This window comes from Astyanax mexicanus, chromosome 2 (genome assembly GCF_023375975.1).
Source record: "Astyanax mexicanus isolate ESR-SI-001 chromosome 2, AstMex3_surface, whole genome shotgun sequence".
NCBI lineage: Eukaryota > Metazoa > Chordata > Actinopteri > Characiformes > Acestrorhamphidae > Astyanax > Astyanax mexicanus.
This window is the reverse complement of record NC_064409.1, coordinates 50,475,786-50,619,964: the sequence shown is the minus strand read 5'-3', so window position 1 is coordinate 50,619,964 and position 144,179 is coordinate 50,475,786. Positions and strand designations below refer to the sequence as shown.

Sequence of the window (144,179 nt, the reverse complement as noted above, 5' to 3'; positions counted from 1 at the left end):
GTTGATGTGTAGGTTAAATTTAGGTTGAGGTGAAGGTTAAGATATCTTAGGTTTAGACACTGGTGGTTAAGTAGCTAGTGTGAGTAGAAGGTAAAGGATGGAAGATTGTGCAGTGTGGAAGCTCCCAGTCATCTGTTATAGAGTGAGAAAGCCCTGCTGAGCCCTTAGAGGAGAAATCTCCAGCTGCTGCTCCGTCTCCGGCTCTCCGGTCTCCACAGCAGGAGCAGCCGAGCAGATCCAGCCACGTTCCACATTTCAGAACAGCGGGGGAGAGGTAATGCCTGGGATCTGCTCTGTGTTCATCATTTCCTCACTGTTCTCAATGAAATCATACACATTCTGATGCTGGTCTGGGTTGTTAGGTTGTGGATGGCATGTAGTAACAGTGGATTTGGCATTTGCTTATAATTAATAAGATCTAGTGCATTTGCCCCGGCTCGTATTAAAAAAACATATAGGCTAGTTTCCTCCATTATTGGGTGCTTGACCTGAGAAGGTGAGCGTTTCTTGGCGTTTGGAATAATGAGGCTGACAGTGTGTGTTAGCATTCTGACTGGAGTAGCTGCCGTGACCTCATTTCAGTGCACTGCAGGTTCACTGTGAAATGCCTGGCCGTCACAGACGTTCCATTATTTCCATCCCTACAGAGAGAGAGAGAGAGAGAGAGAGAGAGAAGGTAATCACTAGAGAACAAGGTCTTAAGAGAGAATGAAAAAGAGCAGGAGAGAGAGAGAGAAAGGATGAAAGATATTAAAATAGATAATAGAAAGAAGCTGAAGAGCAAAAGAGAGGGACAGAAACAAAGAAGGAGAAAAAGAGAGTGAGAGAGGTGATCATCACTAGAGTGCAAGGTGTTAAAAGATGAAAAAGAGCAAGAGAGAGAGAGAAAGGATGAAAGATATTAAAAGAGATAATAGAAAGAAACTGAAGAGTGATAGAGGGACAAGAACAACGAAGGAGGAAGATATAGAAAAAAGGGAGAGAAAGAGAGATAGTGATCACAAGAGAGCAAGGACTTGAGAGAGGATGAAAAAGAGCAGAAGAGAAAGGATGAAAGATTTTAAAAGAGATAATAGAAATAAACTGAAGAGCAAAAGAGAGGGATATAAACAAAGAAGGAGGAACATACAGAAAAAGAGGGAAAGAGAGAAAAAAGGTGATCACTAGAGAACAAGGGCTTGAGAGAGGATGAAAAAGAACAGGAGAAAGAGAAAGAGGATGCAAGATATTAAAAGAGATTATAGGAAACAAAGACTGAAGAGATGAAAAAAATATATAGAGATAATAGGAAAGAAAGACTGGAGAGTGAAAAGGTAGATCAAGAGTAAGGGCCCCAAAAAAGAGGTAGAGAGGCAGAACAAAAAAGAGAGAAAATATAACTTGAGTGAATAATGAGGAGAGAAGAAGTAAACAAAAGAAAGATAGAAAATGAGAAAGAAAGGTCTAGACATAGACAAAGAGAGCAGAAGAGAATAGGTAAAGGAAAAGAAGAGAATAGGCAACTCTCTAGACAGCATGGGGTTGAAAGCAGATAAGAAAAGAGCAGAAGAGATAGAGAGAGAAAAGAGAAAGGAGAAATGATGTGGAGAAAGAAAAACATAGTTCAAGGGAGAAAAGACGCATGCAAGGAAGAGAGAAAGGGAGAGAGAGAGAGAGAGAGAGAGAGAGAGAGAAGGTGATTACTAGAGAGTTTGGGGTTTAGAGTGAGGATGAAAAGAGGAGGAGAGAGAGAAAAGGATGAAGGGAGAACAGGAGAGTAAAAATATTAAAGACATATTCATAGATATAATAGCAAGGAAAGATTGAAACGTGAATAATGTAGATGAAGAGAGAGGGAAAAAAACTAAGAGGAAGAAACAACAAAAGAAAAAAACCAGAGAGAGACTAGTGAGTGAAAAGTAGATAAAGATTGAAGGACAGAAACAAAGAGTGAGAGACAGAGTTGGAACAAGAATGAGAGAGACAAAGAAAAGGAAAGAGAACAAAAGTGAGAGAGGCAGAGAAAAGAAAATTTTAGAGATAAAGAGGAGAGAGAAAATGAGAGATCATTAGAGAGGATGAAATAGTGCAGGAGAGAAAAAGAAATATGAAGAATAGGGTGAGACTAAAGCAAAGAAATAGAGAGAATGGAGGAGATAGAAGGCAGGTAAAGAGGGATGGACAGAAAAAAGAGAGGAGAGAAAAAAGTGGGAGAAAGATGTGAGCAGATAGAGAGATAGAGAGAAGAAAGCAAAGGACATACAAAGTGCAAAAGATAGGGAGAGAAAAAGATATGGCAAGAGTGAGAAAGGCAGAGAGAAAAGAGGACAATGCAAATAGAGCCTAGAATCTCAACCCGAACTCGGGCCGGATCGGGCTGAGATTTCCCACCACTTAACTCGGGTGGGGTCTGGATCCAAAGTATAAAAATAATACTAGAAAGAACAAAAACTAAGCACTAATAAAAATAATAAAAACTAGACAACCCACTGTAAAAACGAATTAAAATTAACTGAATTGCAGGGAAAAAACAAAATAAAGTTAAACTATAATGAAAAATTCAAACTATTATAGCCTTGTAAGTAACAAATCAAATAAAAAAAAAGTTGTACAAGTTAGAATGTTATAATTACGCAGCTTTGATCTCTGTTCTTTAACATTTATCTTAAATAATAGGTTTATGCTTCTTCAGTGTTGCAGTGTTAATTAACATCATTCTGAACAGCACAAAAACAGCCAGTTTATAGGGTGGGTCGGGTCGGGCTCATAATGACAATTTATGGGACGGGCTGGGTCGGGCTCGGGCTGGTTTGGGTCGGATTTTTTGGGCCCGATGTAAGCTCTAAATGCAAAAAGAGAGAGAAAGGTACAGCAACAGAGAGAGAGAAGAAACAAGAGTTAGAGGCAAAGCGAGAAATAAATGTAAGGAAAGGTACAGCATGATTGAATGCGAGAAAGAGAGAGCAAGAAAGAGAGAGAGAGAGAGAGAGTTTCAGAGAAAGCCGCTGTACTCTTAATGTGCTCCTGCAGTCGATGTGAGAGCTGTCCGTGTGGAGGGCAGATGACTGAAAGGAAAGACAAGCCCCGCTTTCTGAAATGATTCACAGTAATTGAGTCACTGGCTGAGGCAGATAGTCTCCGTTTGGTTGTATTTCACGCTCCTGTGAGCCTGTGGCAGCCTCTTTCTGTCAGACAGCCCACAGACTGCGGCCCTCGCCCAATCCTATCCTCTACTGTGCTGCAAAATAACACGCTGAGTGACCTCCTCATGGCAAAACGCCTAGCTCGGAAAAAGGAGGGAGGAACAGAGAGAAAGACAGAGCGAGGGGGGAGGGGGCGGCCTCCCTTCACTGCTGCACACAGCAGATAATGAAGCCAACTGCAGAGAAAATCAGAAACAGAGAGAGGGAAAGAGAGGGAGAGAGAGAGAGAGAGAGAGAGAGAAAGAGGGTTGACAGAGAGGAAGCAGGCGAATGCTGTCTCCATGAAAACTGACAGTGGAACCCTGCAGAGCTCAGTCTTTCTGAGATTCAGAGGTGTGCTTTTTAGTGTCACTGGAGGAAGAGTAGGCTACACTCTAAGAAAAATGTTCTATGCTTTATCGAAAAGGGTTCTTTTTGGTGCTATATAGAACCCTGTTTTAGTTCAACAACAAGCACTCATTATTATTTGAAAGATCTATTTTATTGGTAATTGGTATTAACTAATGTCATGAAATAGGAACAAGATCCTGCTGTCAAGTCACGTCAAGTAGTTGTTATTGTCAATACCGCATATGTACAGGACATACAGTGGACTGAAATTACGTTACTCTCCTTCCAAAAGTTACAACAAACACAGCAAGATAAAAATATAAATATATTAAAAAAAAGAGAGACGATTAATGTACAATACAACACAAGAGAGACACAAGACAATAGTGCAGTAGTGATGGGGATTAAAGACGGGAATGACAGTGCAAGTATAAACAGAACCCCTATAAACATTAATGCAAATATACTGTAGATGTTTAACAGCTTAAGGCCGATAAAGTAAAGCAGTGCATAAAGTTCGTAAAGGTTACAGTTGTACTGTGTTTAACAGAAGCTAAAGAATGCTGCACTGACATGTGGTATATCTGTATGGGGCGTCCGGTTTTGAATGTGTATGTGGTTTCTTTCTGTCTGTTTGCACATACACTTCTAGTCAGATATTGCCATTTCTGCCATTGCATTATCACCCACTATACTGTCCATGCTAAGCTGTAAGTAAAGTCTTCTGTGATGTATTCCTAGCACACAGGTGAAACTTTGAATTGAAGAATGTTAAGTTTTTGCTCCTTAATTCCTTATTATAGAGTTTACAATGTTGGCTTAAAAAAGTTGGTCGTTAAGGCCAAGCCAGCTACTTTGCAAATGCTCACTTTTTAGTTGACACTTCAGTTGAACAGGGTCTACTGAGCAATTCTGCAGTGTTTTTCACCCGATGTTGGTCACACTATTTGCATATTGGGCATATTCTTCCATGCTTTACTTACCATCAGGATGTAATCATTCTCTACGGGTTGTCTTCTTTTTGGATTTATGTACTAAATGTGTTTTATAATTGTAAACTGCCTGGCCTCACTGCTAAAGGCTATAAGAGCAAGTTGCTGTGTTTTGTGTTGCTGCATGTGACTATATGCTTATATGACTGACTACAAGACAGATATATAATAGTCATACATTCCCTACCTTAAATTAACAAAAAATAATTAAAAATACAGTGTTGACCACGCTGCATGAATTTGATTTATGTATAAAGTGTCATTGACACAACCTAATTCATATCACCTCACCATATTAGCTCGCCTCACTCACAAGATAACACCTCAAAACATACACAGTTGCAGGTATTCCCAAGCTGTCCCCTAGGGTAACACTTCATGATGATTTTACATACAGTTATCCTATGACTTTTCTGTATCATTTCTGTGTAAAATCATTGCTTTAAAAAACTAATTTTAAGAGTTTTTCACCTTTCAGTTCAAATGTGTTTAGACACGCAGCTTCAATTCTAAGCAGATTACTGTTCCACATAGAATAGCAAGCAGTGGAACGTTCTATACATTAGTCTACAGATTAGGCACAGCTCTTAAATAACTCTCAGTAAAAGTGGGTTCAATATAAACTCACAGTTTCCAGTGTTTCTTTATATAAAAAATTAAATGTGAAGAAATCCAGCCAACACCCCCCACTGGAAAACACTGGAGTCATTAACCACATAATAACACCATTAAAAAAAAAGACTAAACCCCAGAACCTCAACAAAGGCCTAACTCCTCAAAACAGTGGAACTTTGTGGATAAACATATTTGTCTGTTTCTGCAGTTTAATGCTTGTTTTCTAGCATAATACTGGCATTAAACTTCTATTAAATAAGGCATTTACAATAACAAGACACTAACTCACACTACTACAAAATCCAGCACATGCGGCTACAGCATGCTGGGAACAACATACACGATATGTATGAAATGGCTTGGAAACGCTCAGTTGTGAGGTGTTATCATGTGAATGAGGCTAAACAATGGCCAGTGTGCTCGTGGCATAACAACATAATATACCATAGATTAAATAAGGCCTGATAGTGGGTTGGGAAATTAAAGTTGTGTGAGCATTTAATATATTTTAATGCGTATACTGGGAATATGTAGAAAAAACAGAATGCATTACCATCCACAGTGGACAGCAGAGCAGTGAGTGTTAATGATTGTGATGAATGATGGTGGACTCTGGCTGGAACTATCAGTCCGAACAGACGAGCATCAACATTTAAACCATGAAAAAAAAAAAAAAAAAAAAAAAAGTATAGAGCTCAAGCCCAAAAAACAAGTAATTCATCTCTGTTTCACTGTTTTGATATCTAATGGATCCTCCATGTGTATTTTGCCAAACTGCATGTTGGAGTAAGCAGTCTCCAGCCCTTATAACCCTCATACTCCTCCATACCACACACACACACACACATCCCTGATTCTTCCCTGGAAATCATCTCTGCAGACACTCCATTTACACATGCAGTGTGAGCTCTCTGGACTGTACTGAAGTTCCTGTTTGAACAAGCCAAAACTGATAGAGTGTCAGTGGTGTCTTCTGCTCATCCATATTCATCTTCATTTTCTGTTATTTTTCCCCTGAGGGAAAATGTCCATTTCCACGTGTGTGTTTCTCTGTGGTAAAACAGTCAGAACAGTATCATTGCGAGCCGGTTCAATCTGATGGCCTGACTGGATCAACTGACGCTCCACAACTCAAATCTGTGAACGGTGCGAGATGGAGGACAACATCCAATCAGGCATTAGGGACATGCACACATAAACCAATTACTATCAGGCCTTAGTGAGATCATGCCTGTAAATAAGATTAGTGAGGTCTTAGTCCCAAAGGTCAAATGAGTTCAGCAGTGGAAATGTTATTGTTTCTTGATGGGTAGATAAGTGTGGAAATCTGCTTTGTAGCTCTCTCAGACCCAGTCAGATCAGACACAGTGCAGTCGTTCACTAAGCCAAACAAAGAACAGCAGAAAAAAACACTCACAAAAACAGCAGAGCTTTAACTTGGATGCTTGAACCCCTAAAATCGCTGTCACACTGATTATACTATATAACTTTTTATACCATACATCTTTCTTAGCTTCATATGAGCTTATAATTTTTACTTACTGCACTGTCCACTGTTGGTGGTAATGCCTTCTTTGATGTATTCCTGGTAAATACTCTGTAGAGCGAGGAATGTTAAATGTCGGCACAACGTTAGAAATGGAATATCTGGCAACCCCTATCATGCCTCTTTCGAACTCTGTTGGTAATTCAGCTCATCTTGGAGATCGCCAGTTTGAATCCTGACCATGTGGGTTCGGCTACCAGAGCCCTGAGAGAGCACAATTAGCCTTGCTCTCTCTGGGTGGGTAGATGGCGCTCTCTCCCCTCATCGCTCCAAAGGGTGATGTAGATCAGCACAAGGCGTCTGTGAGCTGATGTATCAGAACCGAGTCGCTGCACTTTCCTCCAAGCGCGCTGTGATGCTACTCGGCAACGCTGCATCAGCAGCAGTTCGAAAAGAGGCGGTGGCTGATTCACATGTATCGGAAGAAGCATGTATTAGTCTTCACCCTCCTGGTGTGTTGGGGGCATCACTAGTGATAGGGGAAGTCCTAATGAGTGGGTTGAATAATTGGCCGTGTAAATTTGAAGAAAATAAAATGACTCTGTCCAGTGTTCAGCTTCACTCAATGAGTTTACTCTGGAACAAGTCTATATTACACTACACTACAGCCACATATTATTCACAATAGAATCGCAAGTTTTCAAGCAAAAAAAGTTGTTTATTCAATGGAATTCCACAGATTCCAATGTTTCAATTTTTCTTTAAATAAAGTAAAGTTTAAGTCAACAATAGGGTTTGTTTTCTGAGGTGCTTGAACCCCTAAACTTGCTGATACACTGATTATACCTAGATACATAGTTAATAAGTACACCAGCTGCTGAGTTGTAATAATGCTTAAACCAGTGTCTGTTTGAATATCCTAATATCAATGTCAAACATGATAAATAAAGATTCTTAATTAATACAGTATACGCTCCTCAAAGTTTTTTTTTCTGTATGTGTTTACTGTGGACCTCTTAACTCACTCCGTCTTTAGTCTAGTTATGTCACATGAGCGAAGTCTGCAGTGTGAAAAGCTCCCCTGTTGCCTTAATCAAATAATGCAATTTGAGTTTGCTGTTATTCATGAAATTATAACAACTCTTTTGATCCTGAAAACTCATATTGTGATAATCAAAACAATATGATTCACCTTTGACCTCTAGTCCCGCTCTTCAATAAAAGGAACTTTCAATCAGCTTGCTGGTGGTGCAGAGTACGGAGGAAGTTCAGAGTAGTAGTGGGGAGGCCCTAACTTGAAGTGGAGATCTGCGCAAGTGCAGCAGCCACACCAAGCTGAAACAAACTGCTAACAATCTTTTCATTTCATTTCATCAGTTATTTAAATATGTTGTTAAAATGGTAATTTGATTGCCTTTGAGTATTAACGTCTTTCTTCATTCAAAGAGATAGAGGGCTGGTTTTGCATGACCTTAGATAACTGCCCACTGGTGTTGCAAAGATGGCCAGACTTACCTATAAGGACTTTGTTAGACCATACAAGAGAAAGAGCAAAACTGTCAAACTGTAAAATGGCATCTTCATCATAATATATATTTTATTTTGAGCTATACCAAAAAAGAGTGGTCTCACTGGCAACTTTGTGAAATAAATAAATGAACAGACACCGAAATAAATAAATAAATATGGTCCAGTTCCCCTGAGAGGCCTAATGGAGAATCAGCAGTTTCTGCCTGCTACTCTGCACGCCCTCCTAGCGCGAGCAAATTGCCTTGGGGAAGGCTGTGATTGGTTTTCAATACCTGCCCTGACCTCTGACCTTGTGTTGAGGAGACAGGACTGTAGTGTGTCGGGTCAGTCCCGGGACATAGATTACAGGCCAGAATCACCTGTCTCTCATTAGCTCTGAGCAATCAATAAAGCACAGAGTGGGTCACAGGGGAGAGTGGAGAGCAGACAGCTTTTTGATTCACATAGACGTGTAGTTCAGTCTGCAGGAGTGAGTGATTATATTAGAGAGAAACAGAAAGAGAGAGAGAGAGAGGTGTCTGCCTCTGCCACGCTCACAGCAATCAAGAGCTACATGGGAGAAAACAAAGTGACACAAAGCAAAGTGTTTATTTTCACCGTGTAATTATTGACGTTAATCTCAAATGGCCACCCAGTGTGACTCAGCCTTAGGTTATAATTGAATTTTTCCTGTTCATCTGGAAGTGAGTAATTATTACTGGGACGCGCAGAAGCCTTGATAAGCGGCTCAAGGAGAAATGTGCTATCATGGATCATGGTGAGCACGAGGACAAAATGTGTTTACGACAAAACAAATTATTAAAAAAAATGTATTGCATGGGTTTATTAGAGATAGTAGTGGATAGTAAGATACAGTACTTGTATAAAACTGATCACTAATAGTGAGCAATCCATCGCACTGGCAGGCTGATGGCACCAAACTGTTAGATTGGGCAAATCTTCAAGAAGAACACCTTTGTGAAACGGACTTGGGGTATTTCTGAATGCCCATCTTCATTTTCCCCTATCATTCTGAAATATGTCACTTTTAGCTGATGCTGCCAACAGGCTTACAATGCTAGTGATAGGCACAGTGTTGCCCACGCAAAGAAATCACTATTTTTACACCATTAACAAGCTCAAAGTGAAAATGCATGAACTTTATTTTTGTCATAACTTCAAGATGGCGGCACCCGGAGACAATACCTCAAGTACACAGTACAAGGGTACTGTGTGTATAAAAAGTCATTTTACTCTCTGTGCAATTCCAAGCTTCTTAATCCATCCTGATTTTAAATGTCAGGGCTTCCAGAATTCTACCAATGAAGTGTGGAGCTACTATGAGCTTGTTAACCCTTAGAACCTTACAGACGGATTTTCTGTCCAAAATCGCACCTTGTGTTCTCAGCTTAATTACTCAGGAATCCCTTCACACATAAACATAATCCATATATGGTTAGAAAAAATAAATTTTTATTTATTTGGACTAAAGAGTTTACATTTTAGTATATAGTTTTCTTTGCGTGTCCTGATCAAAATACTGAAAGGCACAGGATGCTCTGAGTGTCAGGTTTTTAGTAATCCACATGTATCCTAGAGGTGTGATTATCCAGAAAAATAAGTCCGCCTGATGCTCTCCATGTATTTTGTCAAAGTAATAATTAATGAGCCATGTAATGAACTATCATAATCTCTTATGCTTTCAACTCATATACACTCTAGTCTAACTATTTTTTAAAAGATATCTTAGGTGTGAATATATTTAAAGTCTATACATTCAAAAATGATTAAAAAAAAACATCGCTTGTTAAAATTTGACCAAAACGTGATCAGTTCCAGGAAAATATAACAATTCTGCTTCCTTTTACATTTTAAATGATTACATTTTTGAGCAGCCGTATGGCTTCTGGAGTAAAAGAGCTCATGGCATGTCGCTGTCTGATATAATTACTGTGTTATAAGACCTGAAAGAAGAACTGACAAAAACGGAGAAAAAACACACCAAAACAGCCTAGGGTTCAAAGAATTAATGGTAAAAAAATGTGATTTTTTTTCATGGGGAAGGCTATGCCCCATCACTAGAATTCTAAACCTGATATCTGATAAAAGTGCTGTGTTTCAGAATGCTGGGGCTGAACGGAGGTGAGCTGTTCAACAAAAGTTTGCATTCTTACCATGTTTGACTAGACCTCATGTCCACTTCACACCAGAGTTCTCCTTTAAGTTGCGTCTGGAATCGCTTTCTATTACAGAAATATTGGTCTATATGGTGTGTCAGCCGTTTTTACAGTGCTGTTTGAAATCTCCACAGTACATTTTATTCCCTATAGTTCTTCAGATCAAACACTCATATTGCTTCACAAAACGTACGCTACAATTTCTAATGTATACCCAGCTGGCACACAACCGACCTTCAATGCTGAAATGTGGTTGAAATATGACTTGTGTATGAAATGTTGTTGTTTCAATGTTGAAACAACGTTGAATCAACATTTAATGTTCAATGGTTATGCCAATGTTAAAATTTTAATGTTGAATCAATGTAATGTCCTCAACCTTCTGCCTTTTGAATCCGAATTTTACATTTCATCACCATATAATTTCTAAAAACGGTTGGATGGAGGAAAGAAAAAGTGTTTTACTTCTATTTGCAGGAACTGCTTTTTAATTTAACATCATGTTCTAATAGTTTTCCTGTTTTAGTGTTTTTGAGATCAGATGTTGAATCAGATTGGTAGTGGTGGGTAACTTTTGTTATACTCAGCATTACTGCAGTGATGTAAGTTTATTGTTAACACTTTGTTAACCATAGGATTTTCTCATTTTGGTGAGCTATGGTTTATTAAAGGTTGAACGTATGACGTTGAAAGAACGTTGCTATATCAACGTTGATTCACTTATCAAAATCAATGGTTGATTCAACGTTTATTCAACATTGAAACGCCAGCTGGGTAACATCTTGCAGTGTGGTGGTGGTGTTGTGCATAGAACCTGAAGCTGTGTAATGTCTTCAGTAACATGTATGCAAAATAAAGGCTTTTTAACCCTTGTATGGGGTTCATATTTTTGTTACTCAGACAGTGTTCATGGGTCTGGTGGACCCGCTGCATTTTAATGTTTTAAATTCTGCAAAATTATGGAATAGGTCCAACTTCATTCCATTTTTCTCTAAAAACAGGCCTTCCCTATAAATAAGTGCAATTCAGAATGATGTTTTGAATGGAATCTGGGATAAAAAGCTCAAAAAAAAGACTTGATGTCCTGTACCGGAGAAACTGCCATCCGCCAACCCTAGTCACATTCTTATCACACTGGGCAGCTATGCATGGTGGCTCATTTTTTGGGCAAAATAGCATTACATTTCTGACAGGTATCCATTAAATTCTACAACAATATTACAACCTGGTACAGGAACAACAGGGGCAGAAACAAAACACACACAAACTACACACCCAGACATGAGGAGAACAGAGTACACACCTTTGTTTGCCCCGGGTCCAGTAGACCCGAACATCCTGTATGTAATATAAATGTGTAGGGGGGGTGTACAGTGTGTGTTCATCAAAAATGTGTTCTGATATATGTTCTTCACAGAAAATGACCCAAAGCCAATAAGTTTGAGTTAGAAATAATATTTAATTGTATAATTTTTCCTTTGATAAAAAATGTAAACGGGTCCCACAGACCCGAACACCACACAAGGGTTAAATGGTTCTTTGAGTGATGCCACAAAAAGAACACTTTTGGTTTTGAAGAACCCTTAGATCTAAAGTGTTTCCCTTGTAGATCTTTTATTTTTTCTAAAAGACGATACCTATAATCTTTGTGTGCTAAGTGATTTTTTTATTCATTCTTTTTTTTTTGTATTTCTGTCTGTTTATTTGTTTACATTTTACGCATCTAATCTAACAGCATTCTTGGACTGACCTTTCCGGCCCTGTTTGGAGCGGCAGCCTGCAGGAGCTCCTGCTTATTCAGTTCTCTCACATTCACTCCTGCAGTTCTGCCCAGAACAAGACAGACAGGCGCAGCAACAAAGGCTCATAAGGCCCAGCCAAGCTTTCCCCATCCACTCATGCAGACTCAGACAGAGATAACTACAGACAAGGATGGCTGCTAGGAGACAAGCGTGGGCGGGTGAGATCTGTGCTCAGGGGGAATTATCGGCTTATCCATGAGCGTGCGTGCACACACACATACACACATACACACGTACACACTCATGACAAAGAGACCTAGCAGCACAACAATTGATTTTATGGTGCGGGAGGGAAAAAAAAAATGAGAGCGTGAGGAAAGGAGAGGGGGAGGGGAGAGGGAAAAAAAGGAAGAGAGAGATATAGAAAGAGAGAGAGAGAGAGAGAATGTGTTGAATAGCTTTAGTAATCTGATTCAAATAATTATGAGCCAACAGTAATTACCCACTGATTTGCACCTCTCTTTAATCTCATCTGCTTGAGTGCTTCAAAAGAGCCTGATTCCCTTTCAGGCCGATTCAAGGCTTTTTTATTTCCTAAAGAGAAGAGAAGAGAGGAAAGGAGGAATGGGAGAGTGTTTGCTAAAGCACCTTTATGGTGCAGGGCTGAAGGAGATCCACAAAAAGCTGTCATCAGTGCTCACACCCCCAGAATTACCCGGCTACAATGTAAAGAGGAGTAATCATGTTTAAACAGGAGTTCTTCACCCTCCGGCAGGAAATCAGTGTGCAGCATTTAAATGCCTCCCTCTGGGTCAATATGTTATTGAATCTAATGTGATGTAGCTCTATGTGTGTGTGTGTGAAAGAGAGAGGAAAAGAGAGGCAGAGAGAAAGCACTGGGGAGGGGCAGTGTGTACTGTGACGGGAGCAGATGTTAAAGCTGTCATAGCCACATTTTCCAAGTGAGTGAGCGGCTGAAAGAGAGAGAGAGAGGGAGAAAAAAAAGAGAAAGAGAGAGTGAGAGAGAGAGAGCGGTGGGGGAGGTGAAGGAGAGCAAGATTGAGAGCGAGCGAGAGATGAATAGTGAGCAGAATGAAGCCAGAGCTTTTCCCTCAGGTCCTGGCACAGAACTAGTAGCCTACCATGTTCTGCTCTCACCAACCAGCAGCCCACCCCTGCAGAAGACAACAGACACAGACAAGACAGTTATTCAGAGCAGTGGAATAGTCAAGCAAAAAGGAGATTAATCCAAAATCCTGGGCCTGTGTTCCTGTGTTCACAAACCGCCCCAGGACCTGGAGTGCTGATCTGGAGTCAGCAATCAACATGGAGGAATCTGATCTGAGAACAGCCTTCTAGGTCCAGATAGCTTGGCTTTTTGGAACTATTCTAGAATTGTGCACTGGCGCCTGTGGTAATGCACTGATTGTTGCCAAAATACTAATTTAATTTGCAAGTAGACAAAAAAGAGCTGCATTAATTCATCCATAATTAGTAGTATTGCTTCAAAGACAAAATAAAAAATCAACTATATATATATAGCAATATCAACACTAAAATCCAGAGACTAGTTTTGAATGTGAGAGAACTGAATAAGCAGGAGCTTCTGCAGGCTGCTGCTCCAAACAGGGCTGGAAATACTGTCAGTCCAGGAATACTGTTAGATTAGACGTGTAAGACAGCCCCCCATGTACAATCATTTCATGAAAACTGTAAATTGGATAAGTTAATGCAGATTAAAGCATAAAACTATGCTATTATTTCTCTGATTGTGCAGAATTTGGTGTTCATAGCTTGATAAACGAGACATATACGGAAGTTTGAATGTTTGGGTTAAAGTTTAGGGACAAATTTTAGTGCATTCCTATGAGAGTGTTTTGGCCACAATAGTTTTGTTTGGACACTTTACACTCTACAAACACTACTGGACCTATCCAAGAGTTGTATTAAAAGTACACTATTCTAGATAAGAACAGATGTGTCAGAGTTTGAACATGATATGGCTGTTATAAGAAGTTTCTTGGGCACATTTTAGTTACAGTGAATGTCTGTGTGTCCCCAGCATAATTTTCTAAAAACAAAAAATGGTCATTATAGTTTGCGTAGCTTGAGCATGATGTGCTAATTGTATCTGTTGATCTAATATGTAGCTTGTCTAATAAAAGTACAATATTTGTAACAAAAGCAGTTGTTTAATAAGCCCTGATCTAGCTTACCAGTCACAAGCTAACTTATATGCTAGCTAATCATAATTCTATTATAGTGTTTGTAACCACACATTACGCTTAATAAACTACAATACACATTTTAAATCCTGATATTCCTGACACAATACAAAAAGTGGAAATCTCTAATGAAAACACTAGCAGGTAATACACACCCCACTGTTTCTGACAGGGAGTGTGACCAGAGAGCCATTTAACCTTGAGTCTCACACAGAGATCAAGGCAGGCAGTGCTGCTAATACTGCTGCTGTTGAGCTACAGGGTGTACCTCAGCTATTTCTCTCTATTTACAACAATGACCAGATCAGCAGTGGAGCTCCTGAGGTGATTTCTGAACACAGACCGGGTCTCAAACATGCCCAGGGCTGTTCTAGCCAGCTCTGACTTTGATGTTGCTGTTTTCATCACGTCCTCACACCTCATGAACTGAATTCCTTCCCCATAACTGCACTGCAAAACATGGCCGCCTCTCCAACAGCAAACAGAGGGGGGCTGTGCCATCTGGTGGCAGGTAAAGAAGTAGCACCACAGTCAGCAGTGTTGCATTTTTGCCATGTATGCACTGTAACCAATTCCTGTATTTTTACAATAAATTCAAAACTAAAATTAAAATAAAAACTGTAAAAGGCAACGTATTTTAGGATGACGATTAAAAACTGTTTTCAGGTTTTTTCAATTTCTTTTTTATTTCATACTTTAAATCACATTTCTCCCCAATTTACACAGCCAATTACCCAACCCATTCATTAGGACTCTATCACTAGTGATGCCCCAACACCAGGAGGGTGAAGATTAACACATGCCTCCCCTTGTGAATAAAAAGTGTATTGAGTATGGTTTTTTTTAAAGTATACTAAATATGGAAAAGTACATACTGTTTAAAATAAAAATTTGTACTTAAATATATACTAAATGTACTATTTTGGAACAATTTAATAAAGTATAAAGTATAAAAGTAAAGTATTTTTCAGTTTTAATTAAGCTATATTTAAACACAACATAAAAGCGTTAACTGTTTTAGGTGCTTTTTTGGAACAACTTCTGCAGACTTAAGTAGATTTAGGTATGTGTTTTTTAAACACCATTTTTAATACACTTTAAATATATTGTAAATGTACTACTTTGCATATTGATGCACATATAGTGAATACCTTAATTCTACTGGAACAAAAAAAAAAAAAAAAAAACGTAAAAAGCACTTTAAGCAGTATTTAATGCCACTATATATATTCTATCAACACAACATATAATTTAAAGCATTGCTTAAAAATACCTTTTATGGAAATATACAGCAAGTACATTTGATGTATATTTTCATAAAGTATATTAAACTGAAAAGGCACTTTTAGTATATTTTCAAGTATTGTTAAAATAATTTGACCATATATGCTAATTAAGGTAAATTAATAGACACTATGTTAATAAACTAATATAGTTTCATGTTTTTATAGGTATGTTTGTAATGTTCCGCCCACCCTCAGAAACATACATTGCTATGGTCCTACAAATTAGGCCTGTACTTGAAGTTGTTCGGACACTACATTCTAACCACAGTAAATGCCTGTGTGTGTCCTCTGTGTTCTCTTTTCTGAAAACAAAATTTGATTTTCTTTTCTCACTTAAATTGAGTAGCTTAAGGATGCTATCCTAATCGTATATGTTCTATGTGTATCTAGTTTCAAGTGCTTTATTTAAAAACAGCTTATTTAATAGTGCAGAATTGGTTTGACACTTAGTAATTCAGAATTAAGTGCATTGGAGCTTCTATTAATATTCAAACCCAAGTTTAAGAAAAATAAATAGTTTAGTATTAAATAAATCATGTAATAGATCAGATAGATTTTTATTATCTGAAGATTGCTTTTTTTACTTTTGTATAAGCCACAATGTTGATGTAGCTAAGAAGAAAAGGAAAGCTTACACTGTGCACCACTTGGTATAATCCAACACAATTTTTAAAAAATCATTATACTTTTGCTTTTTTACAATTTTTTACAATAATTTATGATATACCACATTAAAAATGACACAATTACACATATACAGAAATCTGGCTCAATTTACTGACTAATCTTTTTACTATCATTAAAACAGTAACTTTCCCAAACAACATGCTAAAGTTTTTGTCCATGGGTTCCATATTGGCCCTATATATGAATGTCAGTGATGGGCCTCATCATGGTCAGTGCTAGGGTCTAAAAGGGGTTAAACAGGGGTTAAAAAGGTTTAAACATGGACCCCATCCTAGTTATACACTAACACCACATGCTCAGAGCCCATGCTTATCTGGAACCCACCTTTTGCACACACTCCACACATGTGATGCCCATGTGACAGTGTTTATTATTTAATATTTAACCATATTTTTCAGAATCATTTGAGGCAGTTTGAGTCAGTATGTTATGATTAGGCTGTTTTCATGCTGCTAATTGGATAGTGATTAGCATTATTAGTTTAATCTGTTCAGTAGCTAAATCTTAATGTTTTGGTCGAACTTGTGTTAGCGTGTGTGTATACAGAAGCTTGCCCCAGATTCTGGAGGCCTCTGACTCATCAGACATGTGTGTCATATGTGCATGCTGAGAGATCCCCTCCTACTGCCAGCCTGCATAAAGCCTGCTAATTCCTCTCACAATACAGCAGAGCATGCATATGTAGAGCTACAATAACTGGAAACATTTATTAATACGCTGTTTAAAAAACATCACCTTTTGGCCCTCAAAACTAAAAAAAAACTCTATTTTTTTTATTAAGGGGTCATTATTCTAGAAACTGTTTACTACTTTCTATTTGCTCTTTTTGAAGTACAGTCGGTCAACATGGCTATTCATCATACTTATAAGACTTTCAGAATACACAGAAATCATATTTTTCCAAAATATTTTTATTTTTCATTACCTGTCATGCATGCCTCACCCTGTCATAAATACCCATTTTAGCTAAAATTGTCCACTATATCATGGTAAGCTGCCTGACAGAGTGAACAATTTTGGTGTAAACATGGTTGATCTAAAATTGCAAACATTATTAATATTTTATTATGATCTTGTTCTGTTTCAAAGATAACTTTTGAGTATAAAAAATTCTAATAACTATTTTTTTTTACCATGACAGAGTGGACAGCTTACACTTTACCTCGACTAAGTATGAGTACAATATGAGACATATTAAGTGATATTAATATGATGAGTAATGTCTGCTGGGGATACTCCAAGAGGATCCAACATATAAAGAGCTAATAACTACAGCTCTGTAAAAAAAAAAATAAGATACCGCTTAAAATTAATAGTTTCTTTGATTTTATCAAATTGAAAACCTCTGGAATATAAATAAGAGGAAGATGGAAAAAAGCAAGCCATCAAACCAAGCTGAACTGCTTGAATTTTTGCACCAGAAGTTGCATAAAGTTATCCAAAAGCAGTGTGTAAGACTGGTGGAGGAGAACATGCCAAGATGCATGAAAACAGGATTAAAAACAAGGGTTATTTCACCAAATATTAATTTCTAACTCTATGAATGAAACTTAAAACTTTATGAATATGAACTTGTTTCCTTTGCATTATTTGAGGTCTGAAAGCTCTGAAAGATCTTTTTTTTTTTGTCATTTCAGCCATTTCTCATTTTCTGCAAATAAATGCTTTAAATGACAATATTTTTATTTGGAATTTGGGAGAGATTTATAGAATAAAACAGACTCTAGGTACATGTTTGTTTTACTCAAAGCATGTACCTATAAATAGCAAAATCAGAGAAACTGATTCAGAAACTGGAGTGGCCTGTTAAATTTTTCCAGAGCTGCATATTATTTTATAATGGACATTATCGATTATATCGACTAATTGTTGCGGTCCTACTCCGGACACAAAAGGCACAGTATATTGATATTGACCCATATAACGGTGCAAACGCCCCATTTGTGTCATTTACAGCTGAGCAGGAGCGTAGACTGTAAAGCAGTTCATTATTCATGTTTTATAAAGCGACTTTTACAGTACCGCTGCCCTTCCCTGCTCAGCTGCTCTGAGGTCATTTAGACCAGTAAAGCCAGTGGGCTGTGAACACTAATAATTCATTGACACCCAATCCCCTCCCAGCAGCACTCCCAGTCGGAGGGATAGGTGAGTAATGGTGCCATGGCAACAGGCTGCGGCCTCCAGCTGGGCTGACCACGGTGCAGTGGGCTGTGGAGACATGCTAAATGACTCCAGCACAGGACACTTCACATACACTACTACACGCTACACACACACGGGATGGACCGATTCAGACTCATTCAGACATACACTGCACATCCTTATGGAATGCTATTACACTGATGATACATCAGTAATCAAAATTCTTCAATGAAACTTTTTTTCTAAATCTTTGGAATTCTACAAGCGTCCTGGATTATTATAAATTCCTATTCAATTCCTAAATTCCACAATATTCCTCATCTCCCCTCTGCTAACACTGGACAGCAGCCATGCATAAAGCCTATCAGCCGCTCAAACCCGCCACTAATAAGTACCTGCAGAAGAAATGGGACCAGACACGCTTTGAGATGCATCGTCAGAAGGTAAGTGAGTGTGCGACTCTTTAATCATACAGAACAAATATTAAGGTTGCAGTGTAATATGAGCCGCAGTAATGAGGTGGGACCTGAAGAACAGCCGTTATTAAACACTCGCAGGCTCTGGCATGTGTGAATATCAATCATGTTCAAAAGTAGGACGTTCTTATCTTTCAGACAGCAGTAATCTGCCGCTGTGGGATCTGAAGTGTCAGAAGTTAATTGCGGTGTGTGATCAGCAATACCATGATGGCGATTTGCACTGTTTAAAATAATTATAAAATTGCTTTCTCATGAGGTGAAGGACGCCAAGCCTATAGTGAACACCAAGGGTATGCAGACACCCAGTCATGTCCAGATGAAGCTGAAGAAAGTACAGGTATGAAACACGAAGGTGTTACACATGTGGAATGTATGTATTATGTGTGTTCAGTTCAGTGTTGCTCATTATATGAAGGAAACTGACTCTTTATTAATGCTAGAACTGTGTCGACTTGCAATTAGTAGGGTGATGAACCACGAATTTCATGGTACATATACAGCACTGGAAAAAAAAATAAGAGAGCACTTCAGTTTCTGAATCAGTTTATCTAATTATGCTATTTATATGTATATGTCTGAGTAAAATGAACATTGTTGTTTTATTCTATAAATTACAGACAACATTTCTCCCAAATTCCAAATAAAAATATTGTCATTTAGAGCATTTATTTGCAGAAAATGAGAAATGGCTGAAATACTAAAAAAATGCAGAGATTTCAGACCTCAAATAATGCAAAGAAAAGAAGTTCATATTCATAAAGTTTTAAGAGTTCAGAAATCAATATTTGGTGGAATAACCCTGGTTTTTAATCAGTTTTCATGCATCTGGTTTCTTTTTTTTTCCAGAGCTGTATGTTCTTGACAGTTGGAATGATTAACAGATTGTTCTGATCAGCAGAAATGTAGCAGTGTATTAGTTTTAAAGTATTTTGTGTTACTACATTAATATATATATATATATATATATATATATATATATATATATATATATATATATATATGTTTATATAGTGACTGTTATACTCTTATTGTAAGTGCTTTACTTCATGTAATGCTTTGTACTGTCACAAAATCTCAATTTAAAATGGGCTAGCTTACCATAAAAATTAAAATAGCAGATAATTATACGGATTGAAATCTTACAACTGTTATAACTATTTGATAAAGTATTTCAAATTCATTCATGTAAAAATATGACACAATTTGGTTTATCAAGTCTTTTGAAATATTGGTGCTTTTGTGAATTTGTGAATTTTGGCAGTTGGTCTTTACATTGAATCAAAACTTTATGATACATGAACCAATAGAAATGCAGCAATATTGACTAGGAGTAAAATCTTTTTACATTGACTTCCATAGAAAGTAAAAATTCTTTTGTAAAGTTTTGCCCTGAGATAACCATATCAATATATTGAAAACATCATATATCATGAAAAGAAACAAACTTTAAAATGATATAAAAAACGGTATCACTTTATTTGGATGATCCATTACTGACTTGTTAAATGCAACTGAACTAAGGTAAAAGTAATGATTCTCTACTGAATTCATTCTTTATTCTCTATTTTGTGTTAGATTTAGGTTTTGGGGTTGATTCATGGTTGAAGTTACGCTTAAAATAAAGCTTAGGTTAAGTTTTAGGGTTGATTCATGCTTGAGGTTAGTCTTAAGTTAGGATTAGATTTAAAGTTAGGGTTTGATTAAAGGTTTAGGTTAAGGTTTGTGTTAGGATTTTGGATTGATTTATGGTTAGGGTTAAGCTTAAGGTTAGGGTTAGGTGTAGGGTAAGGTTTTATTGATAAGCATTTACATTTACCTTAGGGTTCAGTTTCATTCAACAGACATTAGTCAGTTGAATGTTGGTTAAATGTCAGGTGAGCATCTATGAGTCATCTACAAGTAAAATGTTACCTTAAACAGTTCTGAAATTAGCAGTGAAATCTTACAGTCCACACACTTCTACAGTAATGCTGTAATGTGTGGGACATCATTTCCTCAGTGCAGTGTTTCTTTTCAGTGTTTGTCTTTGGGTTCTCAGGTTCAGGACGAGAGGCAGGCCATTATAGACAGAGATAATCAGCTGCTGGCGTCCAGGCTGACTGGGATCGAGCGCTCTAAAGGGCTCGTAGACCACAGGAATGACTATCCGGAGCGCAGGTGAGCTTATACTGGAGACTGAGGCTCAAGTGGCATTTCTAGCTGTGTAATGAATACCTTTAACCTCAGCTTAGATAATGATCTGCTATACACAGCCCTTTTATCTCTCCCCATTCCAACCGATCATTACATCAAATACTGCAGCATCTTATTCCTTTCAGCTGAGCGAATAACACTCAGGCTGAATTCTTTCTCATCAATAGATGGAATAAATATGTGGTGGAGGCATGTGATGAATGTTGTCCTCTTTTATGTGTCTAAAAGCTTTAGAATAGGAAATGGGCTTCAGTTCTGAGCCATTACTATTTTAAACTGCGCTGACTCTGGCTTTATGACCTGGCCACACTGGAAAGCTAATCTGCCGTGTTTCTGTGCGATCATTTAACCTCCCAACCTCTTGTTTGTGTTTCCAGTTAAAAAGATAAATCATTAATGTTTGTTTTGGTAATTGGGACGCTTGTGCTGAATTACTGAGAGTCAGATTTCTCACTTGTTGCTCAAACCTGCAAAATCTAATCATACAACTAATCTGTTTTATTTCCACTAATGGGTGCAATTTCTATACATAGACATGCCTGATATGGTGTCTCATAACTTTAGTCATGTCCCATTAAAACCAAAGATTGCTTCTTTACAAGGCATTTGAGGCCCTAAAGCAAAATGGACCCCTACCCCCCAAACCCTGCTGCTTATTCCAATCTGGTTATCAATCAATCAATGAATCAGTCAATTAATCAATCAATCAATCAATCAATCAACCTTTAAATCCACTCTGTAAATACATTGAAGGTAATCCTCATTTTCAATGCTGCCGAGCATATACAAAATTAAAGGGATTGAAAATTAAGTTTAAATGATAAAAACAAGCAAACAATGTAAGATTTAATTAAGAAATAAATAAAACAATTCAAATATGGGCTAAAATGTAGAGCAATAAAACAAAGCGATGCGTGGACTCAAATAACTATAATTATAAAAAAATAAATTATGGAACTAAAATAAATAAATAAATAAATAATAATAATAATAATAATAATAATAATAATAATAATAATAATAATAATAATAAGTAAAACAATTATAAAAAATTAAGATAAGAAATAAATGAAATAAAAAGGTAAAAGGCCAAAAGTAAAAGCCATAATAAAAAAGTAAAAGGATGAAATAATAATAATAATAATAATAATAATAAATATAGCCGCAAGCGGCAATCATCGGGTTCAAGCACCAACTGGCACAATGGTGCCTACTAGAGAATTGAATGGTGATGTGTAAGAAGGTCTAATATGATTGGAGAAGCCCTGTCACATTTAGAGATTATCAAAAGTTTTTTACCTGTTATTAATGTTGAGCAGAGGCCTTTCAACATGATGATGCTTAAATTCACATGTAAATCTATTAAAGTGTGTAGGATATTCATCACGAGAGTTAGAATTAGTCAAAAGGTGTCTACATGTCATGGGTATTGATCAGGTGGCTTCAACCAGAATGTTAACAAAGTGGTGTTCAGATTGACCTTTTGACCTTTGCAAAACAAGCTGAAGTGTTTGACCAAACAAGTTTATATTAACACAAACGAGTGCATTGTCTGACATGACATGTAATCACAAAGTTATTCTAAATCTAGTTCTGAATTAAATGGCACTTCATCGAGCACCAACTGGCACAATGGTGCCTACTAGAGCATAGGATGATGATGTGTAAGAAGGTCTAACACAATTGGAGACACACTGTCACATTTAGAAATTATCAAAAGTCTTTCACCTGTTATTAATGTTGAGCAGAGGCACAAAGGAGTGAATGTTCTGATATGACATGTAATGTCAAAGTTATTCTTAATCTAGTTCTGAATTAAATGGCGCTTCATCAGAGTGATATTGTACAGAGGTCTTTAACATTGTGAGATTACAGCAAATACTGCAGAGTTACAGCAATTTAGGTTAGAAATTCCAAGGACGCACAGATTGCTTGATGCCTGGAGAGTATTGTATGTGAAATTTTCACAAATGTTTTTAATGAACAGAGCCACTGTACTAAATATGGCAAAAAATAATTTGATGTCAAAATAGTACAGCATGATTGACATATACTCGTTTTTTTGGAACAGCGCCCCCCAGTGGGCGGATTGTTTCAGCACTTTGCAGGTCACTACAGTGTCTCCACCTGAACATAACTGCCAAGTATCATCCAGATTGGGCAACATTCAGCCTGCAAAAATGTCTGCTGAATGGTGATTGGCTGATGGTGTTCAGCCATGTTGATTGATTAAGTTGCCCTTTGAACATCCTTTAGATGTCAACTTTTTCTTATTGAATATTGAAGCGCATGCTCTCACGAGTCTTTTGATACCAAACATGCCAGGATTGGTCAAAATTCCTAGGACTAGTTTGCAAAAGTATGTTTTGCATATTATGCAAATTAGCAAAAAATCTATATAGACGGAAGTGCATGGTCCAAATTGCAAAGTTGTAGGTATTGACCCAAGGAATCCAGTAAAAAAGAATTTTGAATGTAGGTCTTATGGTTTTTGAGTTATTGAGAAAATTGTGAAAAATGAATTTTGTTGTTTATAGCGCCACCACTTGACCAATCCATGCCATTTTTGTTGTTCACCGAGATGCACTGATCCTACATCTACCTACCAAGTTTCATGTCTCTACGACTTACGGTTTAGGCTGCACAACTGCTTTTTCAGAGGAAAAAGAATAATAATAACTAGAAAAGGCAAAGTTCGTGAACGAACTTTAAGTTGGCTTGGAAAAGTTTGCTAATAACGTTGAAAAGTTAAAATGGTTGCTAAGCTGTTTCTGTCTGAAGAGTGTGAAGAGTCGTTGATATGCTGTTTTTAGATTTCAGCAAAAATGCTGAAATCTAAAAACTTTTGGTTAAATGCTGAAATCTTAAAACGTTTGTTTAAATGCTGAAATCTAAAAAAAATTGGTTAAACGCTGAAATCTTAAAACGTTTGATTAAATGTTGAAATCTAGAAACTTTTGGTTAAATACTGAAATCTAAAAACTTTTGATTAAATGTTGAAATCTAGAAACTTTTGGTTAAATGCTGAAATCTTAAAATGTTTGTTTAAACCCTGAAATGTTAAAACGTTTGTTTAAATGTTGAAATCTAGAAACTTTTGGTTAAATGCTGAAATCTAAAAACTTTTGGTTAAATGCTGAAATCTTAAAACGTTTGTTTAAATGCTGAAATCTAAAATAAATTGGTTAAATGCTGAAATCTTAAAACGTTTGATTAAATGTTGAAATCTAGAAACTTTTGGTTAAATGCTGAAATCTAAAAACTTTTGATTAAATGTTGGAATCTAAAAACTTTTGATTAAATGTTGGAATCTAGAAACTTTTGGTTAAATGCTGAAATCTAAAAACTCTTGATTAAATGCTGGAATCTTAAAATGTTTGTTTAAACCCTGAAATGTTAAAATGTTTGTTTAAATGTTGAAATCTAGAAACTTTTGGTTAAATGCTGAAATCTAAGAACTTTTGGTTAAATGCTGAAATCTAAAACTTTTGGTTACATGCTGAAATCTAAAAACTTTCCAGGTGGTTGCTAAGGTGTTGCTAACTGGTTGCTAGGCAGTTGCTAACATATTCCACATGGTTGCTAAGTGGTTGCTAGGCAGTTGTTAGCGTTTTCCAGGTGGTTGCTAAGTGGTTGCTAAGTAGTTGCTAGGCAGTTGCTATCATTTCTAAAGTGGTTGCTAAGTGGTTGCTAGGCAGTTGCTAACGTTTTCCATGTGGTTGCTAAGTGGTTGCTTTCATTTCTAAAGTGGTTGCTAAGTGGTTGCTAGGCAGTTGCTAACGTTTTCCATGTGGTTGCTAAGTGGTTGCTAGGCAGTTGCTTTCATTTCTAAAGTGGTTGCTAAGTGGTTGCTAGGCAGTTGCTAAAGTTTTGCATGTGGTTGCTAGGCAGTTGCTATAATTTCTAAAGTGGTTGCTAAGTGGTTGCTAGGCAGTTGCTAACGTTCTCCATGTGGTTGCTAAGGTGTTGCTAACTGGTTGCTAGGCAGTTGCTATCATTTCTAAAGTGGTTGCTAAGTGGTTGCTAGGCAGTTGCTAACGTTTTCCATGTGGTGGCTAAGTGGTTGCTAAGTGGTTGCTAGGCAGTTGCTATAATTTCTAAAGTGGTTACTAAGTGGTTGCTAGGCAATTGCTAACGTTTTTGATGTGGTTGCTAAGTGGTTGCTAGGCAGTTGCTATCATTTCTAAGGTGGCTGCTAAGGTGTCGCTAACTGGTTGCTTGGCAGTTGCTAACATATTCCACATGGTTGCTAAGTGGTTGCTAGGCAGTTGTTAGCGTTTTCCAGGTGGTTGCTAAGATGTTGTTAAGTGGTTGCTAGGCAGTTGCTATCATTTCTAAAGTGGTTGCTAAGTGGTTGCTAGGCAGTTGCTAACGTTTTCCTAGTGGTTGCTAAGCCATTGCTAGGCAGTTGCAAACATATTCCACATGTTTGCTAAGTGGTTGCTAGGCAGTTGCTATCATTTCTAAAGTGGTTGCTAAGTGGTTGCTAGGCAGTTGCTATCATTTCTAAAGTGGTTGCTAAGTGGTTGCTAAGTAGTTGCTAGGCAGTTGCTATCATTTCTAAAGTGGTTGTTAAGTGGTTGCTAGGCAGTTGCTAATGTTTTCCATGTGGTTGCTAAGTGGTTGCTATCATTTCTAAAGTGGTTGCTAAGTGGTTGCTAGGCAGTTGCTAACGTTTTGCATGTGGTTGCTAAGTGGTTGCTAGGCAGTTGCTATAATTTCTAAAGTGGTTGCTAAGTGGTTGCTAGGCAGTTGCTAACGTTCTCCATGTGGTGGCTAAGTGGTTGCTAAGTGGTTGCTAGGCAGTTGCTATCATTTCTAAAGTGGTTACTAAGTGGTTGCTAGGCAATTGCTAACGTTTTTGATGTGGTTGCTAAGTGGTTGCTAGGCAGTTGCTATCATTTCTAAGGTGGTTGCTAAGGTGTTGCTAACTGGTTGCTAGGCAGTTGCTAACATATTCCACATGGTTGCTAAGTGGTTGCTAGGCAGTTGTTAGCGTTTTCCAGGTGGTTGCTAAGATGTTGTTAAGTGGTTGCTAGGCAGTTGCTATCATTTATAAAGTGGTTGCTAAGTGGTTGCTAGGCAGTTGCTAACGTTTTCCTAGTGGTTGCTAAGCCATTGCTAGGCAGTTGCAAACATATTCCACATGTTTGCTAAGTGGTTGCTAGGCAGTTGCTATCATTTCTAAAGTGGTTGCTAAGTGGTTGCTAAGTAGTTGCTAGGCAGTTGCTATCATTTCTAAAGTGGTTGCTAAGTGGTTGCTAGGCAGTTGCTAACGTTTTCCATGTGGTTGCTAAGTGGTTGCTTTCATTTCTAAAGTGGTTGCTAAGTGGTTGCTAGGCAGTTGCTAACGTTTTCCATGTGGTTGCTAAGTGGTTGCTATCATTTCTAAAGTGGTTGCTAAGTGGTTGCTAGGCAGTTGCTAAAGTTTTGCATGTGGTTGCTAAGTGGTTGCTAGGCAGTTGCTATAATTTCTAAAGTGGTTGCTAAGTGGTTGCTAGGCAGTTGCTAACGTTCTCCATGTGGTTGCTAAGGTGTTGCTAACTGGTTGCTAGGCAGTTGCTATCATTTCTAAAGTGGTTGCTAAGTGGTTGCTAGGCAGTTGCTAACGTTTTTGATGTGGTTGCTAAGTGGTTGCTAAGTGGTTGCTAGGCAGTTGCTATCATTTCTAAAGTGGTTGCTAAGTGGTTGTTAGGCAGTTGCTAACGTATTCCATGTGGTTGCTAACTGGTTGCTAGGCAGTTGCTAATGTTTTCTAGGTGGTTGCTAAGGTGTTGCTAACTGGTTGCTAGGCAGTTGCTATCATTTCTAAAGTGTTTGCTAAGTGGTTGCTAGGCAGTTGCTATCATTTCTAAAGTGGTTGCTAGGCAGTTGCTAAGGTGTTGTTAAGTGGTTGCAAGGCAGTTGCTATCGTTTCTAAAGTGGTTGCTAAGTGGTTGCTAGGCAGTTGCTAACATTTTCCAGGTGGTTGCTAAGTGGTTGCTAAGTTGTTGCTAGGCAGTTGCTTTAATTTCTAAAGTGGTTGCTAAGCTGTTGCTAGGCAGTTTCTAACATTTTCCTGGTGGTTGCTAAGGTGTTGCTAACTGGTTGCTAGGCAGTTGCTATAATTTCTAAAGTGGTTACTAAGTGGTTGCTAGGCAGTTGCTAACGTTTTCCAGGTGGTTGCTAAGGTGTTGATAAGTGGTTGCTAGGCAGTTGTTAACGTTTTCCAGGTGGTTGCTAAGCAGTTAATAGGTGGTTGCAAAGCCCTGGCTGGGGTGCCAGGGTGTCCAAACTTTTGACTGATAGCTGCTCCATACAGCAGCTCCTCCATACACTCACAGTACTGGAGGAGCAGGGGAGAGAAGGGGTTCCGTGCGCAGAGCTGCTCGTGTGCGAGATGGAACTCCCCATTCATTTCTATGGGAAAACTTCGTACGACAATTGTACGAAAACCGTACGTCGCATCGTTTCGTAAAGCATATTTTCGGAAGGATCACGGTAAGTTTTATAGACCAGCCGAATTACGTCTTCGTATCTCAAAAATTGTGACGTTCACGGCCGTTCAAAATTCTCCCCCATTCATTCCTATGGGAAAAAAACGCTCACGTTTACGAAGTTTTTACGAAAACCGTACGACATATCGCTTCAAAAAGCACAAGCAACCTGAACCGACGATCCTGCAAAGTTTCAGGTTTCTACGTTAAAAGCCCTAGGAGGAGATAGTGATTAAATTTTGCGAATAGAATAATAATAATAAGTAGAATAAGATTACGAAGAACAGTAAGTTGGCTTTTCCAAGCCAACTTAATAATAACAATAATAAGAAGAAACATTTTAGCAAAAACAATAGGGTTCTACGCACCTTCGGTGCTTGAACCCTAATAAGAAGAAGAAGAAGAAGAAAAATTCGAGCAAAAACAATAGGGTTCTACGCACCTTCGGTGCTTGAACCCTAATAAACACCAGTGAGTTGAGTTTCCTGTAGTGAATTCCAGCTCACTGGTGAACTGTAGCTAAAAGCAGGTTTTCCCAGTTCAGTAAAAACTCCAAGAACCAGACAGGGGACAATAAATACACACAGACTGGGGCAGAAAATAGGAAACACCTGGGGCTGGGTAACAAGAGGGCGGAGCTACAAATGAACAGGTAAGCACACAGAAGACACAGGGGCGGAGACACAGGATACACAAAGGGTGCGTGCTGAGGGGTAAAATAAACAAACATGAGGGTGGGTAAGACACAGAGACAGACAAAACAGGACGAGACCATGACATCTGGGGACCCCGGATCAGCTCAGGCCCTAGGCAATTTATTAGTTTGCTTGCCTTGTTGCACGGGGCCTGTTTGGGGGTGTCCTGCACTCAATGTGGATGTGATTTCTGTTAGAGTCATTGGCTGAGGTATGGGCAGTTTTAGCAGAACGCCAGTGGTCACGATCCTAACCAACTAGTGTGCTGTTTACCATGGATGGTAATGCCCTCTATAATGTATTTCTGGTACACATGTAATACACAGTGTGGATCGAGGACATTCAGTGGCTGCAAAACTAAAGAAATGGAATGTCCCATCCATCTGGCCCCTCACACAAGATAACAACTCATAACCTATAGAGATGAGGCCATTCCCATTATGTCCCCTTTGAAAAAAAAATCATGATAAATTTGCATACTGCCGTCTTATATCTTAGGAATTTCACTGTATCAAGCAGTGATATAAATGACATTTTTGAGATTAATTTAATTTAGTTAATCTACCTTACTACAGTTCACTCTTCTTTTTAAACTTCTGAGTTTTGTTATTTTTATTCTAGACCAAACAAGGTTCTATGACATGAATCTCAGCTCATAAAGGGTTTTTACTTCACCTTTATTTTTTTAAGCTAATTTTATTCAACATTTCATTGCATCAACAATCATTCCACTCTAGTGTACCTGCAGGCTACTACAGCCACCTCTGATTAAGTGCAATGGAGCTTTGCAGATTATCAAATGATAACATGGACCTGGGATGGTTTTAATCAAATGGCTGTTCAAACTAATTTGCTATTTAAAAGGCTGTGAAATGGTTGAGTAAATGTCAGTTGTACAACATTAATACACTCATTAATTGTCTCCCTCCAGTCTGAATTCTGAGAGGAGGAGGAAGGAGCTTCAGCAGGTGACACATGAGAACCTGGCCATCTACCATCGAATCACAGCGCGGGAATCTGAGTACAGGCGGGGTCTGTGGGAGGATAACTGGGAGAGGGTGGAGAGAAGACGAGACGATATTGCACGCTATCCACGAGGAGTGGCCAATATACAGGTAAACAGCGTTAGAGAGATGCTAATTATTGTCTTTAGGAGTAGACAGGAATTAGCCAGGAATCGAATTGACCCAGTTTTTCCAATTGTATGTGATTGGTGTAGTGCAGTGGGTTAGAATTAATGACTGTATATACAGTAAGAGTGGACTTTATATATATCTCTATTTACCCTCACTGTGGCATTTGAATATAAAAGAGGCTTAAATGCAAGCAGCCATGTTTGTTAGAGGAAAAATGGAACCAGAAATTTAAAAAGTGTCTATGACCATCCCCTCAAGTACACACTAGTACACACATTTGTTGTCTAGAAATACCTGCAGATCTTTGCTGTCCAATGGAAAATAAGTATCTCCAAAACAAAAACAATTTCAATAAACAGCAATAATGGAACTGTGGTATAATCACTATAATACACTTTAGGTTTGTGCTATTAAGTGTAATATTCACATATTCACTGCTGTGCTGATCTATGACAACAGTTCCAATATTACTTGTTATAGCACTCCCTCTTGTGTATTTTTGATTAACTATCACACCATAGCTTGAGAAAAGTATCTCAAACCGGCTCGACTCGAGTTCAGGCTGGGCATTGGGCCTTTCTCGAACAAACAATCTAAACTCTAATCTCACTGCATTAATAGTACGTTTTGGCATTAGTTTTCAAATTTTGTTGTCCAGTCTACACATTTTCCAATACCATACAATGTTTCAGTTCCCCAGCTGTGCAACACATGTCCTTCACTGTGCAACACTGTGCAACCATGTGCTTACTCTATATTTATCCATCTGTGTGATATGATTCAAATGCAAATTGCTCTATTTATGAGCATCAACCAAATGATGGGAATGTGTGATTTTGCACTAGAGCTAAATGTTAATGTAGTGGAGGCATAAATCTCACCAGTCAGTCAGCAGTAATGTTTTAACTCAATCTTAAATAGATGTACTAATGGGTTTCTGCCATTGTATAGCATAGTGTTATTTATATAATTGGACAGAAACAAATAAAAAAACATGGTTCTGCTTCTGCTGTTTTAGTAGTATACCAATATACAATTTTATTGAAATGATTGTAAACAGACAGATCAGTTGTGAGACACATTTTGCACATGGTCACACTGAGAAATGTGTCGTCTTTACTCTTTTACAGAAATCCAGTAAGAATGTGAAGTTTTCAGGAGGAACACCAGACCAGAGTCGGAGCTCCTCCAGCAGAACAGAAGATGATGTCTCTACAGAAGAAGATTAATTACACTAATATTCTAGATTTCTCCACATTAAAAAAACAAACCAAAACCCTGGAAAAAAATGGTGTTTACATGCAGTTCATAATCTGATCACTTCTGAGGAAAAGATTCTCCAACAGGAATTAAGTCTAGTCAAGACTAAACCACATCCTCCATTGTAAGGGAAATATAATCAATGACAAGGCCTTATTTCTGTCTAGGATATTGACCGGCGTATTTTAGTGATCTATAGTGCACCAGTCAATTGTGTCGCTTGAAACACGCAAAAGGTGCGCCAACAGCTCATTTAATGCAACAGCAATGTTATTTTATTCTTTATTCTGTTTATTGTTGAGTTAAAAGCTGTATTTGTGTGCTGCAGTGCATTTATTTATGTGTGTAACAAGCAGGGGTGTACACACACTGAGTGCACACAATGCACACGGCACTCCTGCGTGGCTAAGAGAGGATTTGGCAGCTGACTGCTGACTCTTGTCAGGGTTTAAATTGGTCAGTGGCGCACCTGTATTTTCTGCTGCCAAAATTGCAACACTGCACGCAACAGAAATGTATCTGCACACACCTCACTTATAGATCACCACGCCCGTCAGTGTAAATATATTCTGAAACTGCAACACTATTTTAACGGCGTGGGCACAGGGCATGAAAATGAACTGTTGACGGGGTGTAACATACCAACGGCTTGCGCAGGGTGTGCAATAAGGCCCAATGTGCTTACATGAACTTGGGTAATCAGATAAAAGAAAAACTCAGAGTTTATATGAGCCAGACAATAAAACGTGTTTTTCTTTACAACCAACCAATAAACTTACAGAAAACCCCAAAACCCATCAAGTGTTTAAAAAGTGTTGAATGTTACTTTGATTATTTCTGGTACCATGATCTGAAATCCACACATACGCAGACTGAGCAATACAAGAATACTTTAAACTGAGAGTAAACATGCACTAGTAGATATAAATAATGATCTAATCCAGCACTCTTTTCCAATTTTTTCAATCTGTTCTTAGAAAGTTCTTAGAAAGTTTTGAGTTGACATGGCTTATTGAATGAATAGAAAACTGCAGTAATCCGATTATGAGGTAACTGTAATTGATAACACTCCTATTTACACTGGTCCCTGCAAACAAATCTGCTGGTCATCTGGAAATAACATACCCTCTGCTGGTTGGCTAGATCTTTAACTAGCTCTTGGTCAACGTATGGTATGTTTTCTCTAGATGACCAGTTAAATTTGAGCTGGATTTTTTAACAGAGATGCTTTTCACTTGCATCTTCATTCCAGTGGTTCTCAGACCAGTCATTTGGTAACTCCAGATGATTCACATGTTTGGGTGGGATTGGAGAAAATATTTACATTATCTGTACGTTCCTGAGAAATAGTTTAGGAATCAATGCTTTAGATGTTAAATAAAAAAGAAATTAAATCCTGATGTGTGTAAACTGCACTGAGTTGCTTCACCACTGGATGGCAGCATGATTCTCTGCAATAACGGGACCCTGCTCAGTGCACAGGAGCAGCCTTGGGCTATCAGATCTCTTTTAATTAAAACAGCTGGGAAAGGCAGGTAATAAAATAAAGTTTAAAAAGTACCTGAAGGTCTTTCTGATGCTGAGACTTGAAATGACCGAAAGTGAACCGTGGTAATAAATGGCCACAGAGCTGTGTGTAGTACGTGCTCTAATTTCATCTATGCATGAGTATTGATCTCAACATTTCAGCGAGGTTTGATGGGGGATGTCATAAATGGGTCTTGTTATGCCACAAATTCATGTTACTGCGTCCCTTAGGCCTAAAGGGTCTACTGGCACTTCATTTATTCCCTTTTTTGATGTTGCATGAAAAAATCAAAAAGATCTGTGTCTGTATCATTTATTTTCAGTAAGAAATATATTAATAAAATATAAAGTGGTTAGTTTGTGGGCAATAAGACTGCACAGTAGTATACTGTAAATGTGCACCTGCACAATAGTTACATAGCAGGAAGTGGTCATGTCGACCAAATACTATACACTATACACATGTCAAATCTAGCTGGATACTAATGGAAAATTGGTACTACTTTATTAATGGTTGTTATTTAGCTTATACAGCTCTAGAAAAAAATAAGAGACCACTTAAAAATGATGAGTTTCTTTGATTTTACCAAATTGAAAACCTCTGGATTATAATCAATAGAAAGATGGATGATCACAAGTCACCAAACCAAGCTGAACTGCTTGAATTTTGCACCAGGAGGGGCATAATGTTATCCAAAAGCAGTGTGTAAGACTGGTGGAGGAGAACATGCCAAGATGCATGAAAACTGTGACCAAAAACCAGGGTTATTCCACCAAATATTGATTTCTGAGCTTAAAACTTTATGAATATGAACTTTTTTGTTATTTTAGCCATTTCTCATTTTCTGCAAATAAATGCTCTAAATTACTATTTTTATTTGGCAAGGAGAAATGGTTTCCATGGTTTATAGAATAAAACAACAATTTTCATTTTACTCAAACATATACCTATAAATAGCAAAATCAGAGAAACTGATTCAGAAACTGAAGTGGTCTCTTATTTTTTCAAGAGCTGTAAATGCTTTAAAGCCATTTATAAAGGGCAACAGTAATCTGTTCTTTGCAAAATTGTGATTTCACATTCATTTATACTGTCATGTTAATGCTGACTGGTGGAAAAGACAGTAAGTAAGAGAAGTATCCAGAGAGATTTGAGGTTTTAAAGTATAAATGAATGTGGAATCACTATTTAGCAAACGACAGTTCACTGTTGTCCTTTCTATGTATGTGTTGTAACTGTGTATAAATGTTTTCAAATGTGTTTTCCACCAAATAATAACAAATATTAATACAAATTCTTTATTGAGGAGCATTATTGTTATTGTAAAGTGGTAATATTTAATTTACTCCAGTCTTTAATACACAGGGGGTAATATTGGCTGCATTGTTGATAGCTGGTAAAAGTTCTCATTAATATAAACTCTGCCTATCACTAGTAAAGCCCCCAACAATAGGAGGATTAAGACTAACACATCCCACCCCAGCTTATTCCACTCTGGCTAATGCATCAACACTGGATAACCTAATTCTGAGGGACGGCAAAACCTTTTCTTTAGTGTAGATAATGTCCCAGCACCTAAATTCTTAAAAGTTTCCCTAATGAATATAGTAGCTATTATTACAGTCATAAACACTATCTACGCTAATAGCTACCTAGTAACATTGCATCTGTTGGGAACTGTTACTATGCAACATATGAAGTGGTCATCACATTAATTTATCTCTGTCTTTTTGCCATCTTTCTTTTTTTTTTTAAAGTCGCCACCTGGATTTAAGTATATTAATTATGTTGGGTTGCTGCAGTTGGTCAGGTCTAGGTTCAGCAACAGTATGTGCTGAAATAATGAGGTCAGCTGACTACCTTAATATACTGATTATAGACCAGATTATTCCATCAACAGATTTTTTCCTCCCTGATGACACGGACATACTCCAAGATGACAATATCAGGACTCACGGGGCTGGAATTGTGAAAGAGTGATTCAGGAAACATGTGATCATCATTTTCACACATGGATTGTTCACCACAGAGTCCAGATCTTAACCTCATTAAGAAGACTTTGTGCAGCAGTCAGACTCTACCATTATCAATGCTGCTGCAAGATCTTGGTGAAAAATTAATGCAACACTGGATTAAAATAAATCTTGTGACACTGGAGAAGCTTATTAATACAATGCCACAGTGAATGGGTGCTGTAGTCAAAGCGAACTTTTTTTTGGTGCTGATTTTTTTGGCCAGGCAGTGTATTATTAGAAATAGAAGTTATGGTATTGTTGGCTTTTAGTAATATTTTAAAATAAAAATTGAAAAAAAAAAAAAAATAGTATTTTTTTTTTTTCTGGCAGGTGCCCGGGCAACCCAATGGATACATTGGGCCCCTTTGCCTTTATTGCCCTTATAATAGACCGGACCTGCAGATGTAGGGAAAAGAGCACCCTATACACACCCAGAGAGAGCAAGAATAATTGTGCTCTCTCAAACTTACTGTATTTTCTAATATCACTATATACACTGTATTGCAGAATAATAAAATATCGCAATGTCAGTGTTTTCTAATACTGTGCAGTCCTATCAGGCAGAAGAAAAGCACCCTGTCCAGATGGGCAGATGTCCAGTGCTTGAGCCAGCATTTCTCCTTCTCTCCTAAGCTCTTAACCCTGGCCATTCTCCATCCTGACCCCCATTCAGACCCCCATCCTGCTGCGTAGCTTACATGTATCAAACCTCTCAGAGTGAGACTGCTGATGTCTCTGATCCACAGTAAGCTTCCTCTCGCCCAAAAACAGCATTCATTACAAAATAAAAGCACATATCAACAAATCAACCATAAACCAGCAACCTTGTTTTCAGAAGTCCAATCTGTAGTCTGGGATCTATGTGTGGCTGCCTTTTTCTTTCTTGATTTTGATCATGTGTTTAGAGCCTGTCAGACATTTGGGGACACTTAGCTCCCTGAAATGTCTTTAAATAATAAACATTAATGTTTCCTTTGTTGATTTGTACTAACTTACAAATCTGGATCAGTGCAACTGCAATTTCTCTTTTAAATAAAGGAAAACAACACACTAAAACCTCAACAGGATACTTCTTTTTATCCTATTTCTTTTATTTTAATAAACATAACTTTTAAACAATTATATTTGATTATAGTTTGGAGCACAATCCCACCGTACTCCTGTGTCATTGGTGCTGTGCGCCACTTTATGGACTGTAGGAGAAATAACAAACAATATGAGTGATGGTTTACTCTGTATAACTTTCTCAAAATGTGACCTCATAATGTCAAACCAAGTGTAAAATACAAAGAAATGTGCACATATATTTAATTGTTGGTTTGACAACACATTTTCCAAGAGACTTATTCATTACACATTTGATCTGGTAATTTTCTTACGGTCCCTAAACCCTTCTTGACGCTGAAGACGCAGGAGTTAAGTTTAGTAAGATACAAGTTCTATAAAGATGGTGGTTATAGCATGATGTCTATCAGCCATTGAACTACACTCTGTCAAGCTTCAAGAGTTCCAGTTAAATATCTGGATTGTATCCTAAGATTTCAACCACATGCGTTTACACTTGATAGTAAAATAAGTCTCTGGGTAGTCAGACTAAAATTGGATTACTATGGTAATATTTCTTCAAACTGTCTATAGATTATCACTTTGGATAGGAGTTAATCGCAAGTTTCTAAAAGTGTATTAATAATAAAAAAACAAGTAATCTCAAATACACTTCCTGGGAAGGCTTTCTATAAGAAATTTCTCCGTTTAGAATTCCTCCAGAAGTGCACTTAGGAGGTCAGACACTGATTTTAGATTAAATTTTGGCCGGCTCATAATTTTCACTGTAATTCATTTTAATTCACAAAGCAAAATCGATAGTCATATTTGAACAGGAAGGGTCGATCCTCTAACTGTCCCTGCAAAGTTGGGAGCAGGAAATGGACCAAAATCTCTTGGTATGCTAAAGCATGAAAAGTTCCTTTTGACTGTAACTAAGGGGCAGAACCCAACTTCTGATAAACAACCCCACACCATGATCCCCCCTCCACCAAACTTTACACCTGGCACAATGCAGTCAATAGTCTTCAGTCTATCAGATTGCTAGAAAAGAAGTGTGATTTGTCAATCCAGAGAATCTGTCTGCACTGTTTCCAGTGTGTTTTATACCACTGCAACTGATGCTTTGCATTGCACTTGGTGATATAAGGCTTGGATGCAGCTGCTCGGTCATGGAAACCCATTCCTTGAAGCTCCCTACGCTCTATGAGCTAATTTGAAAACCAACCTCTTAAAGTCAGCATCTGCTGATCCGGCTCTGTCATTTTATGTTGCAATCAGTTTGTGGCTGAGTTGCTGGGGATCCCAGTTGCTTCCACTTCATTATAATACCACTGATAGTAGGCTGTTGAATTGTTTAGTAGTGAAAAGTAAGTTCTTTCAATAATGTTTATAGAAGCAGTCTGCAAGCCTAGGTGCTTGGTTTTATACAATAGAAGTGATTGGAACACCGGAATTCAATAATTTAGATGAATGAAGGAATACTTTTGGCAACATAGTGTTTACACTCCTGTATATTACTGATGAAACATCTCAGAAAGATCCAGGGCAGACATTCCGTTCTTCTGATCATGCTTTGCATGATGAGTATCTGCACTCACTCTGTGTGTCGTGTTTTTTTAGGTGTCTTAGCCGTGGCAGTGTGACAGTGAGATCCATAATCCCTTCACCCTGTGACTCTGGAGGTCCACGATAAGATTAAGATTAAAAATGTAATACCTGAACAAAGATGGTGAGAGCTGATCACATTTCCGTGTGATACACACTGATTTACGCTGGTATCTGTGTGCAGAAGATAGTAGATGCACAGCAGATAACCACAGTTATATTTAAGCAGTACTATAGGACTTTTAATATGCCCACTTATACAGTGGTATAAAAAAGTTTGGGCACCCATGATCTAAAGCAGGTTGTTCATGCTCGAAAACCATCAAACCTGACTGAACTGGAGATCTTTAGTAAAGAAGATTGGTCCAAAATACCTTCAGCTAGATGCCAGACTCTTATTAGAAGCTATAGGAAGAGTTTAGAGGCTGTTATTTCTGCAAAAGGAAGAGCTGATAAAAATATCGATGTCATTTTTTGTTGGGGTGCCCAAATTTATGGACCTGCCTTATTTTGTTTAAATAATTATTACACATTTCTGTATGTCATATAAACTTAATTTCACTTCTTAAATATCACTGTGTTCATCTTCTAGATGATATATTTAACTGAAATTGCTGATCTGAACAACCAGTGATTTATAAAGGAAAATCAAGAAAATGATCAGGGGTGCCCAAACCTTTTCATACCATTGTAATGTTTGTGCAATGTGTGTTTTTTTATACTAAAAACTTACTGGTACTTTTTTTTAAACTCTTAATTAAACATACTGTTTTTATTAATGTGCCATTAAGTGTGATTATACACTGACATACTGAAAAAATGTAATGAGATGGCAGTATGTACATTTATCTTGAAGTGTTACCTTAGGGGGTGACTTGAGAATGCCTACACCAGGATTAGTTGTGAGGTGTTATCTTGTGAGTGAGGCTGAACACCAGCCAAATTCACTCAAAGCCTGTTGAGTCGACAACAGTACAGTCATGTGAGTCATTTTGTGCAGTTTTTAGGAGGGCATGATGTTTTCTAGTGGCCTTAGACGCATATCCTGCTGATTTTTGGAGTGTTCTTTAGCTGCTTTGGGACATGGCAAAATCATAGTACACAATATGTACGACATGTCCCATGACTTTTGGCATACCAGTGTATGTACTTAAATATAGGCTCTGTACTCATAGACTGCAATAAAAGGTCTTTCATTAAAAAAGCAGTCTGAGCACAAAACAAACGTCTAGGAGTATGTACATGAATGTGTTTACTCTGTGAAATCCTATTGAATTCAAAACAAGCCGTTTTTGCACTTTTTTTTGCATTTTTGCTAACACTAGCCCTGGGGTCTTGGGTTCAAGTCTCTACCTGGGTGAAATTTCCATGTTCTCATTGTGTCTGTGTGGATTTTGTCCAAGGATGCTTTGTCCCATTGTCAAAAACGTGGCGATCAGGTGAACTGCTTGATCTAAATCACCCTGGTGTGTGTTTAAATGAGAATGTCTTTATGTATATACAGCTCTAGAATAAAAAAAGATTTGATTTTACCAAATTGAAAACCTCTGGAATATAATCGAGAGGAAGTAAATGATCACAGCCATCAAACCAAGCTGAACTGCTTTCATTTTTGCACCAGGAGTGGAATAAAATTATCCAAAAGCAGTGTGTAAGACTGGTGGAGGAGAACATGCCAAGATGCATGAAAACTGTGATTAAAAAACAGGGTTATTTCACCAAACTGAACTCTTAAAACTATATGAATATGAACTTGTTTTTCAGCCATTTTTCATTTTCTACATATAAATGATCTAAATGACAATATTTTTATGTGGAATTCGGGAGAAATGTTGTCCGTAGTTTATAGAATAAAACATCAAGGTTCATTTTACTCAAACATAAACCTATAAATAGCAAAATCAGAGAAACTGATTCAGAAACTGAAGTGGTCTCTTATTTTTTTCCAGAGCTGTATGTATGTGTGTAAATAAGTGTATATGCCATTATGCACAGATTAGGACTGGCCTTCCATTCTGGATGAACCCTAGTCCTTGATGCAGTCCTTCAGGTGTGCAATTGGCTGCTGCTTTTTATCAGTGTGTGTTAGTTGAGTGCTGAGTGTAATGGATTGTGTAGAATGTGGAATGTAATGAGTCCTTGGATATAAGAAAGGTGCTATAAGTGTAAGTTAATTTGTATGTGTGGGTTGTATGTACTGGGGAGCAGTTGGCACATTTCAAAACGTAAAAAAAAAAAAAAAAAAAAGAATGTTATCCAGGTTTTCCATAATATGACCTCTATAGCAGGAAGAGACCTTCAGGCTCTGGAATACCAAAGTGCAAATCTTAGGAAGCATAAAATCTGACATTTATAAAAATACATTTATTTGTAAAGTGTTCACAAAACTGGAATGCACAAATGCCCAAACATGAGAATAGAGAAAAGAAAATGCAGACATGAGAAAACGCAAATACAGGACTAAAATGCTGAAGCTGAACTCTTTTTCTTTGTGTGCTTGACTGCACTTGTGTGTGCTATTCACAACAAGGAATTAACACTGTGGTGATTAACTTAAATTCTACTGTCTGTACAGTCAACAACAGTACAGTCATTTTAGTGATTTTGTGCTGTTTTTTGGAGGGAATGATTTAATCTGAATAAAGTTTATATAGCATGAAACACTGACGCTTCCTGAAGGACAAAAAGGAGAAGAAATCTAGTAGCAAACATCTTACATACAAAAATGACCTCAACACTCTACTGCACACCTACACCAACGCACTGTGACATCAATACTGAACAACACTTAACTATACAGTTCACAACAGGATACCTTAAAAAATGTGTGTATTGCTGTAAACTGGGAGAAAGTAATTGGTAAATCAGTGCAACTGGTGTGTATAAACCAATAGCATGGACTGTTTTAAAGACAGTAAACAAAAATTCCTACTCAAGTAAAATTACTGTAACTTTTATGGAAAAATTAAAACCTTTCTATAGAACTGCAATGACTCTTCTTCATACATCCAGCATTAGCACTTACACATTAAACTCAGTTCCTTTCTCAGTGTACTTTGCATCTAAAATACACCACCATTTTATACTTTCAGTGTTATTAATAATTGAAACATTTGATTCCTTATTAATCAGTATCAAATTATTATAAAATACAGGCTCTTTACAACATCCACAGATTTCAAATAATAAACAGAAAACTGATAAATTGTATATAATTTAATTGTCTCTTATTGCCCTCAAAGTGCTGTGTAATGATGATAAAATATATATAATGTTGTTTATAATGTTTACATATACACTGTTTTATAGGTAATATTAAATCTAAAATAACATTTAAGATATTTGTCATCTGATTCTAAATCAGGCCCGTTGCAACAAGGCAAGCAAACCAATCAAAAGCCTAGGACCCCAATCTGGCCTGGGGCCACAGGAAATTACTGGTTATGAATTGAATGTAACAAACTGTGTGAGCGCCTGTTTAAATTCTGTGACGGTCAGTGCAGGAAAGTACATCAACAGTGTTTTTGGAATCTCCCTTAAGGGGGCACCTCCCACTAGTTCCAATACCCCAACTTACCCATAATAACCCAATGGAGTTGTCCATCAGGAAGCTAGAACAGAAAGAAGGGAAAGAAGTGATCATAAACATTGTATATATTAGGCCTGAGTGTCTTTGTGTACAAATGGTGTAATTTAGCTTCAGGTACGCTAGCTACAGAATATGTGGGTATGTTTATGTTAGCTACCTGCCTAGCAATCAATGCTAGTAATGCACTAGAACAGCTTGTGCAACTTTTTTTTGCAATAGACTGATAATATGCTGTTTTATATGGGTTTGGTCCTAAAAGTTTAAATAGTACATCATAATCGCAGATCGTCCTTCAACTATATCAGCCATTCATTGACACCGATTGAGGGAGCTGCTAAATTCCATACAGAATTGATTCCATATTATATATTAAATTTAAACCAAAACAGTAGCTCAAAATTTGTGACTTCAAATTCAAATTTCAAATATTTAAAAAGATATGTAAAATTACTTGAAGATGGCTGTCTCTGTGCAGCTTGCTTGCATGAAACTATATTGTGGACCATGGTTGAGGAGAAGCTGAAATAAATTTTACAGTTTATTCGTTCTGTTGTTTGAACAGTATTTATATATATTTTTGCAACTATTTGTTGTCAATTCATTTTATGCTATTTCACATATTTGTATCTAGTTTTATATTTTGTATTTGTTTTATGTGATCAGGCAGACATCAATGCATTTCACTGCTATTTGTACCATATATCTGGACTTATTAGATGATAAACGAAGAGGTAATTTGCAAAACCAGATAATGAATAGCACCTACTTTTGCAAACAATTTTTTTTAATAATCTATGCTTAATGAAGTGCTTTATCTCAACATCATCAAAATATACATATGAATTTTTCTGCCTTTCTGCTACGTGTCCTTAACCCAAAAAGAGCCCAAGGTAACACGTGTATCACAGACCTTTACAGCTTCCCTACAGTTTTTTACAGCACTCATTCAGTTTAACTAAAGAAGTCCCTAAGCGACATATACTGAACATCCTGAGTGCATCACGGGACAGTATGTGAATGTGTGATCATGTGACCTTATTTACAGAATGTAGATGTGCTCGATTAGCGCTCGAGAAATAAACAGCTCATTATAAAGGTATGTTCCAAGATATTACACAATCTAAATGCTCTAATAATATGTGATGTATTACATACAGTATATTACCAGTTCTGACCCCATTTCTGGAAATACAACAAAAATACTCCATATTACTAAACTATTTACAGAAGTCATGTGACCATGTTGTCACAGCAAGAATAAACACTAATGAGCAGCTCAATTAAACTGCTTAATTTATCTGATTATGTAATTTTGTAAATAAATAAATACAAAAAGAAAAAGAAATAAATTAAAAAATAAAATAAATAGATAAAAAATTTAAATAAATAAATGAATGAAGTACTGGGTCCGGGCTCTTATGAGTTAAGAGAACATTTAGCAATTTTACACTGCCTTAAAATGCAAGCCACTGTCAGCCACTGTTTCATCTAAAACAATTGCCAACATCAGGTCATTGGTAATTGTTAGTGGTTTGTTGAAGAAAGTTGGGTTGCTGTGCTGTGGTTTTAAGATCGTTCCACTGCGAGTCTTTACAACACTTCAGTTCTAATTAAAGAAGTCTTTAGAGATGGCCTCCACAAAGTTGGGTGCAGACATAAGAATGCCAAAAGTGCAGAGGATGGTGAAGATGGAGAAGGCCATCAGACAGAGACGATCGATGACAGCTGCAGCAAACTTCCACTCGTTACACACGCTCTCGTCTTCATCCTGGTTACGGAATCTCCTCGCAATGTACCTCAGTTCCTCCAGAATCTTGGCTAATTCAGTCTCTGTGGCTCCTCCCACAACTCCTCCGGTGACTCTGCCTCCAACTCCAACCCTGCCTTGATACGATGACACTGTTGCTCCCGGCAACAGCACGTCCTCCTCACTGCCTCCCATGATGCGGCCGCAGAGCATCCCGGAGTCGGGTGAGGTGGTGTAGTGGACACCTTCCATGCCCCTGAAGCCGATGTAGAGCATGTTGCTGTTGTTGGGCTGCAGCGCCCCCTGGCTGACGGACAACTCCACGCTGGACACGCTGCCCCTGTGCAGCTGCTTGTTGTGGCAGGCTGAGCGGACTCGCTCCTCGCCGGGCCTCCGCATGCGCAGGAACCACGCACACCAGTTCAGCAGCAGCACACGAGTCTGAACACATGAGAAAAACTAAAATTAGGCAATTCAGAGCAGAAATAACTGAGCCACAGATATTAAATGTACAATCAATTATCAGAGGTATTAGTTACATGTGTTTAGATACTAGATTTTGAAGGGTTGGAGGATTGGAGGATTGAGAGTTCCAAACCTTCTATACCATATTTTTCCTGTTAACGTTAGTAATGGCTATGGAATTAAGCTGTCTATATAAATTTGTTCTGTCTCTTTTTGCTCTAAACCTTCAGGCAGCTGGAAGAGACCTAAAAATTAATATAAAAACATAATCTATAATACTGAATCAGTTACTTGCTTCAACTCTATATCATACAGAGTCTCCAAGTTAATTAGTTTTTAGAATCAGAAACAAATGAAACTGCAAGAGTGATGCCAGGGCCGGCTTTTTAAATGATCCACCCAAATTTATATTAGGCAACCAGAATTATGAATAAGCGAAAAGGCTGGATAATTTATTAATTAAAGTCATATTGCAATGTTTCCGTTAACAATATTTTTTACAGCAGTGGCAGTGGGCCCACAATACATCCCCTCCTCCAGCAACACTCAGAGAGCTGCTGTATACAGTGCCAGGAGGGAGAAGGTGGGCCAGCATGAGCTGACAAATGGCAGGTTTAAGTTCATTTTTTTGCTTTAGCTAAGCTAACATAGTCTTTGCATCCGTTTGCCAATCAAAAGATCAGAAGCCTTTCTCTTTTTAAATTTCATTTACTCTATTTTTTCCAAAAAAACATCAGTGCACCTTATGTATGAATTTTACCGGTCCAAGGAGAAGTTAAGCTAAAGTACAGCTTTACAGTAGTTTCAGTGAAGTTTCTCCACGCTGAGGCTGGAGCAGTATTAGCATTATCCGCTAACTGTAGTGCTAGCGTGATTGCTATGCGCCTTGTAATCCAGTGCGCCTTATGTATGAAAATAGACCAAAAAATTTGACGTTCTTGTAATATGGTGCACCTTATAATTCGTAAAATACAGCAAATGTCACTTGAGTAGAACTAGTGAGGTACATTTTTGACTGCTGATGTAAATTCCTGGTTAGAAGTGCGCTGCTGATGTAAATGTATTACACTTTGTTTGTTTGTCTGCAGGAATATTAAACTGTTCAATAAATATTTTTTAATTGGTAGTTTTGCAGCTGTGTTTTCTTTGAAAAGCCAGACAAAACTACAAATCATTTTCAGTTTCATTTATTCAATGGAGAAAAAAGTAGCAGAAGAAATGAAAACCTGCATAAAACTGTGTTTGGTATTTGGTATTCGGCCTTTCTGTTCTTTCAATTTACTGTTAAAACAAATCAAAAGAATAGCAAACGTTTTTAGAATACCTCCAAACATGCACATTTAATGTTCATTTACACATTAAAACATAAAAAACTTCTAGACATCACACAGAAAACAGATCTGTGTCTCTAAATGCCCTCTTTAGATTCAAGACTTCTTCCTACTTTATTACATAATTTATACTATATACAGAAATCTCACTTTTACAAACTGATGAAATGAGCAATGCATGTGGGCTTGTTAAATAACTGTTTTTTTATGGCTTAGTTAACTGTGTGAAATCCATATAAACTTTAATCAACTATAATCAGGTAAAATGTATTACATATATTTATTAAAATGGATGGAAAATAGACAGTAATTGAACTGAATCTATACCTTGGATAAACACTAGTTTAAAGTCGATGTGACTGACTGTATAAAAAGGGTAATCTGAGACACTGAGCACAAAATGACCCTAACACCCAGAGCGTATTCTTATTCCAGTCACTGTCTCCCAGCGGACTGAGCTTATGGGCCACGCTCTCCACTGGAACACATGCTGTAACCTTCAAAAGTTAAATGGGGACGAAAAGGGGAGAGAGATAATAGAGAGAGAACAGAAGAGAAGATAAGAGAAGACTTACCCATTTTGGCATCTTGCCACCGTCTGGGTCATGGTGATGGTACTGTAGCACGAGCACTGTAGCAATGACTGAAAGCCCTACGATCACCATTGTGGTGGCAAAGTACTGAGCTAAAACACACAAACACATACACACAAATAAATTATTACATTTATATTAAATATAATTTTTAATCTGTGAAGAAAAGAGGAAAAAACAGGAAGTGGAAAGTTGGTTTCACAGACAAAAGATTGATTTTGTGGATTCTGATTTACTTTTTAAACTACACATTAATAACATTAATAAAACAAGAACCTAAGGACAGCATACAGTGCAGTCGCAACATTTTAAGAAACTGAACATTTTGTTTTACTTAAAAAGAACTGCTCTCAATGGTTCCTGCTTCATATTCTAACTTTCCAACATAGTACTAACTTATTTATACATGTTTTCTCTTTATTATAAAAACTGTGCTATGGCATATAAATATGATGGCATATAAACATTGTATTTTATGTGCTATTTCCTGTGACCCTGTCTTATATAGTACTCAAGCCTTGCTCTCAGAACTTTGGGATGTTGACTATGTATTTAAATTTGAGTATCATATACAAGATTTTAGATGTGAAAGGCTCAGAACCTCATGAACGGGACCTGTGAGGCATTCTCACACACTGACAAAAAGCTTTGCTGCTTTGATGGTAATATTATGTGAAAGTACAGGGCAGAGCTAATGCTAGTTATAGCAAGGTTAGAAGGTAATTCTAGTTCTCACTAATAGTGCTTTTCAACCAATGTGGAACAGGCACTGTTCTGGTTCGCAAACCTAATTGTTAACCATTCGCCGCGTTTCCACCATTAAAAGTAGGTTCCAGAACCAGAAACTTTTGTTTTTAGCGGAAAACGAAGAATAGTAGGTTCTTCAGTGTAAACCATGTTGACGATTCCACTAACACTGGTGGAAACATGGGCTGGTGGAAACTGAAAACCACCACAGAGCTTATAAGCCCTGAAAGGAACTGATTCAAGAACCTGAGTTAGTTTGGTGGAAAAGCACTATAAGAGACTGAGGGTGCTGTTACCATGCTGCCAAGTTGAGCACATGTGGTTTAAAAATGTTTTCTATCCCTACATTTTTACACACACAATAGTGGCACAGTATGCAACTACTTACCATTCCAATAATATTTACAACAAGAAGACTCAACCTAACATTACATCTTCTCATGGCAGCAGAAATATTTCTTAGCTTTGTGTAGGCAAACGAGTCAGTTCTTAAACACGCAGATTTCTTTTGCTTCTTTCAGGCCAGCTCATTTGGCCTCCAACTGTAATTAGGTGATACTCTAGATAGTATGCCAAAAACAAGGTCATATAATGCAAGTTTTACCATCACTGGCAGATATTATTTTATAGTTCTTACTATTTATAATTTTTACTATTTCCTTACACTATTTTGGCATGTTACTTTCATATAATTATAACTGAACATTTGGTTTATTATATTTGTATGTGTATTTTTTTTGTTTAATTTGCTTAAATGTTCTGCTCCCTTGAGAAGTCAAACATTTCATGGCTTATTCTGTCATTCTAATATGAATTGCTTTTATTTTTAAAGGGAAAATTAAAGACTTCTATATTTTACCAAACTACTGTTAACAAAATAAATGTACCTCTTTAAGGCATTGAAACTTGCACAAAACTGCAGCAACACTCAATAAATATCTTTCAGAAACTGGGAAGCAAATGGAGATTGAAATTTTAGTACTAATTAAGAATTGTAAAGTGTCCTAATTTGAATTGGAGAAAGGTAGAGGGCTTTCATCACATCTCACATACAGTTCCTTTCCTCTTTCACAGATTTACTGACTGCATCTATCTTTCAGAAAGTCAGTGAGGATGATCAATAGCAGTGAATCTGACAAATGAGGCCAGAGGCAAAGCTGCTTTTCACTAAAGAACCAGCGGTCCCCTCTCGACCTTATCAGCTTTCTCTCTCGCTTTTTTTTTTTTTTCACCCCTTAAACTGTCAAGTCAGCACCAGCCTGACAACACCTGATACCTGATCATTACAATGGTCAACTTGACTCACCGATCAGTGGCACTGAGTCTGATGTTGCTGGCATGATTTCAGCCACCAGGAGCATAAAGACAGTCAGAGACAGCAGCACAGTGATTCCTACAGGAGAAGATAAATGATAGGAAACAGTAAGTGAAAAGCAATCGGTCTCATTTGTCTCATTTGTACACACCAGCAGTGTGTACGTGAGTGTACATTTAATCTTATTAGAATTCAACACAATCAATCATTCACTCTCCTTTCAGCACTTCAAATCCATTTCCGCATCAGTCACACCTCACTGGTTTATTCTAAATATCTTCAACATTAGAGCTTCTGCAGTAACTGCAGTTCTACTAAAGGCAGAAGACTCGCTTCTGTACGGAGGAGTATTCTAGCTTCTGTTCTTTTACCACAGAGCATGAGTCACTGCCCACTGACCAAAAGTTCCTTAATGAACTCTGCAGATCGATAAACCTCTACAAATCTCAGTGATCAACACAGATGGAGTGATTTTAGCTCATTAGCAGGCACTTTGGAGCATGCCTGCTAGCTATTATGCATAACACAGACACACACACACACACACACTCCAAAATGAGAGTAATTATTATTGTTATTATCTTTTACCATTGTTAAGAGTAAGCATTGTTGTGCAGCAACAGCACTACCCAGGGCATCACTTTGCCATGCGCACACTGATTCAAGACACAAATATATGGAAGAACTAATAAACTGTATAATAATAATCTACTGCTTTTACTACTGATGTGGTGCAACCATCTTGAATTTAGAATTAAGGTTTGGTTAAGCTTGTCCAAGTTTCGAAATAGAAAGTCTGACTTACAGGCATGTTTTAGTTTAAATTTTATACTTGGAACTCCAACCATCCAAGCTTCATCAGGTTTAAATGGAATGCAATATAAAGCATGGGAAAGTGAGGTTGTTTGTGCATAATGCACCGCAAGCCAACTCACAACTCATAACGTTATGCCGCTCCTGGTGCAAAAATTCAAGCAGTTCAGTTTGGTTTGATGGCTTGTGATCATCCATCTTCCTCTTCATCATATTCCAGAGGTTTTCAATTTGGTAAAATCAAAGAAACTCATATTTTTCAAGTGATCTCATTTTTTTTCCAGAGCTACTAGTACTATTTATACATCCACTACATATAATACTCTTATTCTAGAAGAACGCATTTTATAGCATCTTTAAGAGCATAAACAGAAAACATGTTCAGTCTCCATTCAAGAATTAACTTTATTTTTCTAACTTCATAGCTTTACTATATGTTAAAAACATATTTAAGTTAAGCACACCACCATGCACAACGCCCTATGGTCATGCAATATTTTCAAATTTCAGATACTACAAGCCTGCTGCTCTAATGAAAGAGAATGTTCTTCTTCATCAGCTATTAAATCCTGTTTTCTACTCTCCCTCTCTCTCTAAGCAGACACACCGCTCTCTTTTGGGAAATGCTCCCTGGGTGCTGCTTTAGCAGATGAACCCTCTCTTCCCTCCCCTTTATCCTGCCACATCTGTCCCCATTAAATTCTCCATCAGTTCCATCACCTCAACACACTGCATTCATGCATAATGCAATCAAGCCATGGTGAAGCACTTAATCAAAGCATAAAACGTCAGGTTCCATGCTTAGGAAATGAGTATAAATCCACTCATGGACTGAAATACTTCAAAATTATTTCCTATATTTCACTAAAAACAAGTGCTTCTGGATAGGCTTGCGTGTAGGGGTGAGCACCAAATTAAACAGAATAATTTAGAGTCACGTCAGACACACAAATTATTACGCATAGGGGACAGGTGTTTTCATTTCATTTAAACATATTTTTAGCACATAAGAAGACAATAAAATAAACACATTTTTAAATAATGGTTATTATTTAAATAATGGTTCTACATTAGCATGGCTCTCATATTCAATCACATGAACCTGTGTTCTTTATTTTTCCCCAGCAAAAACAAACATCCATGGCTGGCAGGCTGGCCACACAAACAGGACAGATTAAGAGTAGGGCATAATCTATCTCATCATATCTACAAATATCATTCTGTAACATTTAATAGCTGGTACACATACAGTACAGTGGCGTTCTCTATTAGTCTAGCACCTTGGCTTTAATATCAATACTCAGATTGGCCAATGGCACAGCTAGATTCTCAGTGGACAGTGACGGATTAACACCCTACAGCATTAGCTTACTAAATAAAAAAATGTCAGATAATCACAACATAAAGAGTCCTGTTTGAGTGTTTGTGTGAATGTGTTTGTGGGCAAAAGGTGGATCATACTATTTGCACAAAAAATGGGGAAATGCAGTAATTTTGTTATTAAAATTTTGTTTAATGATATACTTTCTAAGATATTTTTTTTAGCTTATCAGAGACAAACAGCTGTTAAAAAAAAGCAAATACGCAAATTTTTTCTCTCATTTTAGGTGTGCTGGGACCAAATATAGGCATCCTAAAAGTCAACTAGCTAGGCCCATGCTCACAAGCATATCCCGCAGGTCATTACAATTGCAGTGCCAATATTACACTTTATAGCATGAACCCTGAGTGTATTATTTCTTAAGTACATGCCACAAAACTTCAGAAATCGAATGTTTTACCTATCTGGCACTCACTATCAGGCCTCACTCAAACACTGATAATTCCCATTGCCTTGCCTCAAGTATGCTGGAAATGGAGATATGTAGGTTCTGGAGGTGCTGAGCAATAGTTGCTGCTTTTCCTTCACATTGTGAGGCTCCAGCTCATCCCAAATCACCATCTCAGTTGGGTTTAGATCAGAGGATTGTGGAGGCCAAATATATTTTTGTTTACTACGTAATTCCATACATGTCCCTAAATAGGTTCCATGTATTTATTATTAATCTACAATAAAAAAAAAACACTGAATGAGAAGGTGTCCACACTTTTGACTGGGACTGTTTATTATAGACACATTATAGAGAACTACCAGAATTTCTACACCTATTGGACACTGCTATATAATGTAAACCGGTATTAGTTGTGCATATCGTTAAGTGCTGGACAAAAACAACGATGAAATGGCTATCACCCTGTACTGACTACGGTAATATGGCTCTTTCTGTAGCTGTCTGGACCTGGATCAGGATGACAGGACACAGACAGTCCCCAGAGCATTGCAGAGTAAAGCAGGCTGGGCTGAGTGTGACCTGCTCAGGGGATGCAGGTCTGCTGAGGTGAGGCGACACACACAGCCTGTAAATTGAGGTGAGCATGAAACCAGCATAAGTCATGGAGGCAATTCGCACATATACTCTACACAAAGAGCTGAAACCACACATAATGTGTTTGTGCAATGGACTGTAGATTCAGGTTGCACGCATACACACACTCACACAAAAGCAAATATGCAAATAAACATATTGCTACTCAGAAACCACACAAAATGGCATTTATTGAGGTTTATCCCTGCAGCTTTTGTTGTAAAGCAAATTTTAAAATGTCAAATTGGGATTGTAGCAACACCCATTTAAAAGAGCTTTCCAGCCCAGTAGTCCTTAATTTCCCTCATTACACACTCACACACGCCGGTCTCTCTGTTGCAACATGAAAGGCTTGTTTGCGTCAGTCTTAGAGTGGCTCATGCAGCTTTGAGACACCAATAAAGGACACACTTAGACATGCATTTCTGGACAAGCTGAGAGTCTAAAAGTAAAATGAACATGTAGACTGCTGCAGTAGAGTAATATTATAGGATTTTACACAAAAAGACTGCCTAAAGACTTCACTAAAGGTATAAAGTGCAGTTAGAAACAGAGCAACAGCAGAGATGCTATTATGCTTATTAATCATCGGTGGAACATTATAAGACCTAATGCTGCTTTAAAGGTGTTGGATGTCTCCATTTTCCTTATTTTGATGCTGCTCCTATTGCTAACATAGTAGCCTATGTCATTTGAATCTTTTTTTTTGTGTAACTTTTCTGTATTAGATAAAAGCACAAAAATTTGGAACAGCACATAACGTTTGTCAAACCTTTGAGGTTGGTATAATAAAATCAGAGCCCAAAAAAAAAAACCTTCACAAGCTACACATACGGAAACATGAAAATATTAAAGGATTTTACACAAAAAAGACTGTCCACTTCACTGAAGTTAAAGTGCAGTTAGGAGCAGAGGAACAGCAGAGATGATATTATGCTTATTAATCATCAGTAGATGCTGCTTTAAAGTTGAGAAAGCCAACATTCTAAACATTAAAATAGCATCTAGCAACTAATTCTTTATCATTTCTATGTAAAGATGTAATGGAATAAAAGCATCCTGCACAGAAATGAAAGTCACACACTCTGTAAATATGATTTTGTAAAAATCAGACTGGTTTGATGCTGCTCCTAATCACAGCAGCCTACGTCATTTAAAGTTTTTTTGTGTAACTGTTCTGTATTGGATGAAAGCACAAACTTTTGTAGCTGCGCATAACTTTTGCAAAACCTTTGAGGTTGGTATTATAAAACCTACATGTACGGAAACCTACCTTATGTCTGCCAGAAACTCTCTGACTGCTGTCTAATATAAGCTTACCTTATTTGCTCTAGTGAAAAGATGGCTATTTGTACAAAAAGGTGTCAAGGTGGGTTCAAGTATTGTAAGCCAAATGTTCTCAGTTCAGTCTCCAGAGATTCTCCTCAGTCCACATTTCAGTTCTATTTCAGTTCCATCACTGAACACACCTGAGCCAGGTATTGAAAGGTTGAGGAAAGCAGAGTGTCTGGCTCAGATGTGTTATGGAAGATAACAAAATGTGGGCTGGCTGGAGGCCCCCGAGGACAGGAGTGAGAAATGCTGATATTAAACACAGTTTCCTGTAAAACATGAGCACAGTCTATAATAGTTTATTCCTTTATTATATAGCACTTTACTTCAGTGTTGGGACGCACATTAGAAATGTGGATAAAGCCTTATATATAAGCATAGAGCAGCTAAACCCTGTTTAGTTAGAAATAAAGAGAGAATGAGAAAAGAGAGAATGAGAGAGAGAGTTTGTGTGTGTGTGTGTGTTTTACCCAGTGAAATCTTTTCCCCTGAGTCAGCGGGCAGCAGGAACACTAAGAGTGCGAGGGTGGAGATGAGCACACAGGGGATGAGGAGGTTCAGTCCGTAGTACAGGGTTCTCCTTCTCATCACCACTGTGAAGGTAACATCAGGATACGGCTCCTTACAGCAGTCATAAAACTTCTCATTCCGTCGACCAGGAACCTCTACACAAACAAAAACACACAAATTATATTATACACAATAAATTATATATATATATATATATTTTTTTTTTTGTTTGAGAAGTAGTAAATGCAGTTCATGTATCTATTCAATCTTTTCAGCGAGTACTACTAAAGTGTTATTCTGTACTGGATATAAAAACATAAAAAAAACATACACCCTATTTTTTTTACACTATAAGATGCAAATAAAATACTTAAATTTTCCCAAAAATCACCAGTGCGTCTTATGTATGATTTTTAGCAGTTTCTCTGCGATGAGCCATTTTTTGATTTGACATTCAATGATTCACACTGCTTTTACACTGAATTTTGATTTTACTGAATGAGTTTTAAACTGTGTTTTTGTATTTTTTTATATGTATGCAAGGGTAGGTCACCCCTGAACTGAATGTAACACCTGATCTTCATTACCTCACTTGATCTCTGTACACCTGGGTCTTAATCATTATAACGGTTTACACACTTTTAGCATCTCTCTTTAAATCATTTATTTTACTCAGTATGTTACATTCTACTGTAAAATACTGTGTTACTTGTTAAAAAAGTCTGTCTGTATTATTATGTCATACTTTAGGAACCTCATATTGTAGAATGCTACAGAATTTTATAGGGTTTACATGCTTCTTTTTAACTGTTCTTACACAATAATGTGTTTTGTTTTCTGCAATAACTGAATTGGTACCATACTGCTTGACTTAAAAAAATAAAAAGTCAACTAATGGTCTCTTACAAATGATTAAATTTTAAGGGAGTAGCCCTAGTAACGTGTTTGCTGCTCTGTGATTAGCCCTTGCACCTTGCAAGTTTTTTTTTTATTTGACATCTAATAATTCATATTGCTTTTACACGAATCTTGATTTATTGAATAAGTTTCAAACTCTGTGTTTATTCGTTATTTTTTATATGTATGCAAGGGCAGGTCACCCCTGAACTGAATGTAACACCTGATCTCCATTACCTTACTTGATCTCAGTAACACCTGGGTCTCATTATTTCAATGGTTTACACACTTTTAGCTTTTCTCTTTGTTTCTCTTTAAAGCATTTATTCAATAATAACACTGTGTGTTACCTGTTAAACAAGATTATCTTTTATATTGTTATATTATACTTTAGGAACCTCCTATTGTAGAATGCTACAGAAATTTATAGGGTTCACATGCATCTTCTTAACTATCCTTACATAACAATGTATTTTGTTTTCTGCAATAACTGAATTGGTACTATACTGCTTGACTTAAAAAAAAAAAGTCAACTTTTTCCATTTGACATCCAATAATCCATATTGTTTTACACATTTTTTTATTTATTGAACGAGATTTAAACTGTGTTTTTTTATATCTATGTTAGGGCAGGTCACCCCTAAACTGATTGTTACACCTGATCTCTATTACATCACTTGATCTCAGTAACACCTGATCTCAGGCATCATTCTGGTGGTTTACAGATTTTTAGCTTGTCTCTTTATCTCTCTTTAAAGCATTTATTTAATAATAGCACTGTACTGCAAAATACTGTGTGTTAACTGTTAAATAAGATTGTCTGTTTGTATAGTTAAAGCATACTCATATTGTAAGATCCGACAGACTGCTATTGTTCTTACACAATAAAGTGTGTAAAGTATTATAGAGCAGGTCACCCTTAAACTGAATCTCAGTAACACCTGATCTCTATTACATCACTTAATCTCAGTAACACCTGGTTTCAGTCATTATTCTGATGGTTTACAGATTTTTATCTTGTCTCTTTATCTCTCTTTGAACCATATATTTAATAATAACACTGCACTGTAAAATACTACTTTACTGATACTTGTTTAGTAAAGTTTTCTCTTTGTATTATTATATCATACTTTAATAACCTCATATTGTAGAATGCTACAGAAGGCTGCTGTTCTCACACAATAAAGTGTTTTGTGTTCTGAAATAACTGAATTGGTACTATTCTGGTTCTAAGCTTAGGTCCACTTCATTACAATACCACTCAAAAATGAAAAATAATATCCAGAAAACCTATAGAGAAATGACTTGCACACTCAGCAAAATTAATCAAACAATACAGCCAACCTTCACAAGCTAATATAAGAGAAATCATTCAATTTCCTCAGGTGCATGCCTGTATCATCATATGAATTTCAATTATGTGGGTGTTCTATGGCCCATTGGCTACGGGCATGTGCTCGGTCCTCTGTGCTCACATCCTACCTGATTTCACTCAGCAAATAGGGGTGCTTAATCTCTCTGCTGACCACCAGGGACAACACTCCTCATTACTCTACCATCAGCTTATTTACAGCCAAGTCATGATCGTGGATATTACCACACAAAAACACTGAACCAAGGCTAGAAGGAAGGGAATTTATCAAGCATGAGAGACACTTAATCTCTTAAGGGAATATGTGACAAGATCTGACTCCTCATTCCTTAACTTCTACATCAGTGAGGCTATTGCGTATACTCAGTAACTTCTGGTAATTTTTGTCATTAAGTCTTCACATAACATCAGAAACATGGAAATAAAAAGGTTCATTATGTGCTCAGTCATGATCAGCAGCAAGAAGGCTGTAGTTAGTTTGTGCAGCAGTTAGAAATCAGCAGGAACTGGACTGCGAAAAGCTGTGTTGGCTACTCATTCTCATACTCATTTGTGTTGATGTGCGTCCATGAGAGAAAAGTGAGTCTATAACGTCACCTGAGTTAGCAGCCCTTATTTAATGTCTCTATAACCTTTAGTAGAGTTTAGTACTGTGTTTATCTACTTGTTAGCTGCAAATGTAAGCACCCTGTGTGTTGTTAGCCACATTAGCAACTACCTGAAGCCTTATATAATGCTAGCAGCCAGCTACTGTCTTAGCATTGGGTGCTCTGATTGTGAGGGTTGATATTGTTGGTTTACCTAGATCGGCCCATTTGCGGCCCGTTTCCTTTTTTGAAGTGGCCCGTGAGGTATTTTAGAAATATAATTTAAGATTGGTCGGCAGGTTTTTATAATGTGAGATTCAAAGTGTAAACGCTAGGTGTCAGAAAAAGGGCCAAAGAGGCTAAAAGCGGCGAGAATGCGCAGTTGCAGCGTGGGAAACAGACCAAAGAGTCTATATGCGTCGAGAATGCACAGTTGTAGTGCGGATAAAGGACCAAAGAGTTTTTTATGCGGTGAAAATGCGCCGTTGTGGTGCGGATAACAGACCAAAGAGTCTATTTGCGGCGAGAAATCCTCCTGAAATCCTTTTATTTTGGTAAGTAAAGCACTTCCGTTTATTTACAGTCAGCTTAGATTCCCAGTGTTTTCTTAGACGTATCTGTAATTAAGGGAATCTGTACCAAGTTAGCCTGGATCTATTTGGCATCAATTGAGCCAAATTCAATTCTGGACAAGTTTTAATTACCAAAAAACTGTATTCATAGTTAATTCCTGCATAATCTCTCTCTGCCAATAACAACACTTAATTACTTTCTCAAATGACAGAAATCCACAGAGATGGTTTCCATGTCTAATGGCCACTGCTATCTCCGAATGACATTCTGCCTGTTTACCTCAAACAATAAACAAAAATCTGTGGCTAATCAAGAATTCAGAGGAGAGAAATGTCAACCCAGTGTCAGGGGATACTGCATAATTACGTTTTATAGAAATAGTTGATTGGAGGTTCTGTCCTTTAACACAGCCAGACAGGGCGAACACAATCTGCAGACTGACCGCTTGAGAAATGAAGAGTCAGTTTTTCCTCTTCTTCTCTCCTGCTTAACATATCAACATTCTTAAGGTATATTATACTACAGTATATGTTGAGATTTCTAAAGTGCTGTCAGTACTGTGTAAAGAAGTGCAGAACAACCACTACAATTGTTTTTTACCATTTGTCTAAACAGGGAGTGTGCATTTGTAATGTATATATATTAAATAACCATAGAATAATTATTATTAATAATTCAAAATAACGTAAGTGCTATAAAAAAATTAAGACTTTTCAATATTTTTTCTGACATACAGCTACAGATATCTCATGAGAAAAATGCAAACATGTTTGATTATTTTTCTCATTCATTGCTTCTATTGTTAAATTCCAGCACCAGCACAATTTAATGAGGGATTGATTAGCTGAACAAATCACTTTGTACGACCTACCAACACTCGGCTGTCTGAAGGTGAAGCCTGAAAGTTGAAGCTAAGACACTAATGGATGAAGTAGCAGAATTAACTTATTATATTATTGTTTATATCCAGATCTTTCAGCCCAAATGAGCAGACCAGCTGATGACAAAACGAATAAAACAGCGTAAACTCTGTACCAGTATACATACCCACTAGGTCCCACTCCCCATTGGCAATGTATCCTGTGATATCTGCATCCATCATCTGCAAATCCAGAGACCAGCCACCATACGTCCACGAGCCAAACTTCAGATCACACCGCTGCACATCGAAGGGAAACCAGCGAACATCTATGTAGCAGGTGCTTTTGAAGATTCCTGGAGAAGATATATGGGGTACAGTCACTTTACCTTGGCAGTATTATCAAATGTATTAGACATTCACACCCCTGTTCTCCACACAAGATACATAAAAAATAAGATTACAGTAATATTAATTTTTAAAAGAGAGAAAAAAAAAACAAGATAGATTCTTGCTCTTGTTCTGTGAAGGTTAGGCAGGGCCTGGACATGCTGGACATTACTTCTAGAAGCCCATCACTCTGGCTGTAATGAGGACCTTCACCTTGAAGCTCCCCAGACTGCAATAAACAGTCACATCCTCACATACTCCTGGACATCCACCTCGATTACCATGTTACCATTAATAAGCTCCCTGACTGCCAAACGCCATTTGAACCCCTAACCTGATCATCGACATTCTCTAAACTAGACTCTAAATCATTAAGTGTGAGTTTGAAACATTCAGCGCTAACCAAGATCTTGGCAAGTTTTGTCTATTTAATCTAAAAGCCCAGTATCCAGAGTAAAACATGGATTATGTTTAAAAATCTTTGCTTCTTTTTGCTTTTATTTTCCTGTTGCTGTGGGCTTGAACCAGCAATTCTAGAAGCTGTATTGAGACAATGTTGTATTGGTTATTTATACCTTGGATTAACAGTGTTTTTTAGTGTCAGGATCAAGTTTGGATACAGGATCCACTGTGATTAGATTTTACAATTGGATTACCCAACTCAAATTCAGTGATGTGGAGAATATAGATCATAATAAAATCACAGAGTTCATACAACAGTCATAAAAAACTTTTTTCAGATATTCAGACAAAAATGCAGAAAATTCGATTGAAATTCATTCTATGTTAACAAAAACAGGATGTTTTTAGCACATGAGCTTAAAACACATGTGCCAACATGATTCTGTCTTCGTGCATCTCCAGTACTGTGTATTACTTGGAAATAATATTAGACAGAGTATCTTTGGGTACGCCAATAGCTCTGGGCAAAATGTAAACAAGGTAAATAAACAGACATAATAAAACACTCAAAAAAATATTTTTTACATAGGCATAAGCAGAAATGTGTCAACTTTGTGCGGACAAAGACTTGCAAAAGAATTCCGCATATTTCACATTATATAATGCACTTGTAGTAACAGATGAAAAACCATAGTTACAGTAGCTTTTTGGAATCTAAACAAAAACAATTCAAAACCTGACGTGATTTTTACATGGGTAAAATTGGATCATATCTGTCATGCTGGGCCAAGAGAATCGTGTCAAAGTATATCAGTATCTGATCCGAATATTAAGCATATTGTTGCTGTTGGACAAACATCTTTAAAACAGCAACTTAACAAACAGGCAAAGGAAAAAAGTGTGGATCCTTTCTATTGGTCCAATCATCATGAAATTTAGACCCAATATAAAAAAACAATTAATGATACACATTATGTAAAAAAAAAATTTAGGACAACGACATATGTTGATCCAAGGTTTAAACAAGCTCTATATGTTTGTAAGTTTTATTAGGCAAGTAAGGATTGAATGATGAGAAAGATGAGACAGAGATATACGCTAAAAAAAGTAAAAAAAACAAAAACAAACAAAGAACAAAGAAAGAGAGAGAGAGAGAGAGAGAAAGGGAGAGCTAGGTCACGTTGGAGGAGGGTGGATGGGGTGAACGTGCTCTTTAATTTAAACTGAGCGTGTCCCTCAGAAGACAAATGTCCACGAATCCAATTTGTTCCCAATCACTGAGCAGCTGCAGAACGTTCCAGGCCTTTCCCCATCCGCCCAGCCATTCCTGCTCTCCTGCATTATTTTTCCCAAAGCAATAAGGGCTTCCAGACCCTTCTCAACGACCCCCTGGGTATTCAGTGTCTACCACAAACATTTGCGCACTTATTTGCCCGTAACCCATCATGCACTTTCCCTCATGGAAGCTTTTCTATATTTCGACTGTCAGGGAGTAATGATGGCGTTTGTGCAAACATCGATATCTGTCAGCAATGGGCCCTTTTTTTCTTGGCAGCATGGTCAGCAAAAAAAGCTGAGAGATGGGGGTTTTGTGGTAGGTGTGTGTGTGTGTATATGTGTGTGTGTGTGTCTGTGAGTGTGTATTTGAGAGTGGGCAGGTGGGCTGAAAGGTGACAACTGACATCCTCTAGGGCAATGTAGAGATAAGCAGCCTGGAAGGCACTGTAGTCACATTCCTGGCAAAAGAGCTGAGCCGGAGGGCTTAGCTGACTTCAGGAAGAAACACAACACTTAACTCCCCTGAATCATAATCAGTTGTGAAGGGTGTCTTGACATGTATTCAATAGACTTCAGTAGGGTGTCAGATTCATGTTGCGCAGAACCACAGCAATGTCCAATTTAATGTTTCACTGCTCTAACTGAGCTTACAGTGTGAAGGACTTGACAGATACCTGATGGCTAGAAGCAAAAAGGTTGAAACAGTGAAAACATTTCACTTTTCTTTGACCTCAAGTTCAACACGCCTGTGTAGGGACAACATGTGTGCACTGATCCAAGGTCAGCACTTGTGAGCTGAACACTGACATTACAACTGTGTTCAATTAAAAGCTTTTTGTCCTGGACTGACCATAACTCTGAGATCCTAATGACATTCTTAAAGGTCATAAACTGGTGATTCATAATAGAGAGTGGTGTTCACACTACAGGCCCAGTAAATAATATGGGTCATACTTGGCAGTGTTATTGTTTATATTATAGGAAACTTAGAAACATATCAAATGAACAAAGCAAAGACAGATCATTCACGTTTTCTCCCTCCCCAATTTATTCATTAGCATTTGCCAAGTCAAATTGCTTCAAGTCTAATAAACATGAACATGCTTGGAGGAGAAAACTAACTGCTAGGGGTTTGTTTCCATTAGGGTTTGGATCATGTGGATCTGTTCATTTAATTTGAACAGACAGCTGTGCAAGTTACAGTTTGATCCTAACAGTGCTGTTTTAGTACCCCCTGAGGTTCTAAATGTACAGTCTGTAGTGTGTGTACTAATTAATGAATCAGTAAAATGCAAACTTTAGAATGTTTAATGTCTTTCCACTTACAAGTACAAAAATACCCCAAGAATGCAGACATATTATCCTCATCCATTCCTCTATGATTTTATGAGTTACAATAATATGTAAAAGCCAGGATTTCAGTGAAATACTTGTTTGCTTGTCGTTGTTTCAATTTGTAAGATGAAAACAGTGAGAGATAAAGAATAAAGAGAGATACGAAGTTTATTACTCACTTATTTTGCACACAGCAGTGAGACAAAGAGAAAGAGAAGGAGAAGCAGAGGAGGTGGGGGTGATGGACAAACACGTCTACAGTTAGAATACCACTAGAATACCCAAAACACTGTGTGTTTAACACTGTTGCATTCTTTGTGCAACTGTTTGCTGACCCCCACATTATGGTCAGTTTGGTACACTCTGGCTATCTGCAGTCAGGGTTGCCAGGTTCAGCAAAAAAACCCATCTGTCAAAAGCTTAAACTAGCCCAAAACCTAGGGTTGCCACAGGCGTTCACAGTTCCTTTTTTATTTTAAACTATTTGCAATGAAAGCTTTTTGGTGGGCATGATAAATTACGTAGGCAATTCAAGAGCCCTTTACAAAGAGACATATTAATATTATAAGAAATAAATACACATAAAATAAACAAATAGTATATTAAAAATGCAAATTACATTTGCAAAAGGCAAATTATATGAATAAAAAAAAATACTAGATTTCACTTACAGGTTTCCCAAAGCAGGATGTGAAACCTGCATCCTGAGGGTGCCTTCCTTTCAAAACATGATCAAATTCAAAGTAATATGTACATTCTGTTAATATTTAAATCTCAACTGAAGACATATTTAAGTAAGATTACCTAAAAATAACATTTCGTATGTGTAAATGTCTCCTATAATTGTAATTTTATATAGACTATCAGAATGTTTTGCAAAATCTGTCTAGGGCTCTAAATGTTGAACTGTCAAAATGCAGTTCAACATGCATTGGATCAGAATACTTAAAAGGAAGCACAAATAGAGAGAATGATAAAAATAATCGTGACTAAATCCATATCAACTACTAAACTACTTAATTTCACCATAGAATTATATTATATGCTATAAACAGATATAAAAAACAACTGGATTTTTAATGACTATGAGTGTTGACTGAGCTTTAATTTAAAGGTATGCGTGTCTATATTGAAAAGATAGAAACATAGATTCTCCATGTTAGAGTGTGTGTAAATAGCTTGGCTAGCAGTGTGTTGTACTATTTTACCAGTAGCTTAAAGCATAAAAGAAAAGACAAAAGTCCAGAGTTTTAGTTCTGCTGTTTCAGCCTCAACACAAGGACAAAAACAATGCATCATTAAACGGGGCATTTTCAGTCTAAATAAATCAACATCATAGTCAAATACAGCATACAAAACTGGTATACACAAAGTAAAAAAAGCATTGGTAAACTTATCAGTGTTAAAAACCTAAACCAAATAGACCAGAACGTAGTATAGACCAAAACAGGGGATAACATCCAATACATTGAATTAGGAAGACCTCAGTCAATTACTCAACAGATTAAAGTGACAAGAAAATTCTAATTGCAATTAAGCCAAAGGTTGCTTCTTTAGTTTGCGATGTTAATGCAGCTCACACACAATTAATGTTTCTATTAACCAATAAGTATCAGCTTAGCATTTTGCATGCTGCATCTATAGTAGAACAAGCATACATTGTTGATGCAAAATATTTTATAATATATTTAAAGTGCCTGTTATTTGATGTATTTCCTTTTTGACATGAATTAATGTAAGCATAGTGGCTGTGTAACTACTGTGTATTTCACTTGCATATAAATGAAAATCAGCTCACTTTTACTGTGTTTGTCTCTACTGATTAAAGTAAATTCGTAACACTGATCATAATATTATGCAAAAAGATCAGATTGTGTGTTTTAGACAACTCTCGGGACTCAACTAACAGACACTTCAGAAGCTTTTACAGACAGACACTTGTGGAGTCTGTACCAGTTTGAGTGCAATATGTCATTAAACTCATAAACAAACAAGATTTTGAATTTCTTTTTTTTTACTTCATTCTGCAATACTGCTAATATAACGTGTAAAGAAAAATATAAAAACACAGTTTGGATCTTCCTATGTAAGAGCAACTGTTCTAATTACTTATTGGGTACAATTGCCTTATTTCCCCAGTGCAAAAAAGACAATATATGTACAATAATTAATTTCTCTAACTTGTCTTAAAAACTTATGCCTGAACACTTCACAGTGCATATATGGAGGCTAAGCTGAAAAAGCCTGCTGCCAATTCAGAGTTTTTGTCATGTCACAAGAACACTAGAAGAAATTCCTTTTACATGTACCCACGGATTCAGCCTACCACAGTGTAGCCTCGTTCTTTCCTTTTGCAGTTCTGAGAGCTTTTAGAACAGCAGATTTTAGAAGATTGGCTGCTTTAACACACTCACTGGCACTCTGAAAAGGCTCGTTACTGAGCTGATTAGTTAAATCAGATGTGTGGGGAGAGGGGAAAGCCATAAATTTGCAGGGCAGCCAAGCAGTCCAGGGACAATACAGTACAATACATGGCAGCCAATCAGAACAAAGGTAATTTATCCTATAGAAGTAACAGTGCAGTAACAGAGACAGCATTTGAAATTTTAAGTGATAAAGAAGGAGTCAGAACATGGGTGTGAAATAAAACATTTTTAACATTTTTTGTAAACATAAAGCCCTGCAATATATAAAATGCATTAAAACATTTTGGACATGGGCCCTTTAAGATGCTAAACATGACTGATGGACTAAAGACATAAAAGTGACTGCATTAAAGCCTGGCAGAGCCTCATTAAGAAAAGTACTGAACATCTGGTTATATTTATGGCAATCCAGGCAGTGACTGAATACAAAGTATTATGTTATTTCCACATAACAATTACAAAAACTCTTGCAATTTGAATTAAGACATCAATTTGTCACCATGCAATTAACCCACAGAACGTGTCAGCTTATATTCTTCATAAATTCTCATAGAAAATAAAGTACAACACAGGTTAAAGCCATATGGACACATTTGGAAGGACAAAGTAACTGAAGATCCTCTATAGCGTACCTGGTGGTAGATACTGGCAGTAGCCTGAGGAGTTGACCAGCACGTTGGTATGGAAAGTAGCATCAAACCTCTCATCAGCACTGTGGTAAAATATGTCAGATGTTGGTCAGTGCTAGTTACACATACACACACACACACACACATAGCCATTGATGCTATGAAGACAGAGTAGGAGCTAGCTCCATCTATGTTCCTCAGAGCAGAGGAAAAAAAAGAGCAGCATCAGCTACTACCACACAAATAAAACGCATACGCACACACACACACACACACGCAGGCAGGCAAGGTCAACTTCAAAGAAAGGGCAACATATCACAAGAGAAGCATGCTGACACCTCAAATACCCCTCTGTACTCATCAGTCATCTTCCCTCCATATAACTTGACATATTTTCATATTTCTGACAGATATAAAAAATAAAATGGAAAAAATGGAAAGGACGTTTTTACATAGTCAACATAATCATCTGTCTCAGCCCACACTAGTCTTGTTCATGCCTTTCCCAAGAGCACAGACAGATGGGGCAGGGCAGAGCAGGTCAATGGGAAACACTGTGTAGAAGTGTAAGGATGTTAAAACAGTCATAAACTGAAGTACTATTAAGAGAGCAGCAGTCTAATTAGATGGTCCTGCCTCCAGACCCAAAACCTTACCATAAACCACTTCAATCAATATCTTTGGCATGCCTGTGCATCCGAACTATTATTAGGTATTCCCTTAAAATTGACATTGATCGACAGGGATACAATAAAGATTTATGCTTTCTCCAATTTCAATTTCAGTTCCAATTTCATAGTCATTTCTTGCTGCATCCATTGGATGATAGTAAACATAAACGGCTGTAATATAAATGAACCGGTTCTTTAAAAATGGATCATTCCAATTCTATGATCTATGATTCTATGTATTAAAATGAACATAATAAAGGCAGACTGCATTTTCATCGCATTTTCAACAAGACAAGGTAAAACTACATGCTGCACACATTAGAGGACAAAGGCTACGTTCACATTACCAGGCTGAAGTGACTGAAATCAGATTTTTTGCTTAATGTGGATCAAATCTGATTTTTTCATGGCAGTGTGAACATGCCAAAACTTTTTTTTTTTTATTAGATCTGAGCCACTATGTGGTCTAAACCAGATATGTATCTGATCCATGGATATGCAACATGAATGTGAACGGTCAAATCGGAATTCATGTGTCGTTTGCGCTACGTGTTTCTCTCTAGTACCCACACATCTCTTGGTGCAGCTGTGCAGCTATAGCTGCAAAAACAGCAAAAGCAAACCGCCTGACCTTTTTTCAACTCCTTGACCTGAACATGTACTTCAGTACTTTACTCGAGCAAAAGTTGCTCCACATATGAGCTGCTAACGCATTCATTTACCTTTATAAAGCTACGAGTCATCTGTCAAATATGACGCTTTTTGTTGTTGGTGAAGAAGGTGACGTTTATACACGTATCAGTGTGCACATGTGAGGCGTTTCAGGGACAGATTTGTTCACAATACACACAGATACAGCTTACTTACATTTGTGAAAGTGAACCATCAAGATAGCCAAATCCGAATGAATGAAAAATCAGATTTGAGCAACGTAGCTTGTAGTGTGAACATCAAAATCAGCCAAAATCCTGACCTGTCCTCAAGAGCGAATGTGAAAAATAAAAAAATATATATGAAACAATGACCATGTTGAAATGAAGTTGACCAGACAAAACATAAAATATATACAGATTGTCTGCAATCAAATAAAGTCAAAGAAAAATAAAAGAAACCCTGCATTCTTCATCTGCATTTTTGCAGACATCTGTTTTTAACTATATTTTTTATATTTATATTATGGCCTAAATAAGTCAATGCTGGTATTGGAGTCACTATTGTACCTGTTGTAGAGCAGAATATCTGGCCTCCAGATTTGATTATCAGGAAATCGCACATTGGCCACACCAGGATAGTCTGTTACATTCCACTGCAGGTAATAATCCACCCAGTACTGCAGAGAAAAACAGAGAGGAGTTAAAATGTAGATTATAGAAAGCGGTCAATACTTCCACGGTGTCTGTATCAAAAACTGAAGATGTTGCTGATACCAAGTACCATGAACCAAGTGTTTAATGCAGGGGTGCTCAATCCTGGTTCCTGGAGATATACCACCCAGGAGATTTCAGATCTAATACACCTGAGTCTAGAGTGTTCACTTGTCCCTGAAGGCCTTAATTATCTGGATTGGGTTTGTGAGATTGGGGGGTAGGGGGAGTTAACTCTACAGGAATGAGAACACCTGATATATAGAGTACCATTTGTTTCATTTCCACAGACATTCAGATTTATTTCTGTGATGAATCATTTTATAATGAGCGGTAGGGCTGGTCTTGGGGAGATTCTGTTCATCAGCTATTAAGAGTGAGTTCAGGCAAAGTGGAACAAATCGGCTTTGTTCTGCTGCTCTCTTTCAGTGAGCTAAATAAAACCATCATGGATAATTAAGGGTGTGTGTCATTCAGATTTTCCACCCACTAGTCTGGAATCACTGTTTTGCCCTGAATCATCAAGTCACGTCAATCACTGTTGCACTTTCATAGGAACAATCACACATTCATCCATGCAGTTATCTAATCAACCATTTGTGTGGGATCAATACATGAAATCATCGATAAGAATATTGATATGTTCAAGTAATGCAATATTTTGTTTTGCAATCCTGTATCGACAAAAAAAAGTTTAAATTAAGTTTCAAATACATCAATACAAAATTTTTCCTTACCAATACCAATCCCAGATTTTTAAGTATCTGCAGATACAGAGTACTGATATTGATAAAAATGAGATTAAAAAAAAGGGCGCCAGGACAAACAAATTACACACAGTAATATTTCATTGGACTGTCTTTAGCTTTGATTGCAGCACGCATTCAATCTGTCATTGTTCCAATAAGCTTCAGTGTTGCATTAATTTTTCACCAAGCTCTTGCAGCATTGATGATGGTAGAATCTGACCACTACACAAAGTCTTCTCCATCACATCCCAAAGATTCTGAATAAGGTTAAGATCTGGACTCTGTGGTGAATAGTCCATGTGTGAAAATGATGATCTCATGCTCCCTTAATCACTCTTTCACAATTCCAACCCCATCTGTCATCTTGGAATATGGCCGTGTCTTCAGGGAAGAAAAAATCCATTAATGGAATAACCTGGTCTATATTCAGTATATTCAGGTAGTCAGCTGACCTCATTCTTTCAGCACATACTGTTGCTGAACCTAGACCCGCAGACCAACTGCAGCAACCCTAGATTATTTGCTTAGTAAAATGCAGGTGGCGACTTTTTCTTTTTTGGCCAGACAGTGTATCATAAGCTTGAAAGAAAAGCATTAACTAGTTAAGTAGCTGCATATTTGAAAAGATGAGCTTGAGAAATATCTTTAACAAATAAACTGTATTAGCTGACCATCATTCAAAGACAGCAATATTCTTTTGTAGCAACACATTTTATCTTTAATTAATGAAGATATTTTAGATATTTTTAAATAGTACAGCTGATACCACACACACAAACACACACAAAAATACAGTTCCAGAAATTTGTAAAAAACGACTTGTCTTGGTATCTCCGACACAGTGGTGTCGGAACTAAGTAACTGTGCTAAACTGTTTGGCAGTCAAGGGTTAACTCCTCAACCAGCCCTAAAACAGAGCAGCCCCTGCTGATCTGCAGTTAATGTGGCCAGTGCATCATGGTCCGCTGCGTAAGCACAAAATCTAAATGTTTGTTACATTTTCGTTACATTGAGCATTTTCAGTCAACAATTTCCTCAACAGTTTTTCAATTAAATTATAATAAAACCCATTTAATTAGGCTATAAATGCAGAAAAAAAAAAACGCTGAATAAAGAGTGACACAGTTACCCCCACATTCTTGGGCAGGTTTCCATAGAAGCACATTAGCAGAAGCTCTAAAGGATCTGATTAGAGCTAGCTCCAAGTGGTGGACAGTGTGACCTCAGGGATGACATCAGACCACCCTCATAAATTAGAATCAGTTTGAGGACTGAGTCTAGGCAGTGGTCTGCTCCAAGTCAATTTCTTCAATATGATATCTAATCACATAATGTGCGTCTGGCATGCTGGTTGCTGAAGGGGTCTGGAGTTTTATAATGGCTCATTCTTTGCGAGCAAGACAGCTGCCTAAATGTGATTATGCGCTTTAATGGCGGACGTATCTCAGTGCGAATGCACACGACTGGCCTATACAGTCGCCTTTCATAATCCTGTTTTGCTGCCATGACCTCCAGCTAATGGTTTTTAGTGTTCAATGTTCCAGCCAGAATAGTGAATCAGAAGCACTCCCACACAGAGCATCTATCAGTGCAGAAAGAGAAAAGCAGTATGGTATAGACTAGTGATGGGCTAATGAGGTAGGCCATGATGTCAGTAATACAACTGCAAAAGGAGTTTTATTTGAGAAATGCTGCATTAACTGAGTCACTCTAACAAATAATCATGCACAACCATTGCTCCTATTATTATTAAAAACTTTTTACATTAAAAAAACTTTTCCAAAAAATTGTCAGTGCGTCTTATAATTTGGTGCACGTTATGTATGAATTTTACTAGTCAGGTTGTAAGGAGCAGTAAAGCCACTCCGCTGAAGTACAGCGTTATACAGGAGTTTCGGTAAAGTGTCTCCAGCACCGAGGCTGGAGCAGTATTAGCATTAGTCGCTAACTGTAGCACTAGCTCTTTTCTGTTCAGTGGACTGAACCGCTAGCCGATATTGCCCTGGCTTACAGAAAAACTCAGTGTAGCGCTGTCGGGCAATATTTACTAGTGCTGCTAACTGCAGCTAGCGCTGCTGCTAACTGTGATTAACGCTCTGGATAACTTACTGTAAATAAACCGAAGCACTTTACTCACCCAAATAAACAGTTTTCGGGAGACAAATCTGTAGAAATTAACAACCAGCGCTCATTTGAGTTATTTTTTTAAGAATTACAGTTTTGTATACTTAGGCTTCCCCCAGGTTCTCCATTACAAAGAAAACATGGCGACACCCTTGTTCCTTACTACTGTCCTAAAAAATTTTCCTTGCATTATAATCCGGTGCACCTTATGTATGAAAATAGACCAGAAAATAGATGTTCACTGATAGTGAACCTTATAGTCCATAAAATACTGCATATTACTTCTAGGGCTAACTATCACAATTAGCCACAATTAATAAGTGTAATTTTATCACAGTGGGATTTTATTAGTATTCAAATGCACTATGTTGCCAAAAGTATTCACTCACCCATCCAAATCAATAAACACAGATTCCAACCACTTCCATGATCACAGGTGTATAAAACCAAGCACCTAGGCATGCTGCAGACTGCTTCTACAATCAATGGTAAAAAAATAGGTCGCTCTCAGAAGTGAATTCCAGCGTGGTAATGTGATGCTGTACCTGTGCAACAAATCCAGTCGTGATATTTCCTCACTACTAAATATTCCACAGAAAACTGTCAGTCCTGTTATAATAAAGTGAAAGTTAATGAAACGACAGCAACTCGCTCTGTCAGTGTAAAAATGACTTTCTGCAGAGTCCATCACTACAGACCTCCTTACTTTATGTGGCCTTCAGATTAGCTCAATAACAAGGCTAAGCAGCTGCATCCATGCCTTATATAGACAAATGCTAGTAAAGTAAGCGGATACTTTTGGCAATATAGTGTTAGTTAAAAATATTTTTATCTCTAAACACAGATTGTGCTTTATGAACAATATTCAAGTATCAGTTGTCACAACTGATACAACTCCAATGCATATCCTTAAAGACATAAACAGAGAGAGACAGAAAAAGAGGAAGAAAGAAAAGTAGTTTACATCAGTTAGATTCTGGTGCTAAATAGATGAAAGGATTAATGTGGTAAATACAATGAATGCAAGTTTCTAACTAAATCGCATGTGTTATTGTTGACAGCACTCATTTCTTTACTCATGAATGCATTAAATAATTTAAACTAGTAAAGAAAGTAACTGATTTAAAAAAAAAACTCAAAGAGACTATGACATTTGCTAAAAAATATATATATAAATCTCTAGGCCTAAAGAAGCTCACCATCATTACTAAGCAGATAGAAAAGGACTCGCTTCTTAAAACATTTACAGGCCATGCGGTTCACTGAATGATTTAGAGAAACTTTTGTATGGGGATGAAATTTTGCATAAAATCTAACTGAAAGAGTACTTCAGTCTGGAGGCTAATTTAAAAGAGCTGAAGATGAGCAAGGCTTCAGGGACAAGGTGACCTTAGTGGTGAGAGAAATTGACTGAGAGAGAACAGAAGCTAAGCCGTATTAAGTTAATTTTTACAGTTACAGTATTTTTTTCTCTTTTTTTTAATAAACCCAGAGGAGCACTGATAACAAGGTAATTAAATTTGTGCCACTGTATCGTTTAAGAACTGCAGCCATAAACAAAATGCATGTACAACGTTTGTGTACGTGTGCATGAATTTGCTCACATGAATAATAAATACCAGCGGTTGCCCAGAGATGGAATGTGTGACAATCTAAAGTCTAAAACCTCACTACAGGTGACAGAGAATTCAAAGCATTCAAAGCAGTGGAATTTTAAACATCAGAAAATTTCATATGCGTGCATTGCTCTTCAGATGCTGCGTGAAAAGACTCCAAACAGAAACTAAAACAGCAGCTTTCATAAGCATATGGAATCACTTGAAAGCGAGTAAAAGTGTTTACAGTGCAAGTCTTCTTAATTGGTTTCTTATCTGGGTCAAACGAGAAAGAGAAAGAAGTCAATTCATTTTCAGCATTAGCGGTCCAGTCTCTGCTAAAAATGAGAGGCCACTCGTCTAACATTTATTAAGATGCTTAATTCACCCTTTTCCCCGAGAGTCCATCAAGGTAGCGCCTATTTGGCTTCAGTGTAATTTGTAATGATGTGAAACTGTGTTTTCATTTGCCTAATGCAGCTATTTGGCCAGAGAGCTAAAGGCCTAGAGGGCTTTCCATGGCCTAATGGATGAGTGTCTCCATTGACCAACTAAATATTTCATGACATACACATAAAGAACAAGAACACTAGTCTAAAATCAGTTCCCCTCTGTTAATATATAAACCCATTTCACATTACATTTAAAACAATGTTTATCCTGAACTAATATTCTGTAAGTCACATATTAATATTAATGATTTAAGGCTGCGTATTGGCATGCAATAAGTACAGCTAGACAATATGATATTTTATTGTATTGTGATAAATCTTTATATCATATCCACAATATTCTTTTTTTAAGTGCTTTGAGTATATGCTCAGTGCTCAAAGAACCCTGACCAACTGAACATTTCATTACAGAAAGTGTAAATAATTCTGTTCTGAACAAAAAAGCACTGTACTATGCATGAAAGAGTACCTGAATATCAGTTTTTAATATTGTGCCACTGTTGATACATTTTGCCTATTTCAAACATTGCAATAAATGCTGTATATCATAAAGAAGTCCTGAAATATCCTGTTTCAATACTCATTACATTGAAACATATCGCCCAGCTCTAGCAATATGTATCAATGTGTATCATGATGCAAGTATTCAGTATATGCAATATACTGTGATATTGTAAGCAAGGCAATATATTGCACCTTTTCTATCAAATTTTAGAAAAACACTCTTATTATTAGAAAAACCAATATGATTCGAAAGCATATTAATAAAATGTGAGTAAATTCTTTTTTTACTTTTTATCTAATCAGAACAGTGAGATTTGTGTGAATACATAGTACAACACTGCTATTTAGTGGCTACGGTGTAAACACATTGAACGCTAAATGAACCATTGTCTAACACAAACCTTTACATATGAACTATTATTACTATTAAGTCAATATTGTGTGTTCAACAAAATATATTTATTTATCAAACTAAATATTACAAAACGTCAATATATTAGTATATTGAATGCCCAGCACAAAGGACGAATTTTCACTTAAAATCTGTAGTTGTGGGTGGGATACTGGGTATCAAGACCACCCACCTCATGAGAGACTGAGGTTCACTGCCCTCTCACATCATTGTTACAGACAGTAGAGGTGATATATCAGTACTGGGGTGTAATGGTACTTAAAATCATGGTTCTTTTTGCACCTTTTTGATCCTTTTGGTTTGGCATTGGTATGGTACAATGTGAAAAGAATAACACTGCAGTTACTACAGCAATACGTCTAAACAACTACATTGTCCGCAGTACAGAGCAAATCCAATGGCTTACAAATGGATTTACCCATATAGGGTAAATACTGTGTACTGTGTGCTCTCTGTGAACTGTGACTGTCCACCGTTTTACCACTAGTCAGTAAAGATGGGTATTAATGTGATATCAGCAGGTAGTACTGTGATGGTGTTAAAGTAATAAATCGTGTCCAATCCAGGGAAATTCCTAACACAGGTAATGTCATTAGTTATGGATTTGTATGGGTTCTCAATGCTAGCCTACTTTTAGAGGCTAAACTTGTGTTCTGATTAAAACAGCTCAGTATTGGGATGTATAGAAGCACTTCTAAATTAGTCTGTTAGTCTCTTAGTACCGTTACATTTTGTAATGAATGCAATACAGCACTACATTCTTGGGAATATATTACTGTATTACTTTTTCAGCATGATAATTTGTAATACAAGTTTTGTTACATGTCCAGGATACTACATTACTGTGGAATAATTACAATATAGCTACAATATAGTTCTGCAGAATCTGCCACTAATGAGTATAAGAGAAAAAAAAACAAGCAAGGATGCGGCGCTCATAAATTATGAAGCAAAGTACCCTGTTATTCACTATATTTATTACCACATTTTATTAAAAAAATATGAAAAAAGAAAGAAGGCTTACCAGCTGTAGCCAGATGTTAGTGGTCAGAACTTGATTCTTTTCATCCTGAAAAACAAAACCATGCAATCAGTAACTGTGGAAATATCAAAAGGAAAGTGTGATGAGAACTGGGAAGCTGCAGCTTCAGTGTGAATACCCAATGCAGTCTCATTACAATCAAGGGTAAGTGGATGAAACACTGAAATGGAAAATTCTTTGAATTAAATTAATAATTTTTTTATGTGAAAAAGCATTATGATTGCTTGAGTACTTTCAGTTCTGTTAGAAAAAAAAATAATTAGCAAAAAACTCTATACTGACTGGAAACTGTCTGCTGTTGACTGTGGAAACACAAGTATGAGTGAATCGACTGCACTGTCAATAGTAAATTCATTAGCTTTAAATTTGATTGGTTCTGACACACAAAATCTAATATAACAGCAGGCAAAATGACTAGGCAACAGCACTAAATCTCCACACTCACCCCTATGATATCACCATCTAACAAGCAGAGCTAGCAGTAAAAGGTTTAAATCGAGGGAGGCATTTGGAGGCATTTCAAATTTGAGTCCTGCTGCCAAACGAAGACGATATGGGAAACACATGAATGCCTCTTTCAGTCTAAAATAGAAGGAGCTGATGCCAGATCAGCTCTGGCCAGTGAAACTAGCTGATACTACTGCCTGGAATCTGAGGTTATGATTATATTAAAACTACAACTACAACTACAAACTACAAATAATATAAAATTTAGCACACATCAGATACATATTGCATCTTTCCACTCCATTCACAACTTATTACATATTAAGAAGAATACAGAGTTGTTTTACCATTCGTATATATTTCTATACATTCTACTCAATTACTTTATATAGCTTTTCTATAGTCATTGATTGAACGCTTTTAGCTAATGGTCATGCTAATGCATACTAGCAATCGTGTTTGCACTGCACGTATCCAGCCCCATTACACCTATTCCTCTGCTGCCAAATCTAATCAGACAGACTGAATTGGGAATGGGTTCTGTTGCTGTAGACTCCTGTGCATGTTTGTCTTGCATTCATGTAAAAACAAAGCATTTATTTAGCTCAACTGATCATAAATTTGTCTTAAAAAAGGGAAAAGTTTATCTAAGAGAATGTGTGATTAATTATTCCATTAATGCAAAATTCATAATTCATTACTGTAGTATAGTGTTAGCAATAACATGGAAATTACACAGAACTATATCCTGTTAGAATAATGAGGTAATAATACAGAATAATGGGGAAAACTCAGTGATTGTAATAGTCTTATTTATTTAGTACTGTAGGCAATCATGATGCTTGTTCCTAGTTAGAACTGCAGCAGCTGAAAAGGAGGGGAACTCCATGGTTGGTGAATTGTGTCTAATTGCATCTGGTTCACATTTTGTGCTGTGTGTTCAGATCAGGAGGGAGCTACAGAAGCATCTCTATTCAACCAAAACACAGCACTTGATTTGTTTAAAAAAAAGGACAAAAACACAAAACAATACATCTCCTAAAATGCCCTCTCAAATCAGTTTTTCTAAATTTGTGAAAAGGTGAAAGGATTATCAGTATACTGGACACTGGTATACAGGATAAGGATATATTACAGCATTTCATAATCTAAAGCCCTATTCGGACGGGATTAGTTTCTCAGAGGGGTTTCTGTAAAAAATATTTCACACTGCTACTCAGTGATAAAAATCTTGCATCTGGACTGCAAATGAAAAAACAGGAGAACCATCAGTAGCTCCTCCATTTCCACCCGCTGTTGTGTTTACATGGATCTCCGTAGAAATGTGCGCCCAAAGTGTAATTATGGTGAGTGGCAGTGAACAAATAGATATTCTATTAAACGCAAGGAGACAAAACATAGTAGATAAAAAATAGGTAAAAGAAAATAGTAGGTAATTCATCCTGTAATTTTCTCGAAGGGACAACTGAGAAAAACACATACATGGATGTTCCGGACAGGAATAAAATCACAGAAGAGAGATCACATAAAAGAGAAAATTACCCCAGGACCCCCTGAGAAACAAATCTCATCCGGATAGGGCTCAAGCCTAACATAGGAGTGCAAATTATTTACACAGAATCTAGAAATAATACAAAATATTAAAAATTAAAAGGGCAGAAGTTGATGTGAAGAGCTTTTGAAAATGAAACTGGGTTGCGCTATTTCTTCAAACAAGTTAAATGACATGTTTTACATAAAAGATATTTACACTGAGATACCAAAATCATAGGATAGCTGTTTGTAACTTAGTTATGGAGTGTTACCACTGGGGTTGGGTTGGAATTGCCCATACCTCTATAAGTTGTGAGGCGTTATCTTGTAAGTGAGGTTAAAACACTAGGGGTTGTGCTCAAGCAAGGCCTAATAGTGGATCATAATGAATGAGATTTTTTTTTTTTTTAACTTGAGTGGGGAACAGTGTTGCGTGTCCAGGAATACATCATAGAATTCATCACCATCCACAGTAGACAGCGCAGTGGGTGGTAAAAATCATGATCATTTGGTATTTCAGTGAATTTAGACTAACCTTGGATGAACAATATCATTATTCAATCTCATTTGTTCTTTGAATCACTTTTCTGTAATACGTAGTGACGGTTCTCTTCCATTAATAACAATGTCAGGCGTGTCAGGTACAGATTATACCAATCTCTACAAACAGACACAGTCCATTGTACTCCACTCTTTTTTCACTCTTAGTCCCCTTTTACAGTAACTGGGTGCACATTTCACCTGAAGTCACCAGCTGTTATGAACTGAAAATTGAGATTGGGGTCAGGGATTGGTGTGTTCTGGAGCCCCAATGTTCTATCATGTTCACTGAACTGGTTACACACACATTTGGACGTGTGTACACCCTACAGGGACATCAAATCAAAAGAAATAGAACTCACCTGAGGAGAATCACTGCGTTATTAATATGGCTGTATACTGTGTAGGACCTTGTGATACAATACCTACTATAATACAGAATATTTCATTTCTGATCCAAACAATGTCATTTCTGATCCAAACAATGTCATTTCTGATCCAAAACAAAACACAATAATCAAGTGTGTCAATATTTTCGGACTGTTCTGGTTGTTGCATATATTGCTGCATTCAAGCAAATTCCTGTTTATATATATATATATATATATATATATATATATATATATATATATATATATGGAAATTGTTCTTTACATTGTAGCAACATTTCACGATAAAAGGTCCAATTAAAATGGTCCAAAATGACTTGTAATACAAGTCTGAGCACCAGTGATGAAGGTTTCTCTTTCTGTGGATAGATAGGGAAGTAAAAGATTTCTTCATAAAGTCATAAAGTCACAGATGACACAATATCATTTTTAGGCAATATAATTTTCTTTATATATATATATATATATATATATATATATATATATACTTTTTTTTTTCAGTTCACAGGATTTGTTAAAAAGTTTCAGACTTGTGTAGATGTTCATTTGAAAACTTCTGAAGCTGAATTTTGTGGGAAAGGTTTTCTTCTGATGACTACACTAGAAATGTCATATCTGAGCAAGTGTAGCTTCTAAGCAGTTCAGAGTCTGCTAAATCTTCCTGAAGTTCTTTAGCAGTCAAACTGGGTTTTGATTTCCCTTCCTAGGAACTTAACAAGTGTTTCTGTATGATGGCTCTCTTGGGCTTCCAAACTTTGACTTAAGTTCAACCATTCCTGTTAAATGAAATACCTTAATTACATTACAAACTAGGAAAAGGTCTACCTAAAATCCTTTGCTATCTTTTAGCCTTTTACTGTTGTGGTCATCAAATATTATAAATATTTATTCATTTTCAGAGTGATAGGCAGCTTCTTAGAGAAGCCATTATATGCCTTTTCTAATAATCATGCAAACAATTGATGGCCAAGTTATTTGATAACTCTTCTCGGGGTGCCCAAAAATGGCAATTCACTCTAGAATTTGCAGAAAAAAAAACAAAAAACCAACAACAAAAAAATATATATATAGTAATATTGGAAAAAATGTTGAAAGTAATCTTTGATGTTTGGCGCTGATGATTTGTTGCTTAGTTCATTACATATTCATTCATTAGTTTAATATTTCTATTTCTCTGTGGAATTAATTTATGCAAGCAACAGATCTACCATAATACCAACATACATACAAACATGCTTGGACTATTAAGACATTATGTGAAACAGTATGTGATAAAAAAGATGGTTTATGTACTGAAATGTATAGAGAAGGTGTATAAAAAAGGACAGAGAAAAACAGAGACAGTGGGTGTAAAAGTGAGCGAGGGATGCTGAGATGCAAACATTTTTCATTTTCTTTCAAGTATTCACATTGCCATTCATCTTTGGTGTGACTAGAGCATCCCATAGAGAAAAATGTACTTCCTCTGTCTTTTACCTTCATCCTTACAGACCATATGTTAATAAGATGGTACTGACACTGTAGCAGCCTTGAAACAATGAAAAGGCTGCTGTTGCCATGCCTAACTGAGGCAACATTAACATTCAGCCTAAGGCAAAGAGTGAGGTTAGGGGTTATATACATTTATATTATTATAATGAGCAGGACTGTGTATTTGCGAGATCCTGGCAATATTATATATACATTACAATAGATTCAATATCTTGCGATCTATTGTGATACTGTTAGTAAAGCAGTATATTATGTTGAAAAACTGCTCAACTGTTCAGAACATGTAATTGACCTAATTTTGTCTGTGACATAATTTTATTCAATTAATGACCTTTATTTAGAAATGTTGATTCTTTAATTATTCATAAACTTAATCATGTTAATACTTAGTTACCTCTTTCACCTTTTGTGAATTTCCCCTCTGTGGAACTAATAATGATCAGATATCTCATTATCTAACTTTTTCCAGTATGTGTGTTCATGTACTATCCTCTAAAAACATACAACTACCACATGTAGTCATGTGACTTGATTGACCTGGTGCATCAGTGGAGATGGATTTAGGCTGCTGTACTTTAGGAGGCCCCTTTAATTTGAGAAAGGGTTAATAGTAGGATGGTTTTAGATAATGAAACTGCACCCTGTGGACTTCACAGTAACAATGAATATATGCATAAAATCAGAGAAAATGCCACAATATTTGAGCTATCGATATTTGCCTACACCCCTAATAAAGAGCTACTAATGTGAAAAACCCACTTTTGAGGACTGCAATGTGAATATCTAAAGAAATAGTAGATGCTTAAAACCAACACTTATGCTGTCCTTTGTACAATTATGTACAACATTTATTTGATATTAAAAGGCCCTTGTGGTAAAATGGACTACCAAGGCTATAAGGAAATAGTCACTTTTTTGTTAGCTTGATGGTAGACAGGAACACTGAATAATTCATATATTTAAACCTTTCAGTGAGGGCACTGTATCTTTCTAATTGTAAGGGCACAGTGTGATGTATATGTGTGCATTGTTATTTTACCCACCACATCCATGATCTGCATCAGGCTGAAGCTGAAGTGCACAGTTAGAGACTGGGAGTCGTTAAAGACGGGTCTCTCCAAGGGATTATAGTTCCTCATCAGGTCCTTATACAAACGCCTCTGGTGCTGCCCCTGCAAGGACACTGAAGACCACACCCACACACAAGACACCACAGGACAGGACCAGGCAGGCAACAGGACAAATCACATTTCTCTCAACAACAGCAAGTGTCAGAGAAATCTCCAAACATTCATATTCACACTTCAGTTTCTCACTTTCACACTGAATAATTTATAGTACACACTCTCAGGTCCCATGATGAATAAATGAATAATACTAGAGTTTAAAGAGTTAATGAGTGGGGCATCTGAGTCAATAGTCTGGAAGCAGAGCACTAAGCAGTGTACAAATCAGACAACCTACAGCTCCTGTAGGCAGGCCAGATGGAATCTTATTGATCCAGGAATTTCATCAACGGGCTCTTCCCCTGAAGACCTGGTTCCACACACATGACTGTACTGCTATGAGAAAACATAACCCACATAACATAACCTCTGACCTCAAACAGTATAAACATGATACAACCTGATAAATAAACCAGTGCTTAACTTAGAACAACTGCATATTTTTAAGAAACACAGTTCATCCTTTCTACTCTGTGCTCAAAAGACTTCCTTCTCTTACTTTTTGGTGTTTTTACCTGCATTTGGAATTACAAAAGACTAGTAGATCAGAGGAGATGGATTTAGGTTGCTGTACTTCAGCAGCCCCCCTTAATTTCAGGAAGGTTTAAGAGTAGAATTGGTTCAGACGGTGAAACTGCTCCCTGTGGAGTTCACCTCTAACACGCGGTGACCTTCTGTAGCCGGGCAAGGGCAATTAAATCACCAGCATCACTGATTCTCACTGAGGGAACAGTGCTACAGGAGGATTTGTAGAGATCTGCCTCTAACAATCAGATTCAGCACTGAACAAAACAAAAGACAGCAATTAAATCCAGTCTAAAAAGAAAGTAAGATTACACTCTTTATATTAATTTGCTGTACTTAATGCTGCTGTCAAATGGATGAATGAATGAAAGAATGCATTAAAGATTAACACAATTGTAACTAAATGAAAATTAAAGACTGAAAAAATGATGGAATTAGTAAATTAATAAATGCCTAAACGGCCGAATAGAAGAATGGGTGGATAAGTGACTGACTGATTGACTGAATAAATGAATGTATGAAAGAATACATTAATTACTTATACATAAGTTAGAATTTATCACTTAGTCCCTGTATCTGAAACACAAGAATGTTAACTTGACTCATTGCTGCCCACACCCTCTCATTTAGAATGCAGTGAAGAGATGAAGGCATCTATTTTTGAATCAGAAGAAAAAAAAACATGTTCTGGCCAAATATATTGACAAGTCATTGTTGTTTCACAGTCATTGACTGAAATCCTGGTTATCTGAATGAATAATGTAAGGACTAAATACCTGACTGAGTGAATGAACCACTAAATTACTAGTTTTATGACTGGATGAATAAATGTACTGCTATATGATTGGATCACACACAAATGTGAACAAATTATTAAAATTAAATTCTATAAATATGACTAAATTACAGTATTTTTCAGACTATTAGGTGCACATAAACTCCTTAAACTCATCATGTTTAAATGAGCCTTATGTTTGTAAGGAGCAGGAAAGCCACGCCACTAAAGTACAGCATTATACAGGAGTTTCAGCACTGAGGCTAATTGCAGTTGTATTAGCATTAGCTGCTTACCACTAGCTCTTTTGCCATTTAGAGGTAAATATATCAGACTGGAGCCTGCGTTGACACAAGCTATGTTGACGAACCACTAGCTGACAGCTCCCTGGGTTACCAGAACACTCAGGGTTCCTCAGTCTAGCGGCAGTCTAGTTAAGCGGCATTTACTAGCGCTGCTAACCCCGGCTAGCACTCACCCTTGGACAAAATACAGGAATTCTAAGCTTTATGTAAATAAACGGAAGCACTTTTTCCACCTAAATACACAGTTTTTAGGAGAAAAATCTGTGAAGATTAACATCCAGCGTTCGTTTGACTTTAAGAGTTTTTTACAGTTTTGTTTATTTAGGCCCCCCCCCCAGCAGCAAAACCTTTTGTATTTAGCGCTATTTGGACGGGATTCGTTTCTCAGGGGGTCCTGGGGTAATTTTCTCGCTTATGGGGTGTCCTCTGTGATTTATACCCCTTTGGAACGACCATGCATGTGTTTTTCTTAGTCGCCCTCTGAGAAAATTACAAGCAGAATTACCTACTGTTTTTCGTCTGGTAATTTTAGTCCCGTACGGACTCACATCTCTGAGTTTTGTCACCTCGCATTTAATAAAATAGCTAATTGTCCACTGCGTGTTTCCATGGAGAGCCACATAAACACAACAGCAAGTGGAAATGGAGGAGCTACTGAACATGATGTCACGTGACCGAGAAAGCCAAAAAACTCACTGCTCATCCTGTTTTTTCAATTGCAGTCCGGATGCAATAGTTTTATCACAAAGTAGACGTGTGAAATATTTTTCACAGACGTCCCTCTGAAAAACTAATCCCGTCTGGATAGTGCTTTAGAAAGTATGCATTCTTACTAGTGACGCTTAATGAGAGTGAATGAGAGAATAGAGAACTAAAATACAATCAATAAAATAAAATAGTAGCTATAACTTATAAAATAACGCGTCCGTCTACCAGCCCCTCAAGAAATGAATGCTCGCTCCAGCTCACAACTCACTGATCATCAATCTCTCTCTCTCTCTCTCTCTCTTTCTTAATCTCTTTTTCTCTCTCCTTTTCTCTCTTTCGCTCTCAGTGTTCAGTTTTTCTCTTCATAGGCCCAGATCCGGCCCCTCTTCGGCATGTCTGAGGCTCAGAATGTTTTGGGATTTTTTTCCTTCTACTGATACTTTTCACCTGGTCAGAAGGATGTTGTATTGTGTGACTGTATTTGTTGTAGTGACTGTAATAGTTGCTATATAAAAACAAAACAATTAACTAAATTACTGGACATATTATATATAAATGAGTGAATACACAATCTATATAACAGCACTGTGGTTTAATAAAACAAGAGCTAAAGAAGTGCATAGAGCTGCAGCTCCACAGCCTGTGGCTCCAGAACCGCCGGTAAACTTTCAGCCCACTGGACCAGAGACCTTACAGTACTAACGAGCGTAGCTACCGAGAGACCAACTGTAAACAGGGTTTATAACCTATATCCGCTAATGAACCAGAATAATAATAGCAGGTAAAACTCTCTCTGTGGAGCATAAGACACGAAGTATCCTAGTCAGCCCTGTTCCCATGTGTTAATAGAGCACAGAGTCAGTCAGCGCTGAACAGAAGACAGTTAACAGTGTGAGGATTAATGAAAAGTCGCTAAAGGAGGAGAGAGCTGTTAATAAAATAAACATCCTACCGTGCACGAAGACCGCGGTATTCAGCACAAACACGGTGAAGTGTCTCGCTCCCATTTCCGCTGTGAAACAGGTGAATATCAGGAGAGAAACCCGGAGACACAGACCGAGGTCTCCTCTTCCTCACAGTAAACCAACTGGAGAAACACACTAACTTAATAGGAGCTCCTCAGGCTGAGGAGGAGGAGGAGGATGAGGAGGAGGGGGAATAAATCCGCGGCTCTCGCTCTTCCAGGGGTTCACACAGCCAGCACATCCTCCACGAAAATACTCGAGCTGTGTATATGTGTGTGTATCTATAGGTATATGTCTGAGTAAAATGAACATTGTTGTTTTATTCTATAAACTACGGACAACATTTCTCCCAAATTCCAAATATTTGTTTGTGGCATTTAGAGCATTTATTTGCAGAAAATGGGAAATAATGGCTGAAATAACAAAAAAGATGCAGAGCTTTCAGACCTCAAATATTGCAAAGAAAACAAGTTCATATTCATGAAGTTTTAGGAGTTCAGATATATTCAATATTTGGTGGAATAACCCTGGTTTTTAATCACAATTTTCATGTACCTTGGCATGTTCTCGTCCACCAGTCTTACACACTGCTTTTGGATAGTTTTATTCCACTTCTGGTGCAAACATTCAAGCAGTTCAGCTTGGTTTGATGGCTTGTGATCATCCATCCTACTCTTGATTATATCTTGTTTTCAATTTGAAAAAAAAAAAAGTATAATTTTTGAGTGGTTTCTTTTTCCCCAGAACTGTATATATATATATATATATATATATATATATATATATATATATATATATATATATATATATAAAGCTAACATGACAACGATAATCTGAGTAAATATAAAAAAGCACTTTTAAATGATAATTTAATTTATTATAATTTTATTTATCAAAGGAAAAAAATGTTAGCCATGTTAGGCGACAATTACTGCATCAAGCTTTATTGACAACTGGCAATGAGTCTTTCAAATCTCTGTGGAGGAATTTGGGTCACTTTTCTTTACAGAATTATTTTGATTTAGCCACATTATAAGGTTTTCGAGCATGAACCGCCTGTTTAAGGTCATGTCACAGAATCTCACTCAGGCTTTAACTAGGCCACTCCAAAATCTTTATTTAGTTTTTTTAAAGCCATTCAGAGCTGGACTTGTGTGCTTTTGATCACTGTCCTGCTGTAGAACTTAAGTAAGTAAAAACAGCAGAATCCATGGTTCCATCTATTACAGCGAGTAGTCCAGGCCCTAAAGCAGCAAAGCAGTTCCAGACCATCAAACAACCACCACCATGTTTTACATTCAGTATGATGTTTTTTTTCTGAAATTATAAGTTAGTTTTATGACAGATTTAACTGGACATACACTTTCCAAAGTTCCACTTCTGTCACATCAGTCCAAAGAATACCCAAATTCCTGGGTATTATCAGGATGTTTTTGCAAATGTGAGATGGGCCGTTGTGTGTTTTTATTTACTTGAAACTCTCCCATCGTACCATTTTAGACCAGTATCTTTCTTATTATTTAATCATAAACACTTACCCTAATTAAGGGTTCTTTTGTGACCTCCTGTATGAGTTGTTCATGCCCTTTTGGAATAATTTCGATCGGCCGGCCACTCCTGGGAAGGCTCACCAGTGCTTTCTTCCTTTGTGAAAAATAGCTCTCATTGTGGTTTGCTGGAGTCCCAAAGCCTTAGAAATGACTTTGTAACCTGTTCCAGACTGATAGATAATTTTGTTTTATCCTCATTTTTTTTTTTTTACTTTTTTTTTTAGATCCGGGCATAAATGTGTTGCTTTTTTAAAATCTTTTAGCTGTTTCATGTTTCAGACAGGTTGCATTGATCTCTTGATTCTACAGGTCTGGTGGTAATCAGGCTGGGTTGTGGTTAGTGAAATTGAACTCAACTTTACAAATATTGTGATTAATCACAGTTAATTTATTATGGGGGCAAACACTTTTTCCACACAAGGCTAGATTATTTTGGATAGTTTTTACCCTTAATAAATTAAATCATAATTTAAAAATGTGTTTTTTTATATTTACTCAGGTTATATTTGATAATATAAAAAAGTATGACAAAAATGCAAAAACAAAAGAAATCTGCAGGGAGAACTTGTTTTTTTTTTTTGAGGTCTGAAAGCTCTGCATATTTTTTGTAATTTTAGCCATTTCTCAATTTTTTTGTTTGGAATTTGGGAGAAATGTTGTCCGTAGTTTATAGAATAAAACAACAATGTTCATTTTACTCAAACATATACCTATACATAGCAAAATCAGAGAAAGTGGTCTCTTATTTTTTTCCAAAGCAGTATATACGTATATGTGTGTGCGTGTGTGTGATACTGCTTCTCCTGAACTCCGGGGGATATCTGCCCCCCCTGTAGCGAAATTCCCATTAAAACATCCCCGCTGATCTGCAGCCAGTCGTGACGTCACGATCGAACAGACATTTTGGGCGGGAAAACTCTCCCCGCTGATCTGAGAGCAGCTGACTAGCTAAGGTGCCCCTCACGAACAGCAGCCCAACACAGCACAAACACAGCTAACTGAGTGTGAAATAAAACCTTAGGAGCTCAAACGAGTGTGAACGAAACACAAAGCAGACATTAAGTCTATAACCCAGCGTATAAACACAGCGAGAGCCCAAAGACAAAGGAATAAATCCCACCTCAGACCATCAGGATCCACTGTAGCTGAACTGGATACATTAACATGCAAAGCTCACAGCTGTTCCAGCTCTCCTCAACTGCCTTACAAGAGGCATTAAACAGCTAGTTATCGGTCCTAAATGTAGCCATTAAGAGCAATAACAGCTAACAGTAAATTAATTAAATTCAGAATGGGACTCATTTATTTCTGAATGTACAGCTATTTTTGTCTATCTGAAGGCACACTTCAGGTCAGCACATAATGTCATAATGTGACCCCATTATCATGACCTTGTTCATCACATTTGGGATTGTTGCTAATGTTCTGTCCATTTGTGCTAATTTGTCAAATTGTGCTAAAACAGTGTAAATATATTTATAGGTACAAATGCAGAAATAAAACAAACAAACAAACAAAAGGGTGAAGACTAGCACGTCTCCTGCGACAGATGTGAAGTTAGCCACTTCCTCTTTTTGCTGATGCAGCATTGCTGAGTAGCATCACAGTGCGCTCAGAGGAAAGCGCAGCGACTCGGTTCCGATACATCGGCCCACAGATGCCTTGTACTGATCTACATCACCCTAGGAGTGATGAGGGGAAAGAGCACCATCTACCCACCCTAAGAGAGCAAGGCCTCAGGGCTCTGGTAGCCAATGGCAAGCTACATGAACAGGATTCAAACTCAGACCCCAGGCAATATATATCTTATAGTGTTGGAAAGCCTGTTAGTTTACCTTTCAAGTTTTGCCATGCCAGTCAACATTAGTCTCAAGCTATGTTTTAATACCTCTGAGAGGTATGAGTTCTTTACCAGGCAGGGTCATGATACATGACATAATACAGGTCATATTTTATTCCACAGCACCTTTTTTTAAATAAAGGGCATCCCATCAAAATGGGATGCCCTTTTGATGAACATTACCTGCATGTGAACTGCACTGTGACAACTTTAACGATGGCGTTACAAAAAATTGTCAAATCCTGAAGGTTTAAAAAAACAAAAAAGCTAGCTTGAGGTTTTGCTGCCTACACAACATTTTTCCCCAGGGGTCGCAGATGCCTTCTCAGTATTTAGCACTATAGAGTCTCCTGTCAGGAACAATCTTGTTTTATGTTATTTCACATTTGGCATGCCATTGTCAGTATGTTGCTAGGCAACAGATGGGTAAATTATGCGAGGATGTACATGGTATTTATGTCAAGCCTACAAAAAGACGGAAAGGTTGAAAAGATGCTGAACAGAAGTCTATATTTACACAGGTGGTGAAAAAATGTTAACACCAATTGGTTTCTTATATTTGAGATCTGCGTGAGTGTTATGAGCTGCCATAGTGTTTACAACTTAATCTGAGCCACTGTGCCACATTCAAATCTAAATACATTTCCACCCCTGACAAGGGGAAAAAGTGAAATTAATGGCCTTATCCCATGTCTCCACAGCATTTTGGGAAATGATCTTCCTACTCCCTATAATATAAGCAGCTATAACAGCATCTAGTGACAATTCAGAGGTACTACAGGTTTAAAAATGGTCACACTTCAGGATTTTGCAAATTTAATAAAACATCACATGTTGATGTTAAGAGTTTAAATCTGGACCCAGATTTCAAGTTAATAAAGAACAAAGCCAATAAATTAGCAAAGTTAGATTTAATCTCTTAAATATTTACATTTACAGTCATTTATTTCATTTAAACGCTTACAAAACAACTTCCTTTGATCAGATGACCCACAACCCTTGTACCTAATCACAAATCCATACTTGTTAAATTCTGTTGTGGAAGATGTGAAGATGTGAATGAAATATTGTTATGGAAGGTCACCAAAGCACAAAAGAAAAGGAAAAGGAAGAGAACTGTTGGGAAGAAGTGTGTACATGAGGTGTTAGGTTTTTAGTCTGTCACTAAGATAACTGTTTGTTTTAGAGTCCTGCAGAAGCATGTTGGCCACATCGATAAACTTATGATTGTAGGCTAGTTCGTAGTGGGTGTAGACATCTTCACAGTGCTGGAGGAGTTTCTTCAGGTTCTGACTGGCACTGTTTGGGGGCTTGTTTTTTAACAGTCTAAAAAGAAAGACAAAATTTAATCAGACAAAATGCAGCATGTGGTGAGAACAGGGTTTTGTAGAAGGAAAGAGACAAAGAATCTAAATTTCTTAACATATACACTTTTACCCAAGTATTTACCATTGCAGAAGTTCATATTAATGACTAATTTAACATCTGAATTATTTAACACTTCCACATGTCCAATTTACAAAGAATAATGGATAAGAAAGAATAACAGATGAATTAAACATTATTGTGCTCCATAAAGATATTTAGATAACACAATAGATATGCAAATTACACTGGCAACATATTCAGCTCTGGAAAAAAATAAGAGACCACTTAAAAATAATGAGTTTCTTTGATTTTACCAAATTGAAGACTTCTGGAATATAATCAAGAGGGAAGATGGATGATCACAAGCCATCAAACCAAGCTTGAATTTTTGCACCAGGAGTGGCATAAAGTTATCCAAAAACAGTGTGTAAGACTGGTGGAGGAGAACTTGCCAAGATGCATGAAAACTAAACCAAGGTTAGTTATCCAGATATTTCTAAACTAATCTTTATAAATATGAACTTGTTTTCTTTGCATTATTTGAGGTCTGAAAGCTCTGAATCTTTTTTCTTATCTCTGCCATTTCACATTTTCTGCAAATAAATGCTCTAAATGATAATATTTTTATGTGGAATTTGGGAGAAATGTTGTTCGCAGTTTATAGAATAAAACAACAATGTTCATTTTACTCAAACATATACCTATAAATAGCTAAATCAGAGAAACTGATTCAGAAATGTAAGTAGTCTCTTATTTTTTTCCAGAGCTGTACATATTTAGATATACAAGTCAGAGCAAATCACAGAGCTCAAACTGAAGATACCAAACATCTTTTAATACTGAATACTAAAACTATAAGGAAAACTACTCAAATAAAACTGCTAATAATATTCAGTATAAGATAAAGCTTACTTTTTGGAGATCTCATCAAACAGATTGGCTGAAAGTTGTCTGTGCTGCTTATACTCCTCCAGGTAAGAGAAATCTCCTTTCAGAATCACTTTTTGATACAGAACCTCTGCCCAGTCAGGACTGTAATCGTACGCCTCTGCTACTACAAATGCCTAAAGGCAAGAAAGGGAAAAACATTTATACACACTATTAGTTGCTTTTTATACACACATATGTTGCATATGTTGTAAAACAAATGTGTTTATGATATAATAACACAAGTGTTATTATATCAAGTGTTAAATAATCCTACACAAATGCACTATACACTGATGTGCCAAATGTCATGGGACAGGAATTAGTATCACGTCCTATGGAACACTATTCTCTCCTATGTCTTCTGGATTGAGAAAGGTAAAATACCTGCATAACTTAAAAAAAAATTTCATCCGGCTGGCACCCAATATTATTTTCAAGCATTTTCACACCTGTAGTTCGATCTTCTGGTTCAAATCAGTTGATAAGTTTGTTTGTACTTGAAGCTTTTTTTTCTTGGTTCCGTTTGTTTCCCACAGGCACAAATCTTAACGCACCAAAATGAGCCCATACAAACCATGCAAGCACATTGCCCCTTCTGATTGGTCAGAGCTGTCTGACTTGGAAGCAGGAAAGTAAAGCATTGATTTCACACCTGCCCACATGAACAGCACCAAATGTGCAAATGAACCAGGGTGACAGCAAATTATTATTTTCATATTCGACTAATCTGCAGATTATTTTTCCGATTAGTCAACGATTATCTCTCCATGCCCTCCATCTCTGCTTGCCGTGAGTTCGGCTCCTGTTCCTAGCTTTCTTTCCGTTGCTTCAATATTATAGAAACAGCTGAATATGGGACTTTTAATGTCATCCAAATGTCCAGAACATTGTTCTTTAAATGTGGAAAGTGCTGATATTTAGTGAGGAAATATGTGACCTATTGTGTATACACTTTTGGAGATGCAGACCAATTAACAATTAGTCGACAATAAATGTTTGGAGTTGACCTTTTTTTTTTTAAATCATTGACTAATTATATTGACTAATCGTTGCAGCCCTAAAACAAACCAGAGTCCAAATAGTAATGGTGTGAAAACACCCTTACTCTATTATCAGATTCAAACTATGTCATCTCACAGGATAGCACCTCACAACTTATGCAGGCGTGGGCATTCCCAAGCCATCCCCAGAGCTAAAACTTAGATGATCAATTTGCTATCCCATGATTTTTGGGATTAGATTTAACAATGCATAGCACAGGCATACAACATCCCAAGACAGAACGAACTGTGAGAGACTGAGTGATACCTGGTAACAGCGTGGCAGAGCCACAATAGCATTGAGTAGTTCTGGTGGTCTCAGGTTAACAACACGGTGGTCCTGTCCATGATTAAGAAAGTGAAGCTGCAGGGTGATGAGTTTAGCCAGTTTCACACATCGCAGAGCTTGTCGCATGCACGAGTCCTGATGGGCCACAAATGAACAAAGATAGATATAGACACACACATTAATGCACAAAAATATTTCAAAGTTACAATGAAATGGCCAAACAAATGAAGTTCACATTATAATCAGATGAAAAAAATGGCAATACCTTAGAGTAACTTTCCACAGCATCTTTCAGCAAAAAGAGAACTTTCTCCAGACCACTTTTGAGCTCCGGGGTGACGGCTGATTGAAGCGAGGAAATAACAGAAAAATTATTTTTATATTTATATCTTAAATATCTGGACTTAAATACAAATTTTGAAGCCACAGGATTACCTATATTTCTTAAACATTTATAATATGTTACTTTCATTACAATCTAATAAATACTACTTAGAATCAACATGCAAAGCAATAAAAAACGGCAGAGTTATTTAACATTTTAAGAAAATCTTTAGGGCCCTATCGGACACTCTGCACAAGGCACATCGCAATGCTCTTTATTGTCGCACTTTGCGCCCACAGCGTTAAAAAAGCATAAGAGTTTAGGGATAAATCTACACTGATTGGTGCGCCACAGGTGCCACAGGTGCGCCACTGACTGAAATGAACCTAGACAGCAGTCAATCATCAGAGTTCATTCCTACAGGTGTATCCAGCACACATACACCGGACGCACTCTAGAGCGCAAATCCGACTTTTAACCCTACAATAAACAGAATAAATAATGAAATAACATTGCTGTTCCCTTAAATGACCTGCTGGTGTACTTTCACAGCGTGAACACGCAGGTCAGTATCGCTGTGCTGTTAGGATATAAACGTGCCAAAGTCAGAGCGCACCTGCCTCTTAAAGGGAATAAAAACTGGCACACTGATTGATTTATTTTAGGTTACACCCAAAACACACCCCTGATTATTTAAGAGAATTAGTACATTTTCTGTGTTTCGAGACGCGCAAGGTGTGTTTTTTTGACACACCAGCACACCTTAAATCAAGCTGCTCTAAAATAGGGCCCTACGAGAATAAAAACCCAAACCATGTCTCTCACCCCAAGGCTGTGACTCGATGAGTTTGAGTTGAGTCCGAGCAGCTCCTTCATGGTTCTCCCCGATCTCTCTGCGCATGCTGAAACATAGAGCTACCATGTTGTGTTTCTCACTGTCCCCTGGTAAACAGCGCTTAAGGTAGTCCAGCAAAGCAGTCTTTAATCTGGTGTTCTGTAACACACACACATATACATCCAATTACACACTCAAGGTAGCATGCATGGACCAAGACGCTATTTTGACTGGGACACGTTTCTCTCACCGACTCTACTTTCTTCCTCAGCAGCATCTCAAAACGGTGATTTTGGTTGACAAGATCAAAGACATAAGTCATTTCATTGTATCTTCCAATACCAGTCAGAAGTCGCACCTGTAGAGCAAAGAAAAAAATTATATTTCACTCAAAAGATTACATTACAAACCTCATTAATATATTCTGAGTTTTCACTGAAATCAGATCTTTACAGTCACATTTTATAAATATTAGTAATTGTAATGGGAAAAAAATCCATGCATCTGTATTATGGTTGTTAAGTCTGTTCCTTTCACTGATTGTTGTTTTGGATTTTATTATTTTACATTTATAGCCTTTAGCACTGAAGTTAACCTCCCTGGATGTGGACAGAAGACAAAACGTGATGGAAGATTGCAACAAATATTGTTCAAATAGTGGCTAACACTAATTAAATGAACAAGCACCAAGACATTCAGATAAACATACACATACTATATTTTGTACAGCTTAATTTATGTTCTGCTGAATAAAAATAAATAAATTATGTCTCCCTTTAAAATAAATTTAATGGATCTGTTTAAGTTTTGCTATTTATGTTTTGCAATAAAATTGGGCTTATATAGCTAATCAGTAATTTAACCCAATACTCAATCACTCAAAATAAACTTTAGTGATTTCTAACATTGCATGAGACTTCTGTTATTTATAAAAAAGCACATTTCTGAAATCAGTAGCAGCATTTATCTTGACACCAAAATGTTATGTACATTTATCCATGTCTAAGGGAGTACATTTTTGGCAACAGATACCTGGAATACACAGCCAGTAATAGACAAAGTTAAAGTAACTCACCAGGAGTCCGTATCCCTCCCCATGTGCCAGGTGTTTATGGCTGAGGTGCCTGGCAGCTTGAAGGACCTTGACGATACCCTCCATATTACAAGTGAGACTGAAGCAGTCATGGGCCAAGATCAGCAACTCGACAGCTACAGGAACACATCACACGGTTAAGAATTTATAGTGTTGCTAAAAGGCCTCTCCAAATCATTATAATCCTACATGGCTGAACACTTTTCAGTTTTCCCTTGAGTGTACTAGTGCATCCCAAAAAATGAGAATATCATTAAAAAAATGTTACTTTATTTCAGTAATTGAGTTCAAAATGTGAAATTGCATATTATATAGATGTATTACACAGAGAGTAATCTGTTTTAAGCATTTATTATTTTATTGTTGATGATTATGGCTTGCAGCCAATAAAAACCCAAAAGTCAGGTTCCAAACCATCACTGACTGTGGAAACTTCACACTAGACCTCAAGCAGTTTGGACTGTGTGTCTCTCCACTCTTCCTCCAGACTCTGCTCCCTTGATTTCCAAAGAAATGTAAAATTTACTGATGAACAGTGATGGTTTGGAGAGACATGTCATCTGCTGGTGTTGATCCACTGTGTTTTATCAAGTCAGTGCTGTGTTTTCCCAGAAAATCTTACAGCACTTTATGCTTCCCTCTGCTGACAACATGTGGATTTCATTTTCCAGCAGGACTTGGCAACTTTTCAATGATACTCATTAGTACGTCTGCCAGCAGATTTGGAGGGAAATCGACTATGCGGTTTTGGTTCATAATACTGTAAGCAAGAGCTTTACAGTAACTGTTGCTTTTTTAATGTAATATTACAAAATTTAAACAGTCAATAAATTGTATAAATATATATTTATTGAAACAAAAAAATATGAACTTGTTTTATACACATTATTATAATTAGCTCAGTCCCGATAATTACGTTTATCGACTCATTGTACGATATATGGACATTTTTTTGACTACAGTATTACCAATGGTGTTCAGTTAGTAAGAAGATCCCCTTAACTTGAATGAGTATATAAGCATATAAGTATGTGTAACTCACTGCAGCCCAGTTCAGCCAGAGGGACAGTGGGGATGCTGTCCAACAACTTGCTGCCCACCAGGTTGGGGTCGCCACACAGTTTGGCCAGCTGCAGGAAGGCTTCTCTACCTTCAGATGGACTGTATATATTACGCTCTGCTGTATAATGAGAGAAACCAACAAACAAACAAAGTTCAAATGTGTCTGAGAACAAAAAGCATGCATGCATAAACACTCACTGCACACTGAGTCTCCTGTTACCCGTCTCATCCTGTGAAGAAGCCAGTAGTCCTTCCAGCACAGTGGAGGATATGAGTTGGGCTACAGTGTCTGGCTGTAATCCCTGGACACTGATAAAGGCCTGGGCTTTCTTATAGCGTTCCGGCTGCTGGGACAGGAGCACTTTCCGAAGAACTGCCTCTGGCTCTTCAGATGATATCTCACCATAAGAGCAATGCAGCTCCTTCAGGAGTAATGCCACACAAGAAACGATATCAGTTTAAGATGCAATCAGCTTAGAATTCATTTTGTTTGTCTATGTTTGTTTGTCTGAATACACTGAATCTGTTAGAACTGTGAGATGTGCTGTACCTTGGAGAGCTCGTAGAGGCTGAGGACCTGCTTGCAGTAGCTCTTGCCATGGCGGCACTGTTCAACGAGCAGCTGGAGCTGAGAGAGGACCTGGTCTTCAGGGGAGGAAACCACCACAAAGGAGGACAGACTACTGGTGCTAGAGCCTGAAATGAGAGGAAACACCACAAAAAATGTAAAAAGTGCAGAAATGTTGATGAGTGTACAATATTGGAAAAACTGACACACTACAAGTATTGGTGATCTATATTATGATATAATAAAATACAAGACATTTCACCAGATTTCTCAAGTAGTCAATGATCCAACATGCCATGATATTAATAATGCACTTTGTACTGTGTATACAAAACTAGAGTAGATACTGTATAATCTGCCTAGATACATTTTGGAAAATAGGAATATATGCCTTTGTATAAAACATAAAAAAAAGTTTAATTTGACATTGCTCATTGCACATATTTGCACATTAAGATAGTGGTGCAACAATTAAATATTGTGTAGCCCTAAAGCTAACCTAATCCTAAACATAAATAAACTGACTGCTACTAAAATGATTGTTTTTCTACTATCCCCATAAACTAAAAAGAGAGAGCAAACGGATGTGCATTACAGTGGTTTAACCTGAGATATACAGAGAAACCTACTACTGTACATATTAAAGATTGGGTACAGCACATTTTGTAATATTTCAGTACTCAAACACTGATAACTATTAAGCACAATTAAACACAAAATCATCTTTGTTCAAAAAATGTAATATGTTTAGAATAGATATTGCAGCTAAGCAACCATCCACTTTCAGTCGCACAATACATCATATATTTCTAATCATATTATGAACACTTGATGTTCAGTATTATTTAATAAAAATAATAATGAAAACTAACCAGTTGTGAAGAACCTTTTACAGTCTGAAATGTGGCTTTCTTTTAATGCATCAAACTACTATTACTACTACTACTTTTTCTCCATGAGGGTCTCCGGTGTTTGTGCTGTGAACAATAAACCCGCGGTGGGATGAAATCACTGTAATGCATGGCCCCTGGCTATTATGTCGGTAATAAAAGCACTTATTCCTCTAGTGGATTGAGTCAAACTTCTAATATTAAAATCCATATATATTCAGATAAATTCAAAGAAGTTGATTTCAAACCTTAATGACAGAATATTAGTGCTAATATTGAAATACCACAACTGTACTATTGAGACTTGTTGGCTTGCCACACACATATATATATATATATATATATATATTTACATTTAAGCCATTTGGCTGGCAATATTTGTTTAGAATGACTTTATATATTTGAATTATATCACTATACAGGTCCATGCATGCGGCTTTGTGCGTTTTGCCTAAAGACCCCTATTGGCATAGCATAATCTGCCATAAAGAAAAACATTTTTTACCCACTTTGCTACACCAAACTATTTTTACTCTCTGTATCAGTTGTTTGTAACAGTGTTCACAATACTTACAACTGGGGAGACTCCTGCTCTCTACGTTGGGGCTGAGAAGTTCCTGCAGGCCTGGCTGCAGCTCTCCACAAGCCAAGCCCCGACACTGCAGCACCAGCTTCAAATCCCTGTGGTACAGCTCAAAGTATCCACACACACGGCTCGCTTCATGAACACTCCCATCGTCCAAAAGCTGGCCTACTAGAGTGGTCAAAGCTTTCTGTTCTTCTCCTACTAGGGGGCAGCTCTCCTCAGAAGTTGGAAGTCCCTCCAGGTTTAAATATGTTGGGCTGTTCAGAATGGCCATTTTGGAGAAGGAGTATTCTCTAAGGAGGCAGTCAAAGGAGTCTTCCACCACCACAGAGGCTGGAGCAAACAGGCTCTCTTGCTCCAGCGCAGTGGTCAGGACCAGCCGGCGGACACGGCACTGCCACTGCTGCTTCTCCAGCTGAGACAAGCGGTGTGCAGTAGAGGAGGATCTGCACTGGGAAAGCCAGTGACCAGCCAAACCCAGCAAGAGGCAGCGTTCTTGCACATGAAGAAGCTCTGTATCCTTCTTCAAAGGATCCTAAACAAAACAGTAGAAACCACTTACACAATGCGTAATAAACGAGGATGGGCATTTTATTGATTTTATATGAGTTAGTACTCTTATCAACACTGCTTAGGCTAAGAAATCCAGTACGGATTATAGCCTCCAATACCAGACATTGCAACAGCTTCATCCACCAGGCAGTCAGACTCCTCAACACACAGAGACAGAGCTGAACCCCACCCCACCCACCACACACCCAATACACTCACATAGAACTGAACTGATCCCCCACCACCCTTTATACACACACACACACACTCAGCACACAGGGACTGAAATGTCTCTATTCCTATCAGCAATATTTGCTGCTACTACCAAAAACTCTCTACTCTCTACCTCAGTAGCTGCTGTGATCATGTATGTTCTATATGTTACAGTATGTTACATATCTCTAATTAAGCAGGTCTTACCGCTGGGTGGTGGTGGGGTAACTAAGGTAAATAAAGCTAAGATAAGTAAACAAAACTGTAATTCTTGAAAAAAAGATGTTAATCTACACAGATTTCTCTCCTAAAAATTGTTTATTTGGGTGAGTAAAGCACTTCCGTGTATTTACAGTAAGCTTACGTTTCCAGACTTCCACTAAGGCTGGGTGCAGCAACATTAGCATTAGCAGCTATCTGCTAGTGCTAGCCACCCGATGCCGTCCCGCGTAGCTTGTTTTTTTACACTGTAAATGCGCAGACTACAGCTTGATATAATCACCACTAAACAGCAAAAGAGCTAGCATTTAGCGCAGTGAGCAGCAAATGCTAATGCTGGTCCAGCAGTGCTAGTCGGGGTTAGCAGCAGGCTACAGGCAGATAATACTTACCTCTGAACAGGGAAATAGCGGTTATTGGCTTATACTAATCCTACTCCAGCCCCGGTGCTGGAGAACTAAACTGAAACTCCTGTATAACGCTGTACTTCAGCGGAATGGCTTTACTGCTCCATACAACATGACCATTAGAATTTATACATGAGGCGTACTGACGATTTATGGGAAAATTAATAGTGTAAAAAAAAATATGGTACCTTTATTTTTGTTTTGTTAATTTTTTGTCCATTCCTAGTAGGAAATAGCTTTTATATCTTTCATTAGGCTTATATATATATATATATATGCGACTATTGATTTACAGTAGAATAGTGCACTACCACCCCAGAGTCTGATAAATCTTCCTGAGGCTATTTTTATATTTTCTCTTCCAGACCTCAACTGGACCTCCATCATTGCTGTTACCTGTAATGCTTTAGCTATATCACATAACTGAGTCAACAGCTACTAAAAAAAAACACATCCTTTAGCCTTTTAGGCAACAATTATATTCATGATAAGAGTGTTGGGCAGCTGCTTGGTTGGGACAAGGTTTGATAAGCCAAAATATTTAATGCTTTGAAATTTGCACCACCAAGCCTTTTCAAATGATGACTGTAAAATAGTCTCGGACAGTTCTCAGAGAGCTCATATCTCTTATGATGTTCCAACTTTTACATGGTGTAATTTTATTTCAAATTAGAGTAATATGCTATCTGTTAAAAATGAATGCTTAAATCTCTTTATGTCTTCTGGATATCAGTTTATCTTTTACTCAATTAACAGAAACAGAATGTTTGACGAGTGGTACTTACTCACTGTGTGTGTGTGAGCGTGTGTGTGTGTGTGTATGTGTGTACAGAGAATAGAAAACTACCTCAGCCTGAGAGAGAAAGAACTGGCAGGCTGCTTCTGCCCCAATGCTGTCGGTCTTGAACAGATCGTGGCATCTTTTCCAGAAGGCCAGTCGGGTATCCTGCCTCTCCCAATGGCGCTTGGCCTTCTGCACCTCCAAGTCCCGCAGTAGCTTTAAAGACAGAAACAGAATGGATTTTTTTATAGCTGATTAAAGGAATGACTCAGCCATAAAACAAATATACAATACAATCCTGTTTAGGGCAGACTAATAGAACTATAGTTTGCAGTCTGAGAGGTTAATAACAGAGATAACAGGTTTTATGGACTTTCAACCCGCAATATTAGGTCCACTGTATGAATAAGTAGATAACAGATCACAGAATTTTTAACATTCAGATTCTGTCCAGTTCCAAAGAGAAACCATCATCAGATTTTACTGCTCTCACCTCATTAACAATCAGGCGGTCTATAGGCAGCCCTGCCAGTTCAGCCACTCTCCTGGCCTGGGAGAAGAGCCCCAGCTCCTGCAGCTCCTCCAGCATGCTTTGGCACTCCCCCTGCAGGCTCTCAGGGGTATAGTCCTCCAGCAGGCAGGAGGACAGACACACAGGAGTCTCTGCCAGGATCTGGCTCAACTGACTCAGCTTCTTAAAATCAGGACCTATCCAATATAACAGAGGGGAAGATAAGAGATGTCTATAAACAGCAAAATAATTTTTAATTAATTTTATTAAGAATAGGTATTATGATACACGTGGTGTATTTTCTCTACATGAGATACAGGCACTCACATAATACATATATTTATTTATAGTGTTGTTAATATATATCCCTACCATTCGACTTGAGCAGACGCTCCATGTTGGCCAGCAGCTGCAGCAGCCTGCGCAGTTCATACTGTGTCTCACACTGCTGCATGAGTGTGAGCAGCAGAACTGAGGCCTGAGACTCCACCCACTGCACCGGCAGACACTCCAGACCCAGCACACTCCCACTGCTCCTCAACTACATGGGTTCAATTAAAAAGTTAATTAATAAGAGATTAGGAAAGAAAAAAAAACAGGGAAAGAAACATTGCGAGAGAGTAAGTTAAAGAGCGAGACAGAGAGAGAGAGAGTTAGAGGAGGACAGAGAGAAAATCAGCATCAAAGTGAATAAGAGAGAATAAGTAGGAGAGCGAGAAAGAAAAGAAATGGAAAGAAAAGAGAGCAAGATATATAATAGAACATAGAAAGAAATAAAACAGAAAAAGTAGAAAATACAAGAAAAAATAAAATTCAACGAAAGAAATAGAAAGAAATCCAAGGAAAGTAGAAGGAAAGAGATTAAGAAAAAGAGAAAGAAAATCATTACTACAGTGAATGAAATAAAATAATAAGCAGAGAGAAAAAATAAGAAAGAGAATGAGAGAAAAGAAAAGAAAAAAAGAGAACAAGAGATAACAGAACAAAGAAAGAAAGAAAAACAGAAAAAGTAGAACATGAGCACAGAAATAAATTGAAGTGAGAAAGAAAGACAGACAAGGTAAGTAGAAAGAAAGAAAAATGCAAGAAAGGCAGTTAACAAAAGGAGAGAGATAACAAGAGTGAGAGTGAGAGAGAGGGGGAGCAGGACGAGGGAGGTTATTAGAATACTATAATGCAACACTATGTTAGACCTTGAAGGTTCATGTTAAAGTCAGAGGTGTTTGATAGGCTCATTAAGAGCTCATGAATATCATGTAATGCAGTAGCCGGCTCTGACACGGCTGATTACTCTCTGGAGAGTGAAGCTGCAGATACTGAGGTGATCTCCGGACTGTTAGTGTCACAGTCTCACTCCTGCTTACTGACTCAGACTATAAATCTATATAACCTTGCATCAGCGAGACCCAATTCATCCTTATGACACTCAAGGTGGTTCACAGACAGTTTCTCTGTCAGACAGATTAAATAAGGTCAAATCTTCTCCTTGTAGCAAATACAAAATAATAGTCTGACAGCCAGACTCAATATATTGAAGTTAAAGTTATTTGTATGAACATAAAGTGTGTACTCTGTCTTTAATTTTTATACCTACTGGTACTTGGTACTGTTTGATCTGGTCTAAAGTAAAAACAGCATGTGTAAAAGAAACTGCATAACATGGTCCGGGCCAAAGAACCAAAATTTGGTCTTACACAAGAAGTGGTCTTCATCTGTATAAAACTGAACTACGATTTATTTTTTAAAGCAATTACAGGAAAGTACGACATGTTAAACAACAACAACAAAAAAACACATAAACAAATAAAAATGGAAAAAAATGTATCTGCCACTATCACACTATATAACACTAAAATATCTCAACATTAAAAATAATAAGCACGTTCATTGGGCAGATTTAAAAAATCTGTGAGTACTGTGGTTGAAAGTTGGTGACACTGTTGATAAAGTCATAAAATGTGACTGGCTGAGAGTCATTCTATGAGTGCCCACAACCCCAGCACAGCATGGCCAATATTACACGTTATAGCACAAACCTAGTATATTATTGCTTTATTATTGTGACGTAATGGGCCCAGGCCTACATGGATGTAGCTTTAGCAAGCCTGAGCATTTCGTATGCACTTTTTATGCACAAAATTCATAAACTTGGTGAGCATGGATGGAAAACTTGCTTGCATAAAACATGATGCTGGCGTATGTTTTGTCTACATTACAGCATTACAAACTAAATACTAAAATACTTACGTAATATCTAAGTGGCTCAGGTATTTCCATGACCTCACTCATATTTCCAGGATATTGTAATATTGTTCACAATTCATTTTTTTTTAAATCAACAAGACAAAACTAAAGAGTATATAGCGAGAGTCATTTGAGCTGTCTTACATTAAGTAGACACTTCTGGAACTCCAGTAGCTTCTCTTCGGCACGCTGGTAGCTTTTATAGTCATAGCATAGCTCGAACATCTGCAGCATGTGGATCAGTGGAGACTCCTGAGAGGGACAGAGCACAGAGAACACAACATGTAAAGAAAAAAACAAGGCAAACAAATATAAATGAAAGAACATAGGCATAATAAACAGAAACTGAGAAAGGCTTTCCTATGAACATCAATATGTATTCTTATTTATAACACAGCAGTTACGTTTAATAATACAATATAGGGCTAGAGTTTATAGATGAAAGGAATCCAAATATTGATGTGCACCATCATAAATATTGGCATTAATGATGAACTGGAAGCATGTGAGAATGTCTAACCCGCTGGAAGAGCTGGAAGCCACGGATCAGAGGTCTGATCTTGCACTTGCGGAGGAGAGTTTTCCATAAGACTGACAGGTCATGAAGGTTCCATGTGTGATGGCCTGGATTCTCATTGATGTGTGAGGTGGCCTCCTGGGCAACTTCTTCATCGACTGAGGTCAGGATCCACACACACAAGCACTGCAAGAGCTCAGCATCCTGCCAATAAAATAAACAGCAAATAAGTCAATGCTGGGTCTATCCATCTGCAAACTTCCGTTAAAAAGAAAAAGGTGTGTATGAAGAAAAATAATACACAAAGTTTATTATTTTCAAAGTGAAGAGACGAAAGAGCTAGCGTGGTTAGTTGGTAATGCTAATGATGCTCCAGCAGTGCTAGCCGGGGTTAGCAGCAGACTACAGGCTGATAACACTCCCCTCTGATCGGCTAAAGAGCTAGCGCTCATTGTGGTTAGCGGCTAATGCTAATACTGCTCCAGCCTCAGTACTGGAGAAACTTCACTGAAACTTCTGTATAAGCAGAGTGGCTTTACTGCTCCTTACAACCTGACTGGTAAAATTCATACATCATTTTAGGAAACATTTTTTGGAAAAATTAATGGATTTTAAGTACTCCTTATAGTGCGAAAAATATGGTACATTTTTTTTATTGCTGAAGTGCAATTAGGAAAGGTATGTGTAAAAAAAAAAACTACATTTATATAACTACATTGAAAAGGGGACAGTAAAGTACTTTTGCATCATTAACAAAAGATAAAGTCCACATAAAGGCAACAGAATCAGAAACAAACACAAATACAGACAGATGCAGAAATGAAATCAGGAAACTGAATACAATGTATATGTATGGATAAAAGTTATCAAATTATATCACAATATGTTAGGGTATTTTTGCGATAACGATAGGACTAAACACTACTTGAATTACTACTGTATTTTTAAGAATACACTGAAACAAATTTAATATTACATTTTGTTTAGTGACATTACTGAATACAATTTACACCAGACCCTAACAAGAATTCAGTGATTAAATGTATCCAGGATTAAAGTAAAATGAATGCTACTGGACAGATATGATCTGTCTCTAGTAGATATTTAATGGGGAATAAGAACAGGGAGATTTTTTCTTTTGTTACAAACTGCAAAACGTTGTACCCTAAGTAAAATAAAAATGTTGAAAACAAACAAATAAACCTTAATTTTTTTCACCTACCTGGTTACATGCTGCCAGCACTGTAAGTGGAGGACTGTGCTGCTCCACAGCTTCAGTCAGCAGATGTCTCCAGGGGCTGGTCTTCTCCTGGCTCTCTAACAGCACCTGGAACAGATCTTTAGGTGCTTCAGAGCTTTCCTCCATTGGCAGAGGGGGGAGAGAATCCCCCTGGACCTCCATGGCTCCCTGAGGTCTGATGACCTGAAGATCCTGGAAGGCCAGGAAAAGGTGGGCCTGCAGGGCTGGAGTGAAGCTAGTCACCAGTGATCTGACCTGTTTAAAAGAAAAAGCTTTCAATTGAGCATGTATAAAAGTCTTTACTCAACTTTATCCATATATCATGACTAAAGTGGGTGTGAGGATGTAGAGCTAGGCATATGGTAAAAAAAAAACATAATATATATTACTACAATACTTAAACACATTTTCCCAATGCATAATGTGTGTGGATGGTGTGAAGAAATGGATAACACCACTACCTGCTAGTGAGCTACCACATCATGTGGGAGACTGGGGTTCAATTCCCAGTCTGGGTAACCCATGAACTCTACGCCAATAAGAGAAGGTAAGACTCCTAACATTACATTGACCCACCTCTGTAATAGGACTAACCTAAGTCACTTTGGATAAAAGTGTCAGGTAAATGCTGTAAATGTAAATAATATTTATCTCAAAATATATTATTTTAATGCAAATACTTAATTAAATAATAAATAAATGTAATTCAATTTAAGATATTTTAAATTATGAGTAGTGTACCTGCTGTGGAGGGTACTGGTGAAGCTGCACAAACAGCAGGAAGTTAAGCCACTGGCCATCACTGGCACAGTCTCGTAGATAGCCAGCACTAAGGGGCAGATCATGCAGGTGGCAGAACTGGACAGGAAGAGCCCACTCCTGTCCCGCCTCATACGATGACCTGGCACAAAAACAAGAATAAATGAGAACCAGATTAACATTTGCATAGCACAGGATTTTAATTAACTTCCTAATTTCCACATTTTTCACATTACTGAATAATCATGGATCAAGTTTGTCAATTTTCTGCTTGTTATTACACACCTAAATCTTGAGGAGTTCTATAAAAGCATTACGGTACATAAAAAGGTTTCATGTTTAAAAAGAAACATTACTGAAAATCTTAAATATTTAAATATTTTAAAATATTAAAGAAAATCTGTGAAAATATAACTGATAATAATCTGCAAATTGGCACTTTCCTAAACTTCATTTTAAAATCAATATATTTGTGAATACAAATCACACATTTGATGTCCTTGAAACTTTTAATATAACATTTCTTTATGGTTGCCTAGATTTTATGTCTATTTTCAATGGGTTGACATGGGTTGATTCCTGTTACTGATCTGAAATTATTAAGTCATCTCCAAGTTCCCTGTAGGATTCTCCAAAGCCCTCAAAGTTTTCATAATGTAAACAACTTATTTTAGTGTAGAGAGCAGTGTGGACTGTTACTGTATAATAAAATAAATCAAATAAATAAATAAATGTTTTTTTTGCACATACACTACATTGTCATAGCCAGTGCAAAAGGCTGTGTATTGGCAAGATCCGGATGATATGATAAATATCACAATATTTAAATCTCAAAACACTTAAGGCAAGGTAATAAACTGTTGTTGAAAATTATATTTAACTTCATGAAATGCACAGTCAGAACAGTAGGACCTAAAGCCAACACTGTACAAAACAGACAACTGTCTGTCATAAATATTCACGTGTACTGATTAAAAATCGAAACGGCAAAGCAGAATATTGCGATACTTCAGTCTATCATTACGTTCTACACTCCTGCGTGTTTAGTCACATGAAACATTGAGGTAGAAAGATAAAATTGGTATAAAATATACATTAATAAATATATAGATAAAAATAGAATATGTAGAAAAAACTTATGTATATAAAAGTGTGCAAAATGTCTAAAACGTGATAAAGATAATGCTAATGAGCAGGATGTACTGCATAGTTCACAAATCTTAATATTCATATTTGTGTGTCGTTTATTGTTTTATCCTCTGTATGTATGTGTTGGTAGACCATACTTGCAGTACAGTATAACACAACATCAATATACACAAAAAATACATACAATATACACACAATTAGGCCAACAAGAACTCTGCTACTCTCTCACTGTTTGCCATGTTACTCATTTACAGTAATTATTATTTAAACTATTATTTAAGGTAGTGTTTATAAGTTAATGCCTTTAATTATGTGTTTTACAGGTTTCATGTATACCTTTTAGAGAGCGTTGATTGCTAATAAGAAACTTTGGAACTGATGGGAATCTCTCAAACCTGCTAATGCATCTCCTTTCCACGTTGTCCCTCACTGCTCCTTCCAGATGTAGCAGCAGTTCTTCAGCAGTCTTCCTCTCAGCTGCTACCAGCTTATTCACCTTCTCCACTAAGAGAGAGACATAAGAGATAGAAACAAAACAACGTATATCTGATAATAGTACACCTACAGTATAGCCCAGCTGTCTAGAAACTGATAAAGTTGGAAATAAAGTTGGAAAAGTCTAAAGTATCTTAATTTTTTCAGCAGTAATTTTGAGCATACATGTCTGTATACGTGACTAACCCCAAACAAAATATTTGTTGTAGGTCTTACCCAGAGACTGTCTGAGTGAGGCTAAGCTGCTCTCCTCACAGTTCTGACTCCAGAGCTTGAGGATGAGATTGAGGGCTTTGAGGTCAACCCTCAGTTTCAGACTGCAAACACCCAACAGCTCACAGAAACACACACAAGCTGCTGCTACAGATGGAGAGCTGAAATTCAGAAGACCCAGAGTGTATGCCTGCTCCACAGCCAGACTAATCCTGCATAAAGTAAAAAAAAAAAAAGTGAGAGAAAAGCATAAATCTGTTATACCTACAATATACCTACTTGACCATACTTGTTAAATTCATAATAAATTCTACAAGAAAAAAAACACATCTGTGTGTACTGTGTGAATAGCCGATAATAAAAAAAAATGCGTTCAATTAAAAAAAAATATATATATATATATATATATGTGTGTGTGTGATTCTTAATTACAATTTAGATTTGGCACATTTCTAAAAAAAAAAAAAAAAAACAGTGTGATTTGCAATAAATGTTTTAAATTACAATTTCTTTACATTTATTGGCAAGGGAATCAAAACTGTACTATAAGACAAAACACAAAAAAACAAACATGCAGACAAAAAACAAAAATTATATAAAAACCAATATAAAACTGATAGTTTAATTAACTATTTTTAAGACACTATAGGCAGCTTTTATATTAAACATAACCTTCTTATATATTTCAGTTTTCAGGGAAAGTTCAATGATTTTTTTTTTTTTAGTTATAAAACATTATTGCCACATAAAAGAGTTCTATTCTCCACAGAGATGCCCTTCAGCAGATTCTATATGTGAAGATGTACAATCTCAATTAGTTCATTTAAAGCATGTTAAGACAGTAATTTGATTAAACAAATCAATTAATGCCAATATACTCAGCAATGCCAGTGGCAGTGTCAGAGAAGAGGAAGATGTTGGTTAGGTCATGGGTCATAATGGTAAATGGCTCCCACCCACTTCACGACATAGTAATGAGACACAGGAGCTCATTCAGTGCACGACTTATTCCACCAAAGTACACTACAGAGCGCCACAGGAAGTCTTTCCTTAGAGTGGCTATCAAACTTCATAACTCCTCCCTCAAGGTGTGACTTTATACTTTTTGTGCAATGTTTCAATAACTGACTATAATGATTGTAGGGGCAATAACAATAAGAGTGCATTTATAGAGAGGTATTTATAGAGGTACAATCATCATTTGTAACGGTTTTTATATAATACATATGTTTATATTTATTATCATAGATATAGGTATTGTATTGTACTTTTTATCTATTTTAACTGTATTATTTAATGTGTTTATTTTCTATTCTCTTCTCTGGGATTAATAAAGTGTTCTGATTCTAATAAATTAACCTCTTAGCACTAGTTGCAGGTAAACATAAAAAGTGACACACTCACTGCAGCTTCATATTGTTGGAGTTAGCCAGATGCTGAATAATGACAATTCCATAGGCAAAAGAAGGTCTGCCGTGCTGCAGGTAGTACAAGAAGTCCAGGTTTTCAATGAGAGCGTACTTGTTGACCAGGTGAGGGCTGGAGAAATGGGGAAGCTCAGTGGACGTTTCTACAGGGAAATATTAGTAAAACCTTCAGGAAAGTGATGCAGAAATAAGGCCTTAATTACACCATTGCAAAAGTGCTGTACAGCTAAAACAAAAGTAATGACACAGCACAGTATCACTGCTCCTGAGTGAATTATGATGATTCGCCAGTAAGAGGCTGGAAGTTGCAGCATTGACCTTTGCAATACTACCAATAAGAATTTCATGAGCTGGCTCTGAAAAGTTGAAATGCCTACCGGCGCTGCCTAAGGTGTTGGCAGACTGCCACCCAAACAGTCTGGAGGGATCCAAGGGGTGCAAACACTGCATCAAGGAAAGAACACACACACACACACAAAGTTGCATGAACTCTTCTTCAATCCAATACCGCAGCTTAATATCCTGAAATCGCTTTCAATTTCAAACTGTCAAAATAAGGCCATTAAAAGCAACGCATCTCAGCAGCACCTGCAGGCTATCTAGCTTATCATGTTAGCACATTAATCGTCACAACACAAACAGGAGAGAAACAGGACCACAGCTATCTTAATGAGAAATCAGACCAGTCCTCCTGGAACTTAGAGTCTTATCTTAATGTATTTTTCTTGCTAGCGGAATGCTAGCTTAGCCTCTCAAGGCACAACAGCCCGAGAGCTGAGACGTCCATCATTTATTCAGGCTAATTGCACTTCTGCCCTACTGTTCATTAAGCACATCATTCCCCAACAACACTAGCCTTAGGGTAAAGCTGCCAAAACCATAAGGAGTCTGAAAGCCCTCTGTATTAGCAGAATGCTAATTACCAGAGATTGCACTTCGATAAAGGAATGTTAATGATCATCAAACGCCTGCCTTTCGCAGACAGAAGCTGGTAGGATTCTCTATGATTCTGACCTAAGACCAGCTTATTCTGACCAATACAAACCATAACAACTGTAGCAGAGACACTACAAACCACAGCAGGACCTTGAGTGACACTTGACTTATCCATTTTGTAAGCTGAATGCTAATTCCTCAACGCAGCTCTCTGCTCGTCGTGCTCTAATTAACCACAGCCACATCAGGAACCTCTATTAGGAAACCGTGCAAACAGTTTTATCTGAGTGTGCCATGATTCACCTGCCCTTTAATTTTAGCCTGTCTGTGCGACATCAACAAGGTTATTAGAACACCTTCACTGCAGGTACTAACTGACAAAAGTCATTTATTTGAACTTGGAGGCTGATGGCTTTTCATTCCAATTAAATGGAAAAGTTAAGTTATTTAAACTTCTTTGGAATGTGGCAATGGGAGAGATCATTTAAGGTTGAACTGACCTGCCACTCTGGCCCCTTCTTACATTCTTTTACGAAGTTTTTCAAGCAGGTATCTATGGGTATATATTGTTTGATGCACTGCTGAATGTGTACTAAATTAAAATTACAGACATGGGCAACACATATAATCACATAATGCTATGAAAAAGCTTTTGCCTGCTTTCTTTGGTTTTTCCTTTTTGTTTTTTTCATACTGACATTTTTCAGATTAAAGTTATTCAATAAGGGGAAAAAATCTATCTAAACCAACCTGGCTCTATGTGAAAAAAGTGTTGTAACTTGGTTGTGCCACCCTTGGCAGAAACAACTGCTACCAATCGTTTACTATAACTGCAAATGAGTCTTTCACATCTTCTTTACAGATTTACAGTTTTATTTCAGCAACATTGGAGCTCTTTTGAGAATGGCCTTTTTAAGATCATGCTACAGCATCTCAATACAGACTTTGAATAGGCCACTTTAAAACCTGCATTTTGTTTTCTGTTTGCTGGTGTGTTTTGGATCATTGTCCTGCTGCAGAACCCAAGTACGCCTGACCTTAAGGTCACAAGCAGTTGGCCAGACATTCTCCTTCAACTGATCACAGTAAGTTCTGATTCCACCTATTCTCAAAAGAATGGGGTCACTCTAGTCACGTTACTATATATACTTGTAGTTTATTGTTTGTACCTGCATGAGTTGGTAAATGGATATATCACAAGCTGAAGAGGCTCTTGAGCCACTGTGGGGGAAAAGAGCAGCTTTGAGTTTGGGGTAAGGACTCAGAGCCATCCTCAGGAGCTGTGGGTCGACTCTGCACAGAGCGTCCTGACCTTTCTCACCCTCTTTCACCACCTGCACACACAGACATCCAATAATGAGCACTGATTTAAAGAAACTTCTTAAAGACACATGGAAGCATTCATCATTAGTTTATTGTTCCTTAAGGCAGTTTTCTAAGTGATTAACACACAATAAAATTGAATTAATTATTTATTATTCATTTATGATTTTACAAGGACACTACATCACCCACAATGAAGGTCACTTAACAAAGGATTAACATTAACTGATCAGAAAGCATCTCAAGACTCAAATGTCAAGGTATTAGAACGTAATGAATAGTTTACGTGAGTTTTTATTTCTTGAGGCCTAGTATTCATTATGCATTTCATTATTATTACTGATGCTTGAGCTGCTGCTGATTAAAAACTAGCCATTTTAATTAATTAATCTGACAGATCAAGGCATATTTTACAGAATCATTTTGTAGTATTTCATATGTTTCTAATTCTAAGTTACAGAGCATGAAAGAACAGTCATGTCAGGTAGGACACTTCTAGATGAAGAGATACATCTAGGAACAGTTTAATCTGCCATTTCACTGCTTTAACCATCTATCTCTCAGGGTGCTTTCACACGTAGCTTGTTTGGTCTTGACTTTCAGACTGTTCAGTATAATCTAAAGTAGCTGGTGTGAAAGAGGCTGTGAACCACAATCCGGACCAAAGGACCAGAGTTTGGTCTGACCAAAAGATGTGGTCTTGGTCTAGATCTCATGGTCCAGTTCACCTGCAGTGTGAAAACACTTTTCTAGATGGTTCAGACTTTCAGACCAGTTAGAGGATGCTGAGTTATGGTAGTCTTTAAATAAACCAGAGGAAAAAATAACAGGTGCTCTCCCATTGCCATGCATTCACATCACGCAGCAGAATGAACATAAACACTTAGACCGGGAATTCATTTATTTACAGTAACAGTAGATTAAATAAAAGGAATCCAAAACATTCTATAAACCAATTAATATGATGTATAGTAAGATGCAGTCCACAAAGCTGATAATGACAACTTGACATAGTAAAGTTCTTCAGTCTGCTCACTAAACCAAAACTAACCAGACCAAATATAGACACTGTAACAAAAACCTTGTGCAGACTGTGGTCCGGACGTCCAGGTGTGAAAACACCCTGAGACATATATTAAATCCTTATTTAATATGTATCCTAATTACGGTCATTATATAATTATAACAATTATGAATTTTATAAAACATATAGAACATTATTATGCCAAAAATGTGCACAAACCTAAAAAGAATAGAACAGTATCTTACAGAATATTTTTCCTTCAGCTATATATTTAGCTATGTAGAATTTGCAAGGAGATATGGGGCCTTGACAAAGCACAGGTACTGGACTGGAACTTTTTTTATTATGCCGACCTTACATCAAACGATTTTCAAGTGATTTCAATGTCACTGACAAATTTCCAGTGTCGGGATAAAATCATGTTGTGCTCACATCATAGTTCAGTGTAAGGAATTTAGGATTGAAGGTTCAAATCAGTATTTTTCTCATCCTGGCGTTCAGTCCACCGTGTTATTATTATTATCTTGAGACTTGGCTCACGCAAATAGTGACATAAACATTGTCAACAACCAGTAAGAGAGCTACGGGAAGCCGCAAGGCAAGTGCAGGAACGTTTGCGAAACTGGGCATGGATGAGACTTTGGTGATGGCTCGGAAACCACGGTTCTCCTGGAATAGTGCATTCACTTTCCAGTGTTTATTATTATGGTAAAGATTTTTAATACTGGTAAAATTGTTATGATTATTAGGGTTCAAGGTTTGAAGAGGACCCTGATGCTAAACAGCTAGAAGTTACTTTACACAGTGTTTACTACTGTAAATGCAGTGAAAACCATTTAGGATAACACATCAGTTTAACACATCAACAGGTAAGAAAGCCTGAAACATATGGGGATTAACTGGAACTTTAGCTGCTACTGGACCTACTACCAAAAGTGGCAACTCAATATTTTAGAAAAACATGTTAATACAAGACAATTTACATGAACTTGGAGACCACAGTCGATATTTATTGAAATCCAATCTTTTGTAATGAATCCCTTGTACAGATTATTTTCTTCTTTCTTCTCCATATAAACTTAAATAACTGATAAGGATATAATATAAAAGTATCAGGGTTTGAGAACATAGTGTGTTAGATTGAAATAGTTTTGAAGGAAAACTGTTGAAAAATAATAAAAAAATTCACTCATACCTGATCAATACCTCCTGGTCCAAACATTATGGTGGAGAGTGCAAGGAGGCTATGTCCCTCTAGCAGCATGCTGCTAACACTAGCCTGACTGCCTGGCAAAAGCACCTGTGCACTGGTCAGACTGGCCTGGAACACTCGCTCTGGGTCTGAAAAGTAAAAGTAAAAGTACTTTGCAAGACCCATCACAAACACATTTTCTGCAATGACTATGAAGAACCTATCACACAACAAAACATAATTTTTTGGATGAACTCTTTAATTACGGCTTAAAAAATTAACTGACAGAATAAAGATTTAATATATTTTTAGAACAGAAGGAAAATATTACAATTTCTCAAATTTTACACCCCCATTTGGTGATCCAAATGATTTTCTAAATGTGAACCTCCTTAACCAACATACAATGAAACATTGATTCTGCTGTTTGTTATGTATCCATAGAAATCAGAGGTGCATAGATGTCACAGATTTAACATTTCATCTTCCTAAAATAATCAGCAAATTCATTTTTTGGCATTTTTTTTTCTCAAATCATCTCATCATGATTCTGGGCACCTGTGGAAAAAATTGCCTACACCTTCAGTTGATCAGATCATTTAATTCTACACACCTATAGGATAATGGTCTATGTCAAAAATGTTACTTAAGCTAATTATTTATGCCTCAAAATAAAATATGAAGTGGGGAATTTTAACAACTGTCATTTTTTTTTGTGTTTACAGAAAAAACTTCGGAAAAAATGAGATTGCATTTATTATAAAATGAGAAATACAATTCTTTTAGGAAGGTGTTCATATTACTCCCTTGTAAAAAAAAAAATTGCCACTGGCTAATTGGCTAGGTTACAATATTTAAATGATTAAATGACAGAACCCACTGCCTAATCTGGTTTTATGGCTTTAGAACTTACCTGTGAGGTCTCTTGTAATCCTCTGCAGTTTGACCATCATCTCAAACCAGGGATAAATCTCATACAAACCTCTGTCCCCAACAGCAGGGCAATTACTGGGTGTCAGCCTGAGTAAAAGAAAGAAACAAATCAAATGTTTACAACATTATTTTAAACACCTTCTGAAAGAACAGCCAAACAAACACTTCTGCCTAGATGTTTTCTGAATATAACTGTTTATAAAGGTGGAGGTTCCTGCTTTTACAGTCTTTAAACTTGTAGAACTGAGCGTCAATAACTCACCTGTAGTGCTCCAGGTAGGTATAGAGCAGGTAGTGTAAACTGTTCTCCAGACAGTGCTGAATAAAGTGTGTATGGAAGTCCTGGCCTTGGGCTGCACTGAACTGTGGGACAGGAGGGCCGCTGTTACCCCTCATTACCCCTCCAGCCTGACCCAGCCTCCACAACAACTGCTCAAAATCAGAAATCTCTGACTGCACAAACACCTCTTGCCTGTGGTAAAAAAAAAACAAAAAAACATATAAATAAATAAAAATAAATTTATTATTTTCAGACTCAGATTACGTTATTTGTCCCCAAGGGGCAATTTAAAGGGAATAGAGAGTAGCTCAGAGAAGGGCACACAATCATGAGATCATTAAATACTTTCCTAAAGTAATTAAGAACATCAGTAATCAGTTAAGTACATTAAGTAAATTGCTGAAAAGTAAAATATTTAGATAATATTCAGATGATGCATTATGTGAGCATTATGTTTAAGGTCTGACTACAATACAAAATGGTAATTCATGATTTGATTCATCCCTAAAGGACATGTGTATTTCTGGACAAGCTGGGAAATGAAGTGGCATCTGAAGTGAAAGAAGCATGTGGACTATTTGAGGACTCGGGTTATGCAGTATTGCTTAGGTCTCGCAAGCTCTTAACCAACAATAACAGTATAGTATATAACAATATAGTGCATTTTACAGCTTTCTGAGCTTGACTAGGGGTGAGACAAAATACTGCAATATATGGTATAATTTTTCGCTTGCATTAAATTATCAATCTGTGGTGTCAAATATCAATATATTCTTTGAAACACAGACACACTTAACTTCCTAAGACTCGCCTCAAATTTGACTTATTAAAGTTCCTGCTTCATTACTCCACAGGGTGGTGCTATAAATAAACCATACTGACATCAATAAATAAACCATAATTCTGGTATTTGTTTATTTAGGAAAATTTAATTGTCTTCAGTAACACAGATGCCATAAAGTATTGTAGAGAATTGTCTTGTGATATATATTGAATATTAGAGAATATTATTGTGTATCGTGATATCATCACCAGGGTAATGTATTGTAATATACTGTATCATGAGACGGCATTTAATTTCCAATTTTATCTCTTGTAAAAGTCAGTGCGGCATTAAATAAAAATTGAAGCTGCTATTTTAAGGCAAGTGCAATATAATGTTTTAATTCATTTTTATCTGTTGTTTTAATTAATTTTTGCTCTCTTTTTAAGCAACTACAAACAAATAAAGATAATTGTAGTCTCAAATTCTACTTTTTTTTTAAATGTCTATGTGTTTGCATGGGCAGAAATCTACACAAAACTTTTCAGATATTTGCATCAGCCCATATTTCCCATATCCCATTTGTGACCAATGTAAAAAAGGAACAGTATGAAACAAACAATCACATAAATAATAGAAAAAACATTAACTGATCATTAATCTGTAACAGACATAGCAAGGCAAACTTAGTTTTTCTCAACCTGGCGAGCATGTCGAGGATTTGGTCTCTCATGTAGCCACTGCAGCAGGTGTTTCCATTCACAATATCTGCAGTGAGAGCAGGCCACTGGGGGGCAGCAGTGTTCTCTCTGTCCTGCGCTGCCATGCTGGTGAGCCATGCAGTGTTGCGGGTCTGGTCATGAAGGGAGGTGAGGTATGACCACAGCACAGCTGGATCACAGGAGCCCAACACTGAGACAAGACAGGAAACAGCAACAGAGAAGCTTTGATTATTTTGAGGTATTCATGTAAAGTCACAAGTTTGGACACACCATTCTATTAAATATTTTTACATTAAAGATTAATTCTGAAGATACCATGACTATGAAGAAACGCATATGGTATTATGTACTATACAAATTGTTAAACCAGAGAATGTCATATAGTTTATAGCTTACAGTTTTGCATAGTAGCAATTTTTAGCTTTGTACTGTATTTTTCGCACTATAAGGAACAATTAAAACACTTAACTAGTTTTCCCAAAAATCATCAGTGTGCCTTTTAATCCGGTGCACCTTGCGTAAGAATTTTACCAGTCAGGTTGTAAAGAGCAGTAAAGCCACTTTGCTGAAGTACAGCATCAAACAGGAGCTTCAGTTTAGTTCTTCAGCAGTATTAGCATTAGCCGCTAACCATGCTAAGCTCTTCCTCTACCTTCGTTCAGAGGTAAGTATTATCGGCCCGTGGGTTGCTGCTAACCCCAGCTAGCGCCGCTGGAGCAGCATTAGCATTACCCGCTAGCGATTAGCCTCTAATGCTAATGCTCCAGCTTCAGTGGAAATCTGGATGATAAATGGAAGCGTTCAAAATGGAATCAGTTTTAGAAGGGAAATCTGTGTAGATTAATATCCAGTGCTCGTTTGACTTGTCTGAAATGTGTTTTTTTTTTTTTTTTTTTTACCGTTTTACAGTTTACAGAATTACTTAAATACTGTACTAGACTGTTTTTAGAAAATGCGGAGCAGGGTTGCTGAAATTGAAGGAAAGTGTAGCAACCCATCTCTGATACATCAGCTTACAGACACCTGTGCTGACTGACATCACCTTAAGACTGATGTGGGGAGAGAACCTCATCTACACACCCAAACACAGTGAGGCCAGTTGTGCTCTCTCTGACTCCAGCTGCTGATGGCAAGAAGCATAATAAGGGATTGAAACTGGTGATCCTTAGATCATAGTAGAAGCAGCCTAGTCTGCTGGACCACTTGGAACCCCAAATAAAATATTCTCATGAGTTCAAACCTTTTTTGTTTCCTACATATTTCCCTATGCGTTTTTTCCTAGTTTTGATTTTCAGTATCAATCTGCAATGTAGAAAATAACATAACATAATAAACAAAATAGTATGAAAAAAAAAACATTAAATGAAAAGGGGTGGTTTAAAACTTTTGACTGGTATTGTACAGTTTTAAAGTAGGAAAATCTTATATGTTTGCATGTCTCATCATCATTCAGTTAAGCTTCCAAGTCTGTAATGCTTGTAGCCATTACCATTCCATCTAAACGCTCTTTATTCACATGTAAGTTATACAAGGGATAAACAAGCATAGCGTAACATGTTCATGCCCACTCACAGGGCTCTGGAAGTCTGGAGAGGAGCACAGTTTTCTGTGTGTTGTTATCCCAGTGTCTAACCCAGTCCAAACGCACAGATCCCAGCAGGGACTGGAAGGAGGAAGATAGTGGTCCGTGCATCTCCTGCAGCAATGCCCGGTTCTCCACCTCTGATTGGCTTATTTGAAGAACTCTACACACAGTGATTTAAGAGGTTAATAGCCTTTTAAAAGAAAAACATATGCAGACTCTGTTTTATTGCTCTTTTTATTGTCTTTTGCTTCTTTTATAAAGTTAATGTTCATGTGGATAGATTATATGTTCTAGAAACAGTTAGCAAAACAGTTTTACAAGCTCAAGGTTTAAATTACTATTGCAAACATCACAGTGATCAAGCTAAAATGAAAAAAGATATATGATGGTACACACCTACATGCCAAATGTCACAAAACATGGAACTATTATAGCGTCCTGTTTTAATTTTATTTTACAATATATTTCTTCCTTTTGGTCAATACAATCACAAAATAGATATGACCAGTATAAAAGCCACCACTTTAAGTGTATGTAACCACACACTAATAGAACTGGGTGATATAGTAAAAAATGATAAATTATAAATATTATTTAATATTACAATATTTAAAGACATTTTCACGATACACAGAATTTATCATATATTGAGGCCCGAACAAAAAGCATCAGCAGTGGCAGGTTCTGCTATTCAAATACTCTTTCATAAGCAGCCTAACCATCACAGATTTTGGAAACTTCACATTAGACCTCAAGCAGCTCAAGGACGGTTTGTCTCTCCACTCTTCCTCCAGACTCTGCTCCCTTGATTTACAAATGAAATGTAAAATTTACTGAAGGTCAGTGATGGATTGGAGAGCTGGTGTTGGTCCACAGTGTTATATCAAGTCTAAAGTCAGCGCAGTGTTTTCTCTGAAAATCTTACAGACCTTCATGCTTCCCTCTGCTGACAACTTTTAGGGAGATGCAATTTAATTTTCCAGCAGGACTTGGCACACTGCCCACACTGCCAAAAGTATCAATCTATTTTTAATAATATTCAAAATTTCTGAGAAACTGACTAAAATAAATTAACACTTAAAATATATATATATATATATATATATATATATATATATATATATATATATATATATATATATATATATATATATATACAATCTATATAATATATGAGTTTTACATTTTTCAATATTTTGAAATGAATGAACCTGTAAATAAAAGCAAGAAAAGCACGTTCTGGTGTCTAATGATCACCTCTATAATGAGTCGGTTTCATTAAGTGCAGCCTTTCAAGCCAGTTAATCACTTTTTTCACGCCTTTGTAACTCTTACCTGTTCTTGTCAACAGCCTTTAAACATCTTGCTGCTGGCGCTGAGCACAAATTCTCAATCTGTTTAATGAACTCCACTTTCTCCATCTCCTCAGAAGAGAGGTGATTCTGCCTCTTCAATTCTTCCACCTGTTTAATCAACCAGAAACAGAAAAGAACATCCAGAATGTAAAAAAAAACACTTCATTAACATGCTGTTTACATCACACATAATTATACCCAGAGCCTCCATTTGATTGAGCTACTATCTTCCTTTGAAGTGAAATCCTAATCTGCAGTGGAATGTGCAGACCGTGTTCGAGTCTACCTTCCACTGGGATTCAAGGACATGCTTACCATATATGCCCTGAGGTCTCGATCGGCTGTGTACACACAGATACTGTGAAGCTGTTCTTTCACATTAAAACCCTGAGAAAGAGAGGGAGAGCGACAGACAGACATTATGTTTCACATAGAGCAAGATCTATAAGTATTTGGATAGTGTCACATTCTTAATTACGATTTTTGGATTAGTTTTTATACAACAAATGAACACTGTTTTGCCTGGTATTTTATTTGTGTTTTAAACAGGAATAAACAGCACTATTTAGGGCAATCAAATAGGCAATGTTTTGTTTCTTTTACATTTAATTTTTAAAGAGTATAATATACAGTCTCAGTTTTTGAAAACTGCATTAAAACAGTAATTTGATTAATTGAATAAATCCAATAAAGCAACCAAAACATACTTTTTACTAAAACATACTAATTTTGCCTCTCTCCATCAACAATCAGAAACCAATTTTTGATTACCATGTAGAATTTTGTAATTTAAATGGCTTAAATAAAATACAGTATTAACCATTTTTTGAATTACAGGAATTTGTATGTAGGTAAAAAATGACTTAATAGCAAATCAACACAATTAAAATTATAAGGATTATTTAAAGTCATTGACTGTAGTCTGAAGTCTGGAACCCATGGACATCACCAAATGCTGACTGTCCTCCCTTTAAGTATTTTACCAGGCCTTAATAGCAGCTGGCTTCAGTTTATGCTTGTTTGTAGGTCTTCCTGCTGTCAGTTTATCTCTAATAAGCGAAAAGCTTCTCAACTGAAATGAGGCCATGTAAGAACATTTAATTTGTTTTTGCCTCAAAAACGTCTTGGGCTGCTTTTGCTACATGTTTTCGATCATTATCTCTGTGTACATGTGTAATGAAAGTAAATTCTGCACTTTAATCACAACTTGTAATACACATTCCTTCATGTCTAGTGCAGGTGTACCATATTAGTGAGCAGTGTAGTGGCCTGCTGCAGGTCTCTGTGTGTAAGGCAGTTAAAGGCCAGTCTCAGGCCTGTTCTCCTTAGCTCTTCCAGCTTCTGCTCAGGACAGCTGTGTTTGCGCAGATACGCCTGTGCACGCGGGATCTCGCTGCACAAAATTGCCTGCTTGACCACATCCTGAAACACAAACACAAACTATTACTTTTACAGAAACTGATAATTCACTTTTTTAACCCAATAAAACTATTACTGTACTCCTTTTCCAATATTATGCCTTGAACAGATTATAATCTTTTTGCTGGTTTATGGGTGTCAAAATAATTTTATTATTCTTTATATTACTTTATTAACAAAGACAATTTTAAATATCTTTCTTTATCTCTCAGACTTAAACAGGCAGGTTCTGTTATTGTGCCTTTAAGAAAACTACTTGTAATGATGTAATAATTCTAGTCTCTGTTGTCAAAATACTATGGCAAATATTGTCACATAAAAAAAGATAATCAATTAACAGCAATTATACTACAGTTAGTTCTGACCCTGTAATGTGATTGGCTGAGAGGTGTTCTATGAGTGCCGTTATCAGCCGGTAATGCACTGTAACTGAAGCTCTTCATGTGTTACTCTGCCACCTACAAATAACCTAGTAACGACGCAGCACTTACAAGCCAAACAGCGCAGCTACAGAGCAGCAATGAGACGATTTTAACATGCGGAGTGTTTATAACCAAACAGATCGTATTTTCTCATCCTCTGTAACTCAAAATCTTTCAATAAACAGCAATAATAGAACTGTGGTATAATCGCAATAATACACTTGAGGTTCGTGCTATACCGTGTAATATTGGGACTGCTGTGCTGCGGTTGTAGTTCAGCACAGCAGTGCCAATATTACACGTTATAGCACTCCCTCTTGTGTATTATTGCTTAAATATGCTTGTGTCTCTTTATAGTAACTTCCACCACTTTCAAATCATGCTGATAACTCTTGTATTTGTAGCTGATTTTTTATATAGCAAATGGCTTTAACCTCCACAGACAGTGATTCCCACAATTCCTCCATGGTCATGTCAGGTGGTTGTTTAGGGGCAGGAGTCTGATCGCCGCCTACCAACCAGGGGTATTTCCTTAAATAGGTGCGCAGTTCAGAGATATAGCCACTCAAGATCTTCACACACTCCTGCAAGTTAGCATCCAACTCTATAAACAGCAGAAAGAAAAAACATAGGTGCAGAATACAGAAAAAATACAGTAAATGATTCACAAATTGACAAATGCTGCGGTCAAAGCATACCTTTTAAGATGAAAGCACCTTCATACATCATTACAGGGCATATATTTAAATGAATGGTTCAATACTGTATGTATAAAATATGTTTTCTGCAGTGGAACATAGTCTTCTACACGGAAGCTTGGAGGAATTAACAATTGTTGAATTAATAGTATTTTTTACTTTCAAAAATACTAAAACTTTAAAAATTTACTGTGCAAAACAGACGCCTCATGTTAACCATGTTCAGAAGTGGCATCGACTTCTTGAGGCTTGGAGGCATCTGGGATAAAACATCCTACAATGTAAATGTGCATTGAGATCAGATGAGCATGCGTTACCTGGTGCGCTGCTGAGGAGGACTCGGATCTGTGTATTAAGGAAGTTGAGTGTAATGTTAAGCAGCTGTTCACAGAACTGTTGACTCTGAGCTTCAGCATATGTGTCTCTGATTGCAGAGTGAAGAAGATCCAGGGCTGGACACAGATCCTGGGCATCTATTTCACAAATGCACACACACAAACAAAAATAAAAGAGACCAAATTTAATATTACAACAAATTGTGTAATTACCATGTCATGATATTGTCTGATAGTCACTAATAAAGTGGACAGTAAGTGCACAAAGTGTTTAAAAACTCCAGCAGCACTGCTGTAGCTGATTCACTTGTACCAGCACAACACACATTAACACTACCGGTATTTCTCTGCAGTGTCGCTGCAGGACTGAGAATGATCCACCACCCAAACAATACCTGCTCTGTGGTGGTCTGGTGTAGGTAATGCCATAGCCAGCTATATTTAATTATATTAATTTATATTAAAAGTCATTTAAGTTACTCCTAAATGTTTTCATTGCCATCTGGTCCAACCATTGTTTGCTGTAGATAGGACACATTTGAGACTGTTAGGACAACACTGCAAACTTTAGACCAATGACACAGTAAAACAGCTGAACAAACATCCAATAAAAAGAATGGGATCACAATATGACAATGTAGTATACGCTTATAAATTCCAGTATGTGGCATATGCAATTTACTATTTACTTTTCTTCTGCACCATTTAATACCAGATAAATTCGATAATAAACTAATTAAATTAGATGAAATACCTTGAACACACTGAACGTCAGAGTGGGAAAAACTCATTACACTTATCAGCAGGAAACTCCCGAGAATGTAACTAGCTCAGAGTGGTGACCTATTACACCTGTATCTCCTCCTCACACTACAAACAAGGCTCAATAAAATATGTCATCTTTATTACACAGTTAAATAAGATGACATAGGTAATAACCATGAGCATTTCTCCATTTGACAACACTATGCTGTGGTAAACAATGCGGTGAAACATATTTGATGTATGAGTCTTTTGATTAAACAGAAAATTCAAACCTACATACGGCACAAGTAGGCACAAGTTAATTAGTCTAATTTCTATTCAATACTTCATTTTCACTGCTTAATTTTAACTGTTTTCTATTGTTTTGAGGCTTTTATTATTCTAAAATACACTCACTAAAAAATGATAATAATTCACCCTGGATTGCTGCAAATTTCAGCTTGCAGTTCTGTCTTTGAAAGGTACAGACTTCCCAAGTCTCCTGGAAGTTGCGGGAGTCTACTGCATATCAATAACGGCTCCCTGATAAAAATCTCCCAGAATCTACAGTTAGCCACAAACGTGCACGCATTCAACAAAGACCTTTTTTCCCAAACGCGTCTGTGAAAGAGAGGGACAGAAAGATGCTCTGTGTGTGCATATTCATGAAGTGCATGCAAAAAAAAGAAAGGGATCTGATTGGCCTGCTCTTTGCAAATAGTCTGAGAGTCAGCCAATCAGTTTTTTGTGTGGGCGAGCAGGGTTGGGGGGACTTCAATGTAAAATTGACTTTAGGTGTAGTAAAGCATGCTAACCTTTGTTAAATAGCCCACCTCCATTCTCCTGCAGCTTTCCGAGGTCCAGCTATTTAATGCTCTTTGTCCAAACACCCTTTAGACTGGGTGATACAGGGCATATTCTTGCCCCTGCAGATAATTTTTTACATGTTACATGCATAAGTAGTTCATTAAAAAACACTGTTTATAAATAACTCGCAGCATAACCTACATCTCCGTGCGCCGCCATATTAAAATAAAATAAGATGGCGGTGCCCGGGGATGTAGCTAATGCTACGGGTTATAAGCAGTGGTTTTTAATTAACTTTTTCATTTTTAAAAGTTCTTAACGCCTCATTTTAAATGTCAGGGCTCTCTCAATAAGGTGTGGAGCTACTTTGAGCTTAAATAAAGATGTAAAAAGCAATGTATCTGCAGGGGTTAAGAATATGCCCCTATCGCCCAAAGCTGGTAGGCTATTCAAAAGAGGTTAGTACTCTTTATCATGTTTTACTACGCAAAAAAAATCAATTCTCCTTTAATGGGATCACATTGGCCAGTAAACACAATGGGGAATATATAGGTCTGCAAACATTACTGTCATTGTTCAAGTCCATAATTTTATCGTGACAGGCCTATGTAAGGAATCCTTGCGTCTTGCTACAATTTGCATAAAGTATATGAAATCACTCACAGGTCTTTCAACAAACAGTAAATGACTTTAACATCACTGGGGTCCATGGTAACAGATAAGCCCTTCATTCTGTTTGAAGTTTAACATTAGTCAAGTACTTAATCCCTTTCTTTTTATCCAGCTCACTGTCAAACTGTCACTTCAGTACACAGTGCGTGTGTGTGTACATAGTTTCAGCTGCAGCAACACTGGGCTCTCTACACACTCTCACACATGAAAGATGAAACTGCACACATCCAGACAAATCTGCTCGACGGCACCTCAGTGCACCGCTGTGCTAATCAAAGTGTTTTATGATTAGGTCTGGGTGCTTAATCAAGTGTGTAATTAACATGCTCCATCAAAGCTGTTCATTATACACACTGATAAGTGAATCCACAGCTAATACATTTCTGTCAGATACCAATCACTCTTTCTCTGTTTTCTCTCCTCTGATTGAGAGTGAATGATATGGGGTGATGTAAGGTTTTAGCAAGCATGATGACCGAAGTCCCGGTAACTAGAAGCACAAAACATGTGCGATCTAAATTGCTGCAGGTAAATTACAGAAAATAATTACCACTGTGGGAACATGGCTAAATATAATACAAGCTCAAGCCCATCAGATCCAAATTATACAATTAAAATAACAATTAAATAAAAATTACTGTCATGCAAAAACCTTGTTTTCCATTTTTTTACTTTGTGAAATTATAACATTTTAAACTGCATTCAAACTTCAAGGTAAATGGACCAAAAGAAATTCTCCAAATTAACCTGGAATTAAATATTTTAAAAATGACCTCAACTGAATGTTTAAAAAGGTTCAACCTTGACATAGATGAAACTGGTCCGATCCAGTATCAGAACAACACTGACGTAATTTAACGCAAGCACAGTCGATCTGCATGCAGAACCAGATTACAGTCCAGATCCATGTATTATACAATAATAATAGTGGTTAATATATAAAAGAATATATGTTAAATAAGTAAAAAGAAAAAAAACAAAAGCTCTTTTATAAGAATTTGTTTCTGTATCAGCTGTTGTGTATCAGAATCGGATTGGAAATGAAAAAATGAGTATCGGCCAATCACTATAACTATAGATTTTTTTGTAGATTTTGCAGATATGTCTTTTGCAAGACAGCATGGACATGCAAAAGTTTATGTGAGCCCTATCTGGACAGAATTAGTTTCTCAGGGGGTCCTGGGGTAAAATCTCTGATGTCCTCTGAGAAAATGACTAAATGGCTAAATTACCTACTGTTTTTGGCTGAACTCCACTGCCAAGCACCGGAATTACACTGGAGATCCACAGAAACACAACAGTGAGTGGAAATAGAGGAGCTACTGAACGCGATGTCATGTGACCAAAAAAATCACTGGTCCTCATGTTTTTTAATTGCAGTCTGGATGCAAGAGTTTCACAGATGTCACACTGAGAAACTAATCCCATTCGGATAGGGCTTTAGTTTAAATTATTTTAGTTCAACTAATTTAACCAACTTAATTAGTTCAAAAATTGGAAAATGTTGCTTTTGTTTATCAGGCATATGTATCATGTAATGTCAATGTATAATAAAGTTAATTTCTTGCACACTTGTATGCCATTTACTTTTTCCTCAACCTTTAATTAACAAAAATTAAACCTATTGATGATGTAAAACCCCCTGGATGCAAAACCTTTGGATTTCCACTAAATGTTCTTTATATCAAACCTTAATTTAATTTAGTGATAAACAGAACAATAGACAGTCTCTAAAATATTTTTTTTCACTGACTTTCATTGTGGAAATACAAGGATTTTGCGTGTCAGCAGTAGCATGAACCTGAAAGAAAACACTTACTCTTTAGCTGCATCTGTGTTGTGTTGGCAGGGGACTGCTCAAGCACACCGTAGCCTGTAGGTGGACACAGAATATTCTCTTTGCTCTTCAAAAAGAAATCCACCATGTCCAGTTGCCTATTCTTCAGCCCAGCCTGAAAAAAGGAAGGATGAGGAGGGAAAATATTCTTCTGTACTTCTGTGTCTCATGATATTCAGAGTATTAAGAAACTTAGTAGGATGTTAGATCAAAAATTCAAGCACTCTTGAATTTTTACTGTCTACACTGTTGGTAGACAGCACAGACTATGTCCTTGTATCCCTGCTATTTAAAATTATTTAAGGATACAACTATGGCTGGGCAACTGAAAGAATGAAATGAATCGAAACGGATGTCTAGTCCAACCTCTAATCCACAAATTCCTGCTCCCTACAGATTTCTTTTGTTTTTGCAAACTTTGATATCAAACAAAGATAACTTGAGTAAATATAAAAAGCACATTTTTTTGCCTTGGATCTCTACAATGAAGACCAATTTCACCCAGTCCCTTTCTTATTATTAAATCATTAACATTTAACTGAGGCAAGTGAGACCTGCAGTTCTTTAAATGTAGTTCTAAATTCTTTTGTGACCTCCTGGATGAGTTGTCCATGCTCTTTTAGGCCAGCCACTGCTGAGAAGGTTTAACAGTGTTCCATGTTTTCTCCATTTGTGAATAATAGCTCTCGCTGTGGTCCGCTGGGGATGACTTTGTTTTCTAATCTGTTTTTGAATTTCTTCAGATGCCAGAATCATGTGTTGCTTTTTGAGATCTTTTTGCCGCTTCATGTTGACAGACACAGGTTGTATTTAAGTATTTAAGTAATTTGATTCTTGATTGTAACTTGATTCTACAGGTTTGGCAGTAATCAGGTCTGGTTGTGGTTAATAGTGAAATTTATCTCAGCTTTAGAGTAAGTGTGATTATTCACAGTTAATTTAGGGGGGGTGGGCAAACCCCCTTTAACAAAGGGCTAGATTTTTTCTTTCCCTTCATAAACGAAATCATAATTTAGAAAGTGCTTTTATATAGGGGTGTGTTAAAAAAATCGATTATTCGATTTAAATCGATCCTCATTTGAATGATCCGATATCGATTTATATAAACCCGAGATCGATCTTTATAACTAGCCCCTTTTCCCCGTGTATGCGTAGCTTTAACGTCTCGCGTAGATCTCGCGAGACCATCCTTTTTTTCCGAGCAGCGCGCTCTGGCTGGGGTGATCAGTTAAGCATGGCTGAAGCAGGAGTGCAGGCGCCCAAGAACCTGAAGGCAGACGTGTGGTTGCATTTTGGATTCAGAAGCTATGGCGGTAGGGAAGAGCTGGATAAAAGCAAAGCTGTGTGTAAACTGTGCAACAAGGAGCTGAAATATTGTGGAAATACCACAAATCTGAGAAATCATCTAACGCGACACCATCCTGATACTCAGAAAACGGCAGAACCCACACAAACTCCACTAGAGAAAGCATTTGCGATGAAACTACCTTCAAGTTCTCCTCGTGCTAAAAAAATATCTGAAGCTCTGGTAACATTTATATGTAAGGATATACAGTTCATAAGTGAGTGTTCATAATATAAACTAATATTTTAATAATGAAATTTGAGTGTTCCTTGTATAATTACATTTCATATTCAAACTACAATTTTTATGGTAACTGAAATTTCCCTAAATTAATCGATGTTGAATCGAGAATCGAATCGAATCGAAAATCGATTTGAAAATCGAATCGAGACCTTGTGAATCGGAATCGAATCGAACTGGGAAATCAGTGATGATACCCACCCCTACTTTTATATTTACTCAGGTTCTATTCATCTGATATTAAAGTTTGTTTAATAATCTGAAAAATGTAAGTATGACAAAAATGCAAAAACAAAAGAAATCTGTAAGGGGGAAAATACATTTTCTCGGTACTGTATAAGGAAAGACAGACACAACAGCTAACAGACACATGTGCTGACCAAAATCACATATTAGTCAGCAAGCCAGTTGTGCTCTCTCTGACTTTGGCTACTGATGGCAAGCAGCATGATCCAGATTTAAACCATTTAACCATATTCCCTATATTTTTGCGTTCATGTGCTGACCCCTTTAAAGCATACTATTGTATGTATAGTCAGGTGACTTCTCCCTGTCCAGCATGTGAAATGGAAGCAACATGGAGGGGAACACCAAGACCAAGCCAACTGAGACACTTAAGCAGCTTAGAGAATCATCCATTAATCGTAATCGAGATGAAATTGATTTAAAGGTCATATCACACAGAGCTGAAAAGAAGAGAAATCTTCTTAAAAACACACTCTTTGAACTGCGCTTTTAAGTGAGCTTCTTTTTATACGTACCTGCAGGGCATGGATAGGCATAGAGCAGCGCCCCCAGTCATTTAGATGGCAGAGAGAGTCCACTACACCAGCACTGCCAAACACCATCAATCTGTTTAACAGCTCCTCCTGAGAAACCGTGAACAGCACCAGAGACAAGCCTGATTCTGAAACACGCAAAAATAGCCAGGTTTTACAAATCTCTAAATACAACTGAAGACGCTCATGTGTATAGGAAGTAAACAGCTGAAAATAGCTTTTAATTCCCAGATGTCTGTAATAAAATGGTATGATGTTCTGATGGTTCACCTTTCAATATTAGAGAGAGGTGTTCCTCCTCTGAGCGCCGAACAGGTGCAGCAGGAGCATCAGCGCAGTGATACGTCACACTCTGACTCTCCAGATCCCAGTGAGCCAGCATGGTGCTGCTGTTGCCCGCTGAGGTGAAGGTAAGCACTACCGAGAATTCTGAGACATTCAGCATGGTTGGTGTGGTTTGTTCAGGTACAGTGAAGGAAGTCAGGATGCCCCCTGGTGGTGCACAGGGTTGACCGAGATTGGCAGTGGCAGCCATTCGACGGCACTCCGAGTTGGGGACGTCTCCATACCAGGGCAGCCGGAGGGCTGGTGGTTCAGTAGCTTTAGCTTTTTTATAGAGAAGCTTTAACCTCGCTTCCCAGGAGCTGCATAGAAAGGGTTAAGTCAGAGGTGATGCAATATGAGCAGTATGTTATTGTGACAAATGTCTTAGCCAAATTTCTGAGTAAAGGTGGGTGATATGATTATAATGCCTTGTTATTGTGAGGAATTATCTGCAATATTATTTTCTTATCAAACAGGGGAAATCTTTAGAACTGCATATTCTATTACAAAGAGAGCACACGCAGTTATCTCTCATAAACTGTATTAAATGAAATATATTGAAAATGATACACTGTGAAGATGTCTATAAGTATCATGAGTAACCCATGGTAGCATATGTAACTTGTGGATGTCATTAGTACTTAGAAAAAAGGTGGTAAACAACAACCACTATATAGGAAATGGTATAACTATTATCTCACAGCTTGAATAGATAGAATAATTTAGATTATGCATATTATTCATGTGTATTAGTTGGAGACAAATCTTGACACCAATGCACCAAACACTAATTTTAAAGGTGTCATATAATGCATTTATTTAGTATTTTAAAAGTGTCATACAGCTCTGGGAACAAAATAAGAGACCATTTAAAAATGATAAGTTTCTTTCATTTTACCAAATTGTAATATAATCAAGAGGAAGATGGATGATCACAAGCCATCAAACCAAGCTGAACTGATTGAATTTTTGCACCAGGAGTGACATAAAGTTATTCAAAAGCAGTTTGTAAAACTGGTGGAGGAGAACATGCCAAGATGCATGAAAACTGTGATTAAAAACCAGAGTTATTTCACCAAATATTGATTTCTGAACTCTTTTTTATTATTATTTGAGGTCTGAAAGCTCTGCATCTTTTTTGTTATTTCAGCCATGTGTTATTTTCAGCAAATAAATGACAAAATTTCATTTGGAATTGGAATGTGAGAAATGTTGTCCGTTGTTCATAGAATAAAACATGTTACACATGTAAACAATGTTAATTTACAAAATCAGAGAAACTGATTCAGAACCTGAAGTGGTCTCTTAATTTTTACAGAGCTATAGAATGCATTTTATCCGTATTTCAAAGGGGTCATAGAATCAATTTATTCAGTAAATTAAATTGATCTCTGGTCTCTACATAGAAAGTATGTGATTGCAGTTTAACAAACTTATTTATCACAACTCTTTATTTTGGTCTGAAAATAAAACATACTGTTTTATCTTTTATGACCGGCTCCTTAATCATCTCTATGAGCTCTGCTTTGATTAACAAAAGGCTAGTTCGTGCTCAACAATAAATAAGAACACAGATGGAGCCTTTTGTCTAGATTCTGTGTTTACTTTGTCCATATTTGCACATTCTCTGTAAGTTTCCGACTAAAGACAGAATGGAGTAGTATCCATGGAAATAGGTGGGCAGTACAGCCAATAGTTCAATTAAACACGACCACTGCCATATGGACAGAGCTGAGAAGAAACTCTGGCAGAAAATAAACTTATGATGGAACTTTTGTTACATTGTTTAAAGATGTTTACACTAGAGCGGTAGAAAAGAACTTGGCGATTCGATACATATCATGACACAGAGGTTACGATTCAGTATTTTGCAAAATATTGCAATTCTGTAAACAACGTGATGCATTATAATTGTCTGAATAAAATAAAAATAAATTCTGTCATAGTATGAAAGAACATATTTATAAAATCTGAATAAAGAAAAGATTAGTTTTTATGTAATCAGAAAAGTGAGATCTAATGTCAAAATACAACACTGTGTATCTTGTGTTCTGGATTTGAACACAACACAAAACAAACCACTGTCTGACACCAATCTTTACATGTAAACTATTAATTAAAAATAGATACAGTATTGCAAAATAAACGATAGAATAACAGATCAACAGCACAATAGATAGAACAATAGATAGAACGATAGAATGATAAATAGAAGAACAGAGCGATAGTTAGAACAATAAAACGATAGATAGGTAGATGGATAGATTTTTATTAATATAATAAATTAATATTTACATGCGTTTTTTTTATTTTATGGCATCTTTAAAAACTAAAATCCATCTGTTGTTAATTTCAGTTAGTAAATACACAGATTTGGCACAATAAGAAATTGTGTGAGTAAGGCGTAGATTGGCTTACTGGTCTGTTTGGAAGTTGATGCCCAGTACAGACTGACTGTGAGCCACACTGCTGATGCTGTCCTGGTCACAGGGCTTTGTGGGGATGAGAGGGGGGAGGGTGGGAGACTGCTGACAAAGCAGCTGATCTGTATGAATTCTGAAAAACAAAAACAAAAAAAAAAAAAACATAAAATATAACCTGTTCTCAATGCAATCAAGATCGAGGCTCAAACAAATGAAGAACCAACCAGCCAATATGAATAATATTACAACTCACATTAACATAAATAATAAAATAAAACACTGCAAATGATAATATGCAGAGAATCCTTGTAATGAACTGTCAAAGGCAATGACTTTAATCCTAGCTGTTCACATTTCCATTATTACCCTTCACTCTCCAAACTGCTGCAGGGAAACCGCCACTGTAATGACTTTAAAAGAACACACCTGAAATAATCATTGAGGTCCAGGGCCAGTGCTTGGTTTTGACTTGTGGCTGCTACAGCCATGCTGAGGTCTTGGGAAATGTGCAGAAGACAGAAGGAGGAAAGAGGCGTGACAGATTCTGCCTCTCTCTGTCTTGATGCATAGTATTCAGGGAGATTGACAGTGGCCAGGTGCTTCCCCTCAACACTGTCAAACACATCTGACACATGGTTAAAGAAAAAAGTTTCGACACAAACTGCCAAAGTGAATACATTTTATAAAACGGATAAATACAGATAGGTATAACTATCTTAATGTTGCAAAATTACTTGTTTTTAATAAGTATGTAAATCAAACATCATATCATTTCAAACATATCCTTTTTCAAATGCAAAAGTCCGTACCTGTATCAGTACTACACAATACACATACAAAAGCCATTAGCGAGTGAAATTAACATTTCAAGACACTCTGATAAGAATGATCAAGTTTTATAAGTGTACAATTGTTTTGCTTATTTTATGAACAACCTTAAATCAGCCTACTTCAAATTTTCACCTCAAAATAAACACAAAAATTCAACAGTCAATTTATTCTGATAGGTACAAAATCAAGGGAATTTTTCTTCAAAAAGTCAAAAATTTGGAAATTGATTATTTTAAAATCTTGCTACAAAAAATGCCTAATATGAGCACATACAGCTCTGGGAAAAAAAGACTCTGGAATATAATCAAGAGGAAGATGGATGATAACAAGCCATAAAATCAAGCTGAACTGCTTAAATTTTTGCACCAGGAGTAAAATAAAGTTATCTAAAAGCAGTGTGTAAGACTGGTGGAGGAGAAGATGTTTTCTTTGCATTATTTAAAGTCTGAAATCTCTGCACCTTTTTTGTTATTTCAAACATTTCTCATTTTCTGCAAAAATGTTCTAAATGACAATTTATTTATTTGGAAGAAATGTTGTCCGTAGTTTATAGAATAAAACATCAATGTTAATTTTACTCACAGATATATCTTTAAATAGCAAAATTAGATAAACTGATTCAGAAAATAAAACGGTCTCTTCATTAATCTCAATTTTGTTGTATATTTTTTTTAGCTTATTCCAATAGATTTTTAGCAGTGAAGTAAAAGTGCAGGTAATGTGAGAGTGAGCCCATTAGTGAAAAGAGCAGGTAATTTTCCAGCGAATTCTATGTTGGTTATGCTGTACCTACTGCCCAGAATACACAGGCACTGCTTCTTGTCTAAACCATGCTAAGCATTTTCTGTATTAAGAACAGGGCTGATACAAAAATTCTCTGGACATTTTACAATTAAAAATGACATTTAATAACTCTTTCTGTAAATTCTATCACAGAAATCCTAAAAGAAACTTATTAAAAAGGATGCAAATGAATCCAGTGCTGGTCAGCACAAACAGTGTGCTTCTACAGAGCTGGTAGTCGACAAATGTTTCCCGAATTTCAGGTGGTAAGTTGATAAGGCAAGAAGACACAGCCTCTGGTTCTACAGAACCCTCCACATAGAGGAGCTGTACCAGAACTGCCATGTTCAGCAGCAGGAAACATCGGCCATCGGAGAATGACAGCAGCTTGGCACTGACCAGTTCATTCACTCCTGTAGCACAAAAGACAGTAAATTAGTAAACTAAATTACTCAACAATTAAACGCACAGCAACCAGTAACAACAGAGGTATGTTCTATTAGTGGTCTTACTTGTTATCTATGTAGAAGGTTCACCCAACAACACCAATAAAATTCACAAAGAATATTCAATGTATTGAAAACAAAATAATACGGATATATAAGCTATATAAATATACAAATTCGGGGCCAATATCAAATAATGGCACATAAAAAATAATAAGTGATAAGAAATGTTACTTAGTAAAAAGAAAGTGGTGCAAGCCTAAGCTGAACAACCAGAGTGGATGAATATTATAATTAAGTATAAAATTAAGTTGACCAGGCAAAATATAAAATATGTTTTAGACGTTTAGACTTTTAGCAATTAAATAAAATAAACATAAAAATGTATTAATTTTTAATTAATTAATTAACTAAATTAATTTTCCACACTATCCAAACACACAGCACTGTCCATAGCCACAACTCTCCCACCAAAAAAAAAAAATCTGGCCAGAGCTGAGGAATATTTAACTCTCCATCAGGTCAGAAGCACCATCTGGAAACTTCTAGATCGGTGAAGAAAATGGACAGACACACCAAGGTCAAAATTTGAGGGCGCAAAAATACCAGGTGAACATTTTTTTTTAACATTTTGCGTAAATTAACTTCTCATGAGAGCAAACGTGAAACTCGCAAGCAAAAAAAAAAGGAATAATGCGGGCACTGAACAAAATGTCACTCTCAAGCTTAATTTTTCTTCTTCTTGATTTCACAGTTTTCCTCACATGCTATGCAAATTGCCTGCAGCTGCTCTTTTTGCTCGAGTGAGGCTTTTGCACCTGAGTGATGAAAAGGGTGGTTTTGACAGTGTGTTAGGGTCACCTCCCTCAGCGAACCCTGAGGAGGGTGAGAAAGAAGGACAGCAGGAGAGTTAGCTAATGATGCTAATTCCAAACAACTGTTTGGGTGCACATGATTCCCTTTTTTTCCCTTGCGAGTTTCACATTTGCGCTCACGAGCAGTAAGTTTACATGTTAAAATGTTAAAAACACAAGGTTAATTTTTTTCACCTGGTATTTATGCGCACTGACTTTTGACATTGATGTGACACCATGGTTAAATCTGGGATGATCCACTTGTTCCACCCACCATAGCAGTTGGAAGTAGGCATTCTAGCAAAGGATTTTCCTCTGGTGGTGGGATTTTCCTTACACAGGACAGGGCTTGAGCATGAGAAATTAAAACTCACTGAGTGTAGAACCAGACAAACTGGACCGGCCCAAACTTACCATACTGTAAGCACAGGACATACACAGCACTTCATTATATAAAATAGCATTTCTGCTTCAGATTTCAATGTCACTCACTGGAGTCCTTTTCTTTGGGGAGCTGGAGCAGTCTGTGTGCTGGATATTCAAACAGAAGAGAGGGAGGGATTTCTGGATCCACCTCATGCAGTCTGAGTTCACATGCAGGTCCCACAGTCAGGAGTCGAGGGCTGCCATCAGTTTTACCTCGCTCTGTCAACACCTCCCAGAAAAAGCTAATGACCAAGAAGACAAAATCAGTTCCTTTGAAGTATTGATTAGAAACAGAAAAGAAAACAATTGTTCACTGCAGATTTTTTTGTAAAATTATCACATAACTTGAAATAAACACAAACAAAATTACAAATACATTTGTCAGAATGTTAAATTATACACTGTCAAAAGTAATGGGATAGCAGTAGGCAAATTGATCATGTTGTGTTCCCTCAGGGAGTATCTTAGGAACAACCACACCTACATTATCTTGAGGGGTTATCTTGTGAGTGAGGTCTGAGAGCTTGTAGTAAGTAAGTAATGTTAATTGTCTGAGTTAACGTAAGGCCTCTTAGTGGATGCCAGACATTTAATATTCCTCAATTTACAGTGCCTTGTGCGTACTGTGGGAACGCATTATGGAAGGTAAAACCACCCACAGTGGACAGGGCAAACAGACAAATGAGGCAGAAAAGGCAGAAATCACATGCATATTCAGTGGGGCAGTGGTGACCAATGGGGCTACTGATGACAAGGTTGTGGGTTCAATTGAACACTACACCACATTCTGGACACAGTCTATTACATAATCATGGCTGTTACACACAACACACAATCCATATCCAGGACATCCCGTCTCACTATGTTCTGTGTTCTTCTTCTGTACTGCACCTTTTATTTATCTTGTGATAGTGTCTCAGAACACTCTGTACTTATTGTCTCATTAGTGATTCTTCTGTTCTTCTATTTATATGTCTATTTAATTGAGACTGTACTATGTTTTTTTACTGCTGCACTCAGTACTTATTTACTTACTTTGTAAATATACAATTCTGCATGTGTTAAGTTAATAGGTGTGTGTGTGTGTGTGTGTCTCTATAATGGGGATACCTGTCACTGTGTAATGTTGTAAGTTATCGTGCACTAGGGTTGGGCGATATGGCCCTAAAATAACATCACAATACTTTATAGTATTTTCGCGATAACGATACTCTTGGTAATATGACAAAACACTGATTAAAAAAATAAAACATATTTCAAGAATACACTACTGCAACTAAAGGAAATATTTCTAATTATTATTATTTAATTATTAAGTAATACCAGATATCCCAAGTCTTCCGGAAGTTGCGGAAGCATATAAATAATGGCTTCCTGATGCCAACAAATCAAATAAAATCTCCTAGAATCTAGAACGAGTGGCCAGAGTGAATGCAAATGCGCAGGCGTCTATTTTTTTTTTTTTACTTTTTTCCACTGTTGCTTGTGTGAAAGCGAGGGAGAAAAAGTGCTCCCCTCAGGTGCATATTCATGAAGTGCATGCAAAACAGGGAGGTTTCTGATTGGCCTGTTTTCTGCAAAGAGTCTGTGAGTCAGCCAATTTGGATGGGATGCGTTCAAGAGCATCATGGCACCCATCAAAACTCATATCTCCACTGAATGACTATATCCATGTCTGGCAAAGGTAAAAAAAAAAAAAAAAAAAAAAAAACAAACAATGGAAGTCTTGCCCGCTGTACAGTTTGTAATAGTGGGGGAATATAAACACATAAAAGACAGAGGGAATATAAACACATAAACACAAACAAAAAAGGGTAATTAATCTGGGAAGGCAGTTTAAAGTGTAGGTAACTACTTACTCTGTGTGTGAGTCCTCGAGAACATGCACAGGACCTCCTCTCTCAGACACATCACTGACTGCCAGCTTACCCCCAGCATTCAGGCAGCACAGCAGAGAGCAGCCTTTAGCCATTTTGGCTTTGACCGTGTTGTGAACATCTTTACACAAGTCGTTTTCAGGCAGAAGTGCGACTTCTAGAGCTTTCTGCACTCGAGCTTCAGGCCTGCTTAACATGTTTTAAACAGGGAAATAAAATCAACACTAAGCTACTCAACTTTAAACCCTGTCTTTAGACTCTGCTCAGCCCCGCTAACACAGCTGCAGCCCACAGACTCCCCCCTCCACTCCGCCTGCCTTCAGTTCTTCATGTTCAACACAACCCATGAGAACACAAGCCCCTCTAAACAGCTCATAAACACAACATATAATCTCCAGAAAAACAAAACAAACAGCTCAGCCCAGTCCGGCACATCACTGACATCACAATCACATGCTGCGTGTATCACGTGACCCAGCGCGGCCAGTGACCGAGCGGCGATGAGGAACTGAGAGCAGACCAAAGCAATCATCCACAGAGGGATTCATACACGCTCGAGAGGACAGTTCAGAGCATAGACATAATACACAGCTCTGGAAAAAAAAAATAAGAGACCACTTTAGGTTCTGAATCAGTTTCTCTAATTTTGGACTAGGGAACGACAACAGACAACAAACTAGTTTTGTTTGTGGCCCTCTGATGATGTCTGTATCTGTATAATTTGTGCTACATTATAGGTGTTTGATATAAACTATATATGGAATAACATTAAGGTGTATTTGAAAAAAAGCAGTTTAAATAAATGTACTGTAGTTTTAAATGATTAAACTGCAGTTTTAAACGAATAAACTGCAGTTTAAATAAATAATATGTAGTCTTAAATGAATAAACTGTAGTTAAGTGGGTAAACTGTAGTTTTAAATGAATAGACGGTAGTGTTCAATGAATAATATGTAGTTTTGTGTAGTTTTTCACTCTGTGATCGATGGTTCTGTCTGAACGCAGGGCGGAAGTAAGGGCACCGCTGTCAGCTGCTGAATTTGTTCAGGATCGGACTGGTCTGAAAGTCGCGCGGAGGGACGATGGAGACACGCGCACGATGGAGCTCCTGTCCAGCGTGGTGAATAAAGTGTTTCAGCTCTCGCTCTTCTCCGACCCAAAGAATGTTCAGAGGACCAAGAAAATGGAGGAGAAAGCGCTAGAGGTTTACGGTGAGCGCAGCGGAACTGCGAACCCGTGTTCTGTCGAGTGCGCATGCACAGAACTTTTAAAATTTATTATTTTTTAAAGGCAATTCTGTTATATTTGGGTGCATTAAACAACCGAAGCCGCCTGCCAGTATTTGTCTAAGTTTTACAAATGTGTAAATAAAAGCAAGTATTAGGAAGCAATAAAAACTGGGTAAAAATCACTTCTATTAACTATAATATGTATCCTTATATATTTTTCAGGCTTTATCCTGAAATATCCTACATATCCCACATATCATAGCGAAAGCATTTTTAAGCATTTGTCATTTTTATGTTTAAATATACACGAGAGTTGCATGATTTCTGTCATTTTTATGGTCAAATGTACACTAGAGTAGCATGGTTTGACAGGGTAGCACAACTCGACAGAACACCCCGGCGGCTAACGAGCAGTTAGCTAACCTAGCGCTAGCAAACTAAGCTAAGTGTCCTGTGTCAAGACGTCTTACACCAAAGTCACAACAATAAAACCCGTTTTACCGCTAAAAGCTCACATTACAGATCCCTGTAATACAGTTTTTACTCTCACTAGAAGAAACTCGCGTTTCAGAGATTAGCTATGAAATATATTTGTTTATATCTGTAGGTAGTAGTTATGATATCAGCTCTACAGATCTATAAAGACCTTCTGGACAAGAATAATGGCGTTAACTACCAAGATAAAGACCAGAATATATATTTTCCTTATCTGGAAATACATTTGTCTAGTCAGAATTACCGTGTAGATATCTGGAATTACAATGTATGCTGTGAAAAATAATTATTTCTGTAAGCTGGCTATAAATGTAACTAGAAAAGAGAGAGTGAAGTTCCAGGTAAATCAAATGTATCTTACATATGAATACTTAAAAATAACATTAAGGATATGTCAGCATGTCAGAATGGCTTTATAGGGCTGTATATCTGATATTAATACCAGTAAAGATTCCATAGCTGATCTAACACTTACTTTAGCATTATGATTCAGTATATCGGGAAAATATACAGCACTAGTCAAACGTTTGGACACACCTTCTCATTCAATGTCTTTCGTTATTTAATTTATTTTCTACATTGTAGATTAATTCTAAAGACAAGTAAACAATTAAAGGACATATAGAATTACGCAGAAAATAAAACAGGGGTTGTCCTTCACAATCCCCTGATCTAAACCTGATTAACTGAGATTTGAGGTTATTTGGGATGAACTGGAGCTTCACAGCCTGAAGAAAAAGCAGCAACTATTGTTCAACGCTGTTGAGACATTGAGAAAACTATTCCAGGTTAGTCTACCTCTTCAAGACACTGAGATTTAAATGCCAAGAGTGCATAGATCTGTCCTCAAAGATAAATGTATTATTTAAAAGAATCTACAGTATAAAACATATTCTGGTTTAATTGTTACTTCTTTTTGTTTACAAAATAATTTCACGTGTGTTTCTGTATAACTTAAATATCTTCAAAATAAATTTACAATTTAAAAGAAAAATCATAAAAAGAAAGAAAACACAATAAACAAATAAATGTGTCGCCAATATTTTGACTGGTACTGAGAAAATATTGTATGTTCTCTGATTTATCTCTAGTCCTTTACACTCCTGACTTAGGGCTTGTATTGCTGGTGTCACTGTGACAGTGCAGCCACTGACACAACTAAGCATGATCTCAGGTTTTGTTTTAAAGGGCTTGAATTTCAACAGATATATTACCGGACAGAGCATAAATAGTTTATATGTGCTAAGGTTGGACAATATTGATACAGCTTGCTTCATTACCTTGACTACAGTTAAATTTTTAATTTGAGATTTCTTTTTTTTTCTTGTCTTTAAATATTGTTACTCTATTTTAGTCTTCTACTTTTTATCTACATACAAGAGTTAAAATAATACATTCTTACTGTGTAATGACTTACTGAGTGCTGCTAAACTAAGGCTAGATTCTAAAACAGCATCTCCATGTTGATAGAAGGTGTCATAAGAGTGTCATAAGTAAAGATAACTAAACAGAACTAAACCTGTAATGAAAAAGTGTGTAGGAACAGTTTCATGAATGTAAGGTTGAACATATATCAATGAACATATCACTAGAACTAAAAAAGCAATATATTGGTATACTAGTTTAAACAAAGTTGTATACCACCCAGCTCTAAAATCGACTACTGTCTGTTTAGCTGACCTTGAAATAGGACTTAGTTTTGTAATGTTAACTATATTTAGATGTTTAGTTCAGGCATGCTCTATGTTATAACTTTGTGTAATGTGTGTAGACAGTAGAGATAGGGTTTTAACATTTGTGTTTCCTCATCTTCCAGATGTAATTCGCACGATTCGGGATCCAGAGAAGCCCAATACCTTGGAGGAGCTGGACGTTGTGACTGAAAAGTGTGTTGAAGTTCAAGATCTTGGCGATGATGAATACCTCATCATTATCAAGTTCTCCCCGACTGTACCACACTGCTCTCTGGCCACACTGATTGGTGCGTACAATTGAGATAGGAGAAACTGACGTTTGCCCTCACATAAACAGGCACACACTTAAAAGTTATATTTCACCACGTTGCATTTAACTTTGCATTTTTGTCATACTTAAAATTTTTTTAGATTATCAAAAAAAAAACATAAATATTGAACAAATATTACCTGAGTAAATATAATAAGCACTTTTTAAATGATGATTTCATTTATTTATTACTGATTTGTGTGTGAAAAAGTGTTTGCCCTTTTTTTTTAACTGTCAGTTTTGTTTAACTGTCATTAATCACACTTTGATTACTGCCAGACCTGTAGAATCAAGAAAGCACTTAAATAGACCCTGTCTGACAACATGAAGCAGTTAAAAAAGCAACACATTATAAAGAAATTCAAAAACAGATCAGAAAACAAAGTCATTGATCCTCTATCGGTCTGGAAAACGTTATAAAGTAATTTCTAAAGCTTTGAGACTCCAGCAGACCACGGTGAGAGCTATTATTCATAAATGGAGAAAACATGGTGAACACTGGTGAACAGGTGAACCTTCCCAGGAGTGATCAGCTTACCAAAAATACTCCAAAAGGGCATGAACAACTCATCTAGGAGGTCACAAAGGAACGTTTGAAGAACTGCAGGTCTCACTTGCCTCAGTTAAGGTCAGTGGTAAAAATGTAATATTAAGATCAAAACAGGTATCCATGGGAGAATTCCAGGGCAAAAAACACTGCTGACGGATAGTTTTTTACTTAAATAAATAAAATTATAATTTAAAAAGTGATTTTTATATCTACTCAGGTTATATTTGTCTATTATTAAAAGTTTGTTTGATAATCCAAAAAAATGTATGGAAAAAAAAAACTAAACAAAATAAATCTGTAGGGGGCAAATACTTTTTCACACCACTGTATAAAGATAATGTAAATAACATAATGTACTGGCTATTACCTTCTGCAGGACTGGGGAGCTGAGTTTAGTTGTGTATTTATTCATTTGTTTCATTTTCATATTAAAATTGGGTTTACTACATCATGGTAAAAGCATCAAGTACACAGTCTAATTGTGCATTTTTCATTGTTGTTCATACATCACATTAGGCATGCATACCAGAATTGTACCGGATGTCTAGATATTTTAAAGCAATGAGTGCTGACATACATACAATACAGTGAGTTGTATGCCAGAAAAGGCCAAGCAATGCCAGCCATATTAATGACAATTTTTAGATTTAGAACAGAATGTCATGAAAGTGTATCAGGGTTAGCTTGTAAATACTCCCTGAGTCACTCATCCACTCATTGAAATTGCTGACGTCTGTGAGCTCAGACAGGCACTACTTTTTAGGTAATATTGTACTAAACTGTCAGTAACTGGCAGTAAACAGAAGGGTGACAAATTATAGGAAAAATGTTGGGCTGCTGTAAAGGGCCAGAACGGCGTCAGAGCTCTTTAGTGGCACTGGCTCCACAAGTGTTTAAATCTGAACAGTGGATAGTCTGTCTTACATTTTGAGCACCTGCCAGCAAAGCAATCACTGTGACTGGTACTCCAACCATCCGTGACCTTTCTCCGCTGCCCAATAAAGCTTTTCCAGTTTATCTTTTTGTTTGTGAAATGTTGATATAGTGTTACCAATGAATGTGTACTGTACAACTATATAAAGCTGAGGAACAGCTGACATTGTGGAAATGGACTTCCCAGTCAGTCTAAAATAGGGATATTCAAATATGTAAATATGTATCCACTTACCAAAATTCACCTGGGATAAAAATCCAGATAACTCAAACTAGTGATATAAATCCTGTGCATCCCACAAAGTGTCAGCAATTTGTGCAACTTCAAGTAGTTGAATACATTAATTCAGGGCTGTCTTTAAATGTGTAATGCAAAAATGTATTTAGGACTAGACTACAAAACCCTTGATCTGAATGCCCCCAACAATAAATGCATAAAATGGCATTATCTTGGTTGAAAACTAGACCTCAGAATTCATACTGTAATTCATTAATTAGTTTAATGTCTAAGTTTTATTCAGTGTGTAAAAAGTACTTTAGTAGATTAATCCACTCCACCTTCTCCACTTTCTCCCTATTTTCCCTCCAAAGATTATTAAGGATTATTACTAGTGGTTGCATACAGCATAGAAGACACCTCAATATGTCGCTGTGTGCACTTTCTTCCTTCCATAAATTGTCCATCCCTCATATTTTTGGAAGACCAAATTACCTATTTTATTGTCTAAAATTAATTTTTTGGTTTATGTTTCAGGCCTCTGCTTACAAGTAAAGCTACAGCGATGCCTCCCATTTAAGCACAAGGTAAGGTTCAAAGGTTTAAACACAAACAACTCATTACAACTGTGTCTCTCTGAATCATTTCCTTGTTGTGGAAGTCACAATATTTCCTGTTGTGTACAGGGACATTAGCATTGTTAACCAAGTTACTTGGTTTCCTGCAATGCTTCATGTGTTATTTTTAGCATTCCATAATGGGAGAACTGAGATGGTGATCAGAGTAGTAGCATATTTATTCTTTCTCTTTGTGCTGTGAGTTTTCAAAGGGATGGAGTTGAAACATGCATAATGGAAATGCACAGAGAATATGATTGTTCATCCAGAGTCTCATTTTCTGTCCCAGGTACTGCATAATTTTATGTTCTTTATCTGTTCACAGCTGGAAATTTACATTACTGAGGGAACACATTCAACAGAAGAAGATAGTAAGTGTCATATAGAACCATCTTTCAGGGTGCATATACACAAACAGATTGTTTTAGAGATTTATATCTGCAAATCTGATTTCTCCAAGAGATATTTTTAGTATCTTAATGTAAGTGACTTTGTTAGAATTGTAAATTTGTCTTAATCTATCTCCTCTGTCTTTGTCATCTTTTTTGAGATCGTATTTGCTTGAGGTGGAGCCTTGTGGGCTTGGGATTAGTGGTTAATTGAGATGCTCTGTTTTTTTGTTTCAGTTAACAAACAGATCAATGATAAGGAGCGGGTAGCGGCAGCCATGGAGAACCCTAATCTGCGGGAAATAGTGGAGCAGTGTGTTACTGAGCCTGATGACTGAGACGTCCTTATAAACACATACACGCACACATGCTTTTTTTATGTGTGAACGTGGCCTGAATGACTGATGCTTCTTTTGATTTGCTTTTAGAAAGGCTCTGAAGGGTAAGTGATGTGTTGATTGACGGTAGTTAGCTCTGTTGACTCTTTGCCTTCTCTGCAAGCAGCAGTCGAGGCAAATAAAACTCAAAGATCAATCTGACAGCAATAAGCCCTGGTTTATCAGCCTGATGGTTTCTGGTCAGGGAGTTCTCGGAATGGAAAATAGCTGGATAAAGTTAAGGCAGACTGAATCTGAATTTTTCAGACGTCCCAAGAGTTATGAGACTGATGCCCAGATGGAGGAGAACGTCTGTATTTGTTTGTCAAGTTCCAGTTGGTTTGCCTTTTTAATATTCTGACTGAGTTAAAGGTCATTGATGAAAATATAAAATGTTTTCTTAGGCACAGAGCCAAGCTAGTGAAAATGCTAACTTCCTCCCAGACTCTCTGTCCCCAATCATGATGAAAACTCTTTACTCTGTTTTCTTGACTCTGTTTGTTCAGAGTGTTTCAGCTGCTCAAATTAACAATAATCAGTTCAGGTCAATATCTCTTATCATAACCTTTCACTGTATTATCATCATAAAGGTGATGAAATTCCCTAGCCGTAATTGTATGAAGCTTACTATGTCGTCTGTGTACGTCTCAGCTGGAAATTTCCTGTCATTTCTTTTCTGGGTCAGTTATTCTTCCTGATTGTTCTTTCTGTCCTCATTCAGCCTTTAAAAATAAATCAACTTCCTTATTGAAGCCTACCAAATTTTATATGATGAGTGTTTATATATATATATATATATTTGATATGTTAAGAGGTTAATCTGTATAAAGAATAAACTCTTCTTGTAAAAAGTCTTTATAAAACCATTGTTGATCTCTTTTTGGTGTTGGGCTTTTTGGAGTTCAGGAAATTCTGTAGTGTTTGGATCCAGACTAATCTGCATCTTAATTTCAGGCTGTTGCTTAGCAGAGGTTTTTGCCAAGCTTCCATGTCCTGTGATAATTTTCTGAAAATCTTACGTTCACACACATTTCATACTTTTAAGAGGAATGCCTTATTGTTTGGTTATGTGTGTAATTTGGCTTTCATTGACCTTCAAACAGGTAATCTTATGTCAGCTTAGAAAAGTGACCACTTCTTTTGTAATGAGGGATGGTGCCATATGGGGGCACTCTGGTTCCTTCCATTAGGCTACTTGCTGTCCAGTATGTGGGGAAGTGGGGGAGACTTTGGGTGAAAATAATGAGCCTCAAATAAGGTAATCTTTTTTTTATTTTTTGGCTCCTTTCAGAACTCGCGTAGAACTCACTTTTAGAAGATTAGCAATGTCCCCTTAAAACTCACCTTAGAGAATCAAAAAAGGTTGGGACAGTATGATTTTTTTTTAACTTCGTCTGCAGACAGTATCAACCCAGAGTTTTCATATTTTGTTAGAAATTTCATTCCATATCTTAATATACACCCATTCCTACCTTCCACAAGATTTTGAGTATGTAAAGCTTTTACCAGTATGTAGTGTTGCCAATCCTTCTCACAACACTTAAAACACATTTTCCAACATATTTCCTGCAAGCACATCTTAAGATGTGCAAGATTAAAGGGTCATATGTCTGTATTTTTTTACCTAAAATCACCACGCTTTCTCTGTTGGGGACAGGTCAGAACTGGATGCAGGCCATGCTAGTCCCATACCTATATGCTCTTCCTCTTGTTTAAAAAAGTCATGAACATGAAGGCAGCATATGTTGCTCTAAGGTCTTAGTGTAGTTTTCTGTATTAATACTGACATCACAAAAGTGTACTAACACAACCCTGTAAAATGACATCCTGATTTTTGGAGTTATCTTGCTCCTGATAAGTCACTAATCAGTCCCTCTCATTAGGACTCCCCCTATCACTAGTGATGCCCCAACACCAGGAGGGTGAAGACTACCACATGCCTCCTCTGATACATGTGAAGTCAGCCACTGCCTCTTTTCGACCGCTGCTGATGCAGAATTGCCGAGTACCATCTCGATACTCGCTTCCAGTACATCAGCGTACAGATGCCTTGTGCTGCGGATGACCTTTTGGAGTGATGAGGGGAGAGAACGCCATCTACCCACTTGTGCTCGTAAAGCTACATAAACAGGATTCCAACCATTGAGGCTTAGCCTGCAGGAACACCCGGAGCCCCTTCAGTCTTTCTATCTTTGGTCTGGAGCTTACAGCCTGCATTTCTTCCAAAAAAAGACCTTCCATCTCACATAACTCAGAGCCTAGAGAAGTTAGTCATTTCTGGATATGGTTGACATAAAGCTTCTGTTGTGCACAGTAAAATTTGATGTGGCATTTGTAAGTGGAACTTAAAAAATCTTGTAGTGCCTAAGACAGGTTTGCCAAAGCAATCCCTTTCCCATTTCTTGATGATGTGCCGACTGAGGGATCGGAGATCACAGGTGTTCATAAAGCTTTTTCTCTATGCATTAAACTGGCTCCTGATTCCTTGAAATGTTTAATGATGTTATGCACAACAGAATGGAAAATATGCACATCCTTTTAAATTTTTGTTGAGGTATACTGTTTTTTAACCATTTTAATAATTTTCCCGTGCCATCTTGGGAAAGTGTTGCATGCCTGAAATGCAGAAATTGATGTATATTAACAATAGGAATTTTGCTGACTAGACATGAAATATCCTGCGGTTACACTGCCTGCAATGAATGATGAAAAGGAGGAGGCCATGTTTGTTAACTTTGTGTTGGATTTACCGCTGCATTATTGGATCGCAGATTACTACACCCACAGTGATGATAAATATACACAGAATAAGCAATACAATATATTCAGTTACTGGTACTTATAGGGTGTCACACTAATTAAAAGAAAAATATATATTTTTTTAGCACTAAACATACTGTTCTGAAAAAAAAGAGACCACTTTAAAATGATGTGTTTCTTTAATTTTTCCAAAGTGAAAACCTGGATAAATTATCACAATTTATCAAACCAAGCTGAAACGCTTGAATTTTTGCACCAGGAGTGGCATGAAGTTATCCAAAAGCAGTGTGTAAGACTGGTGGAGGAGAACATGCCAAGATGCATTAAACTGTGATTAAAAACCAGGGTTATTCCACCAAATATTATATATAAACTGTTATCTTGGAAATATTTGAGGTCTGAAAGCTCTGCATGTTTTTTTTGTTATTATAGCCATTTTTTATTTTCTGATAATAAATGCTCTAAATGACAGTATTTTTATTTGGAATTTGGGAGAAACTTTGTCCGTAGTTTATAGAATAAAACAACAATGTTCATTTTAATCAAACATATACCTATAAATAACAAAATCCGAGAAACTGGTTCAGAAACTGAAGTGGTCTCTTAAAATTTTTCCAGAGCTGTATATATAATGTTGGGGTCTTGAGGAGTTCCATTTAACTGATCTCTAATACCGTACACAGAAGAGGAGCTGATTTGCTTTTGAACATTAGCAGTGCCGCACAGTGAAATACAATGCTGTTAAGCTGATTACATTTTAAGGAGGTTTGCGTGCCATTCTGACACGAATTTAGAGTTTGGTTTTGAAAATGCAAATTCGTTTGTACTGTTTTTCAATAAAGAGATCAAATGCAGTGACATTTAATGTAATAGTAGTTTTGCATTTTATTTTGGCACGTTTTCTACATGTTAGAGAGGAAAATCAATGCGTCTTTTGAATTGCATTTACAGTGGATGATATAGTAGCTAGTTATGCTAACCCAGCATTTCAACAGACTATTTTACCTTATTAACTGCTCCACACAGCACTCTTATCTTTATTGTGTGTTGTGTGAAAAAGCTATGGTTAGCTATGCTGTAAATAGCTGAAAATAAGATAAAATAGTCTGTTGGAATGCTGGGTTAGCATAACTAGCTACTATAGCATCCACTGTAATAGCTACTTTAGACTGCTTTACTTTAAATGCGATACAATCAGAAACCTTCTAATATGAACTGACTGGCTATTCTAGCACAAATATGTAAAAAAAAAACCAACTTTTGAAAGTGGACAAGGCAGAGTAATCTTTAACAGAGATTATGAAGGCAGTAAATTTTTAAATATCAGCCTGCAAATTGGCCAACATTCTGTCAAAGTTCAGATTAAAGAAGCCTGAGAAAAGTCATTTTACAGGTTAATGCCTAGTTCTGCGAGTTGAGGTAGGTTTACCCCTTAGGTTCAGCTGAATGAAATGGGTTCACATATACAAGACTTTTCCATGCAGAACCTCCAACCCCTTTAGGTCTAATCTTTGGGTTTCAAATTCAGGACTTGGTATCTTTCTCATTATAAATTCTAGTGAATCAAATTCCAGTCTACTTTTGTATCTTCAAGGCAAAAAAACCTTGAGGTCTGTGACACTGAAGCAAATTATCTACTAAAACAGGTTGGAAGTAGCGTGAACCACAGCCTGTGCCAATCTAGACAGCATTTGCCATTCACATATCACCAATAGGCACCCCCAGTTTAAACCACAGTGTTAACTATTCACAGAACCCGCTTGACTACTATTAGCTTCCCTGCCCAGGGCTTATTGCAGTACACGGGCATTTGTATTAACATGCACAGAGTGTAGTCTCTGAGGATTCTCACGTTTCCATTTTCTTTCACATTCTCGTATTTCCACATAGCATAGGCTACGGGAAATGGGAACAAGGTAACTTACAGCCACCTCACATATGCTAATCAATTAGTAACATTTTTATTAATATTATCTAGTGTTTCCGTGCTTTTGTGCCTTTTTTAAGACAGTTTTTTTACAAAGTTCTCCTTTGATTGTAACCAATTTCAAGCAAATGTTATCGCCACGCTAACACTGTTGACATGCCGTTGTCAGATGTCCCAATTCTCCTGGAAGTTGCAGGAGTCTACCGCATATCAATAAAAGCTCCCTGATGCCCACAAGTCAGATAAAATCTCCAGGAATCTAGAACGATCTACAAACGCGCACACAGGTGACACAGAGGTTTTTACCCAATCACGTGAATGAAAGAGAGGGAGAGAACGGTGCTCCCCCTGTGTTCATTCTGAAGCGCAAGCAAAACAGAGAGGGTTCTGATTGGCCTGTTCTCTGCAAAGTGCCTGTGAGTCAGCGAATCAGTTTATAGTGTATGAGGCAGTAATTTTTTTTTTCCCCCTCCTGAATGGGATGCGTTCAAGAGCATAATGGCTCCCATCAAAGCTCATTTCACCTCTGACTACTCTAAAGTATACCTATTTCTGGTAAAACTAAAAAACCCTGAAAGTCTTCCCTGCTGTACAATTTGCAACAGTACTAAATGATTGCTAAAGGCATGTTGTGGTAAGTTCATGTGTCATCCCATTACATCTACACCTAGCATTTTTCGCAATATCTAAATAACAAAAATGTAAAAAATGTTGTTCTCGGGGAAAATGTTCTAAGAACAAACTAAGAACACAAACTAATGCTAACCATACACTAGACAACTTTGAAAAGACTTTTAACAGATTAAAGTCTGACACTCTCTCACATCTAAAGACAAGTCACAGGCTAAGATTCTGCAAAGATTGGGGATCTTGCAGGGTGAGTATTTGTAAGATTGCAGCTAGATTCTTTCTGAGGTTATTTATGAATAATTTTTTTTATTTTTTAATATCTTTTCCACTCTGTTGTGATTTTAATGGAAAGACACTTCAAAGAGACACTCTTGTTCACTCCACAGCTCCACCAGTTTCTCCTCCTTTTGCACACTCCAGGAGAACCGTGGTTTCTAAGCCATCGCCGGAGCCTATTTCCATTTTCACCCATGTCCGTTTCTGCAAACATTCCTGCGCTTGCCTTGTGGCTTCCCGTAGCTCTTCTATTGGTTCACATCACTATTTGCGTGAGCCAAGTCTCAAGACTTACGATAATATTAAATACTGTTCATTTTATCTAGACACCAGGACATAAAAAAGACTGACCTAAACTTTCAATCCTAACCACCTTACACTGAACGATCAAGATGATGAGACTGCAACTTGACTCTAAAAAGACACTTTTGATTTTATCCTGATTCTGGTAACTTTGTCTGTGACAGTGAAATTGCTTGCAAATTGTTTGGTGTAGGGTCAGTATAAGAGATGCGGATGACATCTATTAAAATGCTGTGTTTTTGATATTTCTGAACTTAAATGATACCACTGTAGATTACAGAAGTAAAGACTGCCTTTCAATTTAGTCCTTATACAAAGCTAACCAGCTTAGCTAGCTAAAGCTAGCACAGCAGCTAGCCTCACAAAAAAAAATAGTACAAACAGGCATTGTTTGTACACTGCAAAAAAATCTACTGCCAACTAGACTAAGTATGTGTAAATTGAAACATACATACTTTTATAATAACTAAAAAAAGATAAAAAAAAAACCCTGATAATTTTGTAACTATTGAAAGTATAGGTATTTCCTTTGGAGAAATTGCAATTAAAGTCAGATAGCAGTAAGTACTGTTCCTTTCACATTCAAAAGACTATTGGAAACTGGAAGAGGTCTGGCTGACCCACATGGCAACAACGCCTTTAGCTTAGCTTACACTGGACTAAGTCTCTGTAGTTTCATTAGTGAAGAGAAGAATTAGAGATCTGACAGGTGAAGCAGTGCAGTAATAAATTCATTGCAAAGATGTGAAAATAAAAAAGCAGCTTGTCTAAGCCA

At 37.1% G+C, this 144,179-nt stretch overlaps 4 protein-coding genes across 4 annotated transcripts; 2 read left to right on the top strand and 2 right to left on the bottom strand.

Annotated features, from left to right (window-relative positions):
* The first annotated feature begins 18,372 nt into the window (after window positions 1-18,372).
* si:ch211-284k5.2 (uncharacterized protein CFAP97D2) lies at window positions 18,373-32,924 on the top strand. The gene is made up of 5 exons (XM_049474498.1): window positions 18,373-18,816; window positions 19,109-19,189; window positions 20,891-21,009; window positions 29,148-29,331; window positions 30,483-32,924. Exons 1-5 carry the CDS (start codon window positions 18,724-18,726, stop codon window positions 30,579-30,581), a joined length of 576 nt encoding a protein of 191 aa, XP_049330455.1. The 5' UTR covers window positions 18,373-18,723; the 3' UTR covers window positions 30,582-32,924.
* A 6,227-nt stretch (window positions 32,925-39,151) lies between these two features.
* Window positions 39,152-80,492, bottom strand: LOC103033738 (neuronal acetylcholine receptor subunit alpha-7). Its single transcript, XM_007231195.4, has 10 exons — window positions 80,207-80,492; window positions 76,759-76,898; window positions 71,298-71,342; window positions 64,294-64,403; window positions 62,406-62,485; window positions 56,131-56,298; window positions 51,615-51,809; window positions 46,586-46,672; window positions 44,515-44,624; window positions 39,152-42,584 (listed from the first exon to the last, which is right to left on the bottom strand). The coding sequence occupies exons 1-10, from the start codon at window positions 80,259-80,261 to the stop codon at window positions 42,003-42,005; spliced, it is 1,572 nt and encodes a 523-aa protein (XP_007231257.2). The 5' UTR covers window positions 80,262-80,492; the 3' UTR covers window positions 39,152-42,002.
* A 4,009-nt stretch (window positions 80,493-84,501) lies between these two features.
* Window positions 84,502-131,154, bottom strand: spg11 (SPG11 vesicle trafficking associated, spatacsin). The gene is made up of 41 exons (XM_007231194.4): window positions 130,680-131,154; window positions 128,887-129,062; window positions 127,280-127,507; window positions 125,907-126,105; window positions 125,476-125,613; window positions 123,004-123,377; window positions 122,716-122,861; window positions 120,352-120,484; window positions 116,292-116,447; window positions 115,711-115,880; window positions 114,681-114,857; window positions 113,751-113,822; window positions 113,416-113,543; window positions 112,068-112,240; window positions 110,475-110,685; window positions 108,993-109,202; window positions 108,711-108,817; window positions 107,801-107,946; window positions 105,428-105,592; window positions 103,700-103,766; window positions 103,300-103,465; window positions 101,899-102,107; window positions 101,583-101,691; window positions 100,021-100,180; window positions 99,262-99,534; window positions 98,043-98,243; window positions 97,667-97,774; window positions 95,651-95,819; window positions 95,261-95,475; window positions 94,834-94,983; window positions 92,584-93,130; window positions 91,102-91,247; window positions 90,772-90,973; window positions 90,532-90,669; window positions 89,472-89,605; window positions 88,647-88,754; window positions 88,387-88,555; window positions 87,502-87,578; window positions 87,216-87,371; window positions 85,890-86,041; window positions 84,502-84,935 (listed from the first exon to the last, which is right to left on the bottom strand). The coding sequence occupies exons 1-41, from the start codon at window positions 130,892-130,894 to the stop codon at window positions 84,755-84,757; spliced, it is 7,161 nt and encodes a 2,386-aa protein (XP_007231256.3). The 5' UTR covers window positions 130,895-131,154; the 3' UTR covers window positions 84,502-84,754.
* A 513-nt stretch (window positions 131,155-131,667) lies between these two features.
* ciao2a (cytosolic iron-sulfur assembly component 2A) lies at window positions 131,668-138,362 on the top strand. The gene is made up of 5 exons (XM_007231193.4): window positions 131,668-131,908; window positions 134,238-134,402; window positions 136,663-136,712; window positions 137,068-137,113; window positions 137,369-138,362. The coding sequence occupies exons 1-5, from the start codon at window positions 131,683-131,685 to the stop codon at window positions 137,467-137,469; spliced, it is 588 nt and encodes a 195-aa protein (XP_007231255.1). The 5' UTR covers window positions 131,668-131,682; the 3' UTR covers window positions 137,470-138,362.
* Window positions 138,363-144,179: the final 5,817 nt, after the last annotated feature.

Coding starts and splice junctions, on each gene's coding strand:
- spg11 (XM_007231194.4), bottom strand. CDS start 130,894: ATGTTAAGCAGGCCTGAAGCTCGAGTGCAGAAAGCTCTAGAAGTCGCA. Junction 107,947..108,710: donor GATTACAAGAGACCTCACAG/GTAAGTTCTAAA, acceptor TTTACTTTTCAG/ACCCAGAGCGAGTGTTCCAG. Junction 89,606..90,531: donor TCTGGCTGAACTGGGCTGCA/GTGAGTTACACA, acceptor GTGTTCCTGTAG/CTGTCGAGTTGCTGATCTTG.
- LOC103033738 (XM_007231195.4), bottom strand. CDS start 80,261: ATGGGAGCGAGACACTTCACCGTGTTTGTGCTGAATACCGCGGTCTTC. Junction 64,404..71,297: donor CTAACATCTGGCTACAGCTG/GTAAGCCTTCTT, acceptor TTTTCTCTGCAG/TACTGGGTGGATTATTACCT. Junction 62,486..64,293: donor GATATTCTGCTCTACAACAG/GTACAATAGTGA, acceptor ATTTTACCACAG/TGCTGATGAGAGGTTTGATG.
- si:ch211-284k5.2 (XM_049474498.1), top strand. CDS start 18,724: ATGCATAAAGCCTATCAGCCGCTCAAACCCGCCACTAATAAGTACCTG. Junction 18,817..19,108: donor TTGAGATGCATCGTCAGAAG/GTAAGTGAGTGT, acceptor CTTTCTCATGAG/GTGAAGGACGCCAAGCCTAT. Junction 21,010..29,147: donor AATGACTATCCGGAGCGCAG/GTGAGCTTATAC, acceptor GTCTCCCTCCAG/TCTGAATTCTGAGAGGAGGA.
- ciao2a (XM_007231193.4), top strand. CDS start 131,683: ATGGTTCTGTCTGAACGCAGGGCGGAAGTAAGGGCACCGCTGTCAGCT. Junction 136,713..137,067: donor GCCTCCCATTTAAGCACAAG/GTAAGGTTCAAA, acceptor ATCTGTTCACAG/CTGGAAATTTACATTACTGA. Junction 137,114..137,368: donor ACATTCAACAGAAGAAGATA/GTAAGTGTCATA, acceptor TTTTTGTTTCAG/TTAACAAACAGATCAATGAT.